General features: G+C 43.6%; 1 protein-coding gene across 1 annotated transcript; it reads right to left on the reverse strand.

Annotated features, from left to right (window-relative positions):
• Positions 1-31,422: 31,422 nt before the first annotated feature.
• On the reverse strand, positions 31,423-83,311 carry LOC112221380 (chemokine-like protein TAFA-5). The gene is made up of 5 exons (XM_024383532.2): positions 82,692-83,311; positions 69,210-69,359; positions 62,376-62,503; positions 35,702-35,748; positions 31,423-32,767 (listed from the first exon to the last, which is right to left on the reverse strand). The coding sequence occupies exons 1-4, from the start codon at positions 82,774-82,776 to the stop codon at positions 35,725-35,727; spliced, it is 387 nt and encodes a 128-aa protein (XP_024239300.1). The 5' UTR covers positions 82,777-83,311; the 3' UTR covers positions 31,423-32,767; positions 35,702-35,724.
• Positions 83,312-138,741: the final 55,430 nt, after the last annotated feature.

Genomic DNA, 138,741 nt, shown 5'->3' on the forward strand with positions numbered 1-138,741 from the left:
TCCGTCTCTCTCTCTCTGTCTTTCTCTCCACCGCTCTCTTTCACTCTCACTCTGTCTGTCTCCGTCTCTCTCTCTCTGTCTTTCTCTCCACCGCTCTCTTTCACTCTCACTCTGTCTGTCTCCGTCTCTATGTCTTTCTCTCCACCGCTCTCTTTCACTCTCACTCTGTCTGTCTCCGTCTCTCTCTCTCTCTGTCTTTCTCTCTACCGCTCTCTTTCACTCTCACTCTGTCTGTCTCCGTCTCTCTCTCTCTCTCTGTCTTTCTCTCCACCGCTCTCTTTCACTCTCACTCTGTCTGTCTCCGTCTCTCTCTCTCTCTGTCTTTCTCTCCACCGCTCTCTTTCACTCTCACTCTGTCTGTCTCCGTCTCTCTCTCTCTGTCTTTCTCTCTACCGCTCTCTTTCACTCTCACTCTGTCTGTCTCCCTCTCTCTCTCTCTCTCTGTCTTTCTCTCCACCGCTCTCTTTCACTCTCACTCTGTCTGTCTCCGTCTCTCTCTCTGTCTGTCTTTCTCTCCACCGCTCTCTTTCACTCTCACTGTGTCTGTCTCCGTCTCTCTCTCTCTCTGTCTTTCTCTCCACCGCTCTCTTTCACTCTCACTCTCTCTCTCTGTCTCTCTCTCTCTCTTTGTCTTTCTTCCACCGCTCTCTTTCACTCTCACTCTGTCTGTCTGTCTCTCTCTCTCTGTCTTTCTCTCCACCGCTCTCTTTCACTCTCACTCTGTCTGTCTCTCGTCTCTCTCTCTCTCTCTGTCTTTCTCTCCACCGCTCTCTTTCACTCTCACTCTGTCTGTCTCCGTCTCTCTGTCTGTCTTTCTCTCCACCGCTCTCTTTCACTCTCACTCTGTCTGTCTCCGTCTCTCTCTCTCTCTGTCTTTCTCTCCACCGCTCTCTTTCACTCTCACTCTGTCTGTCTCCGTCTCTCTCTCTCTCTCTTTTTCTCTCTACCGCTCTCTTTCACTCTCACTCTGTCTGTCTCCGTCTCTCTCTCTCTCTCTGTCTTTCTCTCCACCGCTCTCTTTCGCTCTCACTCTGTCTGTCTCCGTCTCTCTCTGTCAATCTCTCCACCGCTCTCTTTTGCTCTCACTCTGTCTGTCTCTGTCTCTCTCTGTCTTTCTCTCCACCGCTCTCTTTCACTCTCACTCTGTCTGTCTCCGTCTCTCTCTCTCTCTGTCTTTCTCTCCACCGCTCTCTTTCACTCTCACTCTGTCTGTCTCCGTCTCTCTCTCTGTCTGTCTTTCTCTCCACCGCTCTCTTTCACTCTCACTCTGTCTGTCTCCGTCTCTCTCTCTCTCTGTCTTTCTCTCCACCGCTCTCTTTCACTCTCACTCTCTCTGTCTCTGTCTCTCTCTCTCTCTTTGTCTTTCTCTCCACCGCTCTCTTTCACTCTCACTCTGTCTGTCTGTCTCCGTCTCTCTGTCTTTCTCTCCACCGCTCTCTTTCACTCTCACTCTGTCTGTCTCCGTCTCTCTCTCTCTCTGTCTTTCTCTCCACCGCTCTCTTTCACTCTCACTCTGTCTGTCTCCGTCTCTCTGTCTCTCTGTCTTTCTCTCCACCGCTCTCTTTCACTCTCACTCTGTCTGTCTCCGTCTCTCTCTCTGTCTTTCTCTCCACCGCTCTCTTTCACTCTCACCCTGTCTGTCTCCGTCTCTCTCTCGCTCTGTCTTTCTGTCCACTGCTCTCTTTCACTCTCACTCTGTCTCTCTCCGTCTCTCTCTCTCTGTCTTTCTCTCCACCGCTCTCTTTCACTCTCACTCTGTCTGTCTCCGTCTCTCTGTCTCTCTGTCTTTCTCTCCACCGCTCTCTTTCACTCTCACTCTGTCTGTCTCCGTCTTCTGTCTCTCTGTCTTTCTCTCCACCGCTCTCTTTCACTCTCACTCTGTCTGTCTCCGTCTCTCTGTCTTTCTCTCCACCGCTCTCTTTCACTCTCACTCTGTCTGTCTCCGTCTCTCTCTCTCTCTGTCTTTCTCTCTACCGCTCTCTTTCACTCTCACTCTGTCTGTCTCCGTCTCTCTCTCTCTGTCTTTCTCTCCACCGCTCTCTTTCACTCTCACTCGTCTGTCTACGTCTCTCTCTCTCTGACTTTCTCTCCACCGCTCTCTTTCAATCTCACTCTGTCTGTCTCCGTCTCTCTCTCTCTCTGTCTTTCTCTCCACCGCTCTCTTTCGCTCTCAATCTGTCTGTCTCCGTCTCTCTCTCTCTCTGTCTTTCTCTCCACCGCTCTCTTTCGCTCTCACTCTGTCTGTCTCCGTCTCTCTCTCTCTCTGTCTTTCTCTCCACCGCTCTCTTTCGCTCTCACTCTGTCTGTCTCCGTCTCTCTCTCTCTCTGTCTTTCTCTCCACCGCTCTCTTTCGCTCTCACTCTGTCTGTCTCCGTCTCTCTCTCTCTCTGTCTTTCTCTCCACCGCTCTCTTTCACTCTCACTCTGTCTGTCTCCGTCTCTCTCTCTGTCTTTCTTTCTCACCGCTCTCTTTCGCTCTCACTCTGTCTGTCTCTCTCTCTCTCTCTCTGTCTTTCTCTCCACCGCTCTCTTTCACTCTCACTCTGTCTGTCTCCGTCTCTCTCTCTGTCTTTCTCTCCACCGCTCTCTTTCACTCTCACTCTGTCTGTCTCCGTCTCTCTCTCTCTCTGTCTTTCTCTCCACCGCTCTCTTTCGCTCTCACTCTGTCTGTCTCCGTCTCTCTCTCTCTCTGTCTTTCTCTCCACCGCTCTCTTTCGCTCTCACTCTGTCTGTCTCCGTCTCTCTCTCTCTCTCTCTTTCTCTCCACCGCTCTCTTTCACTCTCACTCTGTCTGTCTCCGTCTCTCTCTCTCTCTGTCTTTCTCTCCACCGCTCTCTTTCACTCTCACTCTGTCTGTCTCCGTCTCTCTCTCTCTCTGTCTTTCTCTCCACCGCTCTCTTTCACTCTCACTCTGTCTGTCTCCGTCTCTCTCTCTCTGTCTTTCTCTCCACCGCTCTCTTTCACTCTCACTCTGTCTGTCTCCGTCTCTCTCTCTCTGTCTTTCTCTCCACCGCTCTCTTTCACTCTCACTCTGTCTGTCTCCGTCTCTCTCTCTCTGTCTTTCTCTCCACCGCTCTCTTTCGCTCTCAATCTGTCTGTCTCCGTCTCTATCTCTCTCTGTCTTTCTCTCCACCGCTCTCTTTCGCTCTCACTCTGTCTGTCTCCTTCTCTCTCTCTCTCTGTCTTTCTCTCCACCGCTCTCTTTCCTCTCACTGTCTCTGTCTCCGTCTCTCTCTCTCTTTGTCTTTCTCTCCACCGCTCTCTTTCACTCTCACTCTGTCTGTCTCTCTCTCTGTCTTTCTCTCCACCGCTCTCTTTCACTCTCACTCTGTCTGTCTCCGTCTCTCTCTGTCTTTCTCTCCACCGCTCTCTTTCACTCTCACTCTGTCTGTCTCCGTCTCTCTCTCTCTGTCTTTCTCTCCACCGCTCTCTTTCACTCTCACTCTGTCTGTCTCCGTCTCTCTGTCTTTCTCTCCACCGCTCTCTTTCACTCTCACTCTGTCTGTCTCCGTCTCTCTCTCTCTCTGTCTTTCTCTCCACCGCTCTCTTTCACTCTCACTCTGTCTGTCTCCGTCTCTCTCTGTCTCTCTCCACCGCTCTCTTTCTCTCCACTCTGTCTGTCTCCGTCTTCTCTCTCTCTGTCTTTCTCCACCGCTCTCTTTCACTCTCACTCTGTCTGTCTCTCTCTCTCTCTCTGTCTTTCTCTCCACCGCTCTCTTTCACTCTCACTCTGTCTGTCTCCGTCTCTCTCTCTCTCTGTCTTTCTCTCCACCGCTCTCTTTCACTCTCACTCTGTCTGTCTGTCTCTCTCTCTCTTTCTCTATCTTTCTTTCCACTCTGTCTCTCTTTCTGGCTCTCCACTCTGTCTGTCTCTGTCTCTCTCTCTCTCTGTCTTTCTCTCCACCGCTCTCTTTCACTCTCACTCTGTCTGTCTCCGTCTCTCTCTCTCTCTGTCTTTCTCTCCACCGCTCTCTTTCACTCTCACTCTGTCTGTCTCTGTCTCTCTCTCTCTGTCTTTCTCTCCACCGCTCTCTTTCACTCTCACTCTGTCTGTCTCCGTCTCTCTCTCTCTGTCTTTCTCTCTACCGCTCTCTTTCACTCTCACTCTGTCTGTCTCCGTCTCTCTCTCTCTCTGTCTTTCTCTCCACCGCTCTCTTTCACTCTCACTCTGTCTGTCTCCGTCTCTCTCTCTCTGTCTTTCTCTCCACCGCTCTCTTTCACTCTCACTCTGTCTGTCTCCGTCTCTCTCTCTCTCTGTCTTTCTCTCCACCGCTCTCTTTCACTCTCACTCTGTCTGTCTCCGTCTCTCTCTCTCTCTGTCTTTCTCTCCACCGCTCTCTTTCACTCTCACTCTGTCTGTCTCCGTCTCTCTGTCTTTCTCTCCACCGCTCTCTTTCACTCTCACTCTGTCTGTCTCCGTCTCTCTCTCTCTGTCTTTCTCTCCACCGCTCTCTTTCACTCTCACTCTGTCTGTCTCCGTCTCTCTCTCTGTCTGTCTTTCTCTCCACCGCTCTCTTTCACTCTCACTCTGTCTGTCTCCGTCTCTCTCTCTCTCTGTCTTTCTCTCCACCGCCCTCTTTCACTCTCACTCTCTCTGTCTCCGTCTCTTTCTCTCTCTTTGTCTTTCTCTCCACCGCTCTCTTTCACTCTCACTCTGTCTGTCTGTCTCCGTCTCTCTCTGTCTTTCTCTCCACCGCTCTCTTTCACTCTCACTCTGTCTGTCTCCGTCTCTCTCTCTGTCTTTCTCTCTATTGCTCTCTTTCGCTCTCACTCTGTCTGTCTCCGTCTCTCTGTCTTTCTCTCCACCGCTCTCTTTCACTCTCACTCTGTCTGTCTCCGTCTCTCTCTCTCTCTGTCTTTCTCTCCACCGCTCTCTTTCACTCTCACTCTCTCTGTCTCTGTCTCTCTCTCTCTCTTTGTCTTTCTCTCCACCGCTCTCTTTCACTCTCACTCTGTCTGTCTGTCTCCGTCTCTCTCTGTCTTTCTCTCTATCGCTCTCTTTCGCTCTCACTCTGTCTGTCTCCGTCTCTCTGTCTTTCTCTCCACTGCTCTCTTTCACTCTCACTCTGTCTCTCCGTCTCTCTCTCTCTCTCTCTTCTTTCTCTCCACCGCTCTCTTTCACTCTCACTCTGTCTGTCTCCGTCTCTCTCTCTCTCTGTCTTTCTCTCCACCGCTCTCTTTCACTCTCACTCTGTATGTCTCCGTCTCTCTCTCTCTCTGTCTTTCTCTCCACCGCTCTCTTTCACTCTCACTCTGTCTGTCTCCGTCTCTCTCTCTCTTTCTCCCCACCGCTCTCTTTCGCTCTCAGTCTGTCTGTCTCCATCTCTCTGTCTTTCTCTCCACCGCTCTCTTTCACTCTCACTCTGTCTGTCTCCGTCTCTCTCTCTCTCTGTCTTTCTCTCCACCGCTCTCTTTCACTCTCACTCTGTCTGTCTCCCTCTCTCTCTCTCTCTGTCTTTCTCTCCACCGCTCTCTTTCACTCTCACTCTGTCTGTCTCCGTCTCTCTCTCTGTCTGTCTTTCTCTCCACCGCTCTCTTTCACTCTCACTCTGTCTGTCTCCGTCTCTCTCTCTCTCTGTCTTTCTCTCCACCGCTCTCTTTCACTCTCACTCTGTCTGTCTCCGTCTCTCTCTCTCTGTCTTTCTCTCCACCGCTCTCTTTCACTCTCACTCTGTCTGTCTCCGTCTCTCTCTCTCTCTCTGTCTTTCTCTCCACCGCTCTCTTTCACTCTCACTCTGTCTGTCTCCGTCTCTCTCTGTCAATCTCTCCACCGCTCTCTTTTGCTCTCACTCTGTCTGTCTCTGTCTCTCTCTGTCTTTCTCTCCACCGCTCTCTTTCACTCTCACTCTGTCTGTCTCCGTCTCTCTCTCTCTCTGTCTTTCTCTCCACCGCTCTCTTTCGCTCTAACTCTGTCTGTCTCTGTCTCTCTGTCTTTCTCTCCACCGCTCTCTTTCACTCTCACTCTGTCTCTCCGTCTCTCTCTCTCTCTGTCTTTCTCTCCACCGCTCTCTTTCACTCTCACTCTGTCTGTCTCCGTCTCTCTCTCTCTCTGTTTATCTATCCACCGCTCTCTTTCACTCTCACTCTGTCTGTCTCCGTCTCTCTCTCTCTCTCTGTCTTTCTCTCCACCGCTCTCTTTCACTCTCACTCTGTCTGTCTCCGTCTCTCTGTCTTTCTCTCCACCGCACTCTTTCACTCTCACTCTGTCTGTCTCTGTCTCTCTGTCTTTCTGTCCACCGCTCTCTTTCACTCTCACTCTGTCTGTCTCCGTCTCTCTCTCTCTCTCTGTCTTTCTCTCCACCGCTCTCTTTCACTCTCACTCTGTCTGTCTCCGTCTCTCTCTCTCTGTCTGGCTTTCTCTCCACCGCTCTCTTTCGCACTCATTCTGTCTGTCTCCGTCTCTCTGTCTTTCTCTCCACCGCTCTCTTTCACTCTCACTCTGTCTGTCTCCGTCTCTCTCTCTGTCTTTCTCTCCACCGCTCTCTTTCCACTCTCACTCTGTCTGTCTCCGTCTCTCTCTCTGTCTTTCTCTCCACTCCACCGCTCTCTTTCACTCTCACTCTGTCTGTCTCCGTCTTCATCTCTCTCTGTCTATCTCTCCACCACTCTCTTTCACTCTCACTCTGTCTGTCTCCGTCTCTCTCTTTCTCTGTCTTTCTCTCTACCGCTCTCTTTCACTCTCACTCTGTCTGTCTCCGTCTCTCTCTCTCTCTGTCTTTCTCTCCACCGCTCTCTTTCACTCTCACTCTGTCTGTCTCCGTCTCTCTCTCTCTCTGTCTTTCTCTCCACCGCTCTCTTTCACTCTCACTCTGTCTGTCTCGTCTCCATCTCTGTCTGTCTTCCTCTCCACCGCTCTCTTTCACTCTCACTCTGTCTGTGTCCCTCTCTCTCTCTCTCTCTCTGTCTTTCTCTCCACCGCTCTCTTTTACTCTCACTCTCTCTGTCTCTGTCTCTCTCTCTCTCTTTGTCTATCTCTCCACCGCTCTCTTTCACTCTCACTCTGTCTGTCTCCGTCTCTCTGTCTCTCTGTCTTTCTCTCCACCGCTCTCTTTCACTCTCACTCTGTCTGTCTCCGTCTCTCTCTCTTTGTCTATCTCTCCACCGCTCTCTTTCACTCTCACTCTGTCTGTCTCCGTCTCTCTCTCTCTCTGTCTTTCTCTCTACCGCTCTCTTTCGCTCTCACTCTGTCTGTCTCCGTCTCTCTCTCTCTCTGTCTTTCTCTCCACCGCTCTCTTTCACTCTCACTCTGTCTGTCTCCGTCTCTCTCTCTCTCTCTGTCTTTCTCTCCACCGCTCTCTTTCACTCTCACTCTGTCTGTCTCCGTCTCTCTGTCTTTCTCTCCACCGCTCTCTTTCACTCTCACTCTGTCTGTCTCCGTCTCTCTCTCTCTCTGTCTTTCTCTCCACCGCTCTCTTTCACTCTCACTCTGTCTGTCTCCGTCTCTCTCTCTCTCTGTCTTTCTCTCCACCGCTCTCTTTCGCACTCATTCTGTCTGTCTCCGTCTCTCTGTCTTTCTCTCCACCGCTCTCTTTCACTCTCACTCTGTCTGTCTCCATCTCTCTCTCTCTCTCTGTCTTTCTCTCCACCGCTCTCTTTCACTCTCACTCTGTCTGTCTCCGTCTCTCTGTCTTTCTCTCCACCGCTCTCTTCCACTCTCACTCCGTCTCTCTCTCTGTCTTTCTCTCCACCGCTCTCTTTCACTCTCACTCTGTCTGTCTCCGTCTCCATCTCTCTCTGTCTATCTCTCCACTGCTCTCTTTCACTCTCACTCTGTCTGTCTCCGTCTCTCTCTTTCTCTGTCTTTCTCTCTACCGCTCTCTTTCGCTCTCACTCTGTCTGTCTCCGTCTCTCTCTCTCTCTCTCTGTCTTTCTCTCCACCGCTCTCTTTCACTCTCACTCTGTCTGTCTCCGTCTCTCTCTCTCTCTCTGTCTTTCTCTCCACCGCTCTCTTTCACTCTCACTCTGTCTCCGTCTCCATCTCTCTCTGTCTATCTCTCCACCGCTCTCTTTCACTCTCACTCTGTCTGTCTGTCTCCGTCTCCATCTCTCTCTGTCTTTCTCTCTACCGCTCTCTTTCGCTCTCACTCTGTCTGTCTCCGTCTCTCTCTTTCTCTGTCTTTCTCTCTACCGCTCTCTTTCGCTCTCACTCTGTCTGTCTCCGTCTCTCTCTCTCTCTCTCTCTCTGTCTTTCTCTCTACCGCTCTCTTTCACTCTCACTCTGTCTGTCTCCGTCTCTCTGTCTTTCTCTCCACTGTCTTTCTCTCCTGTCTCTCCGTCTCTCTTTCTTTCTTTCTCTCCACTCTCTCTTGTCTCACTCTGTCTGTCTCTCTCTCTGTCTTTCTCTCCACCGCTCTCTTTCACTCTCACTCTGTCTGTCTCCGTCTCTCTCTCTCTGTCTTTCTCTCCACCGCTCTCTTTCACTCTCACTCTGTCTGTCTCCGTCTCTCTCTCTCTCTGTCTTTCTCTCCACCACTCTCTTTCACTCTCACTCTGTCTGTCTCCGTCTCTCTCTCTCTGTCTTTCTCTCCACCGCTCTCTTTCACTCTCACTCTGTCTGTCTGTCTCTCTCTCTCTCTCTGTCTTTCTCTCCACCGCTCTCTTTCACTCTCACTCTGTCTGTCTCCGTCTCTCTCTCTCTGTCTTTCTCTCCACCGCTCTCTTTCACTCTCACTCTGTCTGTCTCCGTCTCTCTCTCTCTGTCTTTCTCTCCACCGCTCTCTTTCACTCTCACTCTGTCTGTCTCCGTCTCTCTCTCTCTCTGTCTTTCTCTCCACCGCTCTCTTTCACTCTCACTCTGTCTGTCTCCGTCTCTCTCTCGCTCTTTCTTTCTGTCCACCGCTCTCTTTCACTCTCACTCTGTCTGTCTCCGTCTCTCTCTCTCTCTGACTTTCTCTCCACCGCTCTCTTTCACTCTCACTCTGTCTGTCTCCGTCTCTCTCTCTCTCTGTCTTTCTCTCCACCGCTCTCTTTCACTCTCACTCTGTCTGTCTCCGTCTCTCTCTCTCTCTGTCTTTCTCTCCACCGCTCTCTTTCACTCTCACTCTGTCTGTCTCCTCTCTCTGTCTTTTTCTCCACCGCTCTCTTTCACTCTCACTCTGTCTGTCTCCGTCTCTCTCTCTCTCTCTTGTCTTTCTCTCCACCGCTCTCTTTCACTCTCACTCTGTCTGTCTCCGTCTCTCTCTCTCTCTGTCTTTCTCTCCACCGCTCTCTTTCACTCTCACTCTGTCTGTCTCCGTCTCTCTCTCTCTCTGTCTGTCTCTCCACCGCTCTCTTTCACTCTCACTCTGTCTGTCTCCGTCTCTCTCTCTCTGTCTTTCTCTCCACCGCTCTCTTTCACTCTCACTCTGTCTGTCTCCGTCTCTCTCTCTCTGTCTGTTTTCTCTCCACCGCTCTCTTTCACTCTCACTCTGTCTGTCTCCGTCTCTCTCTCTTCTGTCTCCACTGCTCTCTTTCACTCTGTCTGTCTGTCTCCGTCTCTCTCTCTGTCTTTCTCTCCACCGCTCTCTTTCACTCTCACTCTGTCTGTCTATCTCTCTCTCTCTGTCTTTCTCTCACCGCTCTCTTTCACTCTCACTCTGTCTGTCTCCTTCTCTCTCTCTGTCTTTCTCTCCACCGCTCTCTTTCACTCTCACTCTGTCTGTCTCGTCTCTCTCTCTCTCTGTCTTTCTCTCCACCGCTCTCTTTCACTCTCACTCTGTCTGTCTGTCTCCGTCTCTCTGTCTTTCTCTCCACCGCTCTCTTTCACTCTCACTCTGTCTCTCCGTCTCTCTCTCTCTCTGTCTTTCTCTCCACCGCTCTCTTTCGCTCTCACTCTGTCTGTCTCTGTCTCTCTGTCTGTCTTTCTCTCCACCGCTCTCTTTCACTCTCACTCTGTCTGTCTCCGTCTCTATGTCTGTCTTTCTCTCCACCGCTCTCTTTCACTCTCACTCTGTCTGTCTCCGTCTCTATGTCTTTCTCTCCACCGCTCTCTTTCACTCTCACTCTGTCTGTCTCTCTCTGTCTGTCTCTCCACCGCTCTCTTTCACTCTCACTCTGTCTGTCTCCGTCTCTCTCTCTCTGTCTTTCTCTCCACCGCTCTCTTTCACTCTCACTCTGTCTGTCTCCGTCTCTCTCTCTCTGTTTTCTCTCCACCGCTCTCTTTCACTCTCACTCTGTCTGTCTCTCTCTCTCTCTCTCTCTGTCTTTCTCTCCACCGCTCTCTTTCACTCTCACTCTGTCTGTCTCCGTCTCTCTCTCTCTCTGTCTTTCTCTCCACCGCTCTCTTTCACTCTCACTCTGTCTGTCTCTGTCTCTCTCTCTCTGTCTTTCTCTCCACCGCTCTCTTTCACTCTCACTCTGTCTGTCTCCGTCTCTCTCTGTCTTTCTCTCCACCGCTCTCTTTCACTCTCACTCTGTCTGTCTCCGTCTCTCTCTCTCTCTGTCTTTCTCTCCACCGCTCTCTTTCACTCTCACTCTGTCTGTCTCCGTCTCTCTCTCTGTCTTTCTCTCCACCACTCTCTTTCACTCTCACTCTGTCTGTCTCCGTCTCTCTCTCTCTGTCTTTCTCTCCACCGCTCTCTTTCACTCTCACTCTGTCTGTCTCTGTCTCTCTCTCTCTGTCTTTCTCTCCACCGCTCTCTTTCACTCTCACTCTGTCTGTCTCCGTCTCTCTGTCTCTCTGTCTTTCTCTCCACCGCTCTCTTTCACTCTCACTCTGTCTGTCTCCGTCTCTCTGTCTTTCTCTCCACCGCTCTCTTTCCACTCTCACTCTGTCTGTCTCCGTCTCTCTCTCTCTCTTTTCTCCCACCGCTCTCTTTCACTCTCACTCTGTCTGTCTCCGTCTCTCTCTCTCTCTGTCTTTCTCTCCACCGCTCTCTTTCACTCTCACTCTGTCTGTCTCCGTCTCTCTCTCTCTCTGTCTTTCTCTCCACCGCTCTCTTTCAATCTCACTCTGTCTGTCTCCGTCTCTCTCTCTCTCTGTCTTTCTCTCCACCGCTCTCTTTCACTCTCAACTCTGTCTGTCTCCGTCTCTCTCTCTCTGTCTGTCTTTCTCTCCACCGCTCTCTTTCACTCTCACTCTGTCTGTCTCCGTCTCTCTCTCTCTCTGTCTTTCTCTCCACCGCTCTCTTTCACTCTCACTCTGTCTGTCTCCGTCTCTCTCTGTCTTTCTCTCCACCGCTCTCTTTCACTCTCACTCTGTCTGTCTCTGTCTCTCTGTCTTTCTTTCTCCACCGCTCTCTTTCACTCTCACTCTGTCTGTCTCCGTCTCTCTCTCTCTCTGTCTTTCTCTCCACCGCTCTCTTTCACTCTCACTCTGTCTGTCTCCGTCTCTCTCTCTCTGTCTGTCTTTCTCTCCACCGCTCTCTTTCACTCTCATTCTGTCTGTCTCCGTCTCTCTCTCTCTCTGTCTTTCTCTCCACCGCTCTCTTTCACTCTCACTCTGTCTGTCTCCATCTCTCTCTCTCTCTCTGTCTTTCTCTCCACCGCTCTCTTTCACTCTCACTCTGTCTGTCTCCGTCTCTCTGTCTTTCTCTCCACCGCTCTCTTCCACTCTCACTCTGTCTGTCTCCGTCTCTCTCTCTGCCTTTCTCTCCACCGCTCTCTTTCACTCTCACTCTGTCTGTCTCCGTCTTCATCTCTCTCTGTCTATCTCTCCACTGCTCTCTTTCACTCTCACTCTGTCTGTCTCCGTCTCTCTCTTTCTCTGTCTTTCTCTCTACCGCTCTCTTTCGCTCTCACTCTGTCTGTCTCCGTCTCTCTCTCTCTCTCTCTGTCTTTCTCTCCACCGCTCTCTTTCACTCTCACTCTGTCTGTCTCCGTCTCTCTCTCTCTCTGTCTTTCTCTCCACCGCTCTCTTTCACTCTCACTCTGTCTGTCTCCGTCTCTCTCTCTCTGTCTTTCTCTCCACCGCTCTCTTTCACTCTCACTCTGTCTGTCTCCGTCTCTCTCTCTGTCTTTCTCTCCACCGCTCTCTTTCACTCTCACTCTGTCTGTCTCCGTCTCTCTCTCGCTCTGTCTTTCTCTCCACTGCTCTCTTTCATTCTCACTCTGTCTGTCTCCGTCTCTCTCTCTCTGTCTTTCTCTCCACCGCTCTCTTTCACTCTCACTCTGTCTGTATCCGTCTCTCTGTCTTTCTCTCCACCGCTCTCTTTCACTCTCACTCTGTCTGTCTCCGTCTCTCTCTCTCTCTGTCTTTCTCTCCACCACTCTCTTTCACTCTCACTCTGTCTGTCTCCGTCTCTCTGTCTTTCTCTCCCACCGCTCTCTTTCACTCTCACTCTGTCTGTCTCCGTCTCTCTGTCTTTCTTTCTCTCCACCGCTCTCTTTCACTCTCACTGTCTGTCTCCGTCTCTCTCTCTCTCTGTTTTCTCTCCACCACTCTCTTTCACTCTCACTCTGTCTGTCTCCGTCTCTCTCTCTCTCTGTCTTTCTCTCCACCGCTCTCTTTCACTCTCACTCTGTCTGTCTCCGTCTCTCTCTGTCTTTTTCTCTCCACCGCTCTCTTTCACTCTCACTCTGTCTGTCTCCGTCTCTCTCTCTCTCTGTCTTTCTCTCCACCGCTCTCTTTCACTCTCACTCTGTCTGTCTCCGTCTCCATCTCTCTCTGTCTATCTCTCCACCGCTCTCTTTCACTCTCACTCTGTCTGTCTCCGTCTCTCTCTTTCTCTGTCTTTCTCTCTACCGCTCTCTTTCACTCTCACTCTGTCTGTCTCCGTCTCTCTCTCTCTGTCTTTCTCTCCACCGCTCTCTTTCGCTCTCACTCTGTCTGTATCTGTCTCACTCTCTCTGTCTGTCTTCCTCTCCACCGCTCTCTTTCACTTTCACTCTGTCTGTCTCCGTCTTTCCCTCTCTCTGTCTTTCTCTCTACCGCTCTCTTTCACTCTCACTCTGTCTGTGTCCCTCTCTCTCTCTCTCACTCTGTCTTTCTCTCCACCGCTCTCTTTTACTCTCACTCTGTCTGTCTCCGTCTCTCTCTCTGTCTGTCTTTCTCTCCACCGCTCTCTTTCACTCTCACTCTGTCTGTCTCCGTCTCTCTCTCTCTCTCTGTCTTTCTCTCCACCGCTCTCTTTCACACTCACTCTGTCTGTCTCCGTCTCTCTCTCTCTCGAGGTCTTTCTCTCCACCACTCTCTTTCACTCTCACTCTGTCTGTCTCCGTCTCTCTCTCTCTCTGTCTATATCTCCACCGCTCTCTTTCACTCTCACTCTGTCTGTCTCCGTCTCTCTGTCTCTCTGTCTTTCTCTCCACCGCTCTCTTTCTCTCTCTCTCACTCTGTCTGTCTCCGTCTCTCTCTCTCTGTCTGTCTTTCTCTCCACCGCTCTCTTTCACTCTCACTCTGTCTGTCTCCGTCTCTCTGTCTTCCTCTCCACTGCTCTCTTTCACTCTCACTCTGTCTGTCTCCGTCTCTCTCTCTCTGTCTGTCTTTCTCTCCACCGCTCTCTTTCACTCTCACTCTGTCTGTCTCTCTCTCTCTCTCTGTCTTTCTCTCCACCGCTCTCTTTCGCTCTCACTCTGTCTGTCTCCTTCTCTCTCTCTGTCTTTCTCTCCACCGCTCTCTTTCGCTCTCACTCTGTCTGTCTCCATCTCTCTCTGTCTTTCTCTCCACCGCTCTCTTTCACTCTCACTCTGTCTGTCTGTCTCTCTCTCTCTCTCTCTGTCTTTCTCTCCACCGCTCTCTTTCGCTCTCACTCTGTCTGTCTCCGTCTCTCTCTCTCTCTGTCTTTCTCTCTACCGCTCTCTTTCGCTCTCACTCTGTCTGTCTCCGTCTCTCTCTCTCTCTGTCTTTCTCTCCACCGCTCTCTTTCGCTCTCACTCTGTCTGTCTCCGTCTCTCTGTCTTTCTCTCCACCGCTCTCTTTCACTCTCACTCTGTCTCTCCGTCTCCCTCTCTCTCTTTCTTTCTCTCTCTCTGTCTTTCTCTCCACCGCTCTCTTTCACTCTCACTCTGTCTGTCTCCGTCTCTCTGTCTTTCTCTCCACCGCTCTCTTTCACTCTCACTCTGTCTGTCTCCGTCTCTCTCTCTCTCTGTTTTTCTCTCCACCACTCTCTTTCACTCTCACTCTGTCTGTCTCCGTCTCTCTGTCTCTGTCTTTCTCTCCACCGCTCTCTTCACTCTCACTCTGTCTGTCTCCGTCTCTCTGTCTTTCTCTCCACCGCTCTCTTCCACTCTCACTCTGTCTGTCTCCGTCTCTCTCTCTCTCTGTCTTTCTCTCCACCGCTCTCTTTCACTCTCACTCTGTCTGTCTCCGTCTCCATCTCTCTCTGTCTTTCTCTCCACCGCTCTCTTTCACTCTCACTCTGTCTGTCTCCGTCTCTCTCTCTCTCTGTCTTTCTCTCCACCGCTCTCTTTCACTCTCACTCTGTCTGTCTCCGTCTCTCTCTCTCTGTCTGTCTTTCTCTCCACCGCTCTCTTTCACTCTCACTCTGTCTGTCTCCGTCTCTCTCTCTCTGTCTGTCTTTCTCTCCACTGCTCTCTTTCACTCTCACTCTGTCTGTCTCCGTCTCGCTCTCTCTCTCTCTCTCTGTCTTTCTCTCCACCGCTCTCTTTCACTCTCACTCTGTCTGTCTCCGTCTCTCTCTCTCTCTGTCTTTTCTCCACCGCTCTCTTTCACTCTCACTCTGTCTGTCTCTGTCTCTCTCTCTCTCTGTCTTTCTCTCCACCGCTCTCTTTCACTCTCAACTGTCTGTCTCCGTCTCTCTCTCTCTGTCTTTCTCTCCACCGCTCTCTTTCACACTCACTCTGTCTGTCTCCGTCTCTCTCTCTCTCTCTGTCTTTCTCTCCACCACTCTCTTTCACTCTCACTCTGTCTGTCTCCGTCTCTCTCTCTCTCGTCTTTCTCTCCACCGCTCTCTTTCACTCTCACTCTGTCTGTCTCCGTCTCTCTCTCTCTCTGTCTTTCTCTCCACCGCTCTCTTTCACTCTAACTCTGTCTGTCTCCGTCTCTCTGTCTCTCTGTCTTTCTCTCCACCGCTCTCTTTCACTCTCACTCTGTCTGTCTCCGTCTCTCTCTGTCTTTCTCTCCACTGCTCTCTTTCACTCTCACTCTGTCTGTCTCCGTCTCTCTCTCTGTCTATCTCTCCACCGCTCTCTTTCACTCTCACTCTGTCTGTCTCCGTCTCTCTCTCTCTGTCTGTCTTTCTCTCCACCGCTCTCTTTCGCTCTCACTCTGTCTGTCTCCTTCTCTCTCTCTGTCTTTCTCTCCACCGCTCTCTTTCGCTCTCACTCTGTCTGTCTCCGTCTCTCTCTCTTTCTCTCCACCACTCTATTTCACTCTCACTCTGTCTGTCTCCCTCTTTCTTTCTCTGTCCCTTTCTCAGCATCTGTCCGTCACTCTCTCCCCCCCTCTTGGTCAATTGTGTTGCTGTTGAGGCCCTTTATGGTGTTGATAGGAGAAGGTGGGAGACTTGAGATTCGCAGACGGGCTCCCGCCTCAGTAGTCAGTGAGTGCCCCCATCCACACTCTTGACACCCTCAATCTGTCACAGTCGAAACACAAGGGACCAGCACCTCAGACTGCTGGGACAACATGGAACTGAGAGTTGAGCTAATCGAGATAGGCTATGACAAATCGCCTGGAATAGTAACTTTGTTTACTTTTCAGACATTTTAAAGTGGAGGATATCTATTTGATTTGGGTTTAAGGCACGGGAAAAAACAATGTCCTAGAGGGCAGGGGCGTCATGCAACGCAAAATCTGAGGGGGCACAAAATAGTGAGGATAGCAGGGGGCGGTCCCCAGGGGGACTAGGCTCCCCCATCTGGAAGTTGGAGACAGCATTTTTCAAACCGCTTAAACAGCTTTTTCCTGCAATCTACAGACATAATCATTATGCTTAACTCTATGTAAAACATATTTTTCTGCATATCTAAGCATACCTTTTGACCTGTCTGTATCCTCCTGATCTGTGTTTTTTTTTAAGAAACAAGATTATCTTTTCTGCATATCCGCTAAAATCTGGGTCAAAGATTGAAAGGAATTCAGTACATTTAGTAATTGCTTGCTTTTCTAAAGTCTACCAACCTTGAAAAAAATCTATGCAACATGCAGCAATTTCAAATATTAGGCTATCAGTCCATTTAAATACATTCATTAGGGTCTAAACCTTTGGTTTCGCATGACTGGGAATACAGATATGCATTTGTTGGTGATAGATACCTTAAAAAAGGGTAAGGATCAGAAAACCAGTCAGTATCTGGTGTGACCATTTGCCTAATGCAGCGTGACACATCTCCTTTGCATAGAGTTGATTAGGCGGTTGATTGTGGCCTGTGGAATGTTTTCCCACTCTTCTTCAATGGCTCTGCAAAGTTGCTGGATATTGGCGGGAACTGAAATACGCTGTTGTACACATCAATCCAAAGCATCCAAGTATGCTCAATGGGTGACATGTCTGGTGAGTGTGCAGGCCATGGAAGAACTGCGACAGTTTAAGCTGAGTTTCAGATCCTTGCGGAATGAGGGCAGGCCGTGCACTATCATGCTGAAACATGAGGTGATGGCGGTGGATGAATGGCACGACAATCAGGTTCAGGATCAGGATCTCATCACTGTATCTCTGTGCATTCAAATTGCCATCGATAAAATGCAATTTTGTTAATTGTCCGATGCTTATGCCTGCCTATACCATAACCCCACCGCCACCATGGGGCACTCTGTTCACAACGTTGACATCAGCAAACTGCTTACCCACACGATGCCATACACGCTGTCTACCATCTGACCGGCTACAGTTGAAACTGTGAAGAACACACTTCTCCAGCGTGCCAGTGGCCATTGAAGGTGAGCATTTGCCCACTGAAGATGGTTACGATGTCTAACTGCAGTCAGGTCAAGACCTTGGTGAGGACGACGAGCAATCAGATGAGCTTCCCTGAGACGGTTTCTGACAGTTTGTGCAGAAATTATTCAGTTGTGCTAATCCACAATTTCATCAGCTGTCCAGGTGGCTGGTCTCAGATGATCCCGCAGGTGAAGAAGCCGGATGTGGAGGTCCTGGGCATGTGATGTGTGATCGTGAGGCCCGGTTGGACATACTATCAAATACTCTAAAATGACATTGGAGGTGGCTTATGGTAGAGAAATGAACATTGCATTCTCTGGCAACTGCTCTGGTGGACATTCCTGCAGTCAGCATGCCAATTGCAAGCTCCCTCAAAACTTGAGAATTCTGTGGCATTGTGTTGTGTGACAAAACTGCACATTTTGTAATGATCATGCTGTTTAATCAGCTTATTGATATGCTGCACCTGTCAGGTGGATGGACTATATTGGTGAAAAGATAAGAAGAAGTGCTCATTTAGTTCTGTTACTTTTGCTTTTTTTGGGTACAGGAACAATGGTGTTCATCTTGAAGGAAGCGGGAACAGCAGACTGGAATAGGGAGAGATTGAATATGTCAGTAAAAACTCAAGCCAGCTGGTCTGCGCATACTCTGAGGACGCAGGTAGGGATTCCGTCTGGGCCTGCAACCTTGCGAGGGTTAACACACTTAAATGACTTACTCACGTCAACCAACGTCGGTGGCACTGTGTTGTACTCAAAGCGGGCGAAGAAGGTGTTTAGCTTGTCCGGGAGCAAGACGTCACTGTCGACGTGTCTGGTTTTCCCTTTATAATCTGTGATTGTCTGTAAACCCTGCCACATACGTATCGTGTCTGAGCCATTGAATTGCGACTCCACTTTGTCTCGGTATTGAGGTTTTGCCTGTTTTATTGCCTTACGAAGGGAATAATTACACTGTTTGTATTCAACCATATTCCCAGTCACCTTTCCATGGTTAAATGCTGGTGTTCGCGCTTTCAGTTTTCCACGAATGCTGCCATCTATCCACCTTTTTAGTTTGGGTGGGTTTTAATAGTCACAGTGGGAACAACATCCTCTATACATTTTCTGATGAACTCAGTCACCATGTCCGTTCAATGTTCAATGTTATTCTCAGAGGCTACCCGGAACATATCCCAGTCAGTGTGATCAAAACAATCTTGAAGCATGGATTCCGATTGTTCAGACCAGCTTTTTATAGACCTTGGCACGGATACTTCCTGTGGGGGGGGGGGGTTGGGCTTGTAGCCATCCCGGAAGGGAGAAAGGTTTTGAAGCTGAATTCTACAGGCAAATGTGTTGATAGAACTTCTTTTGTGTTTTTCTCAAATTTTCTTTGTTAAAATACCCAGCTACAATAAATGTGGCCTCAGGATATGTGGTTTTCCAGTTTGCACAAAGTGTAGTTCGTTGAGGGCCATCATGGCTTGAGGGAGAATATACACAGCTGTGGCTATAACCAAAGAGAATGCTCTTGGAAAGTAATACGGTAGGCATTTCATTTTTAGGTATTCTAAGTCGGGTGAACAAAAGTTCTTGATTTCCTGTACTTTATCACAATCACATCATGAGTAGTTAATCAGCCTTTCTTCTTCCTGTAGAGTTCTTTATTCCTGTCTGCACAATGTACTGAGAACCCTGCTGGCTGTATGTACGAGGATAGTAAATCCAGAGAGAGCCATGATTCTGTGAAACAGAGTTACAGTCCCTGGGGTCTTTCTGGAAGGAGAGCCTCAATCTGAGCTCATCTACTTTTTTGTCCAGGGACTGAAAATTAGCATGTAATATACTCGGGAACAGTGGATGGTGTGCACCCCTCCTGAGTCCACTCCGAATACCTTTTCTCCGCAGGCGACATCTTGGAGCATCTTTTGGTATAAGTTAAATTGTCCTGGGGGGTACGAACAAAGGATCCAATTCGGGAACGTACCGGCGCTCTGATATCCAAGCGTTATTTCCGGCTGTATGTAAAAACACAAACGTTCTGGGCTATTCATGTAAGAAATAACACACACACAAAAAATAATACTGCAAAGTTTCTTCGGAGCTAGAAGGAGATCTGCCATGTCTGTCGGTGCCCTCTTTCCATCTCTTTCCAAGTATGTGTCCAAAAAGCAAAAATATTTCCTGAGCTTCATTATATCTCCTATATGTGAATACTGAATATCTCCTATATATGACAGACACTTCAAAACCTTATTCCTTATGGTATTTTTTTCCATCAATTTATTCAATGTGTTTCTATGGGCAATAGTATCCATTTTTATACCTAAAGGGGTCCTACAATTATAAATAAAATAGCCAAATAATCCATGGTATGACCATCGTAAAACAAATACATATGTTGGCTTAGCCTTTTACTACCCTGCACCTTTGAGACTTCTGCCCTGTAAATAATTCCATAATTGTTTACTTTCAGTTTTCCTGTCAGTGGATGAAATGGTGGAGTTCATGACACTAATCCCTGAGCAGTGTGCTTGACCTCCATGCCCCCATAAGAACATTGGACGTTGTATTCGCTCCCTCAGCTACCTGATTTACTCCAAAATGGAGGAACATGAAATCCACTAGACGCATCCTGGAGTGGCATCTCAGAAACTCAGGCAACACCATGCACAAACTAGCCCTCAAGAGCACCAAGGGCCCTATTCCAAGGCCCTGAGAAAGGCACAGTCGATGTTCTGCTCCAACCTCATCAATAGAAATCCTGGAAACTCAAAGCACCTGTTTTACACCAAAACTATCTTTTGAAACTCCAGTCCCAGTCCCCAATTAAGACAACGGAAGAGGAGTGCAACAGCTTCATTGACTTCTTAAAAACAAAGGTCAGCAACATCAGATCTCTCATGTCCAGCTCTACGACTCTGTCTCCTCCCACCCTCACCCATCCACCAACGGCCTCTCTCCTACTCCCTTGAAGTCACCCAGGGAGGCATTGAGAAAACTATGTCCATAATTAAAACCACCTCCTGTACCTTGGATCATATTCCAACAGCCCTGCTCAAATCATGCACCCCTCCACTCTGATAACCCAGATTTTGAACCACCCCCTCCAATCTGGCAGTGTCCCACCTGCATTTAAGACTGCTGTCATCAGACCCTTCTGCTGTCATTCCCTTTGTCCACCAAGCCGTCAAATCAGTTTAGCCCACTAGGGAATCTTCCCTATCATCGTCAGTAACCAATATCTACTGTTTGTTAATGCATTTCTGTGATTATTTAGTTAGTTAGTAAATCAATGATTGGTGTGTGGATGATTCATAGTTTAGGCTGGGTTCGTGCAGATAACCAACGATTTACGATGTTTGGAATGAGACTGACGTGAGGTAAAGAATAATTAATTAATAGAACACTAATTAATCAGATATTCAAATATCTGAAGAGTTGTATTAGCAAAATTATAACTTTGTAATCTGAAGATTTTCCGTGGTGCTCAACTTCCTAGTTAATTAAATGTACATGATTAGTTTAATCATGTAATAATTAAAGATAATTGATTTGATAAAATAAGTCTTCTCATTTAACGATAAGCTAAAGACACGACACTGTTTAACCCACTTTATATGTATATACTGTATTCTAGTCATGGCTCATCCTATATAACTACTGCTGTACAGATCTTTTCTATTCATATACTGTCCCGCACACACGCACGCACACACACACTCTCTCTCACTTCCGGACTTTTCTGATATTTCTTTCTTTTTACTTTTTGAATTATGTGAGTATTGTTTTGAATTGCTAGGCATTACTAGTGCACTGTTGGGGCTAGAAACACAAGCATTTTGCTGCACCTGTGGCAGGTAGCATAGCGGTTAAGTGTGTTGGGACAGTAACTGAAAGGTAGCTGGTTCAAATCCCCGAGCCAACTAGGTGATAAATCTGTCAATTTGCCCTTGAGCAAGTCAAATAACCCCAATTGCTCTGGATAAGAGTGTCTGCTAAATGTAAAAATAAAATCAGTGTAATAAACTTTTATTTGATTTCTGTACACCCATCCTCTGCTATGCAATTGGCTTTTCTTTGCTGCTTATTATTGCGGCTGCTGTAACATTGCTGCTGCGTTCGTTTTCTAGTAGCCCACCATCACCGCAGCCCTCCACTTATTTGGTTCTGCTTTTTGTTACTGTCTGGGGGTTATAGCTCGCTCAATGCCTGTAGTTTATTAATAATGGTAATAATTGACACATTGCTCTGGCAGTGAGCTACCCTGAACGAGCAGAGACAACCAAGGCCTTATGAATTGTCTGCATTGCCACCTATTTTTCTAGTCATCTAATAAATGCATAAACAAATGTGCATGCATTTCCAGTCTGAACTCTGGCCCTAGTGTTAAAAGTCCCAAACAGTGAAAATGTTTATCAAATTTGATTATATATGGTGAAAACCAGTTCAAAGTAGGGTGACCCAAGTACGAACAATGACTGTAGTTGGTACATTGGTCAAGTTTGATCATGAAGTTGCTGGTCCCCTCCGCCCATTGTCAAACACCTGGATTCAGGAGGTAGGCATTGCCAAGGATTTACATCCAGCTTTACACATCTAATTGAAAATATGTACCGCCATAAAAATGTGCACCTACACCTTGCTTTGGCTTTGTTTACAAACCGTAAGCTAGGTACTATTAGCTAGCGGAAGCAGAACGTACGACCAAAGATACTGGTAACCTTTCATCTGTGGTGTGACTGTTAGCAAGCTACTTACCAGCAAAAGCACTCTGTGTTGTGACTGGATGTGTAGTGTAAAATGAACCGTCCACTATCTTGGAAGGGTGACATCCGACAGCAGTGGCAGTGCTTTTCATTTTGGGTGGACAGGCTGCGCCGGACATTACGACCATGTCACGTGTGTGCAGTGCACATTGAGTTAAGATGCTTAATCAATTGGGGAGAACATTAGATGGGTCTTGCCAGGAAGCGAATCCTGAAGACAGATGCTGTACCATCACTGACAGCGGCTCCTGCAAGTGCTGCCCAAAAAGTATCAGAGTTTGACACGGAAGCCAACATTAGATAATGCAACTGTGGCTGCTTTGACTTGGGAACAGTATTTTTATGTAACACCCGAACCATATAGTGACTGTTCTTCCATCCCTAAGCACCCTTAAATTGAGTCTTAGAAATGCCAGCACGGCGGAATGTTGTCCACAAAAGGAATTATGGTGTGTATAGTATTGAAATTTAACTCTGAAAATCATATTTAGCCATTCCATTGTGCACAATGATGGGGCAGTGAGTCGAAAGCAAGTGAAATGTTTTAATAAAACCAAGAACACGACACTAATATAAGGCAGAACGCCGATACACAAGAACAATACCAACAAATGAGTGAACATGGGAGAGTGAAAAAGGGGAGGAGATGAAGGTAATGGAGTCCAGATGTGAATCATAATGATTAACAGGTGCGTGTAATGACAAATCCCAAGACCAGTGGTTGGTACTCTGACGAGGGGAGGAGCAGAAGGGAGACATGAAGAGGGTGAGATATGGTAGTGACGGGTAATTGTATCCTATATGTGTAACGGGATTCTTCTGTTGAAGGAGAGGCGGACCAAAATGCAGCGCGGTAGTTGTCCATGGTTTTTTAATTAGAAAACTGAACATGAACACATAACCAAAACAACAAAGTGAAAACCCGAAAACAGTCCCGTGTGGCACAAACACTAACACAGGAACAATCACCCACAAACCCCAACACCAAACAGGCTACCTAAATATGGTTCCCAATCAGAGACAATGACTAACACCTGCCTCTGATTGAGAACCATATCAGGCCAAACACAGAAACAGACAAACTAGACACACAACATAGAATGCCCACTCAGATTACACCCTAACCAAACAAAACATAGAAACATACAAAGCAAACTATGGTCAGGGTGTGACAGTATGTCACCTCATTGACCCTCCGTAGAACCTTGAATGGCCCCACAAACCGGGGGCTCAGTTTCTTGCAAGGCAGGTGGTGTGGGAGGTTCCTGGTAGAGAGCCAGATGCCATATGCGATCCCCAGGATGGAACACAGGGGTCTCACTGCGGTGATGGTCTGCCTGTTCCTTCTGATGAAACACTCACCTATCGCAGGAGCCATGGTCTGGCCCTGGGTCCACGGGCCATGGCCGGCTGGAAACCAAAAACACACTCATCCCAATGAGTACTTCCAGGGTGAGGCTGTCATCCCAATGAGTGCTTCCAGGGTGAGGCTGTCATCCCAATGATTGCTTCCAGGGTGAGGCTGTCATCCCAATGATTGCTTCCAGGGTGAGGCTGTCATCCCAATGATTGCTTCCAGGGTGAGGCTGTCATCCCAATGAGTGCTTCCAGGGTGAGGCAGTCATCTCAATGAGTACTTCCAGAGTGAGGCTGTCATCCCAATGAGTGCTTCCAGGGTGAGGCTGTCATCCCAATGAGTGCTTCCAGGGTGAGGCTGTCATCCCAATGAGTGCTTCCAGGGTGAGGCTGTCATCCCAATGAGTGCTTCCAGGGTGAGGCTGCCATCTCGGCAGGCCAGTCCCATCTGGACCGCCTCGCTCAGACCTCTTCGGAAAAACGTGATGAACCCCGGCTCATTTCATCCACTGGAAGCTGCTACTCAGCAGCTGTCTAATTCTCCTGCTGGAGCTGACCTCAACTCCCTCTCTGCCCTCTGCAGGATGATGGAAAATACATTTTAACAGAGCCATGAACCCCTCATAAGTCTCGCGCTCCTCTCTCCCAGACGGCCGTAGCCCATTCCATTGCACGCCCAGTCTGCAGAGAAATAACCATGGCAACCTTAGACCTCTTGGTGTTGGGGGCTCCCAGCTGATGTGCGAAATAGAGGGAGCACTGAAGGAGAAAACCACGGCATTTGGATGGTGTCCCATCATATTTCTCCGGGAGGGATAGATGGGTATCGCTGACCTGAGTGGGTTGCTGGATGGGCTGGTGTGCTGACTCGTTGGGTAGGCTGGCTCTAGAATATCCTCCGCTGTTGAGACGTTGTAGACTGCGGAGAACCTCTTCTATGGCCGTCCCCAGTTGAGCCAGCTGATCATGGTGTTGATGAAGAAGGTCACCTAGTTCATTGATTGTCTGGGAGATGTCCGGTTGTCCTGCTGCTTCCATATTTTGGGTTGGTATTTGTTTTAATAAAACAAAGCCAAGAGCACAACACTAACATAAGGCTGATACCGATACTCAAGAACAATACCAACTGGTGAGTGAACATGGGAGAGTGACATATAAAGGGGAGGAAATGATGAAGGTAATGGAGTCCAGGTGGTGAGCGTAATGATGAGTGCCAGGTGTGTTTAATGATGAATCCCAGGACCGGTGGTGATTACTCCGGCGAAGTCGGAGGGGAGGAGCAGGAGCAGACGTGACATTGTGTGGGTTGTTGGTGTGAGGGCTTCCAAGGCAACCACCGCAGTAGAAATGCTGTGATTCAAAAATCACCTTTCCCCAGGCAAAGAAGGGGGATATACTGTAAGTAAGGGGTGCAAATTTCACTGGGGACGGGAGGGTTCATGCATTATCATTGGAATATGATACAAAACGAGGCAACGGTGTGCTTTAGCCACCGAGCGTCAAGTAGGCTGTTTGGAGTGTTTATCCTACTGGATTAAAATAAAATAAAAATATGCCCCCCCCCACTTCTAAAACAAAAGTTGTGCCCCTACTGTCAATAGTTTTTCATTTCAAATCTGCATCAGTTGAGCATTTCAAGCACACACAAATTCCAAATAGAAACATTGAAAAGTTTCACCGATGTGCACAATCAAATATTGCATATTTTAAAATGGAATTCTTCAAAAACACCAGAAAACACATTGTAGAATGAGTAGAGCACATCATCAACAAATTGATAGCATCATAACAGTAAATACAATTGAATTAAATTCACTTCCCATTTAAAAAACATTTCCCTTTTCAAAGACATTACAGGCTGCTGGATCTCTTCTTCAATGAGATCACCCTTGATCCAGCGCTGTATGTGGGGAAGCTGTGCGAGCTGTCCATTCCAGGACCCCTGTCTGCCCAGTGTGAGAGTCCTGATAAGGAGGAGGCTATAGATGGATATGTTTCCTGCTTCAATTTTGTGGCTGACTGAAGCCAAGTGGGTGACTGGCCTGCTTGATTGAAGCGGGGTACATGGGTGCCCCTCCTCTCCCTCTCGTCTCGGTTTCCTAAAGCCTAAATAATGAATTATGTCACATTTTGTTATTTATTTTGAATTGTTTTTTTCAAGCATTCGGACGGGAGATGAGTGTTATAAATTGCACAATGTCACGTGTGCTCCCTCTCCGGCCTCTAGGTCACCAGGGTGCTCGTTATGGCGTACACCTGTCACCATCATTACGTGCACCTGTGCATCGTCAGACTCGCCTGGACTCCCTCACTTCCTTGATTACCTGCCCTATATATATATATATGTCTCTCCCTTTGGTTCCTTCGCCAGGCGTCAATGTTTCTGTTTCATGTCTGTGCGTTGTTCGAGGTTCGTATTATGTCACGTTTACTTTATTAAAACACTCACTCCCTGAACTTGCTTCCTGACTCTCAGCACACATCATTACACACAAATCAATTCAATGGGTCCTGCACACTGTAGGGCGGCTATATGTAGGGCTGTAGGGAGGTGTCTATATTAGGTTTATCTGTCTCACCATTATTTCTCATGAGTTTTAATGTTGAACAAATATTTTGGCTATGCTGGCATGTTGTAAATGATAAAATAAATGTCATACAATTCTGAAGATATTGTCATGTATAATGCTAATGCAGACGCACCAATAAATTGTCCTGTACACTTATTGCATGACGTTGTCATGTACTTTCCCTTATGTCTAAGCTTCTAATGTGACTCAGGTATAAGTAATTATTGTGAAGAAGTGTCTCTGTGAACTGTATTCTGTATCTAGTTACGAAACAAGAGAAATGCAATTGTATATTGCTGCTGTTCGTCTGATATCTAACTGTTCTGATATCAGATATGTTGACCATGAGAGCATTTTACAAAGAAAATGGGTTGAGGAGTACTATTTTGGCTCGGCAAGACATGTCGCACATTGTTTACTTTGTCATCAATGACATGTGGCCCATTGTTTATCTTGTTACCTGGCAACAACCACACTGGTGTTTCAAAGAGCTGTCAGTCAAGGTGAAATCATGAATATTAGCTCCCTGCCCAATCAGCCACTCTTTCAGTCTTCCTGATATTTAAAGTTGAGAGAAAGGGTACCAATTCTTCAATTCACAGCAGTTTAACAGGGTAAAAATATTATAGGTGATGTTTTGGTCATTCAAAGTTTTTATTTGGGAAATAGGAGGACTGTACAGGACCTTTAAGAACCTTGAGGGAATAAAATGTCTATTAATAATGAAAAAACACATCTCATGTCAGATGGATAGACACACGAAGAAACAACCATGTCATGTATTGACATGCGTTTTAAATGGTGCCACGTGACCTTTAAAAATACAGTGAATAGTCCGACACAGATATTCAGACATCATCAGAGTCACTTCCATAAACCAATGTCACAGAGTTCCCATACAGTATGGGCCACAGGGACAGGAATGCCTAGCCCCTGGACTTAAAAAGCACTTTCATTGGAGATTTTCAATTGAGGTTGTTTTTTTTGAAGACCTATGAGGGATATTAGAGGTGGCATTGGAGAGTACCACAGTACTAACATGAGAGTACTAACACATGTTGTTTAGCTACCGGCCGGGTCTCTGAAAATCCCACCACTTTTAGATTGGAACTTTGTTGCATTATGCGGCAGACTCTTACGGTATGTACCTCATACCGATGGAGCTTCTCCCATTACAGAGACAACCCGGGATTCAAACAAATAGCAAAGCAGTCATCCTGCAACTGATTTGGTTCCCAAACTGGACCCACCCATCTTGGATTGCCCCTTTAAGGCCCCCGACACAACCAAGGAATGAGAATGGGTGCACGTCTGCCAATATGTTGTGAGCACATCACATTGTCGACCTCCAAGGATTACAGCTTGAAACTGCTTCTGCGGGCATGAGACACTTACCACGATGAGGAGCAGGGATGGCAGAGGTACGTATACCAAGAGAATGGACTAACATGGTGAGCAACCTACAAACAGAAACATTTTCATTTCTGAAAGGACTGGTGTGGGATTTTAGACTAGCGCTTCTGTTTTTGTGTATGTAATGCTCAGAAGAACAGCGATGCTGCAGTACAATGGCTAAATTCATCCCCTCCTTGCCTCCCTAAGTGAAGGGAATGAAGGATGTTGTGCTGTGCATAAACGCTCGCAGCACTTCATTAAGACCTATAAAATTCACAAGTCAAGGAGCGTCGCCTGACCCCTGGAGAATGATAAATTAGCCACGTTGCTCAAGCAAAACGACAATTTCACACCGCTATCTTCTCTCTATTCCCCCTGTCTCACTGCACATTGAAAAGGCCCTTATATAGCTATAATGGGTCTGGTTGTATGTTTTGAAGCGACAAAACGCTGATGTTGCTTCAATCAAATGGCTATACTTTCTTTCCCATTAGAACAGGCTGGTGGTGGACCTTAGGCGTGACTGATGCCCAGTTGGCTAAATTGCCTTTCTTTACCAGTTCATTGTATCTTACACATTAATGAGACTGGGAGAGCGAGTGTGCGATATGTGGCCCGTCATGCAGAAAACAATTTGGCCTGGGAGCAGAGGATCTAAATGACCCGTCTCTGTGACTGCACAGTGCCACATCAGAGCGAACAAAGCACAACTTGACTGTGGGGTCACATGGGATCAGATGAGACCAAGACCGCTTCTCATTAGCACAATGGTAAGATAAATGCCTAAGTAAATGGTATTTTATGCAGGTATAAAGTTAATTTGCTATGCCACAGCACTCTTTAACGATGCTGTGTTTAGAGAGTCCAAGGCCTCTGAAGTGTGTTTCTCGTATTAGGTGTGTTGTGGCAGGATTCAACCATTAAAGATAACGGGGCCAATGTGACCTAAAGTTGACCTCACACTGATTGTAGACATTAATCTCTTCAAAAATCTGTTTTGCTATTTGAAGAGTCATAGGAAAAATATGCATTTGAGTCAACAGGTCAAGGTTTGACCACATACATTCTTTAAAAGTTTTCCCAATGGCGAAAGTGCATAAAGATGGAGGAATTCAGATATTAAGTCATTGTGTTTTAACACTACCCACACAGTTCTTAAACTATGGTGTGCAATATGGTTCAATGCACAAGTAATTCAGCACAATCTACTTTTTAAAACTTTTTTTTTAAATTCTTGAAGCTAGAATTGGGATCATGTATACTGCGCTAATGCTGATACAAAAAAGGAATAACGGAGAGTAATGTGCAATGCGACAAACTTAGCAAATGAGGCATTAGCGGTCAGTATATGGGGAATACCATCCTTATGCACCTTTGCCATTGTATTGTTCAAAGTGCAGTCCTTTAAAATGATTGTAACTGAGAAGACCACATATAAAGAGGAACTGAAGACTTCCTTACACTTCCTTGTTCTCTAACTTTGACTGATACCCTTCATATCTGCTCTTCAAGACATCAGAGAACTTACATTTTATCATATGTCTGATGTGGATTCATAGCTTCATCCATGGAATTAGATTCAATCAAGAGCATTTGATTTGTGTTGGGTAAAACAAACAAGACAAAGGAGAGATAGAAAAGGACATGGGTACAGCTGGGAGGAATCAAAGGTAAGTGTGAACAGGGTGAGAATTGTGGTGTTCTTTTCACACGTACCACTGACGACATTGACATGCCAAACAATATATCACTATTACTCGGGATACTCAAGTACTCTGTTTTTAAGTTGACCCATAGAAACATTATATGCCATTTACAATAACATGAATAAGCTTGTATCCTGGTATTGAAAAACCTGAATATGATGCCTGGGATATGCTGATCTTAGACTGTGTAACCATCTTATCCCGTTTATTGTTTTTCGGGGTATGCATAAGTTTTTTTGCATAGTATCACCTTTGATGTTCAGATGGGAACAGTAATAGTTGGAATAGTAACTGAAGTCTGGACACTGACTGTAGACCTCACATGTACCCTATTATAATAGTAACTGAAGTCTGGACACTGACTGTAGACCTCACATGTACCCTATTATAATAGTAACTGAAGTCTGGACACTGACTGTAGGCCTCACATGTACCCTATTATAATAGTAACTGAAGTCTGGACACTGACTGTAGGCCTCACATGTACCCTATTATAATAGTAACTGAAGTCTGGACACTGACTGTAGACCTCACATGTACCCTATTATAATAGTAACTGAAGTCTGGACACTGACTGTAGGCCTCACATGTACCCTATTATCATAGTAACTGAAGTCTGGACACTGACTGTAGGCCTCACATGTACCCTATTATCATAGTAACTGAAGTCTGGACACTGACTGTAGGCCTCACATGTACCCTATTATCATAGTAACTGATGTCTGGACACTGACTATAGGCCTCACATGTACCTTATTATAATAGTAACTGATGTCTGGACACTGAGTGTAGAACCTCACATGTACCCTATTATAATATTCACTCCTGTAGAATGAAGTGTGTCTTGATAGGCCAAATGTTAATTTTGTGTGGTGAAATTGAATTAATTTATATCACCTTAAAAAAAATGGAATATACCGTAGCCTAAATGTGAAAAATTTTCGCACCATAAAAGCTGATTGTACTTCACTGTCTCAACATGCATCCAAGACTGAGTATCCAAGACTGAATACTGTATCCAAGGCTGAGTATGCAAGACTGAATACTGTATCCAAGACTGAATACTGTATCGACGACTTAGAATCCAAGACTGAATACTGTATCCAAGGCTGAGTATGCAAGACTGAATACTGTATCCAAGACTGAATACTGTATCCACGACTTAGAATCCAAGACTGAAATACTGTATCCAAGACTGAGTATCCAAGACTGAATACCTTATTCAAGGCTGAGTTTCCAAGACTGAATACTGTATCCAAGACTGAGTATCCAAGACTGAATACAGTATCCAAGACTGAATACTGTATCCAAGACTGAATACTGTATCCAAGACTGAATACTGTATCCAAGACTGAATACTGTATCCAAGACTGAGTATCCAAGGCTGAATACTGTATCCAAGACTGAGTATCCAAGACTGAATACTGTATCCAAGACTGAGTATCCAAGGCTGAGTATCCAAGGCTGAGTATCCAAGGCTGAGTATCCAAGACTGAATACTGTATCCAAGACTGAATACTTCTGAAACATACTAGATCGTTTTTATAGCTTTTCCCATCAGTAGAAATCCACTTTTTCAACCTGTAAGATGATGGCTAGAGCTAACCCATGATTTTGCACAATCATTTGTTTTAGACAAAGAATTATATATTTGTGCTTGAAGTGACAAATCCGAACTGCCCACTTTGTGCAAATCTGTGTGAATGCGGTGTCTTGTCCTTGGATACTGTTGATATGATATGACATACCAATTATTTTCAGCCCACGTTTCTTTTCAGGGCTGGGTATTATTTGAATGTTACCACCCACCAGCATGGAATTGTTTATGAATCAGAAACAGCTGCGAAGTTATTCTTCTTCACTACTAAAATGAGCCCAACCGCCTTGTGTCCACTTGGCCGCCTGAGCCATGGAGAAAATGAGAATAGGAGGTGCAAACTTCTTCTTCTTCAATGCTTTGATTGGTGTAACGTTAGCTAGAAACCACAAGTGCCTATCCAGATAATTAAAAGAATATGCATTTTATAGTTACATGTTATTTGCGGCGTGCATGATTAAGACTAAAGTCAATGTAGCCTATAATTTCACTTCCCCTGTGAGAACCATGAGCAAGGGCTGACCTGGCTTGGCTCTACCGCAGCCGAGGCCTACCAGTTAACGTTACCTACCAAAGGTTCCCCCGTGTCCATTACAATGTAGAAAAACGCATATCAGCTATCTTTCAATAGTTACCCATATTACTGGAGCTTCATCTTATTCTTTCTAACTATGTATATATGTCGGACTCGCCTCCACAAGTTTTGTAAGATGACAAAACGTTGGCGATAACAATAGATAACAAATAGATGGCAAAGCCAAAGTGGTTTCCATCTGTGGGGATGTTTTCCTTAAATCAATGCTTATGACAAATCCATAACCAGCCACAGAGCCAGCTGGCTAATCTTTTGAATATGTTGTAGTTAAAAACAGAATCAACAGCAACAACATATAACATTTGCTAGCTAGTTAGATAGATAAGGTTAGCAGGTTCGCATGCTAGCTATATGTTGATGTTTATCAACTCCACATGGAAATTCCCACACCCAATTTGTGAATATGTACAAGTAGCCTTCGTCATTCTTCGGAGGTGTGGGGGGTCCTTTAAAACCGGCCAACAACTGATGTAATTTGGAAATTTTGCAAAATCTCCCCGGGCCCCAAACGTCTTCGCTCCGTGTGAGAAGCAGAAATGAAAGATAATACTTTACAGATGTCAACTAGATTGTTGATGATCATTCTATGGATTTATGACATTATTATTGAGTATCAAGTAATGACAAAAGAGAAGCATGCATCACATTTTGGAGAAACAAACAAATAGCCTACTTAATGTCAGATTATTATTTATTTTTATCTGAGTGAGGCAACAACAAAAAATCCCGCAGCCCGTGTCAAAAAAATCATTCCGCTGTCCACGGGCAAATTCTGAATATTTAGTTTATTCATGGATAAAGGGATACTCGTGAGCGGGATATCAAAGGTGCATGTAAACATCTTATCCTGAATAAGACCTAAACTGGGATATGAGCTACTATCTGGAATACTGTGCACATGTACACGTTGTCACTGTGAATCAAGCATCAAGCACACATGACTACATTCACAAATACACACACACACACACACACACACACACACACACACACACACACACACACACACACACACACACACACACACACACACACACACACACACACACACACACACACACACACACACACACACACACACACACACACACACACACACACACACACACTAGCCCCAGGGATGAGAGGCTGTCTTTTTATCCTCATGTGTTTCGAAGGAAAATAACTACATTTCGGTGATATGTTTACAATATCCTTATGATCTCACTCTTTCTGTGATGCTCTCTTATATTCTTGTAACATATATTCAAGTTGATAATGTTCACGGAACAGGATACACAGTGAATGTACACATTATATCCAATATAAACAACAGCACTTTGATGTCGTATGGAGGTATGCCACTTGCAATGTGCTTCATATTAAAACATAGGCAATTCAAACCATAACTTTGAAATAATTAATTGATACTACACATTAACGGACATACTTACTGTTTTTAACTTATGTGACATAGATCTTTCTATTTCTATTTATGTATTGAAAAGATATGATTCTGTTATAATGATGCTTTAAATCCATGATCATCCCCTAAAACATGAATATACAAGTTTGCAAGAAAGTGAGCTTCAGTACAATACTGGATGTGTCACACTTAAGAACAAGATTATGTCAACTTGATCCCATTGTATATCACGAGACGCACACACGCACACACACACACACACACACACACACACGCACGCACGCACACACACACATACACAACTTCAGATTTTTTTCCATAGGGATAGGTAGAAAAATGATTGGTTCCTCAGACATGCATAGACTCCCAATGATATCCTGCTTGCCGTGCTGAAACAACCCAGGCTATATACAGTAGGTTTTGTATTTCAGTCTGTGACGTGGCATGTGGGTCCCGGTGATGATGCTGTGGTGTGTTGCTTTCATTGACTAGTACGGACATCTGTGCACTGTCACATAATAGGGCTCCTCTGATTTTTGGAGTGGGGCTGTGTAGTGGTTTGAGAAAAAAAATTGTGTTTGCCTGGTGATTGCCCTCTGTTCCCCTTCTGCCATGATTGGCACAAAAAAACCTGGGATGGGGGTAGGGGGTTAGAGAGAGGGAGAAAGGGGGATAAACAGTAGAATCGAGAAAACAATGTATTTCATCACTCGTGGTTGTTCATTGTCATTTATACAGGATGACTTCATCTTGAGCGAACTATGAACTTTATAATAGGGAAAAATGAAATCAACTTCCCAGGTCAGCTGACTTGTTACTTTAACCTCTTATTCTTGTCTGTATTTTTTAAAACTGCATTGTTGGTTAGGGGCTCGTAAGTAAGCATTTCACTGCATTCGGCGCATGTGACTAATGCATGTTGATTTGACTATACAAACACTCCTAATATTCCAACAAGTGGTGTATAATGACAGTTTAAGGACTATGTAGGCTTTTAAGAGATTTGATCAGTTTAAGGACTATGTAAGAGATTTTATCTCAATGAGAATAACCTGTATAAATAAAGGTTAAATAAAACATACTATTTTAATAGTATACTTCATGTACTATTCTATGTACTATTCTAAATCTACTTTTTATTAACATTTCATTGAGTTCAATAATAATAAAACCATATCAAAAATTGCCATACATTACAATGGATAATTTCCACATATATAAACGATTCACCACGAGCAATCGTCAAATTAGAGACCCTAGACCGCTCATATGAAGCTTTCATACATTTAAATATGAGTCTGGAAATCTGCAAAGAAATTCATGAATTTGAGGCTACCCGGAAAACACACCCAATTTCCCCCCCCCCCATCTCTGGTAATTTGTGTATGTATGCAATACATTTTGTTATCTCTGTGGAAGAAGGAAAATCAATCTTACAACATTGGCTGTGAGACTTGGAGGCATTGAGATTCTGCAATATCACCCAATTTTACAGTCATAGTTTTTCTAGGCTGGGATTCACACAGCCCTGCACTATGGATAAATAATATTCCTATTGCTTCAGAAATTCACTAAATAAGCAATTGGATAAACTGCAGTAGCCAATGTTTACCGGGTGAAACCTAAAAAGGAGTTTACGGTTTTCTGCAGTGCGGGTTTGACTTAATTTGGTTATTCATACATAGCGCACTCTCTCAACACAACAGTATATTTCCTTAGTCTTCTTAAACAACACAGCCATTTGAAGTAGCCTGGTCCTTTGAAGCAGCCTCTCTGTACCCCTCTGCATTAAGACATTTTCTAGCAGTATAGCGCCTTTAGATTGTTCCTATGCACTTTTTTCATCAAAGCCGTTTTCGCAGAGGAAAATGCAACCACCAATTATGTATTTTCGGTGAAAAAGAGAACGTTTTTGCGTTGAAAAGGTATAAGCGCAGAGGCCAGTTTAACCTTTAAACTCCAACGATTAATGTAAGAATTGGTAGATGGTAAGATGGTCTCAGATCTGCACTTCTGCTCATCTCAAATCAAACCAAATGTTATTGGTCACATACGTACACATATTTCACAGATGTTATTGAGGCTAAAAAGGTGTGTTCCGAGCTCCAAGAGTGCAGTTGTATCTAACAGTTCACATTACACACTAATCTAAAAGTCAAAGAATGGAATTAAGAAATACAGTGGCAAGTAAAAGTATGTGAACACTTTGGAATTACTTGGATTTCTACATAAATTGGTCATAAAATTAGATCTGATCTTCATCACAAGTCACAACAGACAAACACAGTCAGGAGTCAGCAAACCTGGAGTACAAACATTGAGACGAGATTGGAAAAGTTGGTTAGAGGTGCCCCGCCCTTTAAAAAACACTCACAAGAAGCATTGCCTAACATGAACCACGCCTTGAACAAAAGAGATCTCAGAAGACATAAGATTAAGAATTGTTGACTTGCATACAGCTGAAAAGGGTTACAAAAGTATCTCTAAAAGCCTTGATGTTCATCAGTCCATGGAAAGACAAATGGTCTATAAATGGAGAAAGTTCAGCACTGTTGCTACTCTCCCTAGGAGTGGCCGTCCTGCAAAGATGACTGCAAGAGCACATTGCAGCATGCTCAATGAGGTTAAGAAGAATGCTAGAGTGTCAGCTAAAGACTTACAGAAATCTATTGGAACATGGAAACATCTCTGTTGATGGGTCTATGATATGTTAAACACTAAACAAGAATGGTGTTCATGGGAGGACACCACGGAAGAAGCCACTGCTGTCCAAAAAAAACATTGCTGCACATCTGAAGTTTGCAAAAGAGCATCTGGATGTTCCACAGCGCTTCTGGCAAAATATTCTGAGGACAGATGAAACTACAGTTGAGTTGATTAATAGGAACACACAACACTATGTGTGGAGAAAAACAGGCACAGCACACCACCATAAAAACCTCATCCCAACTGTAAAGTATGGTGGTATGGTGGTTTGAAGCTGCTTTGCTGCCTCAGGGCCTGGACAGCTTGCTATCATCGACGGAAAAATGAATTCCCAAGTTTATCAAGACATTTTGCAGGAGAATGTAAGGCTATCTTAATTAATGTAAGGCTAACTCGAGAGCAGTTCACACCAGACATCCTAAGAATATTGTTGAACTGAAACAGTTTTGTAAAGAGGAATGGTCCAAAATTCCTCCTAACCGTTGTACAGGTCTGATCTGCAACTACAGAACATGTTTGGTTGAGGTTATTCCTGCCAAAGGAGGGTCAACCAGTTAGTAAATCCAAGTGTTCACATACTTTTCCCACCCTGCACTGTGAATGTTTACACGGTGTGCTCAATGAAGACATGAAGACATATTTCTGTTTGTGTGCTATTCCTTCAAGCAGACTGTGTTTGTCTATTGTTGTGACTTAGATGAAGAACAGATCAAATTCTATGACCAATTTATGTAGAAGTACAGGTAATTCCAAAGGGTTCACATACTTTTTTTTGCCACTGTATATAAACATGTGATTGACAGCTGTCAGTGCAAAAAAGAAACATACACTTTGAGAGAATGGATTGAGCCACACTCACCTACCCACTGTGTTCTAAACTCCTTACGATGGTTCCTTAGGCAAAGGCTAGAAAGAAGATAAAAGACAAGATTGAAAGGCAGAAACTTCAGGACAGCTCTCTTCTATCAAAGTATACGATCACGCTTTAGTCCAGCAAAATATCAAAGAGCATATAACAGATGTCCCTTTTGAAGCACAGAAAGACATTCAATTATATTTATTAAGGCTAGATGATGGAAACGTATTATTATATTTAACCAGGCAAGTCAGTTAAGAACAAATTCTGATGTTATAATGACGTCTACCCTGGCCAAACCCTCCCCTAACCAGGACGATGCTGGGCCAATTGTGATGCTGGGCCAAAACGTAAAGTTAGGCTTACTTGTCAAATGTTGCATTTTTTCTGTCCTTTGAGCTATACAATACCAGGAAATAATAGCAGGTAAGGTGGGTCCATATGGGCGACTCAGCCATGGTTCCTGAGGCATTACCTTCCAGGGTCACAATAGAACAATTACAATATACTGTGTGTCCAGTGAAAATTGAACTATATGCTCGCTGCATGTTGTAGCAAAGGAATACTTTATTTCCACTTCATTATCTATTCTCTGTGAATAATCACTAATATTTTGTGTTTCTCATTCATTTCCCAGAACGCTTTCTGTTGTTTCCCTCACATTTTCAAAGAAACTCGTCAGGGCATTTAAACTGGTAAGGCATCAAAAACAACTGTTTGCCTTTTGCCCAGAGGGACGGAAACAACTGCCAGTGCTTTCTAGCTGTGGAGAATGAATAACTTACTTCCAAGAAGCTAATGTCTAAGCTGTTCATAATCAGGAAGCTCATGGTCTGCGCAGCCAATCAAGGCCATGGCACAGTGGGGAGTGGTAAACACATTGGCATTCCCAGGAGCCTCTTCACTGCTGTACGGGGGGCTCCTGCAGCAACAACGGGCACAGTTTGGTATTCCACTTCCCACCCATCTGTTGGTCAGTCGGTAGTTCAGTCGTGTCTCTGTATGTTGGGTCTCCCCGCCCGCCTGTCTTTCTGTGTCTGGTCCTTTCGTTTGTCTGTTGTGTCTGTCTGTCTGTCCTGTCGGTGCCTGGTCTGTCTGTTTGTCTGTCTGCCTGCTGTGTCTGTTCTGTCTGTCCGAGTGCAATACCAAGCGCTATCAGAGAAACACTCCTCGTAGCGGTGCTGTTACACCACACCCATCTAAATGCTAAGTATTTCTGCTGCATCTTTATATCAAAATAAGAAAAGAGTGAGGGGGGAAAAATCTTAAATGACCACAATAGAATCTTCCGAGCACGCCCAAGGTTTCTTGATTTCATTTTTTTTCTTCAGTTGAAGGCTGAATGCCTAGAACATTCTCTACTGGTGGTGTGTGAGAAGAGTTTCAAGACCTTGCTATCTATTATAAACTCCAAGAACCGAGTAGAAGGCGAGGTATTGATATTTTAATTATTTTTTTTATTTCACCTTTATTAAACCAGGTAGGCCAGTTGAGAACAAGTTCTCATTTACAACTGCGACCTGGCCAAGATAAAGCAAAGCAGTGTGACAAAAACAACAACACAGAGTTACACATAAACAAACGTACAGTCAAAAAACACAATAGAAAAATCTATGTTCAGTGTGTGCAAATGTAGAAGAGTAGGGAGGTAAGGCAATAAATAGGCCATAGAGGGGTGAAATAATTACAATTTAGCATTAACACTGGAGTGATAAGATGTACAGATGATGATATGCAAGTAGAAATACTGGGGTGCAAAAGAGCAAGAGGATAAATAAAAATATGGGGGTGAGGTAGTTGGGTGTGCTATTTACAGATTGGCTGTGTACAGGTACAGTGATAGGTAAACTGCTCTGAAAGCTGACACAAAGTTAGAGATGGAGATATAAGACTCCAGCTTAAGTTATTCTTGCAATTCATTCCAGTCATTGGCAGCAGAGAACTGGAAGGAAAGGCGGACAAAGGAAGTGTTGGCTTTGGGGATATACCCAACTTTGGCACTTTTCCTACGTTCGCTCTCAAAGAAAAAGGGATTTCTCCCCCCAAAGGCGAGTCCCGACTGAGCTAGTACTTCTCCAACATTTAAGTACCCTTCTTTCGCTACTTCTCTTTGATATCGATTGTGGGGATACTAACTCAGGCCAATGTGCTGAGGAGGCAGTGGCACTGTTAAATGCTGACACTAACAAGGTGAGATGGGTCCAGGAGAGGAGGAGGGAGAGACATAGTGGCCTGTACCACTGCCAGTCAAACAAACAGCTGAGCAATGCCTAGTGTTCACAGGACAAGAAACCTAAGGACATCGCAGACTATGTCCTCTCCTTAGGCTACAAAGAGAAAGATAGAAAAAAAGAATGGGAGAGGGATGGAGAAAGAGGGATACAACAAAGGAATCGAGAGTTTCACTAACTAGCTATTCTTTGTTTAACTGAAAGGCATAAACCCTGACCCCGAGCTCCAGGGACTGTATGTGTCAAGCTTCTTAAAGTAGGAGTGCTGATCGAACCCTAAAAAAGAATGTGTCTCTATGTAACTGGCTTCACTGTGCTGCTAACAGCCTCGCTTCCTCCACTGTCCCGGCCCCTTTACTGGGCTTGAACAAGTGGTCCTCTGACCACTAAAACACATCATGACCACCCACTTGATAATGTACAATGAAAAGTCCCCAGTTGTGCCACTAAAACAAGAGCTCTACAAACATTGCTACATATATAAAATCCACTGTTACAAACTATTTACTCAAGTAACCCCAGCAGCTTGGTTGCATACTGTACACTGAACCAGAGTTGATGCAACACTATATTAACACTTGCGGTAGTTCAGACAAAGACACCAATTCTCACCGTCAGAGTTCCCAGGAATTGTAGACACTGCGAGCACAATGACAAAAAAATACAAATTGTATCACAAGAGGACTTCACAGTAATGTGCTAGCATCCTGGGGTGGCCTGTGCTGGGTGGGGTTAACCATCTAAAGACTCATCAAGCTCAGAACCACTAACAACACCTAGAATTGCTACTATTCAGCCTCGGCAGAGCCCCAAATACACAACATGCCAGAGTGCATGCAATCAGACCAGGGCGGGATTTTGTGTACTTATCCAGGCAACACACATTGTCATTCAATCTAATGGCTAAGGAAGATGAACAACAGTCGCTATCTAACAGCCTGGCTGGTCCCATTTCTCTGTACATTATTTGTTGGATGAGATCAGCCGTGAAACATACTATAGCACCTTCTAGGCCTATTGCTAGAATTGCTATTGTTGTGTATTGGGGTTGTGCCGCAGCGCATCATGAGGGTCATCATTATTGAATTGTTGTAAAGATTTGATTATGAAACCCACGAGACGTAACAAAAGAGAGATGCACCATCGAGAGCATTCCGACGGGTTACATCCGTCAATTTTAAATGGCAAGTTATTGTAAAGGGGAATTTTTTGCTGCCATATTAAGCTGCATCAATTCGCTTTTACTGAGATTCAGTTTATACCCTGATAAGTGACCGAAGGATGTGAAAGTGGCAAGGGCAGCAGGAACAGAAATAGAAAGGTTGGATGTATATAATAATAAATAATCTGCATGTAAAGACAGTTTGCGTTCGTGTCCGTATCTGACTATACCTTTGATGAGGGGGTTGGAGCGAAGTCCTATTGCAAGAGTTTCTATGGTGAGGGTAAACAGTAAGGGACTTAAAGGCCAACCCTGGCGTGTCGATCGTTGCAAAGGAAGCAATCTGATTGAGTGATATTAGTCCTGACAGAGGCTTGAGGGGATGAGTACAGAAGTCTTAGCCAAGTCATGAATTTGGAGCCAAAGCCAAATTTTTTTGGAGTGTATAAAATGTCCATTCCACCCGATCAAACGCTTTCTCCGCATCCAGGGATATAATGGCTTCAGATGTATTGGCGACAGAAGGATGATATATATTATTAAATAATGAGTGTCTATTTTTAATAAATCCTGTTTGATTCAGAGAGATGATTGTTGTTTTTTTTAAGAATAAGACAAATGGTTGCCTGACTGAGAGTCTGTGGGAAAGCACCATTTACAAATGCTTCATTGTACATTTCAATTAGAATAGGGGCTATTTTGGAGAGAAACGTCTTAGAAAACTCTGACGAGTAGCCGTCAGGCTCTGAGCTTCTCCCGGATTGATGGGATTTGACAGCATTAGACAATTCTTCAACAGTGATCGGCTGCTCTAATTTTCTTTCCCAAATCCTGGCTGACAGAAGGCACAGAAAGTGAGTGGAAGAAATTGGAATGTAACTGCTTTACTTCCAGAAGTATATAAAGACTGGTAAAATCTCTTGAACTCATCATTGATCACCCTAGGGTCTAATGATATTCCAGACGATGTACGGATTTTAGGAATCTGAAATGATGATGATAGTTGACGTAACATGTGAGCTAATAATTTACTGGCTTTATCTCCTTGTTCCTAGACTTGACAAGCAGTTCAGTAACCTGGTCTGTTAATAATGTGTCAAATTCTGCTTGCCAAGTTAAATGCTCCTTATAAATATCCGGAGATGGTGAAATGGAATAAATGGAATCTAATTGAGCAATGCAGTGTGTTAACATAGATAGCCTAAACCTTTTCAGTTTGTTTGAATGTGGGGCGTAGGAAATAATTTCACCTCTGATATAAGCTTTCAAAGTTTCCCAGAGAGTAGACACAGAGATGTTTGGGGTTTGTACTCATGAAAAAGTCAACTTGATGCAAAACAAAATTGATGAAGTGTTCATTACGGAGCAGTTGAGTATTTATCCACCAAGGCGGTCACAGATTGTCAACAGTTTGAAAGACTACTTCCATAGTAACAGGGGCGTGGTCAGATACAACACTTGGATTATATGAACATGAAGATATGGAATGGAGGAGCCTGTCATCAACAAGGAAGGAGTCTATGAACCAATGACAAAAAAGAGTATGCTTTTCCAGATGGATTAAATCTCCAAGGGTCTGAAACTTCAAATTCAGACAAAGGTTTGGACAATTCTAACTGGTGTCAACTTTATCATAAAGGCCTGATTGGTGGAGTGCTGCAGAGATGGTTGTTCTTCTGGAAGTTTCTTCCATCTCTCGGGAGGAACTGTGTCAGAGTGACCATCGGGTTCTTGGTCACCTCCTGACCTCCCCGATTGTTCAGGTTGACCGGGCGGCCAGCTCTCGGAAGAGTCTTGGTGTTTCCAAACTTTGTCCATTTAAGAATGTCGGAGGCCACTGTTCTTCTGGACCTTCCCCAGATCTGTGCATCAACAATCCTGTCTCGGAGCTCTACGGACAATTCCTTCAACCTCGTGGCTTGGTTTTTACTCTAACATGCACTGTCAACTGTGGGACCTTATATACACAGGTGTGTGCCTTTCCAAATCATGTCCAATCAATTTAATTTATTACAGGTGGACTCCAATCAAGTTGTAGAAACATCTCAAGGATGATCAATGGAAACAGGATGCACCTGAGCTCAATTACAAGTCTCATAGCAAAGGGTCTGAATACTTATGTAAATAAAGGTATGTTTTTTTATACATTTAAAAAAAAATACAAAAACCTGTTTTTGCATTGTCATTATGATGTATTGCGTGTAGATTAATCAGGATTTTTAAAAAAATGTTTAGAATAAGGCTGTAACATAGCAACATTTTGAAAAAGTGAAGGGGTCTTGAACACTTTCCGAATGCACTGTATGTGTAGACCGAGCCCGTCCTAGATAAATCGTTGAACTGAATCCTGTCTCATCATTATTGAATTGTTACAAAGACTTGATTATGAAACCCACAAGACATAACACAAGGACATATTAATAAATTATTATAATAATCATGACACACTCCACCAGGACAGCATGGTTAGATGTAGCCCAATAATGAACTAAAGGAGCCTACCATTACTCCTTATAGTCCAAGGACCTCACATGTTCTGTTTAGAAACGAATTGGCTCTGGCAGCCAAAACAGCCAAATTCTCCATCTTAACATGAATCAATTCTCAATTGCTGTATGATTCACGTAAAAAAAAATCACAAGCGTGTAGTCGAAAAAAAAGAGCAAGTAAACAAAGCTGTATTGTACTGTAAATTCTGTGGATTTATTGTTGCATGGACACTGTTATTACGTCCGACGGACGGCGGATAGTTTAAAGAAGGAGCGACACAGATGTGATTTCCTATCATTTAGATACGAATTGTGATGTTTAGATACGAGAATGTTGTTCTTGCCTTTTGTTTTCACTAGCAAAGTGCAAATAAATGTTGATTCAGGTTGGGGTGATGTTGGGGGTAAGTTCCCACATTAATTTGGTTAAAAGGGCAGTAAATTAAATCATACTTTGAGGACTTGTGTCACGCCCTGACCTTAGTATTCTTTGTTTTCTTTATTATTTTGGTTAGGTCAAGATGTGACAAGGGTGATATATGTGTTTTTGTCTTGTCTAGGGGTTTTGTATGTTTATTGGGGTGTTTACTAGTCTATGTGTTATGTATGTCTGTGATATATGTGTTTTTGTCTTGTCTAGGGGATTTGTATGTTTATGGGGTTGTTTACTATCTAGGTGTTTTTTATGACTATGGTTGCCTAGATTGGTTCTCAATCGGAGGCAGCTGTTTATCGTTGTATCTGATTGAGAACCATATTTAGGCAGCCATATTTTTTGGGTAATTCGTGGGTTATTGTCTATGGTTAGTTGCCTGTGTCTGCACTTGTTTATATATAGCGTCACGGTCGTTTTGTTGTTTTGTAAAGTTTGTTTAAGTGTTCTTCGTTTCATTAAAAAAGAAGAATGTATTCACATCACGCTGCGCCTTGGTCTCATCCATTCAACTAACGTGACAACGTGTTAGAAAGCTCTCTGTGTGTGTGCACACATTAGACTTTTTATCTTAGAGATTATTCTGAACTGAAGACACATGTAACTATGTAAATCTTAGCCAATCGGTGATAGTAATTTGCTCTGTTGTATTTTATCATGTATTTCATATACACTTGGTCTTGACGTGACTACCATTAATGCAATGACGATTATTTTATCAAATCAATTAACTGTTTAAATCTTACGATTAAATTAATCATGTAAACAATTAATTTATTAGCAATATTGGGGCAACACGGAAAAAAGTTTGTTTAATGAGTTACCGTTTCCCGAATTAACTCAAGAATATTAGAATATATCGTTATTATATTAGTCATTCATTAATTATCTCATATCAGTCTCATTCTGAACATCGCATAATCCGTCTGCACAAACCCTAGTCTACATAATGACTCAGCGATACACAAACGGCTTTATTTACTAACTAACTAAATAATCACAGAATTACATAAACACTCACACAGGATAGATTATACATTGACTATTAACATAATGCAATGAAAAGTCCCTAGCAGACTAACCCGATATGACGGCTTGTTACACAATGAAAGGGGTGGGGAAAGAAAGAGCGGGAGAGGAGAGAGACAAAGGAATGAAACTATCGTAAATATGGATATTTAGCACCCTAACAACCACTCATTCAGATATGCAACATTTTTTTTATTTTACCTTTATTGAACTAGGCAAGTCAGTTAAGAAAAAATTCTTATTTTCAATGACTGCCAAGGAACAGTCGGTTGACTGCCTGTTTAGGGGCAGAACGACAGATACCTTATCAGCTTGGGGGTTTGAACTTGCAACCTTCCGGTTACTAGTGCAACGCTCTAACCACTAGGATACCCTGCTGCCCCAACATATTTACGCTTGTACAGTGGTTCCTCCATTAAAAGTTGCGTCATACTGCAGCACACCTGGTACTGTAGCCGGACGCTCTGGGCTGGGTACTGTAGCCGGACGCTCCGGACTGGGTACTGTTGCCGGACGCTATGGACTGGCGAGGCGCACTGTAGGCCTGGTGCGTGATGCCGGTACTGGTGCATTCTATGGCACGTTATTTAATTGTCAGCAAATTTTTTACATTAATGCAAGTTAGTGCTAGTTTGACCACCAGAGGGCATCTTTGAGGAGCATTTGATAGTCCTCCATATTGACATTACTAGAGAATTTAAAACCTTTTTGTAAGAACATAAGCTCAGCAAAAAAAGAAAAGTCCTCTCACTGTCAACTGTGTTTATTTTCAGCAAACTTAACATGTGTAAATATTCAACAACTGAGACATAAACTGAACAAGTTCCACAGACATGTGACGAAGAGAAATGGAATAATGTGTCCCTGAACAAAGGGGGAAGGTCAAAAGTAACAGTCAGTATCTGGTGTGGCCACCAGCTGCATTAAGCACTGCAGTGCATCTCCTCCTCATGGACTGCACCAGTTTGCCAGTTCTTGCTGTGAGATGTTACCCCACTCTTCCCCCAAGGCACCTGCAAGTTCACGGACAATTATGGGGGGGAATGGCCTTAGCCCTCACTCTCCGATCCAACAGTTCCCAGATGTGCTCAATGGGATTGAGATACGGGCTCTTCGCTGGCCATGACAGAGCACTGAAATTCCTGTAGTTTAATTAATTTGATTAATATTGGTGTTTATATTCCAAGTGTCACGTTCGTCGTAGTGAGAAGACCAAGGCGCAGCGTGAATTGAATACATGTTATATTTTAATGAAGACAGACACTAAACAAACTACAAAAACAACAAAACGAACGTGAAGCTATACTACAAACGTACAGACACAGGCAACTAGACATAGACAATAACCCACGAAATACCCAAAGAGGATCGCTGCCTAAATATGGTTCCCAATCAGAGACAACGATAAACACCTGCCTCTAATTGAGAACCAATCTAGGAGACCATAGACATATATAAACACCTAGATGGTAAACAACCCCATAAACAGGAGGGAGATTCCAGCATCGCCGGCGTGACAGGCGGCATCGGCAACTCCTGGTTGGCTGACGGCTCTGGCAGCTCCTGGCTGGCTGACGGCTCTGGCGGCTCCTGGCTGGCTGACGGCTCTGGCGGCTCCTGGCTGGCTGACAGCTCTGGCGGCTCCTGGCTGGCTAACGGCTCTGGCGGCTCCTGGCTGGCTGACGGCTCTGGCGGCTCCTGGCTTGCTGATGGCTCTGGCAGCTCCTGGCTGGCTGACGGCTCTGGCGGCTCCTGGCTGGCTGACAGCTCTGGCGGCTCCGGACAGGAGGGAGACTCTGGAAGATCTGGACTGGAGGGAGACTCTGGCGGATCCGGACCGTGACCCGTCGTGGTAGGTTCCGGACTGCGACCCGTCGTAGGTGGTTCTGGTCTGCGACCCATCATAGTAGGTTCCGGTCTGCGGCCCGTCATAGGAGGTTCCGGTCTGCGGCTCGTCGTAGGAGGATCCGGTCTGTAGACTGTTGCCGGACGCTCTGGACTGGGTACTGTAGCCGGACGCTCTGGACTGGGTACTGTTGCCGGACGCTATGGACTGGCGAGGCGCACTGTAGGCCTGGTGCGTGATGCCAGTACCGGTGGTACTGGGCAGAGGACACGCACCTCAGGGCGAGTGCGGGGAGGAGGAACAGGGTGTATTGGAATTCCGAGGCGCACTGGTGGCCTGGTGCCGGCACAGGACGTACTGGGATGTGGAGGCGTACTGGAGGTCTGGAGTGTAAAGCTGACACAACCCGTCCTGGCTGGATGATAGTGCACCGGGCTAGAAATGCGCACTGGAGACACCGTGCGCATCTCTGCATAACACGGTGCCTGACCAGTTACACGCTTCCCAAGGTAAGCACGAGGAGTTGGCTCAGGTCTCCTACCTGACTTAGCCAATCTCCTCGTGTGCCCCTCCCAAAAAATGTTTGGGGCTGCCTCTCGGGCTTCCGTGCTAGCCCTGTACCCTTATATCTTCGCCGTTCCTCCATTCTCCTGTATCCCTCCTCGCACTGTTCCAAAGAATCCCATGCAGGCTCTGGCACTCTCCCTGGATCGATCGACCAACTCTCAATCTCCTCCCAGGTTGTTACCCATTCGTCCTTCTCCCGGGTCCATCTCTCCATTAAGCGCTGTTCCTCCCAATCACGCTGCTTGGTCCTTTTAACCTCTTGGTGTTAGGGGGCAGTATTTTCATTTTTGGAAAAAAAACGTTCCCGTTTTCAACAGGATATTTTGTCAGAAAAAGATGCTAGAATATACATACAATTGACTTTGCTTTGGATAGAAAACACTCTAACGTTTCCAAAACTGTAAAGATATTGTCTGTGAGTATAACATAACTGATGTTGCAGGCGAATGCCTGAGAAAAATCCAATCCGGAAGTGCCCCAGGTTTTGAAAGCACTGCGTTCCAATGACTCCCTATTCAGCTGTGAATGTATCATCAACGAGCTTACGCTTTCTACGTATTCCCCAAGGTGTCTACAGCATTGTGACATAGTTTTACGCATTTCTGTTGAAGAATAGCCATAGGTGGCCACATTGCGTAAGTGGTCACATGGCGGCTCCGAGAGAGATTCTCGCGTAAAATACAGAGGTAGCCATTATTCCAATCGATCCTAGTGAAAAACGAATTGTCCCAACGGATATATTATCGAATAGATATTAGACAAACACCTTGAGGATGGATTCTAAACAACGTTTGCCATGTTTGTCGATATTATGGAGCTAATTTGGAATATTTTTCGGTGTTGTGGTGACCGCAATTTCGGGCGATTTCTCAGCCAAACGTGAAGAACAAACGGAGCTATTTCGCCTACAAAAATTATCTTTTGGGAAAAAATGACCTTTGGCTGTCTACCTGGGAGTCTCGTGAGTGAAAACATCCGAAGTTCATCAAAGGTAAACGATTTAATTTGATTGCTTTTCTGATTTCCGTTACAAGGTTGCCTGCTGCTAGCAAGGCATAATGCTATGCTAGGCTATGATAAACTTGCACAAATGCTTGTCTAGCGTTGGCTGTAAAGCATATTTTGAAAATCTGAGATGACATTGTGATTAACAAAAGGCTAAGCTGTGTTCCAATATATTTCACTTGTGATTTTCATGGATAGGAATATTTTCTAGGAAGATTTATGTCCGTTGCGTTATGCTAATTAGTGTCAGATGATGACAACGGTCCCGTTCACGGGATGGGGTGTCACTACAGGTTAAGGTGGGTTATTCTGTCACGTTCGTCGTAGTGAGAAGATCAAGGTGCAGCGTGAATTGAATACTTGTTATTTTTTAATGAAGACGGACACTAAACAAACTACAAAACCAACAAAACGAACGTGAAGCTATACTACAAGCGTGTAGACACAGTTAACTAGACATAGACAATAACCCACGAAATACCCAAAGAAGATGGCTGCCTAAATATGGTTCCCAATCAGAGACAACGATAAACACCTGCCTCTAATTGAGAACCAATCTAGGCAACCATAAACACCTAGATGGTAAACAACCCCATAAACCTACAAAACCCCTAGACAGTCAAAAAACACATACAGTACATCACCCATGTCACACCCTGACCTAACCAAAACAATAAAGAAAACAAAGAATACTCAGGTCAGGGCGTGACACCAAGAAAGTTTTCCGTAACGATGGAACGGAAAATATTGCGCTGTACAACGTGACGGTCGGGAGTAGGCTACAGCATAAGAGGATTGGAAGATTCTAAATTAATATCTAATAATATCTACATTTTCCACACTCTAATTGTAGTGTAACCAATACCAAAACAGAGATTCAGTGAAAATAAAAATCTCATTGATTTATCAAGACCAGTCTTGAGTTTGTCTCGGAGCAGAGATTGTCTCAGAGCAGCGCGAAACGGTGCTAAAATAGTTGTAGGATATTGCTTCTGACTTCGATGTGCTTATGCTTTAGCTAAAGATATTTTTTTCAATGACGGGACTCTCCGCCCCATCCACAATGTTTTTAATGCTGATCAATGACGGGGCTCTCCGCCCCATCCACAATGTTTTTAATGCTGATCAATGATGGGACTCTCCACCAATAATTACATTTAGAGGATTGGAGGTTTCTAAATTAATATCTAAGGGAAATTTTTCGTTAGGATCTGTGAGAATATCTGTGAGAATATCTGAAAATGTTGAAGGGGCTTTTATATAATTAGAAATTAATTAATAATAATAATGAATGCTTTGTTTTAAAAGTAACAATATTTTGGAGATGATTTCGTTTTCATTTAACCTAGAGTGAGCAAGAAAAAGGCCAATCTTGAACATGACATTCTCACTAATTTGTAAATAAAACCAGTTTGTTATTTAGAATTATTTATTTCTGGAGAAACCAAAAGCCACCTCATGGGTCTCCTGGTGGCGGCCAGCACAGGTATCGAACCAGCATCTGTAGTAATGCAGCTTGCGTTGCGATGCAGTGTCTTAGACCACTGCGTCACTCGGGAGGCCCAATCCACAATGTTTTTTATGCTGTTCAATTGCAATGCACTAAGTATTAAAATACAGAGAGTCGTTGGTAAGAGAGTCGTCCTGCTAATAGTCATAATGGGTTTAATAATACTGTACATGGTGTCCAGGTCAGGATAACCAAAACATTTCTTTATTAAAGACTATCAGAAAGAATGTTGGTTCTAATTTATTTTGATCCAAAGCGATGAATGAGTCATTCAACTTTATGTAGGTGCGGGGCTATATGACAGTGCCATGAACTTGATTTTATATATATATATATATATATATATATATATATATATATATATATATATATATATACAGAGGGCAAAAAAGTATTTAGTCAGCCACCAATTGTGCAAGTTCTCCCACTTAAAAAGATGATAGAGGCCTGTAATTTTCATCATAGGTACACTTCAACTATGACAGACAAAATGAGAAAAAAAATCACATTGTAGGATTTTTAATGATTTTATTTGCAAATTATGGTGGAAAATAAGTATTTGGTCAATAACAAAAGTTTACCTCAATACTTTGTTATATATCCCTTTGTTGGCAATGACAGAGGTCACGTTTTCTGTAAGTCTTCACAAGTTTTTCACACACTGTTGCTGGTATTTTGGCCCAGTCCTCCATGCAGATCTTCTCTAGAGCAGTGATGTTTTGGGGCTGTTGCTGGGCAACACGGACTTTCAACTCCCTCCAAAGATGTTCTATGGGGTTGAGATCTGGAGACTGGCTAGGCCACTCCAGGACCTTGAAATGCTTCTTACGAAGTCACTCCTTCGTTGCCCGGGCGGTGTGTTTGGGATCATTGTCATGCTGAAAGTACCCAGCCACGTTTCATCTTCAATGCCTTTGATGATGGAAGGAGGTTTTCACTCAAAATCTCACGATACATGGCCCCATTCATTCTTTCCTTTACACGGATCAGTCGTCCTGGTCCCTTTGCAGAAAAACAGCACCAAAGCATGATGTTTCCACCCCCATGCTTCACAGTAGGTATGGTGTTCTTTGGATGCAACTCAGCATTCTTTGTCCTCCAAGCACGACGAGTTGAGTTTTTACCAAAAAGTTATATTTTGGTTTCATCTGACCATATGACATTCTCCCAATCTTCTTCTGGATCATCCAAATGCTCTCTAGCAAACTTCAGGCGGGCCTGGACATGTACTGGCTTAAGCAGGGGGACACGTCTGGCACTGCAGGATTTGAGTCCCTGGCGGCGTAGTGTGTTACTGATGGTAGGCTTTGTTACTTTGGTCCCAGCTCTCTGCCGGTCATTCACTAGGTCCCCCCGTGTGGTTCTGGGATTTTTGCTCACCGTTCTTGTGATCATTTTGACCCCACGGAGTGAGATCTTGCGTGGAGCCCCAGATCGAGGGAGATTATCAGTGGTCTTGTATGTCTTCCATTTCCTAATAATTGCTCCCACAGTTGATTTCTGATTGATTTCAAACCAAGCTGCTTACCTATTGCAGATTCAGTCTTCCCAGCCTGGTGCAGGTCTACAATTTTGTTTCTGGTGTCCTTTGACAGCTTTTTGGTCTTGGCCATAGTGGAGTTTGGAGTGTGACTGTTTGAGGTTGTGGACAGGTGTCTTTTATACTGATAAAAAGTTCAAACAGGTGCCATTAATACAGGTAACGAGTGGAGGACAGAGGAGCCTCAAAAAGAAGAACAATATTTCTAAAGACCAAAACATATATTTGGCTAAATGTCTTTTTTTCTTCTCCAAATGCAGACAACGACACAAAACATGCTGCCGCCCGGGTTTGCATTGCAAAAGAGGGAATGAACTGGGTCAAGACGCCAGCAGAGGAAGTGGAACTTTATGTGGTATAATAAAGGTAAAATAAAAATAAATAAGAGATCTCCAACACCTACGGTAGGCCTACAGTGTATTAAAAAAAATGTTTTCAATTCTCTACATGTAGGTCTCCTGATTTAAACCCAATCAAACTTTTTTGGCATCAACTGAAAACATGAATCTGTAACTATGCCAAGCCTACAAGCAAAGATGAACTGGTCAAGGCCATCAAGACATTTTGGCTAGATAAATTGACGATACAACAATGCAACAAATACAGTGGCTTGCGAGAGTATTCACCCACCTTTGTCATTTTTCCTATTTTGTTGCCTTACAACCTGGAATTAAAATAGATTTTTGTGGTGTTTGTATCATTTGATTTACACAACATGCCTACCACAAACAAACAAGAAATATGACAATAAATAAATAAAACTTGAGCGTGCATATCTATTTACCTCTCCACAAAGTCAATACTTTGTAGAGCCACCTTTTGCGCTTTGAGTTTGGCAAATCTAGCCACTGTGAATTTGGCCCATTCTTCAAGGTAAACCTGCTCCAACTCCTTCAGGAAATCTTTAAGTCATACCACAGATTCTCAATTGGACTGAGGTCTGGGCTTTGACTAGGCCATTCCAAGACAATTAAATGTTTCCCCTTAAACCACTCAAGTGATGCTTTAGCAGTATGCCTAGGGTCATTGTCCTGATGGAAGGTGAACCTTCGTCCAAGTCTCAAATCTCTGGAAGACTGAAAAACAGGTTTCCCCTCAAGAATTTCCCTGTATTTAGCGCCATCCATCATTTCTTCAATTCTGACCACTTTCCCAGTCCCTTGCGATGAAAAACATCCCCACATCATGATGCTGCCAACACCATGCTTCACTGTGGGGATGATATTCTAGGGGTGATGTGAGGTGTTGGGTTTGCGCCAGACATAGCATTTTCCTTGATGGCCAAACGGCTCGAATTTAGTCTCATCTGACCAGAGTACCTTCTTCCATATGTTTGGGGAGTCTACCACATGCCTTTTGCCAAACACCAAACGTTCAGCTCTGTGGAGTGTACAGCTTAAAGTTGTCCTATGGACAGATACTCCGATCACTGCTGTAGGGCTTTGCAGCTCCTTCAGTGTTATCTTTGGTCTCTCTGTTGCCTCTCTGATTAATGCCCTCCTTTCCTGGTCTGTGAGATTTGGTGGGAGGCCCTCTCTTGGCAGATTTGTTGTGGTGCCATATTCTTTCAATTTTTTAATAATGGATTTAATGGTGCTCCGTGGATGTTCAAAGTTTTGGATATTTTTTTATAACCCAACCCTGATCTGTACTTCTCCACAACTTTGTCCTTGTCCTGTTTGGCGAGCTCCTTGGTCTTCATGGTGCCGCTTGCTTGGTGTTGCAGGTGTATATATACACTGAGATCATGAGACACTTAAATAAAGTCCACCTGTGTGCAATATAACTAATTATGTGACTTCTGAAGGTACTAGAACGTATTTAGGGGCTTCATAGCAAAGGGGGTGAATACATACGCAAGCACCACTTTTCCGTTTTAGAATTTTTTTTTAATAAGTAATTTTTAAAATTTCACTTCACCAATTTGGAGTATGTTGTGTATGTCTATCACATCAAATCCAAATAAAAATCCATTTCAATGACAGGTTGTAATACAACAAAATACTTTTGCAAGGCACTGTACGAGCCATGACCAATATGTTCAATATATATTGTCCTGCTAGAAACGTTGTTTGCAGAATTCACAGCCAGCTACGCCTAGGAAAACATGGTTAATATTATATCTGTGACAATATCTAAGGGGCTTTTATATCATTCTAAATTAATAATAATAATAATAATAGCTTTTTTTTTAACAACGATATTTTGGATATGATTTTGTTTTCAAATAATGGGAAGTGAGCAAGAAAAATACCCTTCTTGAACATGGGGTGAGACATTGTTACTAATTTGTAAATAAAGCAAGTTTGTTATTTGGAAATATTTATTTATGTTTTTAGATGGAGAGAAATCAAAAGCCTACCATCACCTCATGGGTCTCCCAGTCACAGGTATTGAACCACCATCTGTAGCAACACAGTTTGCACTGCGATGCAGTGTCTTAGACCAGCGCCTTGGGACCCAAAAGCATAATCAGTGCTCTAACTCCCCCTTGCGATGGTCTGGAGCAATGAAGTGGTGATGCAGGGTACCTTACTAAACCACAAATTACCTCTAAGTCCCGCAGCTTTATCGTAAAACTTTTAGTTGAGCAACCACTGTATATCTTTTTCATCTCTCTGTTGAAATCGCCCGGTCCGTCTACATGGGGAGTAATTCGACACAAAGTCTCTGTTTGTTTAAGTCTATGGTTGTCCATTAGACTGGATCCTTCAGATGTTCCAATGGTCATTTTATGGGATCTCCCTGGTGTCTTTGGTCAAGGTTGTAGACTGTGAATGTCTAGTCTTCACCTTCACACTGTTGGTCAAGCTGGTCTTCACATTCTCTGGTCTGGTGGAGTCTAACCATTTCCACATGTAGCCACCACTCCACGCTTTCTGGTCTAGTGGTTCAAGGTACAGCTAAGACCACTTTCCACACCGGCAGCAAGCCGGCATGTTTTGGTCAGTATTTAAATCGCAACCATTTGAACGTGTAGCCACCATTCCACATTGTCTGGTCTTATAGTTTGAAACCATTTGTCACATCCGGCTTACCGTCCGTATACTGGTCTGATGTAAATTGAGTTAGGAGTCCTTATTAAGCACTCTGGTCAAAGGGGGTGTTCCATCCTTTTGGCATAATGTCACATAATGTCTGTGCTCACGTGGGTGTGGTTACTGACTGGGTAAAACTTTACATGAAAAACAATTATCATTTCAAAGACTAAAATCACATTTCATCTTCTCACAAATAGTTTTATATTTACTCCTATATGTTTTACAACATGTAGATGTAACTCTGACATATACATTGTGAAAGCTCTTAAAGTTACATTGTTTCCGTTTTAAAGCCTTTAATGATATCACCAAACAATACATTATCTGACATGATTGCTCTTTAAGTCCCCCCGACCATTTCCCTCAGACATTCCATACTGCGAAGGGCCAGAGAGAGACTTTTTACGACCGGTCGTTAAAGTCATCAACTCGCCCAATTTTTCCCCCCTTCCTCTCTGGTGGGAGGGAGAGGGAGAGAAAGAGAAAGAGAGGGGGGGGGGCTCTCTTTGATCCTCACCCAGGAGGGAAAGACAAGACAACTGTAATTGTCAATTCTTTCATGACTAATAAATCGTACTGGTTGAATTGAGTAAATGCACTTCTAATTATTTGATTGACTTTACGTTCATAATTTAGTAGGTCTATTGGTAAATGTTATTCACACTACACAAAGCATTTATGCTTGGACTCTAACTCTGCAGCTCAGAGCTAAGGTTAACTCAATAATTTTATGCTAGGACATTGATCGCAAGATATTAGCTCTTTGTCTCTCAGCCTCTTAATAATTGCATAACATTTATCTTGGACACATATTAATCTGAGTGGTGAAAAAAGGCTCGCTACCTTGACTATACCCATCGAATACGCTTATGGGCCTATAGTATTTATTCACATAATAATGGAGTCAGATTGAGGAATGTAGTAGTTATTATTAAACATCATTTAACAAAAATCCCCCAGCCAGAAGATACTCCCATTAATAAAGGTAGCATCCATGAATGAGTTTATTAGGGATATTTGCACACATGGGAAAGGGGGAATCCAGCAACCAGTTCACAATGGGTAAGGGTACAGATATTTCTCACGCTTCTCACACTCTCCACAATACACGTTTCCCTCTCGGTCCTCTCCCTCTTTGTGCAGCCCGCTTCCTCTTTTATCCTCAAGCACGCAATGGCTTAACGATCCATCGGCAGGAAATCCATATAAGGCTTGGGGGTGGAGCCAGCGGGCTGCACGATATCTTCTTTCAATCACCCCTCATCTCTCCCTGCCGTCTGCCACAATACGTACCTACTAATTTTAACTAATTGATGTGCATCATTCCATACTTAGTAGGGAGCACAATCCAGACCATTGCCGAGAGAAATGAGGTGTATAGAAGATACCCTACACATGGAATCGAGAGCAATGTAACATTCTGAACGTTACACCCCAACAGAACACAGGTCTTTTTTTTTTTACACCAGACAACGGTTTGTGGAAAAGAAAACAGAGCTGTGTAAAACAAAAATGTCAGTTGAAAAAGTAGTCAATGACAGAAGTTGAAATGCGAAGCGGGCTAAAAGTGCGCTAAGTGACAGGGGAAAGGACTGTGTTCAGACAGGGGCTCTGACAAGAACAAGAGAGGGGTAACATACACCGAGGAGAAAATAAAAGGAAAACATAGATGAATTAATAGAGTGGGGCAGCACCAGAGGAGTAGTTATACCTACAAGGGGCTGTGCCCAGGGACATAAAGTCATGAAATTCACTAGCTCTTAATATGGAGCTAAAAACATAAAGGCCATTGGAATGTCAAAGAGAAGAGGGAACAAATAGGGGAATCATATTGAAATTATTTCAGCAGTCAGCTTTCATTCTTTCGTTTTAAGTCATCTTTCTTTCTACATCTATTTCCATCTATAGCATACTGTTTCATACTTTCCATCTATCCATACTGTTTCATACCTACCAAACCTATCCTTCTTTCCTTGTTAACACACAGTATTCCTCTGCTCTCTGTGTGCTCATTTAAGCATACTTTTTATATATATATATATATATAATGAAATAGTTTGTTACTCCTTATACAACTGGGGGGGGGGGTCAATACATTACAATCAATTACATCCTGCATGAAAACCAAAGGGAAATCCAGGGTCTTTTTCCTTCCTTTGAGCACTGGGCTCAAAGTCTGTCTCCTCCAACATTGAGCAGGGGATATCAAAATAACTTTGGGCATTAAGAACTTAGGCATGCTGGTTTGCATAGTCAGTGACAGTAAAACATATTTTACAAGATGCCGTTATCAATACTTCAGTATTTTAGTTGGTCAGATTAACTGATCGAAGGCTGAAATTCAAACGCAATGCTTGTCAATGCATAGGCTTGTAAAAATAGGGCTGGTTTTGCGGACCAAGATGAAGTCAACTGCTGGACAAAAAAAACATACTCAATGGAGATTCTTCATTGAAAGTGCTTTTTAGTCCAGGGTCCAGAAAATGGGTCCTACAATCATTTTATGTTGGCTAACAACTTGGAGGGAGAGGGAACAGTTGGCAGAAAGCCATCAGGGCAGCAGGGGAAACATTTTTGAATTGTAATACAATTATTTATGACCCATTGAGTCGTCCTGTGTGTCCTGTTCTGTTTATAGAGCGCTAAGGATTTCAGCCAAAATGCATGATTCAGATTCAGAATGTCCTCAAAGAGGCAATTCATCTTGCAGCAGTCATACAACATATAACATCTAAAACTGTACAATGAATAGCAGAGGATATTTACAAACAAATCAGCAGGGTAAAGTGCAATTTCAGAGTGCAAGTGCTAAGCGCAATTAGTCCAACATTTGTTAAGTTGCAGAATTGAATTCGGAATAAAATAGAACTTGGTCCTATTATTTTTAACCTCAGGTAGTCTGTACCTGTGTCCAGGGGGAAGGAGCTGGAATTTAGGGTGGAGTGGACGGGAAGAGTTAACCGCTACTTTATTTGCCTCATGTAGGGCTCTGCCCAGGTAGAGAGGTGACCGTTCTTGCTGTTGCTGCCAGATGATTTTTCCGCAAGACTTGACTATCTTGCCCAACCTATTTTTCTGTGCAACGTTGATGTTCCCAAACCAGCAGGTCAAGCAGTAGGACAGAATGATCTCAATGAAGGATTTATAAAAGACAACCATTAGATCAACATTAAAAAGTGTCGTTTCCGTAGGAAATACAGTCTCTGTTGGCCTTTCTTAAAAATAGCGTCAGAACACTGATCCCAGGATAGGTTGTTGTCGATGACTAGTCCAAGGAATTTGTACTCCTCCACTATTTCAAGGCGCTCACCTTTTACGGGCTCACCTTTTATGACTGCAGCTTCCACTAGCCCTTGCAACATCATGAAACACATTTCAAATCAAATCAAATTTGATTTATCACGTGCATCAAAATAAACAAGAGTAGACCTTAGTGAAATGCTACCTCACAAGCCCTTAACCAACAATGCAGTTTTAAGAAAAAAAGTATATATTCAATAATTAAGGAGCAACGATAAAATAACAGTCGATTAGCTTTATACAGGGAGTTCCAGTACAGAGTCAATGTGTGGGGGCACCGGTACGTTGTGGTAATATATACAGTAACAGTCAAAAGTTTGGGAACAGTTACTCATTACTCAACTCAACGAAAAAAGACATCCCTTTTTCAGGACCCTGTCTTTCAAAGATAATTAGTAAAAATCCAAATAACTTCACGGTTCTTCATTGTAAAGTGTTGAAACACTGTTTCCCATGCTTGTTCAATGAACCATAAACAATTAATGAACATGCACCTGTGGAACGGTCGTTAAGACACTAACAGCTTACAGACGGTAGGCAATTAAGGTCACAGTTATGAAAACTTAGGACACTAAAGAGGCCTTTCTACTGACTCTGAAAACACCAAAAGAAAGATGTCCAGGGTCCCTGCTCATCTGCATGAACATGCCTTAGGCATGCTGCATGGGGCATGAGGACTGCAGATGTGGCCAGGGAAATAAAATGCAATGTCCGTACTGTGACACTTCTGATCATCCTCGCAGTGGCAGACCACGTGTAACAACACTTGCAGAGGATTGGTACATCTGAACACCTGTGGGACAGGTACAGCATGGCAACAACTGCCCGAGTTACACCAGGAACGCACAATCCCACCATCAGTGCTCAGACTGTCCGCAATAGGCTGAGAAAGGATAGACTGAGGGCTTGTAGGCCTGTTGTAAGGCAGGTCCTCACCAGGCATCACCGGCAACAACATCGCCAATGGGCACAAACCCACTGTTGCTGGACCAGACAGGACTGGAAAAAAGTGCTATTCACTAATGAGTCGCGGTTTTGTCTCACCAGGGGTGATGGTCAGATTCGCGTTTATCGTCAAAGGAATGAATGTTAAGCCGAGGCCTGTACTCTGGAGCGGGATTGATTTGGAGGTGGAGGGTCCGTCATGGTTTGCAGGCAATCTCAACGCTGTGCGTTACAGGGAAGACATCCTCCTCCCTCATGTGGTACCCTTCCTGCAGGTTCATCCTGACATGACCCTCCAGCATGACAATGCCACCAGCCATACTGCTCATTCTGTGTGTGATTTTCTGCAAGACAGGAATGTCAGTGTTCTGCCATGGCCAGCGAAGAGCCCGGATCTCAATCCCATTGAGCACGTCTGGGACCTGTTGGATCTGAGGGTGAGTGCTAGGGCCATTCCACACAGAAATGTTCGGGAACTTGCAGGTGCCTTGGTGGAAGAGTGGGGTAACATCTCACAGCAAGAACTGGCAAACCTGGTGAAGCCCATGAGGAGGAGATACACTGCAGTACTTAATGCAACTGGTGGTCACACCAGATACTGACTGTTACGTTTACTTTTGACCCACCCTTTGTTAAGGGACACATTATTCAATTTATGTTAGTCACATGTCTGTGGAACTTGTTCAGTTTATGTCTCAGTTGTTGTATCTTATGTTCACACAAATATTTACACGTTACGTTTTCTGAAAATAAACGCAGTTGACAGTGAGAGGACGTTTCTTTTTTTGCCGAGTTTACATGATTCCATATGTATTATTTAATAGTTTAGATAGTTTATTATTCTATGTAGAAAATAGTCAAAAATAAAGAAAAACCCTTGAATGAGTAGGTGTGTCTGTAGCTGTAGAACATTTTGAGGATCTGAGGATCCATGCCAAACCTTTTCAGTCTCCTGAGGGGCAAAAGGCATTGTCGTGCCCTCTTCACGACTCTTGGTGTGTTTGGACCATGATAGTTTGTTGGTGATGTGGACACCAAGGAACTTGACGTTCCCAACCTGCTTCTCTACAGCCTCGATGAGAATGGGGGCGTGCTCGGTCCTCCTTTTTCCTTTGTCTTGATCACGTTGAGGGAGAGGTTGTTAGCCTGGCACCACACTGCCAGGTCTCTGACCTCTCTATAGGCTGTCTCGTTGTTGTTGGAGATCAGGCCTACCACAGTTGTGTCGTCGGCAAACTTAATGATGGTGTTGGAGTCGTGCCTGGCCATGCAGTCATGGGTGAACAGGGAGTACAGGAGTTGTATGAGCACACACCGCTGAGGGGCCCCTGTGTTGAGGATCTGCATGACAGATGTGTTGTTACCTACTCTTACCACCTGGGGCCACCCATCAGGAAGTCCAGGATTCAGTTGCAGAGGGAGGTGTTTAGTCCCAGGGTCCTTAGCTTAGTAACGAGCTTCATGGGCACTATGGTGTTAAATGCTGAGCTGTCATCAATGAATAGTATTCTCACGTAGGTGTTCCTTTTGTCCAGGTGGGAAAGGGCAGTGTGGAGTGCAATAGAGACTGTATCATCTGTGGATCTGTTGAGGCGGTACACAAATTGGAGTGGGACTAGGGTTTCTGAGATAATGGTGAGCCTTGACCAATCTTTCAAAGCACTTCATGGCTATAGACGTGAGTGCTACGGGTCGGTAGTCATTTCGGCAGGTTACCTTGTGGAATAAAGGTGGAATAGTTGAAGTAATTGGTGAACCAGGCGTGGCAATCATTTGAGAAACCAAGGCTGTTGAGTCTGCAGATAAGAATGTGGTGATTGACAGAGTCGAAAGCATTGGCCAGGTCGATGAATACGGCTGCATAGTAATGTCTCTTATCGATGGCGGATATGATATCGTTTAGGACCTTGAGAGTGGCCGAGGTGCACCCATGACCAGCTCTGAAACCAGATTGCATAGCAGAGAAGGTACGGTGGGATTCGAAATGGTCGGTAATCTGTTTGTTAACTTGGCTTTCGAAGACCTTAGAAAGGAAGGGTAGGATAGATATAGGTCTATAACAGTTTGGGTCTAGAGTGTCTCCCCTTTGAAGAGGGGGATGACCGCGGCAGCTTTCCAATCTTTGGGAATCTCAGACGATACGAAAGAGAAGTTGAACAGGCTAGTAATAGGAGTTGCAACAATTTCGGAAGATCATTTTAGAAAGAGAGGGTCCAGATTGTCTAGCCCGGCAGATTTGTAGGGGTCCTTATTTCGCACTTCTTTAAGAACATCAGCTATCTGGATTTGGGTGAAGGAGAAATGGGGAGGCTTGGGCGAGTTGCTTTGGGGGGGTGCAGGGTTGTTGTTTGGGGTAGGGATAGCCAGGTGGAAAGCATGGCCAGCCGTAGAAAAATGTTTCTTGAAATTCTCAATTATATTGGATTTATCGGTGGTGACAGTGTTTCCTAGCCTCAGTGCAGCTGGGAGCAGGTGCTCTTATTCTCCATGGACTTTACGGAGTTCCAGGACAATTTTGAGTTTGTGCTACAGGATGAACATTTCTGCTTGAAAAAGCTAGTCTTAGCTTTCCCAACTGCCTGTGTAAATTGGTTCCTAACTTCCCTGAAAAGTTGCATATCACGGGGGCTATTCGATGCTAGTGCAGCACGCCACAGCGGGTTTTTGTGATGGTCGAGGGCAGTCAAGTCTGTAGACAACCAAGTGCTATATCTGTTCCTGGTTCTACATTTTTGGAATGGGGCATGCTTATTTAATATGGTGATGAAGAAAGACATTTCTAAAGAATAACCAGGCATCCTCTAATGACGGGATGAGGTCAATATCCTTCCAGGAAACCCGGGCCAGGTCGGTTAGAAAGGCCTGCTCGCTGAAGTGTTTCAGGGAGCGTTTGATAGTGATGAGGGTCCGCAGACCCACCGCAGACCCATTACGGATGCAGGCAATGAGGCAGTGATCGCTGAGATCTTGATTGACAACAACAGAGGTGTATTTGGAGGGCAAGTTGGTTAGAATGATATCTATGAGGGTGCCCGTGTTTATGGATTTGGGGTTGTACCTGATGGGTTCATTGATCATTTGTTTGAGATTGAGCTAAGATTGTAGGATGGCCGGGGTGTTAAGCATGTCCCAGTTTAGGTCACCTAGCAGCACGAGCTCTGAAGATAGATGGGGGGCAATCAAATCACATATGGTGTCTAGGGCACAGCTGGGGGCAGAGGGTGGTCTATAGCAAGCGGCAATGGTGAGAGACTTGTTTCTGGAAAGGTGGATTTTTAAAAGTAGAAGCTCGAATTGTTTGGGTACAGACTTGGATAGTATGACAGAACTCTGCAGGCTATCTCTGCAGTAGATTACAACACCACCCGCTTTTGTCGGAAGATGTTGTAGTTAGGGATGGAAACTTCAGGGTTTTTGGTGGTCTTCCTAAGCCAGGATTTAGACATGACTAGGACATCCGGGTTGGCAGAGTGTGCTAAAGCAGTGAATAAATTAAACGTAGGGTTGAGGCTTCTAATGTTAACATGCATGAAACCAAGGCTTTTACGGTTACAGAAGTCAAGAAATGAGAGCACCTGGGGAGTAGGGGTGGAGCTAGTCACTGCAGGGCCTGGATTAACCTCTACATCACCAGAGAAACATAGGAGGAGTAGGATAAGTGTACGGCTAAAGGCTAACAGAACTGGTCGTCTAGTATGTTCGGAACAGAGAGTAAAAGGAGCAGGTTTCTGGGCACGATAGAATAAGTTCAAGGCATAATGTACAGACAAAGGTATGGTAGGATGTGAGTACATTAGAGGTAAACCTAGGCATTGAGTAATGATGAGAGAGATATTGTCTCTAGAGACATTTAAACCAGGTGATGTCACCATATATGTGGAAGGTGGAACTAAATGGTTGGTTAAGGCAAATTGAGCAGGGCTAGAGGCTCTACAGTGAAATAAGACCATAATCACTAACCAGGACCGTAATGGACAAGGCATATTAATATTAGGGAGAGGCATGCATAGCCAAGTGATCATAGGGGTCCAGTGAGTGGTTGGGCTGGCTGAAGACATGGCGATTCAGACAGCTAGCAGACCGGGGCTAGCAAGCTAGCAGAAGGGCCTTAGAAGGACGTCGAGAAGGATGAAAGTCTGTTTTAGCCTCCGCGTGTGGTGACATCGATAGACCAGTTGTGATGGATTAGTAGAGTTCCGAGTAGCAGAGGGGTCCAGGTCCAATTGGCAAAATAGGTATAGTGGCCCAAGAAATTGGCTGATGGATCTATTCAGCTAACAGTCCAATATGCTCTCGACAGCTAGCGGGCCTCGGCGAGCAGCTAGCGGGCCGTGGATAGCAGATGGGCATTCAGGGGACGTCGCTGCATAGGGGCCAGTTCAGTACCCCCTCGAGCAGGTTACGTCGTTAATCCAGTCATGAAGGATCGGCGGTGTTCCGTGCCTCATACCGGCAGTATAAGGGGTCCGGGTATTGTAGCCCAGGAGTGGCTGTTGGGCCTCTTCAGCTAGCCGGGAGAATGGGCCTAGCATGGGTTAGCTCCAGGCTAATTGGTGCTTGCTTCGAGACAGTCACTCAGATTGCAGCTAGCTAGCTGTAATGATCCGGTGAAAAGGTTCAGAGCTTGCGGTGGGAATCTGGGGATATGGAGAGAAAATAGGTCTGGTACGCTCTGGTTTGAGTCGCGTTGTACAAACTGGTGAGAGCTTTCTGAGCTAAAGGTTAGCTGATGACCGCTAGCAGTGGTTAGCTGACTACTAGCTAGTAGCTAGTTAGCTGGCTAGCTTCTGTTGGGGGATTCCAGTTCCGAGGTAAATAAAAATACTTTAGAAAAAACAGGTCCACACCACATTAGGTGAGGTGGGTTGCAGGAGAGTATTTTGAAGTTGAGGTTTAGAAAAATATAAAAAAGATATGCGAAGAAAAACATAAAAAGATATATACATGGGACACGACAAGACGAAGGACAAAGACGTCTGACTGCTATGCCATCTTGGATGTTTTTGGGACGTCTTCTACGGTGGATCGCTAAAATATCCAAATGATTATGATTATGGCCACATTATACCAAAGACTACGGTTTATACATTTGGGAAACAAGCTCATGTTATCAGTATAGCCTGTTATCGTCTGGACTAGTTGAAATATCTTCACACAGAAAACGTCTTTTTTTATTACAGGGGGCAGAAAAAATGTGTCCCATCCAAATCGTCCTCTGGAATAACAGACATTCTGGGGCAATAAATAGGCTACATAACCAACTAGTCCCGTGCGAATAGGGAATAGGCAGTAAAATGATACACCAAATGTAGGCAAAATTTGGACTTGGGAACAGGAGAAATATGATTTATTTATTTATTTATGCATGCACATTCACACACTCCCTTTCTCTGTCTCTCACTTATTGTATCATAATTGTGTATCAAAGTTATTTACAACCAATGATAACAGAACAGTTACAGATCCACATTATTCAAAATCCATGTAAATTCCCCTATCTCCATTCCTGTTACAACGCTAATGGCAGTTGCATGTTTCAATGTGTACTCCATACATGACTCTGTAAGGCTACGTCTTACCGTGACTGTCTTGATGTGGCCACTACCTTTGGTACAGGTCCAACCAGAGCGGTTGAAGAGGAGGCCACACATCTCTCCCTCCAAGCAGGGTGCCATCTCACACCACTGTCTACTCCTTACGATACGCACTAAGGAGACAGAGAGAAGGGAGAGAGAGAGAGAGAGAGAGACAGCGAGACAGGGAGAGAGAGGGTGGGACCAAGAGTTAGAACCAAGCTCAATTGACCTACTGTATATCAACGTTTAAATTCACACTTTAGTGCATTTTAACAGTAATAAAAACCAGAGAGCAAGGAGAGTATGAGAGAGTGAAGAGAGAGAGAGATGATAGACATCTAGATAGAGAAATATGTAGAGAGAGGAGAGAGTGAAGGAAGTATTTCACAATCAGGGGTTCTTGATTAGATCCTTTGAATGTCATCAGTCTAGATGTAATGTAATGATGGCCACTCTTGTGCTCGCCGTATAATCTGTCCGGAAAACAATGAATTAGCATTAGTCTTTGTTGACGCTAATTAACACTGATTGTTCCTCACACTGGGTGTGTGTGTCTGTGTGTGTGTATGTTTGTGTGTGTTCAAGTCTGTTCAAAGATAAATCGGTCCTCTCAGGACCTGGCATGAACTATTGTTCCTTTCGGTTTACCAAAAGGTCCTTCTGACTTTATGATGGTGGGCAAATTCAAAGAGAGGGACTACAGTGGCAAATGTCCCCCATGAGAGTGAATGAGTTTGTGTCCCTAGTGATTGTGACATGATGTCAGTAAAGTAAACCCATTGTCCATGTTTTCAATAATTGGGTGTGTCAGGTTGGCCCTTTGAGCTGGATACTGCTGTCCTGTATAGATCTGTTATTCCATGGGACTTAGCATGGTCGTGCACACACGTCAGTATGCACACCAGCACACACACAGAACAACGGCTGACTGAACACCAACTGTTTTCCAATATCATATTAGAAATGGAAAAGGGTAAAAAAAGGGATTGAAAGACCACATAGACCTAGCTTTAATGACAAAAGCATTCGAAATTCCCTTTCGCTTACTGCTCAATTCCTTCATCTGCTGAAAAAGTCCAGCTATCCAGCCTGACAATTCAATTTCCCTCTGCGAATTGGATTGTCAGCACGACCCATCAGACATTACAAAGCATAGATTGATCAGTCATTCATAAACGTAGATGTGATTATATTATGTGACAGCCAAATCCAACTGCTGAAGGGCTAAAAAAGTGTGCATCAGAGGGACCAACAGAGCGCTATAGCAAAGCCTGGCTGGAAGATGGACTGAATCAGCTGGGTCGTGTCCAATAGGAAAAAAACGTTATTAAACAGAGTGAAACGGGGTGGTGCTACGGTCATTTTATTTTTCCATTTAAAACGTTTTCGAACTTTGTGTCCTTTTGAATATCACCCGGGGTAAAGTAGTCACATAGGGAGAGCTGTGACACCTGTCATCATGGCCCCCCACCCAGACTGCATTTAACTGTCATAAATGCCATTATAGAGGCCATTTCTTTAGTAGGTGACATCAGAGGTCACCATGTGGGAGAAGTCAAGATGAAATTTCAAGTTTTAATGTCACAGGCACAAGTACAGTGAGGTGGGGGGGAGCAGGAGAAAATGATAGAAAGAGAATCTGAATAACCATCAAACCATGAAGTCCTCTACATTTCCATTTACCTCCACAATTATATTTACAGGCAAAGTTCCCAAACCCACTACGGTAACACAAGTAATGATCAGTTCCATTTGCGCTGTGGTAGGTATTTCCTTTAGACAGCACCACCCTTCACTACAACTCTATGCTGTAATTCCATTAAGCGATGTAACTACAAAGTTAACTTCCCACAAAACAGGTGGGGGAAAAGGGTACCTAAGTATGGTTCTCAATCAGAGACAACGATAGACAGCTGTCCCTAATTGAGAACCATACCAGGCCAAGACATAGAAATACAAAACATAGAAAAAAGGACATAGAATGTATTTGTACCGAACTGTCCGGTACAGGGACTTTGGTTCTGTCACGACTCCGACCGAAGGTGGCTCCTCTTCCCGTTCGGGTGGCGCCCGGCGTTCGTCGTCGCCGGCCTACTAGCTGCCACTGATTCTTTTCTCCCCCTCCTTATGTGTTTATTGATAACACATGTTTTGAGTTGGTTGTAATTAGTTGGGCTTTATTAGTCAGCCGGCCCGCCCGTTTCTTTGTGCAGAATTGATTATTGTAACCCTGGTGTTTGCTACAGACGTTCGTGTATCTAGTGCTAGACTGTTTTCGTTCCCTGTGTCTGGGGCATTTTGTTTGAGTACCCAAAAGTGGGGTGGCCGTGGTTCACCGTGTGTGCATTAAAGGAGCACTTTATTGAACTCTCTGCTTTCCTGCGCCTGATTTCACCCTCACGACACCCAGGACCTTACAGGTTCAGTCTGCACTGTCAACCTGAAGGAATAAATTAAACAAATATTTAGATAAACACTGCGTTGCAGGCCTATGCCTTTTGAGTCAAACAGCTGAATTTATAGCCTGATTTTTCAGGCTATTCTTGTAAAACAACTAGATCTTATGTGCACATTCAAATCTTGATTACTGCGAATCAACCTCTTGGCTTCTTGAATGGAGACCAAGTTCTTATGGTCCATCCAGATCACGAAAGGATGAGGTGCCACCTCCAACAAGTGTCTAGACCCCTCAAGGACCCACTTAACTGCCAAGAGCTTCCAGTTGCCTACATCGTAGTTGCGTTCCGCTGGAGAGAACCACTTGGAGAGAAAGGCCTCCTCATTCCGCTGTGAAAGGACCGCCCGTGTTCCGGTATCCGAGGTGTCCACCTCTACCACGAAGGGACGGGTAGGATCAGGATGGACGAGGATGGGTCCAGAGGTGAAATGTCCCTTGGGCTCCCCAAACGCCCTGTCAGCCTCGGGGGTTCAGCAAAAACAGGTCTGGGACTGGCGGGTTGGGACTGTGAGAGGTGCTGCCACCGCACCAAAGTTGCGTATAAAACACCTGTAAAAATCGCCATACCCGAGGAATCGCTGAACTTGTTTGAGTGAGGCTGGACGGGGCCAGTCTGTGACCGCCTCACCTTTACAGGGTCCATTTGGATGCCTGAGGAAGACATAATGTGGCCCAGGAAAAAACTTTGGATACATGGAACTCACACTTCTCTATCTTGATGTATAGTTGATTCTGCAGGAGGACTTGGTGGACGTGCAGGATGTGTTCCGAAAGGATCTTGGAGAAGATCAGGATGTCGCCGAGGTAAACAAAGACGAACCGATTCAACATATCCATAAGCGTGTCATTGACCAATGCTTGGAAGACTGCCTGTGAGTTCGATAATCCAAATGGCATGACTAAATACTCATAGTGGCTACTAGGAGTGCTAAAGGCAGTCTTCCATTCATCCATCTCCCTCCCTGATTCTCACCAGATTGTAAGCGTTGCAGAGGTCCAGTTTGGTGAAGAATTGGGCCCCATAGGCCAACTCCAAGGTGGTGGACATCAGGGGAAGGGGGTAACGATTCTTAATCATAATCCTGTTCAGCCCTCTGTAATCGATGCAGGAATGCAGAACTCCATTCTCCTTTCCCACGAAGAAGAAGCCTGCAGCACCTGGGGATGTAGACGATCAAATGAAACCTGCCTCTAGCGACTCCCGGATGTAATTGTCCATGACGGTTGCTTCAGGGGTCGAGAGGGAGTACAGACGGCCCCGGGGAGGGGTAGAGCCGGGTAGGAGTATTATAGCCCAGTCATATGGATGAGGAGGGATGGTGGTGGATTGCCTCTTACTGAAGGCCACGCAGAGGTCGAAGTCCTCGGGAGGGAGAGGGGAAAAGTCTTGGTCTTCAATGGATGCCAGGGAACACAGCGAGGCTCTTGGTGGGGGTCTTAGGCATCTAATAGGTGTCCCATTGACCAGGAGAATAGTGGGTTATGTAGCACTAGCCAGGGGTACCCTAGGATAAGGGGGTTCTCGGGAGCAGTAATCAACAGAAAACTAAAAGTCTTAGAGTGGTTCACCCTAAACTGCGGTGGAATGGGCTTGGTCTGATATTCCACCTGGCCAGAGCCGATGGGGCATCCATCGAGGTCTTGAATCTACAGAGGGATGGGTGATTTCACGCAGGGGATTTGTAATTATCTGGAGAAGTCTTGGTCATTGAAATTATCCACGTCCCCGGAGTCCACGAAGGTTCGAATGTGGTGCTGACGGTTGTTCCAATGGAGGGTTGTGGGTAGTATTGGACGGTGAACGGGTAGCTGGGGTCTAACTGCACAGCTTGTCCTGGTGAGCCCCGGCATTTCCCGTCAACTCTGGGCATGTAGAACGGAGATGGCCAAGACCTTCGCATTAGAGGCAGCAGCCGCCGCGCATGCACCTGTCATGTTCCTGTGGGCTCAGACTTGTGCGTCCCAGCTGCCTGGGCTCCTAATTGCTAGGCTGGGGTGCTCCGGAAACCAGAGTTTTTGGTGTCAAAAAGGCGCTGTCTCACACGTTCTCGGATCCAGTTGTCAATCCTGATGTTCAGCATTAACAGGGAGTCGAGGTCCTCTCCCACGTCCCGAGCGGTCAGTTCTTCCTTGATGGAGTTAGACAGACCCTGGTGCCTCAGTATTCCACCCACTCTCTGCGGCGAGGGTGAAGAACTCAATGGCGAAGTGGGCGACTTGTCTGGACCCTTGGCGGAGGTTGAACTGTCTGCTTGCCGCTTCTCTTCCGCCGACTGAGTGGTTGAAGACTCGTCGCAGCTCAGCAGTGAAGGCTAATATGGAACTGTAGGATGGTGGCTGCTATTCCCACATCGCTGTTGCCCACGCAAGGGCCTGGCCTGAGAGTAGAGTGATGATGTAGGAGATCATGACTCGATCGGTATGGAACGAGGAGACGGTAGCTCGAACACCAGAGAACGCTGAGTGAGGAACCCCCTTGCATCCTCCCGGCTGGCCGCCATAGCACTCGGGGGCTGGGATCTTGGGTTCCCGGTGCAGGTTCTCTGGAGGAACTACGGCGACGCTTTTAGCACTGGGCGATGAGACTTGGGCATTGGCTCCTCCTGGGTTGGGCCAGGTAATCTGTAAGAGGGAATCTGTAAGTGCCCGAAGGGAGTTGTTCTTGCTGCCGCCCCAGCGGTGTTCCTTGGTGGGTTTTAGCATTCTGGATGTGGGTGATCTCTGCTGGGACCATGTTGAGGCAGAAGCTTACTGTGATGTGGTGAGGTTGGACCCAGGAGTAGAGGAGGGACCAGATGAGGAATCAGTGGTTAAGGATGAACATAATACTTTACTGAGAAACGGTAGTTGCAGGATCACAGTACACATGAAAAACAACAAACACTAAGTCTCAAAAACTCACTCAGGAAAAAACCACACACGATAAACAAGTCAAGCTTCTGCAAAGTAGAACAGAAAACGCACCTCTTTTAACAGGGAAATCATAAAGAGTAAATGGGACACACCCGAGTGTCATTCATTTCTCTAGGATGGTCTCTGGTTATGTTTAAGGATAGGGGTTAGGGTAAGGGGTAGGGGGTGAGCTTCCACATTTTTCTAGTATTCCATTCTTATTTGATTATTGAATTGTTTGGTTTTGAGTTTGCAAGAAAGGCATTTCACTGTATTTGTCCATCTGACATTAAAACATGAAACGATCATCCTGAGCACCCACTTCTCCCACAGTGATCTCTGACATCACCTGCTAAGGAAATGGACACGATATCGGCATTTTCAACAGTTAAATGCAACAAAACATTATTTATAAAAAGCAATCTATTAATGTGGTTTTTGAACTCTATAATTTGTTTTCAAGGATGATAGCTGTACTTTTAGTTTATGGTTGACACAGCTTGTTGGCAATTAGCCAATCAGCATTTCCCAAAGAGTTCAAATCACATGAATGCATCCGACTGGTATTTAAGACTTCACAACTGGTAAATTCCCCACCTCCCACATGGTTACAAATGCAGCATCAGAGTGGAAACTTGTGAGGCCCAACATAACAATCTGGTCACAACAGACTATGCAAGGAACATTGTGAATGCTGAACATTGGCATTTCATTTTTCATCTGTACTGAAACCGAACCGTGACTCCAAAACCGCAATACGTACCTAACCATGGGTTTGGTGAATCAAATCCAATCAAATGTATTTATATAGCCCTCCGTACATCAGCTGATATCTCAAAGTGCTGTACAGAAACCCAGCCTAAAACCCCAAACAGCAAGTAATGCAGGTGTAGAAGCACGGTGGCTAGGAAAAACTCCCTAGAAAGGCCAAAACCTAGGAAGAAACCTAGAGAGGAACCAGGCTATGTGGGGTGGGCAGTCCTCTTCTGGCTGTGCCGGGTGGAGATTATAACAGAACATGGCCAAGATGTTCAAGTGTTCATAAATGACCAGCATGGTCAAATAATAATAATCACAGGCAGAACAGTTGAAACTGGAGCAGCAGCACGGCCAGCACAGTGAACCATTACAACTCTAGCAGCCAATAATAATCAATTTCCTTATTCTATAATCATAGTTCTCTCTTGGTTAATTAGCATCGCAGGAGCCAGAGACAGTATTACAAAGACTGTGTGGTACCAGATACGCCAGAAATGTCCTGTTGTTTATGTACTGCAGAGCAGTGCGGACTGGGGCAGGGGGGTGGTCAAGTGTGGGTATCTCCATGTAAGATGAAGATGACCATGGAGAGATACAGCTAGGGTTGCAAAATTACCTAGTTTTCCAGAAATCCCAGTTGGTAGATTCCTAGAACCAGGGAATAAGCATGAAATCCAAAATCCTCCAATGAGGATTTCTGAAAACTAACCCCAATTGTTGACACTTACTGTCGACGCAGGCTGGCCTGGCCTTCGTGGTGCCAGCGATCTGGCCTCTCCTGCAGGCACAGCGGGCAGTCTGACGGGCGATGGTGCATCTGGGCACGCTGCTGTCTCTGTTGAGCATCACAATCTCACAGGTGCCCACAGCCAACTGGCCTGCAGAGACAACAAAGGAAGAGTCCATTACATTGTCTGTCTTCAATGGCATCCTACACTCCTTATGCAGTGCACTACTTTAGACCGTTGAATTGAATAAGATGCCATTTCAGACACCGTCTATGTTACGTTACAGTCATTCAGCAGAAGCTCTCATCCAGACCTGCATTCAAATAGCATTTGTTTTATTTCAAAATACTTCAGCTGCGCATGATTGAGCTGCCATGCACAGTGGAATCAATGGAATATTCCCTTGCTCAAATTTTAGGTCATGGGGTGCTTCTTTATGTCTTTGCCAGAAATTAAATATTAAGATGAACAAGGTTGCTCCATGAAGGTTAACTTCCAGCTCTACTTCCTGGCTTGAGGCATTATTTCAGCTCATCCCACAATGCAGTTCAAACAGGGGTAGTGGGGGTATGCGGTACCGGTAAAACGTTAATATTATTACTATACCAAAGATGCTTAATTTCGTTCATAAGAGAACAAAGAGCAGAAAGCTCTGATGAAGGCCAAGAGGCCGAAACGTAAGCTTGAATAAAAAAGTGATACTAGCAAGAGCAGGTAAAAAAAACAAATCTACGTATATAAAGTGTTACCATGCACCTGCAACAAGATAGCTCAGATGTGCGAGTGTCATTGTTTGTTGTTGAAATGTTGAACGTAAAACACACACCAACATAACATGTACAAATATCATGTAAACAAAAAACACTTTTCAATTAGAAAATAAATCCACTTTGGTTTTAAAAAAGGACAAATAAAAACGACTTACACCACCACAGAAGCTTCGCTATTCGCCATCTTCCAAGTTGTTTTGTTGTTTACTTGGAGATATAGCTTTCAAAACTCGCAGCCCCTCTTCCAATGCATTGGAATGCAGTGTGCTGCATCCCCATATCTAATTGATCAGCTGTTGTCAAAGCCGAAATGATTATGACATCTGGGCATTTAAAGTGTTGCATCCCCGGGTAATGGAAGCGGGTTATTTGTAGTTGTTGTAAAGAGGAACTCGACAGTAAAAAGCATTAACATCACCAAGAGGTTTATTTCCAAGATGACAGTAGATACTACATAGCAGGTTCCAGGCCGAGTCCATCTGCACCCGCTCAAAGGAAACACAATTGAATACCTTGGCCAACAACCAATGAGGCCTGCCAATAAAACTATGCGCATCCAATCAGATACATATTTCCAATATAACGTACTGAACACGTGCATACCATTTTAACCAGGAATAACTTGCTGCTTATCTCTCAAACACTACATAAAGTAGACTTCATTTTCTAAATGTCACATACTATTAAACTTCATTTTTTGCATTCTAAAATGGCTTACTATTTAGGATGCAAGTATGAGTATTCGGACACATAATAGTCTCACACCCCCCCTCCACACACAAACATCCAGCAAGTCCCCCACTCCTGGAGGTTACGGCTGTGCCATTTGATATCAATGTTCTCCCCATGATTCAACAGCAACCAGATGAATGGGACCACATGTGATAAGCTTAGAGGAGAGAGGGAGGAGGGAGAGAGATGGAGGGAGAGATGGAGGGAGACAGTGCGGAGGATTACAGGCTTCTTAATGTGCCCTAAGCCACTGCAGCCCATTCCATCACGAGGAGCAGGAGTTAATTCATACGACAGGGGGTTTTCGTCACTCGGTGGCACGGAGAAGCTTGGTCTCGCCTCTATTTCAGATTATGAAATGCACTTACGGCGGGCCACAGAGTGAGGGATGGCAGGGGGCCCACGCTCTGGTTTCCATCACAGATGACATCTACAGGCGCTGGCACCCGCTACCGAGGAGAGTGACTAGCTCTTCCTGGGAAAATGACCTTATCACTGAGTCACATACAAACAAACGTACCCACTTACAGAGATGCATGGATACATATACACACACACACACACACACACACACACACACATGCACACACACACAAACCTCATAGCAAATTCACAGCGCAGTGTGATTTCAAATGTGCAATATTTTTGTGTAAACTTATTGTATGACTTTTAAGTTTCAATAATTCAATATTCTGTAAATACTGTATACTCCAAAACTGTATACTGCAAAAGGTATGGGATCAAAAACATGTTTTACCTATGGCTTAAAATCAGATATTTTTTATTAATGCACAAATTTTTGTTTTGACCTGGCTGGCTGCAGCTCAAACTAGCACGATGTAACTTAATCTGCATGTGTGACAATGTCTTAGTCTCATTCCTATGTTGAAATCATGGGACTCAGCAATGTAGTTGCAGTGATGTTATTTGAGTGAGGCAATTGAAACCACACACCCACAACCAGAAGCATTTTCAGAGTTGATGAATATGTGATGTTATGTAAAAGTAAGACAATCAAAACCACACACCCACAACCAGAAGCATTTTTCTGAGCTGATGAATGCAGTAACTTGGACAATATACAGTGCCTTTCAGAAGTATTTAGATCCTTCTATTTTGTCTTGTTAATAAATACAAAATTCATAACTAAAGTATAGTGATTCAGTAATTATTCAGCACCTTTTTTAGGCAAGCCTAAATTAGTTAATGAGTAATATGTGACTTAACAAATCACATAATAAATTACATGGACTCACTCTGTGAGAAAATATGATTTTTGAATGACTAAGCCTTCCTCTGTCCCCCATACATACATCATCTGTAAGATACCTCAGTTAAGTATTGAATTTCAAGCACAGATTCAACTACAAACCTTTCCGAAAGCCTGATAAAGAAGATGAAGAAAATAACCTATATAATACTATAGAAGTATTACTATATTTAGATACTCTATTATTCACTGCAGTGGTTGTGCAGAACAAATATATACACTACCGGTCAAAAGATGTAAGGGTTTTTCTTTATTTTTAAAGTTATTATAAAGTGTTGCATCCCCGGGTAATGGAAGCGGGTTATACCACAATAAAAGGTAATACATTTTAAAAGTAAAATGGCAAATCTTCACAACTATGCCCAAAGAGATCCTATTGAACTAATAGGGATTCTACATGAAATTCTAGGATTAGGCCAATAAAATGTTATGGTGCACAATACATTACATTTACTTCCACCTTTGGTATTTAGTAATAGTCTTTTTGTTTTAGAAACTTAAAAATATATATATTATAATTTTCTACTGAATTAAATTTTATGAATGAATGGCATTTTGTTTTCGTGTCAAATCGCCATTTGGCAACCCATCCCTTATGGGATTAATTGACACAAACAAACATTCCTGATGATGGGTTAGGGTTCCCATTTGGGAACGATCCCTTCCGACGTTAAATGATCATTCTTCTTCCGGCTTTCTCTGCATTGCACATCACATAGAGTGAAAAAAAAAACTAAATAATGTTATCCAAACGATAATTACATCCCTAGAGCAGTAAAATAATATACATACATACACACTGTATACATACACACTGTATACATACACATACACTATGGTTCAAAAGTTTGGATTACATCCCTAGAGCAGTAAAATAATGTACCTACATATATACATACACACTGCATATATACACACTGTATACATACACACTGCATACTGTATATACACATACACTAACTTTCAAAAGTTTGGGGTCACTTAGAAATGTCCTTGTTTTTGAAAGAAAAACACTTTTTTGTCAATTAAAATAACATCAAATTGATCCGAATTACAGTGTTAATGTTTTAAATGACTATTGTAGCTGGAAACAGCTGATTTTTTATGGAATATCTGCATATAGAGGCATACAGAGGCCCATTATCAGCAACCATCACTCCTGTGTTCCATTGGCACCTCGTGTTAGCTAATCCAAGTTTATCATTTAAAAAGGCTAATTGATCGTTAGAAAACCCTTTTGGAATTATGTTAGCACAGCTGAAAACTGTTGAGCTGATTAAAGAAGCTATAAAACTGGCCTTCAGACTAGTTAAGTATCTAGAGCATCAGCATTTGTGGGTTTGATTACAGGCTCAAAATGGCCAGAAACAAAGGACTTTCTTCTGAAACTCATCAGTCTATTCTTCTATTCAGTCTATACTTGTTCTGAGAAATGAAGGCTATTCCATGGGAGAAATTCCATGGGAGAAATTGCCAAGAAACTGATCTGGTACAACGCTGTGTACTACTCCCTTCACAGAACAGCGCAAATTGGCTCTAACCAGAATAGAAAGAGGAGTGGGAGGCCCCGGTGCACAACTGAGCAATAGGACAAGTACATTTGCTGCCTAGAAGGCCAGCATCCTGGAGTGGCCTCTTCACTGTTGCCGTTGAGACTGGTGTTTTGCTGGTACTATTTAATGAAGCTGCCAGTTGAGGACTGGTGAGTCATCTGTTTCTCAAACTAGACACTCAAATGTACTTGTCCTCTTGCTCAATTGTGCACCGGGGCCTCCCACTCTTTCTATTCTGGTTAGAGACAGTTTGCGCTGAGCAAGAGCCACATAATGCTAGGGCATATCTGGTGTGCTTTCTGGAATAAGAGCAAGCGTATATCATGGTAGAAAGGTCAATAGAGGATAAAATGTGTTTCATTCTCTATTTCTTTGAAAAACTTTACTAGCTATTCTGGCAGTTGGCATATCCAACAGTCTATACCAAAGTCTGCCATACATGCGTTCCACCTCACCTCACAGGGTTCCCAGCCCGTGTCCCCAGTTATTGCAAGAATAGGTGCAAACTTGTGGACACCTAAAGAGTAACGTAGTTCTCTGTTATGAACTTGTTTGTTTTTAAAATACAGTACCTCTTAGCACCCCACACTCCTGCTGAATAATCCAGAACAGGACACACGCATGACTGATACAGTTTGGAGTACGTAGCATAACCTATATCTTTGAGTGTTTTAGTTTGTCCTAAGACCTCTACTTGCTGAGTTGGGAATTGTTTGGGCTTTCTCATCGAGGAAACCTACTGGACAAATACCAAAAGCACAAATTGTCCTGTAAGTAGTTGGGACTGGGATCTGAACAGCTATGTTCCACACTATTGCTATTTTCTTCAAAATGAACACAAATATATGGCCTATACTTGGTATGTAGGTTTCTCACTCATGGGTGGCAAAAATTTGGATATTGGGGAGTCACTGGATTTATGCTGGGTCACTGGATTTATTTTGGGGTGATTTGTGAATGAAAATAAGAGTATGTTCTCATAGCCTACAGGTAAATCCATTTGAAGTCAATCACTTTTTGACAGCATCCCTTTTGTTTTAAACAAAACTTCCCATATGTATTTGCCCATAGAAGAAGTGGTCAGCAAGTTACTTTCTGGACCTGAATGCCAGAATATTAAGGAGATAAAGGTGATCAAAGTTGACCATTTGCATACCCCACACTACCATGAGACATCCATGTCTTCATCACTGGAAGGTAAAACGGTTGAAATAAATTATCCCAGAAATGTTCCATTTGCACAAAAGGTTATTTCTCTCAAATGTTATGAATACATTTGTTTACATCCCAGTTAGTGAGCCTTTCTCCTTTGCCAAGATAATCCATCCACCTGACAGGCATATCAAGAAGCTGATTAAACAGCATGATCATTACACAGATGCACCTTGTGCTGGGGACAATAAAATGTGACGCTTAAATGTGCCGTTTTATCACACAACACAATGCCACAGAAATCTCAAGTGTTGAGGGAGCGTGCAATTGGCATGCTGACAGCAGGAATGTCCACCAGAGCAGTTGCCAAATAATTAAATGTTCATTTCTCTACCTTAAGCCGCCTCCAACGTAATTTAGAGAATTTAGCAGTAGGTCTAACCAGCCTCACAACCGTAGACCATGTGTATGGCGTTGTGTGGTCGAGCGGTTTGCTGATGTAAACATTGTGAACAGAATGCCCCATGGTGGCGGTGGGGTTATGGTATGGGCAGTTATAAAAAGAAATGCGTAGGCTTCGATTTTTTCATATTCTCATGTGTTGTAGCATGTACATCATCTGAGGTTTTTGTGTTTTGCCACCATCGGTTGAGACACAACATGTTGTTCAATGCAGTGTGTGTCATTTCAATCATAGAAATATAATTAATAGAATGGACCTATCCCTGCAATTTAGCTGGTACACCATTGAAATTGTAACTTCTAATTACTGCCACAAAGATGGCCATCAGTCCATCCATTGATCAATGTCAACTTAAATGTTAATGTCTATCTATTATCTATATTTCTGGGATTTCAACAGGTTTCCTATAGAGGATTGACAGTTTATTTTAAAACAACAGATATTCCCATTTAAGTCAACATTCTCTGATGTCTAGACCTCCAACCATCTTAGTCAAAAACATCAGATGAAATAGGATCAAGCTACAACATATGCAAATATGAAAAACATCAGTTTATTTCAAGAAATTATAGGATAGTTTGACAACCCTGTTTGTAAGCTTTAAATAACATAAATCTCAACATTTATATTTTCCAGTGATGAAGACATGAATATCTCATGGTATTGAAGGGTATACAAAAGGGATCAACTTGGAGTACTTTTATCTCTTGAATGTTTTGGCATTCAGATCCAATAAGTAACTTTAAGTGCACTTGGGCAAATATGTACGGAAGGTTTTGTTCAAATCAAAAGGAGTGTTGTCAAAACGTGATTAAATTCAAAGGGATTTACCCCTACTCATAACGCCCAAGAGCATGCTGGGGCCATTCATTCTCTTTGGTTTTTGGTCATCAATGCTTGTTTCTGAAAGGTAGTCTAAGCCCAGATTGTGGATTGCAATACACTTATTTTCTTAGGTAAGGAGGCATTTTTGTTATTAAGTAATTTGGGTAACCTAACCCTTTAAAATGCAGGAAGGAGCGCCTTTCGTGGAATAAAATTACTTAAAAAATACTATGGAAGGAAAAGACAAGGACAATTACTGATAATATTTACACTTTCCACCCACACTCTCCATAACATCAAGAATTTTAAACTCCAATGCACTCCACGTAGAAAATAACTACAAACTCAACCGCAAGGGAGGCAAACAGTTGCTGCAAAATAGAATTCCTATTCAGGGAGCTGTAAAATATGGGCCTTGATTGATTTTGCTGTAAAAACATTTTCATTTTTCCATAAACATCCCCGTAGGTATACGACTTCAAAACAGGAGAAGTGGTTTACTTACATCAAAATCATCCTCACTGTGACTTGTCACCACTGAACTGAGCTGCCGGAGAAGACTGAAATCTCTCTATAAACTTTACAAAGCATTTTACATTGAGCTGATAGCTTGAAATTGACTTAGTAGGCTGGACATAGTAGGCTACAGCACACAGCTAAAGTGACAAACTTACCATTCCATCATCACCACCTTACGATGCCGATATAGTCAGAACAACAACTACCTCCACCTCATTAATCAGAGAACATCTCTCTATCTCCACCCTGTCCTCGAACACACGTCCAAAACAAAGGTGCTGAGGTTAACAAAATGAAGAGAGGGGAGCTGCTGGTCCACTGAACAACTGGAGGAATTGGCTCCGGTGAGGGAAATACAGAAATCTCCGAATGTATCGTTGAATAACCTGGCGAGGGTAGAGAGAGGCTTGACAGGCAATCCATTAGTGTGGGGCTGGGGCCCAATCGTGTGAGCCGGACAGGCTACTGCACTTTGATTTCCTGTCCCTGCCACTGTGACGGATGGCGCCGTTATAGAGGGGATGCGATGCAGCCAGTCGTGGCAGGATTCATGACCGGCCCGGCACCCAAGACCAAATACCTCTTGTCGTGGAAATTCAGTACTGAGAGAGACTCGGTCTTGGTCATTTCTTCAAACAATCATCTTTATTTAATATTGATTGATTATTGCCATAATGAAACCGTCAGCCCACCAGTCTTGACTGACTGTTAGGCTGAGAGTCTAGCCTTTACAGACGATGCACAGATTTTATATAGCTGATACCAAGATTGTTTCGTCAGTGACTTCTAACCTTCCCATAAGCCACCTTGGTTATCTACACAGGATGGTATTTTACTTAGTGTCCCAGATGCCAGGAAGATGAGACAATGAGGCATTGTTCTTAACTCTTCCAGGCTCTCTCTATCTTGTGTCACACACACCACATCTTGTCTTATAGAATGCTAGCCTTTAGGTTTTATCACCAACACAAGTAAATTGTCAGCTTCAAGCTCTCTCTAGTAGAACCCATGTCCTCAACACACAGACTAGCTGCAGGGTGCTAGAGACCATAAAACACAGCATTAGCAGGACAGAAATATCTTACTGTACTTTAAGTAAATAATTGTTACATATCCAACAAATAAGATGAATAAATAATTTTTCCCTCACATTCTCTTTGTTAGGCATCTAGGGGCTTCCAGGGGCCTCCGGGGGAGTTGGAGATGGGCCCTAGGAGCACTGAGTAGCTGTGTTATTTCTGCCCTGCTAGAGCTGCCCGGTCTACCTTAAGTGTTGTTATTGTGAAGTTGTCTAGGAGCAACAACGGCTCAACTGCGAAGTGGTAGACCACACAAGCTCACAGAATGGGACTGCCACGTGCTAAGGTGGGAGGCGAGTAATAATTTTCTGTCCTCGGTTGCAACACTAACTACCGGGTTCCAAACTGCCTTTGGAAGCAACGTCAGCACAAGAAATGTTTGTCGGGAGCTTCAAGAAATAGGTTTCGATGGCCGAGCAGCTGCACACAAGCCTAAGATAACCATGCGCAATGCCAAGCTTTAGCTTGAGTGGTGGAAAGCTTGACGCCATTGGACTCTGGAGCAGTGGAAATATGGTCAGGGATGAATCACGCTTCACAATCTGGCAGTCCGACGGACTAATCTGGGTTTGGTGGATGCCAGGAAAACGCTACCTGCCCGAATGCATAGTGCCAACTGTAAAGTTTGGTGGATGAGGAATAATGATTTTTTATTTCATGGTTCGTGCTAGGCCCCTTAGTTCCAGCGAAGGGAATTCTTAACGCTACAGCATGACATTCTAGGCGATTCTGTGCTTCCAACTTTGTGGCAACAGTTTAGGGAAGGCTCTTTCCTGTTTCAGCATGACAATGCACAAAGGGAGGTCCATACAGAAATGGCTTGTCGAGATTGGTGTGGAAGAACTTGGCCTGCACAGAGCCCTGACCTCAACCCCATCAAACACCTTTGGGATGAATTGTAACACAGCTGCAGGCCAGACCTAATTTCCCAACATCAGCTCTTGTGGCTGAATGGAAGCATGTCCCAGCAGCAATGTTTCAACATGTGGTGGAAAGTCTTCCCAAAAGGGTGGAGGCTGTTATAGCAGCAAAGGGGGGACCAACTCCATATTAATCCATATTAATGCTCATGATTTTGGAATGAGATGTTAACGAGCAGGTGTCCACATACTTTTGGTTATGTAGTGTTTGTGCACATTCTAACAATAGTGAAGTGGAGGTGAATTTATGTCCACACTATCTAAGAGGTATCTGACTTGAGTGATGGGAAAGTTCAGAAGACTTCAAATGCTGGAGGAGCGCCCTAATCCCAAATCAAATCAACCTCTATACTAGCCTCTATGGACGTGTGATGTTCTGAGAGGATTGGACATGGATAGAGTTCTAGTCAATCAGAGGGCAAGTTGGAGCTACTTAGACTGGCTGACTTCAAACTCTAAGTCTTCCTGACTTCGGAGTCCAGAAAGGCTCCTTGGTGTTGTTGGCATAATGCATCGATAATGAAGGGGGCTGGGCTTTTTTACTGATTGATTCTCCTCTATGTCTCTCTCATTCAAACAACCACATGGACAACCACACACAGCCCCCAAGCGCCTCCCACTTCCAATACAACTGTTGGATGTTCTAACAACGAGAGGTCTCAACTAGAGGTGGACCGATTATGAATTTTCAACGCCGATACCGGTACCGATTATTGGAGGGCCAAAAAAAGCCGATACGATATTAATCGGACAATTTTTATATATATATTTGTAATAATGACAATTACAACAATACTGAATGAACAATGAACACTTATTTTAACTTAATATAATACATCAATAAAATCTATTTAGTCTCAAATAAATAATGAAACATGTTCAATTTGGTTTAAATAATGCAAAAACAAAGTGTTGGAGAAGAAATTAAAAGTGCAATATGTGCCATGTAAGAAAGCTAATGTTTAAATTCCTTGCTCTGAACATGAGAACATACGAAAGCTGGTGGTTCCTTTTAACATGAGTCTTCAATATTCCCAGGTAAGAAGTTTTAGGTTGTAGTTATTCTAGGAATATTTCTCTCTATACCATTTGTATTTCATGTACCTTTGAATATTGGATGTTCTAATAGGTACTTCAGTATTGCCAGCCTAATCTCGGAAGTTGATAGGCTTGAAGTCATAAACAGCGCAATGCTTGAAGCACAGCGAAGAGCTGCTGGCAAATGCACGAAAGTGCTATTTGAATGAATGCTTACGAGCCTGCTGCTGCCTACCATCGCTCAGTCAGACTGCTCTATCAAATCATAGACTTAATTATAATAACGCACAGAAATACGAGCCTTAGGTCATCAATATGGTCAAATCCTGAAACTATCATCTTGAAAACAAGACGGTTATTCTTTCAGTGAAATACGGAACCGTATTTTATCTAACGGGTGGCATCCATAAGTCTAAATATTGCTGTTACATTGCACAACCTTCAACGTTATGTCATAATTATGGCAAATTCTGGCAAATTAATAACGGTCTTTGTTAGAAAGAAATGGTCTTAACACAGTTCGCAACGAGCCAGGCGGCCCAAACTGCTGCATATACCCTGACTCTGTTGCACGGAACGCAAGAGAAGTGACACAATTTTCCTAGTTAAAAGAAATTCATGTTAGCAGACAATATTAACTAAATATGCAGATTTAAAAATATATACTTGTGTATTGATTTTAAGAAAGGCATTGATGGTTATGGTTAGGTACACATTGGTGCAACGAAAGTGCTTTTTTCACGAATGCGCTTGTTAAATAACCCTGTTATTAGGCTGTGATTCAATGACAAATTAACAGGCACCGCATCGATTATATGCAACGCAGGACAAGCTAGATAAACTAGTAATATCATCAACCATGTGTAGTTAACTAGTGATTATGTTAAGATTGATATAAGATACGTTTAATGCTAGCTTGCTGCACTCGCATAACAGGTAGTCAGCCTGCCACGCAGTCTCCTCGTGGAGTGCAATGTAATCGGCCATAATCGGTGTCCAAAAATGCTGATTATCGATTGTTATGAAAACTTGAAATCGGCCCTAATTAATCGGCCATTCGGATTAATCGGTCAACCTCTAGTCTCAACCCTCCAGGATTTTTTTTGTTGAGAACCAATCAAAGTTCAAGCCAGTTTTTTGTGGGAATATTGCACCAACAAACGGACTCCTGTCCAGTGTGTCACGGCCCTCCCTCGCTGTGTACCACGTGAGTCAGGCTAGGAGCTACTACCATATCATATCTAATCCTTTCAGATCTCCACAAGTGCATAGGAGGTAGAGGCAAGTGGTCGACTTGGGATCAAAGGAAAGAGAAGTCAGTGGGCATAAAATGTTTGTCTACCTTTATTCTAAACAATGTTTCCAAAAGATCAACATGGCTGCCCCAAGGATGTCCTCATCTTTGTGACGATGGATCCTTCTTGTTTGGTTGAGAATATAATTCTAGTAATTTATCCCAAAACTGAACTACTGTGGGCTACATAGAGAAAAGGTCAAATTGCAGGTTTGATCAGCATCGTAGGGCATAGTATTCCATAGTTCAGGGCTTTATAGAGTCTGAATAAAGTATATAGATTATTTGTGAAGGATCTATGTAGTGGTCTTGTGTGGTTTAGTTGGTAGAGCACGCTTGCAATGGCAAATGTTGTGTGTTCGACCACTGCTGGGGCCACCCATACGTAAAATGTATGCACGCATGACTGTAAGTTGCTTTGGATAAAAGCATCTGCTAAATGGCATATAGTATTATAATAGTTTATATGCAGACTTTATGTAGGCCTATACTCTATAAAGTCTTTAGAGTGGGTTGACAAAGAATAAACTCAATTGATAGGTTCGTTTCTACAGCCTGTAACAAGGAAATTAATGAACAATAGGATTGTAACAGACTCATACACAGCATCCTTTCGTCAAGTGTTTCGGGTCAAAGAAATGAATGTAAGGATAAAATATTGTTGGTTTGAGAGATGAGGAGCTGAGGAGGACATAGTATGCATTTGCCTTGAGAGAAGAGAGAAGAAAATGAACACAGTAGTAATAAGTGAATAACCAAGTTCCTAAGCGTTGGTGTCCTTCTCCGTTTAGACATGACTATGGAGTTCCAAATCGTTGCCGAGGTAACGGAGAGAAACATGGTTTTGCTTTCCATTCTGTGGACGAGTGAAGGTGTAATTGCACTAGCGCATACATAATTCAACACGGAAGGCTACTACTGTCATAGAATGGCAAGGAATGAGTACAAACCAGTATGAAATCACAAGGCACATGATGAAGAATAATAGTGTAGGCCTAATAGCAAAATGAAAAGGCTACATCATAGCCAGGGATAGTCTAAAGCATACATGACAGTAGTAGTGCTTCCCATATTCATCTTTTGAGTAGCCTAACAACAATTATAAACTGGGTAGTTTGGGTCCTGGATGCTGATTTCGCTAAAAGCCATGGTATATCAGACAATATACCACAGGTATGATGCAAAATGACTTATTTACTGTTGTAATTGTGGTGGTAACCTGTTTAAAATAGCAATACGGTACCTCTAGGTTTGTGATACACTCTTAGAAAAAAAGGGTTCCAAAAGGGTTCTTCGGCTGTCCCCATAGGAGAACCCTTTTTGGTTCAAGGGAAATCCCTTTTTGGTTCCACGTAGAAACCTTTTGTGTTCCATGCAGAACCCTCTGTGGAAAGGGTCCTAGATGGAACCCAAAAAGATTCTACCTGGAACCAAAAAGGGTTCTTCAAAGGGTTCTACCTATGGGGACAGCCGAAGAACCCTTTTAGGTTCTAAATAGCACCTTTTTGTCAAAGAGTGTAGATGGCCAATATACCACGGCTAAGGGCTGATTCCAGACACTAGCGTTGGGTCTTGTGAAAGAACAGCCCTTAGCTGTGGTATATTGGCCATATACCACCTTCTCGGGTATTACTACTTAAATAATCCCTAACAAACCCATACAAAAGGTCTACAATACCAACCCTAAGAGAGGGTAATTTTATGTAAAAGCAATAAAACATAGCAAAACAACATTATTCTGTAATTATAATTATACACTGAGATATCAGTATAGCAGTATCAAGACAATGATCCATCTCCTTGCATGAATAAACGCGTACAGTAAGTAGAGTAACCGTGGCATGCATCATGTAGGCTATGCACTTACCCTCTCTCAGGCGATGGGAGTGGATGACCCACAGGAGCAGTAGACAGCAGAGTGACGCTCCTCCACCTGCCGAGAGCTTCTTCATTCCCTTTTCCGACCGCAGCCCCGTCTCGACGTGTCCCGCTCTTTAGTCCCACTTTTAAGGTGGCGTTCAAATGGGTGAATACTTATTCATGTGGTGTTCTGATAGCCCGTCGCTGGCATCCATCTTGCGCGGTAAATTAGTGGAGGAAAATCCAAAATATTATGATTGACAGGATCCCTTATTACAAAATGCCCCTTTTATCTTGTCCTGTGACTGTCTGTCGATGAGTTGTCGGGAGTGGAACACCGATAGAAGCGTCATAGCCCAAAATTGAATCAAAATTAGATGTCAATTTGGCAAGTTTCTAAACACATTCAAATTCAGGAGAATATTGTAATGAAACATCAGCGATATGAAATAGCCTACCATTCATCCCGGTGGAGGTTACAGGTTTATCCCATGTAGACCGTAAAGTTTATCCATCCACTGACTGCCGATTGAAAGATCTGCCTTCTGCATGACGCGGAGGCGAACACCAAGATCCCCGCAAGAATCGTATGCAACTTTGCGCTTGAACGTGAATAGCCGAAGACGACGGAACCTGTACCGACTGACTGTTCCTTCAGCCCAATAACAATAAAAATAAAAGTTAGGCTCGTGAAAATCAAAACAGGATATACATTTCTGCAAGGTAACTTGTGGTGTGCAAGTGACTGCAATTACAAGTCAACATATTAAGGCCGCTTATAAAATTGCTCTTTTGTTGGATTCGTTTTGTATTGTACACTTACAAAACGTATTGCATTGGTCAGTTATTGGAATTATTTGGACAAGATTGATCATTAAAATTAGGCTATCGGTGTCTCCATCTCTATCAACTGGGCACAGACATCAGTTCAACTTCTAGTTTTTATTTACATTTGGTTGAGTTGTCAACTAACATGAATTCAACGTGAAATCAACAAAAAAAATCAAGTTGATTACTTTTTGCAAATCCAATACATTTTCCAGGTTGATTCAACATCATCACATTTCAGTAGAGTCAGAGGAGGAAGGGGGGGACCATCCTCCTCAGGGAATACAAATGCAACATTTAAAAAGTAAACCTTTTTAGATAAAACATTACTAAATATAATCACATCACCGAATAATTTATTAAAACACACTATTTTGCAAAGAAGGTTTACAGTAGCCTCAACAGCACTCTGTAGGGTAGCAGAGCCGGAGGACAGCTAGCTTCTGTCCTCTGAGTACATTGACTTCAATACAAAATCTAGGAGGCTCATGGTTCTGACCCCCTTCCATAGACTTACACAGTCATTTTGACAACTTCAGGAGGATGTCCTCTGACCTATCAGAGCTCTTGCAGCATGAACTGTCCACCCAATCAAAGGATCAGAGAATGAATGAATGAATCTAGTTCTGAAATCATAATGTACAGCTAGCTAGCACTGCAGTGCATAAAGTGTGGTGAGTAGTTGACTCAAAGAGAGAGAAAGAAAATAGTTGAACAGTTTTGAACAAATTAATTTCTTCCTAAATGAAGGAGAAGAAAGAGAGAAATAGAGAGAGACAGATTCCGTCATTGTATTTTCACTTTCAGTTTAATTTAGCTAGCAAATGCAGCTAGCTAGTTTAGCCTACTGAAACACCCTGCTCAAACATAGGGATGCTATTTTAGCTAGCTGACTATGACTATCCAACACTCACTTTTGTACATCACCTTGGTCCTTACAATTGACCTTATTTTTGCGCCCAAAAAACGTAATACTTCCAGATCAACTGTAATATCAATACCAATGTAAAGCACAATTTCTCCCCTTTCCAACAAGATTAATGACGAGACCTTCATGATGCACATCTCTGCATAATTCAAGAAGGCAATGTAAATGTAAATGATAGTTAGCTATCTAGCTACATTTATTAGCAAAGGACTTTCATCTTAGTGTGCCAGAGCGCATAATAACTGATGAATTTTTGAAAGCTCAACACCCGTTGAATATGTTCTGTGTCAGTAAACGTTTGCAACAAAGCGTCATTCAGTTGTTGCCAGCAGCACAGTTACAGTCAACGCTCTGGATAACATGAAAAAAGCCTAACCAGCTCTGCTAGGGTGAGTAAAATGGTCAGAGTGGGGTGTTCTCTCATTATGTGTCTGGAAGTAGCTAGCCAATGTTAGCCAGTTAGCTTGGGTGCTTGACTGTAGCTGTGAGGTCAGAGGTTTCGGAACAATCCTACTTTTTGGCCAGAGCCTCCAGTGTGCGCTCTGAACAAGAAACCACAGATAGAGCATTAGGGAGAGTAATGTTCAGTGAGCTGTTCTCTCTCTTAGATATCTGGAAGTAGCTGGCAAGTTAGTACAGAACGGTTGGACCAACCCTTAAAGAGATGGGTGGGGCTAAGGCTTAAGATGCTAGCAAGAGTGTGCAAGGCGGTATTGAATGTCAATGTCTGTCCATGTGTCACTGTTTATCACATCAAATGTGTCTCTCGACCTGTGTGCACCTACTTTGTAAACTTTCATTCATAGGCTAGGTTCTGGCAACCTCATGATAGGTATAGGGAAAGTTTGAGTGTGTAGTAGCCTAAACCTATCGCTGTTACATTTAGCTGGGTGAATGGAATACGAATGACAGTCATCCAATATGCTGTTAAAATAAGGCAAAGTTCATGAAAAAATCATCCTCCCTCATCTTAAACAACACTGACTGTCACTGTCACATTTACATTTTTGTTTAAATAACGTGGAAACAACATTGATTCAACCAGTTTTTGCCCAATGGCTTGTCAGCTCTAGGTCTAGCCTATGAGTCGCTGTAACCTGGTCTCAGAGCATTTCGTATTATTCTGTACATAAAACCAAATCTCCATTGTTTATGATATGTTACTCTTTGTATGGTATGTATTAATTTGTGGATGTCCATCAATTTTGTATGATATGTTCCGAATTACAATTCATATGATACGATAGGCTAATGTTAGGTAGGCTATGGGTTAGGATTTAGGGTTAAAGGGTTAAGGAACAGGTGACAACTTTGAATTTTACTCCACTCGAAAGACAATAATGTACTATTTACTTCATACATTTTCCCTGAGACCCAAAAGTACTCATTTTGAGTACTTAGCAGGACAGGGAAATCTTATCAAGATAACATCCCTGGTCATCACTACTGCCTGTCACGGCATTCAAGAGAAGAAGGTGAGGACCAAGGTGCAGCGTGGTACATGTTCATAATTAATTTATTAGCAACTGAACACTAAATACGAAAATGACAAAAAGAATAACCGAAACAGTTCTGTCTGGTACAGATACAAAACAGAAAACAACTACCCACAAAACCCATGTGGGCAAGAGCTACCTAAGTATGGTTCTCAATCAGAGACAACGACAGACAGCTGTCCCTGATTGAGAACCATACCCGGCCACAAACAAAGAAATACAAAAACATAGAGAAAATAATATAGAATGCCCACCCTAGTCACACCCTGGCCTAACCAAAATAGAGAATAAAAAGCCTCTCTGTGGCCAGGGCGTGACACTGCCTCTAATCTGGAGGACTCACTAAACACAAATGTTTTGTTTGTAAATGATGTCTCAGTGTTGTCTGCCCCTGGCTATCCATAAAAAATATATAAGAATTGTGCCGTCTGGTTTGCTTAATTTAAGGAATTTTAAATGATTTTTAAACATTTTAATTTTAGCAATTACATTTACTTTTGACTCTTAAGTATATTTAAAAACAATTAATATTTTACATTTAATCAAGTAGTATTTTACTTGAGTCATTTTCTTTTAAGGTATTTTAAGCTAATTTCCTGCAACACATTTCTTTCTCTGACTTATTGTAACGATGTGCGCTGAGTCGGGAAACAAGTTCAGGGAGTGAGTGTGTTAATAAATAAACACAACTTTATGCAAAAATAAGAAACACGAACACCACACAGAACTGACACAGGAACATAAACAATTACGCCTGGGGAAGGAACCAAAGGGAGTGAAATATATAGGGAAAGTGATCAGGGAAGTGATGGAGTCCAGGTGAGTCTGATGAGCGCAAGTGCGTGTATCGATGGTGACAGGGGTTCGCCATAACGAGCTGCCTGGTGACCTAGAGGTCGGAGAGGGAGTACACGTGACAGTACCCCCTATCCAACACGATGCTACAGCCGCAGGATGCCGAACAAAAAGACGATCCCGGGAATCAGTATCAGACCGGTCACCTTTGCTGAGGCGCGGGAAACCTGTCAGTCCGACTGAGACGCGGGAGCATGGCGACCTAGAGCGCCGGAGAGGGAGCACACGCGACGGTACCCCTTAATGTTAAATTCGATTATTGGGTCCGCAACGCAGAGTCTGTGCTTTCAACATCAGCCCACTAGCTAATGTTGGACACGAGCAACTAACTGGCAATCGTGTCAGTTGTTTAGACAATCAACCAAATGTAAACTAACAAGTTAATTGTTAATTAAGGAATGTGTCAATTATAAAGAACAGCTCAGTTAAAAATCCTGAATTGGGGTTCTCGCTAGCTAGCTCATGTGGTTTTAACAAAACACTGTCTTTGCTTTCATAATCTGTATGTGTTATTGCCAAATTCAGAGTGTAAATGTAGTTTTTAATATTATAAACGTAGGATGAAACATAGCAATGGATCATTTTCACATCGGTTCGTTGGAGGCTAGCTTGTAACACATCACATCAGGCTTTCGGGGCAATATATTATCTGCACTATTAAAACCTTCCCATATTCAGAAATTATAGAATAATTACAAGCTACCTAGCTAGCTATATATTTTGAATCATGCTACAATAGGCTATTCAATTTAATGATTTTCCTGTTTTCCCAAACAAAGCTACTGTCGTGTATCACCTGCGGGGGGGAGTATACCTCAGGCTACTGTCATATATATATATATATATATGTATTCATACACATAGCTCATATATTATACAGCGCCAAACTAAACCGCCTGACTCAAGTCATTTTACGTACCCCTGCTAAAACAGGAACCAGCTCACACACCCAGCCCCCCTCAGCTCTTTTGTCTCACGACCCCAGGAAACACAGACATTCCATCGCACGAACACATACACCCAGCCATAAAACTGCCCCCTCCGTGTTGTCCTGCCTCACGATCCCCTGACACACAAATACCTTCTTGCATAAACACACACACCTCACCCCCCCTCTACTTGTCGGGTGCTCAGAGCAGAAGACTCTGCTGTGCACCAATGGGGCTCCTGCTCTGGCTAGAGCAGGTCCGCCTCCAACCCTTCGGGACCATTCAGAAGACCAACACGACAAGACTCCACCTACATATTCCATGTATAAAATCTGCTGTAACCAATGTCTAGGTCCCTTTTTCACCTGACTCCATACTGAGTTATATGAACTAGGTCCGTGCACGTTAAACTGCAGGACAAGATATCTTTGACCTTAATAAACTGCCTTTTGTTACAACTGAAATCCACTCTGTCCAGCGTCCGTGATTTGGTCTCGACTCTCCAGTATTTGGACACTAACACTACACTCTTTCGCACTTCAAAACGCATCATATATAGTCACACTGTCACTACTGCTACACCATAGGTAGCTAGCTAGCTTAGCTTTCTACTGCATCGATGGATAGCTTTCTATCTCAACAACTATACCGATGTCCACGCGATGCCACTCCCAGGACAGGTCCCTGGATATAGTGCCCCGTGTACACCAACATGCTGTGCCGCGAGGTGAAATACCGCTTCCCATTAATTTTCAATGGAAAGAAAGCGGTGAGAAGGGAGAGGGCGGGGGACCATTGGGCTGAGCAAATGTAGCGTGGGAGGCTGTGAAAAAGTTCAACATTACCCAACTTGTGGTTTCCATGATGAATTTGACGCAATGCGACCCAAGGCTGGAGATTTTCTTCAGCAAAGATACAGTAGCTGACAAGAATACTAAGATGGATGCAAATGTAAGTAATTATAACGTCATAACAATTTTTGCAAAAAATGTACAGTTGAGAGAAATAGTTAGTGTAGAGACAAACGATTATGCATATTGTTCTTGTTATGAAGTTAATACATTTAGCCACCTAGCTGGCTAGCTTAATGGGTGTTGTGACATGCTTATGAAATTGTAATTCTGGTTGTTTAATGTTTTAGGGACTCTTGAAACAACCAGCAAACCAGGCTTTCAACAGTGGATGTAAAGAATCTAGCTAGCTAAAGCACTTACTGCAAATTGAATCTACCATTTTGTAAGCTTGCCTTGCTGATATTTGCTATGCAAGGCAGCTGAAGTAACGTAGCTAACTAACTATTTTCTTGCTTATAGTGCAGTGTAGTATAAAAATACCTTTATGCCAATGGATGTGTCGCTAACTATGTAGCCAATCTGTGTATGAACCCTAAAACGATTTGGTATACAGTTGAAGTCATTAGTTTACATACACTTACATTGGAGTCATTAAAACTTGTTTTTCAACCACTCCAACAAATTTCTTGTTAACAAACTATAGTTTTGGCAAGTCGGTTAGGACACCTACTTTGTGCATGACACAAGTCATTTTTCCAACAATTGTTTACAGATATAATTCACTGTAACACAATTCCAGTGGGTCAGAAGTTTATATACATGAAGTTGACTGTGCCTTAAAACAGCTTTGAAAATTCCAGAAAATGATGTCATGGCTTTAGAAGCTTCTGATAGGCTAATTTACATAATTTGAGTCAATTGGAGCTGTACCTGTGGATGCATTTTAAGGCTTACGTTCAAACGCAGTGCCTCTATGCTTGACATCATGGGAAAATCAAAGGAAATCTGCCAAATGGACAATGACCCCAAGCATACTTCCAAAGTTGTGTCAAAACGGCTTAAAGACAACAAAGTCAAGGTATTGGAGTGGTCATCACAAAGCCCTGACCTCAATCCTATAGAAAATTTGTGGACAGAACTGAAAAAATGTGTGCGTGCAAGGAGGCCTACAAACCTAACTCAGTTACACCAGCTCTGTCAGGAGGAATAGGCCAAAATTCACCCAACTTATTGTGGGAAGCTTGTGGAAGGCTACCCGAAACGTTTGACCCAAGTTAAACAATTTAAAGGCAATGATACCAAATACTAACTGAGTGTATGTAAACTTCTTACCCACTGGGAATGTGATGAAAGAAATAAAAGCTGAAATAAATCATTCTCTCTACTATTATTCTGACATTTCACATTCTTAGTATAAAGTGGTGATCCTAACTGACCTAAAACAGGGAATGTTTACTAGGATTAAGAACAATCTCTTATTTTCAATGACGGCCTAGGAACAGTGGGTTAACTGCCTGTTCAGGGGTAGAACGACAGATTTGTACTTTGTCAGCTCGGGGATTTGCACTTGCAACCTTTCGGTTATTAGTCCAACACTCTAAACTTGGCTACCCTGCCACCCCAGTATTGAGTAGCTTGGATGAAAAGGTGCCCATTGTAAACGGCCAGCTCCTCAGTCAGTAATATATGCATATTATTATTAGTATTGGATGGAAAACACTCTGAAGTTTCTAAAACTGTTTGAATTATGTCTGTGAGTATAACAGAACTCATATAGCAGGCAAAAACCTGAGAAATGCCACTTCCTGTTTTTTTTCTGGAGGTGGCAGATTTTCAACCAAGCTCTCATTGAAATTACAGCGAGATATGGATGAGTTTTCACTTCTCACGCCTTCCACTAGATGTCAATAGAACTTTATCTGATGACTCTAATGTGAAGGGGGGTCGAATGAGACAGGAAATAGTCGCCACTGCCATGAGTTGACCATGCTTTCACCATGCACGTTCACAGGAGAAGGACCTGAGTTCCACCGGTCATCTGAAGTCATTCTAATTCTCCGGTTGGAATGTTATTCAAGATGTTATTCAAGATATATGTAAACAACATTCTAAAGATTGATTCAGTACATCGTTTGACATGTTTCTACTGACTGTTATGGAACTTTTGGACATTTCGTCACGTTATAGTGGACGCGCTTTGTGACTTTGGAATTGTTTACCAAACGTGCTAACCAAAGTAGCTAATTGGACATAAATAATGGACATTTTCGAACAAATCAAGCATTTATTGTGGGCCTGGGATTTCTAGGACTGCATTCTGATGAAGTTCATCAAAGGTAAGGAAACATTTATCATGTATTTTCTGGTTTCTGTTGACTCTAACATAGAGGCTAATGTGGCTACTGTTCTGAGTGCCGTCTCAGATTATTGCATGTGTGTCACGTTCTGACCTTTATTTCCTTTGTGTTGTCTTTATTTAGTATGGTCTGGGCGTGAGTTGGGGTGGGCAGTCTATGTGTGTTTTTCTATGTTGGGGTTTTGAGTTCAGCCTAGTATGCTTCTCAATCAGAGGCAGGTGTCGTTAGTTGTTTCTGATTGAGAATCATACTTAGGTAGCCTGGGTTTCACTTTTGAGTCGTGGGTGTTTGTTTCCGTGTCCTTGTTGCCACACGGTACTGTTTCGGTTTCGTTCGTTTCACGTTTATTGTTTTGTAGTGTTCAGTTTATGTCTTTAAATAAACGTTATGGAGACTTACCACGCTGCGCATTGGTCCTCCCATTCTTCTCGCTTCTCCTCTTCAGAAGAGGAGGAGGAATGCTGTTACAATGTGTTGCTTTTCCGTAAACTTTTTTTGAAATCTGACACAGCGGTTGCATTAAGGAGAGGTATATCTATAATTCCATGTGTATAACTTGTATTATCATCTACATTTATGATGAGTATTTCTGTTGAAACGATGTGGCTATGCAAAATCACTTGAAGTTTTTGCAACTAAGTGAATCTAATAAGCCAATGTAAACTCAGATTGTTTGATATAAATATGAACTTTATCAAACAAAACATGTATTGTGTAACATGAAGTCCCATGAATGTCATCTGATGAAGATAATTCAAGGTTAGTGATTAATTTTAGCTTTATTTCTGGTTTTTGTGAATGCTATATTTCGCTGGAAAATGGCTGTGCTTATTGTGGTTTGGTGGAGACCTAATGTAACATTTGGTGGGATTAACAACAAGATTACCTTTAAAATGATATAAGACACATGTATGTTTTAGGAATTGTAATTATGAGATTTCTGTGGTTTGAATTTGGCGCCCTCTATTTTCACTGATAGTTGTCATATCGATTGGGATGGCAGCCATAACAAGTTAAGTATATTTGGCTAAGGTGTATGTAACCTTCCGACTTCAACTGTATTAGTTCAGCACCTAGCTATGAACCTCAGCTATCATAGCCAGTTGTATCAACTTCAAAAGAGTCTGAATGACATTAATGAAACCTATGGATTGAGTAGAATATAATGTAACTTTGTGCCAAGGATGCAAGTCGTGTAGTTATTACCATGCACGAGAACCCCACATTGTAGCCTGTACATTTAATATATTCACTGCTCATGTACTCTACCTTGATAAATAAAGGTGCAGTTCAGGTATGAATTAGATTATTTTTCAGTTATATCCAATACCAGGAGAATCAAATTCCAGTCTGAATGATGCTGTGTCTGCATGCATGTATTACAATTATACACTTCAACAGTGTTTACCACTCCTGCTCCTGAGACATCAATGATTACACGTTGTAACTATGCAATAGACTAGAAACATGATTTAACTAGTTAAAGGCAGATCTGTAATTCATATATACAGAAATATAATTTTAAAAAACAGTACACTACACTTCCTATGCATCATGTAAATACTCTAAACCCGGTTCATCCCAATATCCTTCATCTGCATTGATTTGATAAACACAGGATAGGTGTAGTATTTCATCAAACGAGAGACTTAATTTCAACCAGTAGAGAATGTGAAATGCTTTATTGAAAGAAGTTCATTATCCAAGTGTTATCAATACATAATACATGAATTATAAATATTATAATTGAAATATTATGTTACAAATACGAGTTCAATCTGTACTTCAATGCACATCTGGTGTGCATTATACAAATAGAGGAACAAGAGGTGGCAAACCATCTGCCTCCCGTGTCTGCATCTGGTTCTGGCCTCGTGCCCTTATAGTACGAATTGGCCATGACAGACCCAGTAGACCTGGACCAGCTCTGCCACGCTGTCTCCCTGCAGGGAGTCTCCATTGGGAGGCATGAGGAGCTACTGCTGGACCTTTTGGATGGGCTTCGTTCTCTGACAGAACGCCACGACCAAGGGTTCAAGGCGATTATGGAGCAAATCAGTGAGTTAGCTCATAGGCAGCCTGCCACCTCTGAGACCTCCCAACCACCCAGTAACCTGTCTACTATCAGTGGTGAGTTTGTACAGCCTACCCCGGCTGCCAGAGAACCCTGCTTACCTCCTTCGGAGTGATACTCTGGGGATCCTGGTACCTGCCGGGGTTTTCATTCTCAATGCTCCCTTGTTTTTGAGCTACAGCCATCTTCGTTTCCTTCAGACTAATTAAAGATACCATATATTATTACGCTATTGTCGGGAAGGGCGCTCTCCTGGGCCACGGCAGTTTGGGAGCAACAATCCGCCATTTGTCACGATCTGGAGTATTTCATGGCAGAGGTGAGGAAGGTGTTCGATTCTCTGGTATCCAGGAGAGAGGCAGTACAAAAACGTATTGATTTACGTCAAGACTCCCATAGTGTGGCAGACTATGCTGTTGACTTTCGCATGTTGGCCGCAGAGAGTGCCTGGAAACTGGAGTTCCTTTTCGATACCTTCCTGAGGTGATAAATGATGAGCTAGCTGCTCGGGAGTTACCGGTGGACCTCAATTCCCTCATCGCCCTCACCATTAGAATTGATGGATGTCTAAGGGAATGCAGGAGTGAGAGGAGGTCTGGCCTAGGTCACACTCGTTCAACCGCAGTGGCTCGCTCATCTTCGAAGGAATCCGGAATCCGGAAGGCTATTTTTCAGAGAGGATCCGAAGCCACCCGAGCTTCCTTGAGAATCATCGATGACGGGTGAGCCAGAACCTATGCACCTGAGAAGGGCTAGGTTATCACCTAGGGAACGTTCCTGCAGGCTAAGCTCCAATTGTTGTCTGTAATGTGGAGATGTAGGGCATTACATAGCCACCTGCCCAGTTAAGAGACCTGAAGCCTTAGTAGGTCAAGCACTCTGGTGAGTCTGACTGGGAACCCTCTAAGTCCCATTACCCAAACTCCTTTTTATGTGAGCTTGCTGTGGGGAGACCAGTCTAAGTCTCTCCGGGTGCTTATTGACTCTAGGGCAGATGAGAGTTTCATGGATGCTACCCTGGTATCAGAACTAAGTACCCCTACTCAACTCCTCTCTGTTCTCATGGATGCCAGGGCCCTGGACGGCCCCTCCATTGGTAGAGTCACACACAGCACAGTTCCCATTGATATGCAGGTATCTGGAAACCACAGTGAGTTAATTCAGCTTCTCCTCATTGAGTCCCCTCACATACCTGTGGATTTGGAGTTTTCTTGGCTCCAAAAACACAACCCAGATATTGACAGGATTCCGGTTTCCATTCTGGGTTGGAGCTCATTTTGCCATTCACACTGCCTAAAGGCGGCACAGCCATCTCCGAAACATCTGTCTCAAGGATTAAGTACGGCCTTGGATCTCTCTGCCGTGCCCGCAGAGTATCAGGACCTCCTGGAGCATTTCAGCAAGGCTCGTGCTACCTCCCTTCCTCCACATTGTCCTTACGATTGTGCAATTTTCCTCTTTCGGGCACCACACTGCCTTGAGGCCGGCTATATTCCCTGTCCGTTCCTGAGACCAAGGCCATGGAGGAGTACATAGAGGACTCACTGGCTATTGGGAGCATTCGCCCTTCTGCCTCTCCTGCCGGCGCAGGATTCTTCTTTGTCGGGAAGAAGCACAAGAACCTGAGTCCATGTATTGATTACCGGGGCCTCAATGATATTATGACTAAAAATCGGTACACTCTACCACTTCCCTCGTCAGCTTTCGAACCTCTCCAGGGGGCTACTATCTTTTCTAAACTGGACCTTCGGAATGCCTACCACCTTGTGCAGATACGCAAAGGAGATGAGTGGATGACAGCTTTCAACACTGCCAGTGGACACTATGAGTACCTGGTTATGCCGGACTCACCAACGCGCCTGCTGTCTTCCAGGCTCTGGTCAACAATGTGCCCCCGGGACATGTTAAATCGCTTTGTGTTTGTCTACCTCGTCGACATCCTGGTTTTCTCTCATTCTGCCCAGGAACACATTCTCCATGTTCGACAGGTCCTTCAGCACCTCCTGGAGAATCAGTAGCGATTTTCTACTGCTCCCATCCTCATCCTTCCGGACCCAACTCGTCAGTTTGTGGTGGAGGTTGATGCTTCTGATGTGGGAGTAGGGGCCGTTCTTTCCCAGCGATCCATCCAGGACCAAAAGCTTCATCCCTGTGCCTTCATGTCCCATCGTCTCAACTCTGCGGAGAGGAATTATGATGTTGGGAACCGGGAACTCCTAGCAGTTAAGATGGCCCTGGAGGAGTGGAGACATTGGCTGGAAGGGGCAGAACGTCCATTTCTGGTATGGACAGATCATAAGAATGTAGAATACTTCCACACTGCCAAGCGCCTCAACCCAAGGCAAGCTCGTTGGGCTCTGTTATTTACTAGGTTCAATTTCACCATCTCCTACCAGCCAGGGTCCAAAAATGTGAAGCTGGACGCTCTATCCCATCTGTACAGTTCCACTGCCACTGCCACTCCCTCTGAATCTGAGACCACCCTCCCTGCTTCCTGTTTAGCAGATTCATTTGGGTTTCATCATTCATTGATTTTTAAGTAATTAATTTGCATTTTATTGCATGGCATAAGTATTTGATACATCAGAAAAGCAGAACTTAATATTTGGTACTGAGATCATACGTTTCAATTACAGAGATCATATGTTTCCTGTAGTTCTTGACCAGGTTTGCACACACTGCAGCAGGAATTTTGGCCCAATCCTCTACACAGATCTTCTCCAGATCCTTCAGGTTTCGGGGCTGTCGCTGGGCAATACGGACTTTCAGCTCCCTCCAAAGATGTTCTATTGGGTTCAGGTCTGGAGACTGGCTAGGCCACACCAGGACCTTGAGATGCTTCTTACGGAGCCACTCCTTAGTTGCCCTGGCTGTGTGTTTCGGGTTGTTGTCATGCTGGAAGACCCAGCCACGACCCATCTTCAATGCTCTTACTGAGGGAAGGAGGTTGTTGGCCAAGATCTCGCGATACATGGCCCCATCCATCCTCCCCTCAATACGGTGTTCCCTTTGCAGAAAAGCATCCCCAAAGAATGATGTTTCCACCTCCATGCTTCACGGTTGGGATGGTGTTCTTGGGGCTGTACTCATCCTTCTTCTTCCTCCAAACACGGCGAGTGGATTTTAGACCAAAAAGCTCTATTTTTGTCTCATCAGACCACATGACCTTCTCCCATTCCTCCTCTGGATCATCCAGATGGTCATTGGCAAACTTCAGATGGGCCTGGACATGCGCTGGATGGAGCATGGGGACCTTGCGTGAGCTGCAGGATTTTAATCCATGACGGCGTAATGTGTTACTAATGGTTTTCTTTGAGACTGTGGTCCCAGCTCTCTTCAGGTCATTGACCAGGTCCTGCCGTGTACTTCTGGGCTGATCCCTCACCTTCCTCATGATCATGGATGCCCCACAAGGTGAGATCTTGCAAGGAGCCCCAGACCGAGGTTGATTGACCCGGCATCTTGAACTTCTTCCATTTTCTAATAATTGCGCCGCAACAGTTGTTGCCTTCTCACCAAGCTGCTTGCCTATTGTCCTGTAGTCCATCCCAGCCTTGTGCAGGTCTACAATTGTATCCCTGATGTCCTTACAAAGCTCTCTGGTCTTGGCCATTGTGGAGAGGTTGGAATATGTTTGAGTGCGTGGACAGGTGTCTTTTATACAGGTAACAAGTTCAAACAGGTGCAGTTAATACAGGTAATGAGTGGAGAACAGGGGGGCTTCTTAAAGAAAAAGGTTTGTGAGAGCCGGAATTCTTACTGGTTGGTAGGTGATCAAATACTTATGTCATGCAATAAAATGCAAATGAATTACTTAAAAATCATACAATGTGATTTTCTGGATTTCTGTTTTAGATTCCGTCTCTCACAGTTGAACTATACCTATGATAAAAATTACAGACCTCTACATGCTTTGGAAGTAGGAAACCTGCAAAATCGGCAGTGTATCAAATGCTTGTTCTCCCCACTGTATATACCTGAGCCTGCATACTGCACAACACAATCCATCAATCAGTTTGATACATGAGTGTGTAGGTCTGGGTTATAGGGTGTATAATTGTTCAAAATGTATTCAATATGGGTGACTTAAAATATCCTGTTTTTTTTTAACAGACATCACACCCTTACCTAAACAGCACCCTCACCTGAGAAGTAGAAATCAAAGGGAGAGAAACTAGGAATTGAATAACTCTAATTGACATAGCTAAGTAAATGGAAGAATACTCTTATTGCAATGTGGATGGCTCTCAAAAGAGCTGTTGGTTGTGTATAGTGTAGTCTATGGTGTTGCCAGGGAACAGCACCCTCCAAAGCAGTAGGAGGTGAATATCTCCTGCACAAGGATTGCATCTCTTGCTGTGTTGGACCCCATCCTTGAAACATCCTGCAGAGCAGCATACTTCTCCTCTGGCGCACAGCGGCGAGCTGCAGATCCTCTCCTGGTCCTCGTGTCCATCCTCATGAAGTTCTGCAGGACACAGGTAGGTGTTCTAAGCGTCAACAAAACTCTATTCTCTATCTTGTTTGGTGTATTCAGGAGTTGGTGGTGACCACTAAATGGCCACACCTGATCTTCATGAGTGCTTGTTTCCTTTGAAATGTGGTCTGTTTGACTAGACTAAAATGAACAGCTTTGTATGAGTTAAAAACACATGACATGCTAGCTCTACCCTGGTGACGCTGTGGACTAATTCTATGCTAGAGAACAGAAGATCATAGTTTTCAATCTCACTGACGCTGTGCCACAAAAAAAAGAAATGTGTTTGCATGGTTAATGCCTAAGGAAATATATATATTTTACCTTTATTTAACCAGGGGGGCTAGTTGAGAACACGTTTTCATTTACAATTGTGACCTGGCCAAGATAAAGCAAAGCAGTGTGACACAAACAACAACACAGATTTACACATGGAATAAACAAACATACAGTCAATAACACAATAGAGAGAAGTCAAAATACAGTGTGTGCAAATGAGGTAAGATTAGGGAGGTAAGGCAATAAATAGGCCGTAGTGGCGAAATAATTACAATTTAGCTGTGCTTGGAGTTCAAAACAGTTAACCCAAACTAAGCTAGCAGTGTTATTAAAACTATTCTCAGAAAGTGAATTAAACCTCCCAGGAAAACTTTCAGGGAACCATAGTAAAACGTTCTCAATCCCTGCAACCTAAAAATGTACGCTCCCAGAACAGGTAGGATTTTCACTTCTGTTCTTAGAACATTTTCAAAAACGGTCAGGAAACTTATGGCTTCTTTCCTAGAACCAATGGAAAACCCAAAATGTTATTTCCAACAACTTCCAAGGAACCAAATGTGCTAGCTGGGAATAGACCACCAAGTTTCCCCTTGATTTTGCCAATACCGAACATGAATTCACTGTTGTTGCGTAGCCTCGAAGTGTTTGTTTAATGGTCTCAATGATCAGCTTCTTTGGCAGTCGATAGTCCTCCGCTTATTAATGGCCCAGAACTGATTACCAAGGAGAGGAGTGACTTGATTTATTTAAAACCACAAATTAATTAAATCCACTTATAAAGGAAGGTGAGCATTTCAATTCTGAGCAAGTTTTTGTAATCAAAAATGGGTATGTGTAAGCATGGCTGCCTTCTTGGGACAGGTCTCTGTTGTTAAAGGGATATTTACTTCAATGTGATTACCTGTATTTAATATAGTTTAGATAAGAGTACCACTGAATGTTTGGTTCGTAGTACAGAAATACTAACTTGCATGCCAGCCTGATTAATTAGCTTAAAACTCTCAGGCTGGTTACAAGGCTAAATTAAGGGTTCAACCCTCAACTGTTAATTTGCTAATATTCTCCTATAATGTGTAATTGGTCTTTGTTTATGGTATCTAATCTATATATTGTATACTTTATGTAGACTATGTGAAATTCCTCTGTCTATATTCTGTCTGTATATTTAATCTATTCCTAGCTGCACCATTTCACCAAGTCAGATTGTATATAAATGAACTTGGCGAATAAAGGGGATTCTGGTTCTGACTCAATTCAAGATGATCTGTACTTTACAAGTGGCTGTGGTTAAAAAGTATATAGGCATAGATCTGCAGAAGTAGCGGAAACTGTTATTTGTTTATTTTACATTTAGTCAGATATACACGGACTATACCAAATATCAGCAACAACTTCCCAATATTGAGTTGCACCCCCACCCCCCATTTTACCCTCAGAACAGCCTCAATTTGTCTGGGCATGCTGGCTCATGTTAACTCCAATGCTTTGGGTGGTAGACCATTCTTGATACTCACGGAAAACTGTTGACCGTGAAAAACCCAGCAGCGTTGCAGTTATTGACAGAAACCGGTGCAACAGGCAATTACTACCATATCCCGTTCAAAGGCACTTCAATCTTTTCTCTTGCCCATTGACCCTCTGAAAGGCACACATACACAATCCATGTCTCAATTGTCTCATTGCTTAAAAATCCTTCTTTAACCTGTCTCCTTCCCTTCATTCCCACTGATGGAAGTGGATTTAACAAGTGACATCAATAAAGGATCATAACTTTCACCTGGATTGTCAGAGGAAGGCCATAAGAATTGTCAAAGGCTCCAGCCATCCTAGTCATAGACTGTTCTCTTTGCTACCGCACTGCAAGCGGTACCTGAGCGCCAAGTCTAGGTCCAAGAGGCTTCTAAACAGCTTCTACCCCCAAGCCATAAGACTCCTGAACAGCTAATCAATTGGCTACCCAAACTATTTGCTGCTACTCTCTGTTATTATCTATGCATAGCCACTTTAATAACCCTACCTGCATGTACAAAATTACCTCAATTACCTCCACACCGGTGCCCCCGCACATTGACACATTGCACATTGCCGTACGCACTAACCTCTGTAGTGCCCTCTGAACCGGTATCCCCTGTATATAGCCCTGCTATTGTTATTTACTGCTGCTCTTAATTATCTGTTATTATTATCTCTTACTTTTTTGGGGGGTATTTTCTTAAAACTGCATTGTTGGTTAAGGGCTTGTAAGTAAGTATTTCACGCTAAGGTCTACACCTGTTGTATTCGGCACATGTGACAAATACAATTGGATTTGATTTGATTCACCTGCTCAGTCTGTCATGGAAATATCAAATAAAATCAAAGTTTTGTCAAGAGCGCCAAATACAACAGGTGTAGACCCTACAGTAAAATGCTTACTTACAGGCTCTAACCAATAGTGCAAAAAAGGTATTAGGTGAACAATAGCTAAGTAAAGAAATAAAACAACAGTTAAAAGACAGGCTATATACAGTAGCGAGGCTATAAAAGTAGCGAGACTACATACAGACACCGGTTAGTAAGAATGATTGAGGTAGTATGTACATGTAGATATGGTTAAAGTGACTATGCATATATGATAAACAGAGAGTAGCAGTAGTGTAAAAAGAGGGGTTGGCGGGTGGTGGGACACAGTGCAGATAGCCCAGTTAGCCAATGTGCGGGAGCACTGGTTGGTCTGGCCAATTGAGGTAGTATGTACATGAATGTATAGTTATAGTGATTATGCATATATGATAAACAGAGAGTAGCAGCAGCGTAAAAGAGGGGTTGGGGGGAGGCACAACAATGCAAGTAGATATTTGATTACCTGTTCAGGAGTCTTATGGCTTGGGGGTAAAAACTGTTGAGAAGCCTTTTTGTCCTAGACTTGGCACTCCGGTAACACTTGCAATGCGGTAGTAGAGAGAACAGTCTATGACTGGAGTGGCTGGGTTCTTTTACAATTTTTAGGGCTTTCCTCTGACACCGCCTGGTGTAGAGGTCCTGGATGGCAGGCAGCTCAGCCCCAGTGATTTACTGGGCCGTACGCACTAACCTCTGTAGTGCCTTGCGGTCATTGATACGTCTGCTATGATGCTGGTAAAGTTGTCTCGCACACCTAAAGTGCTGGTCATAAAAAAAGCTCGCTAGCTCAAGGATGCAAATGATGTTCTTCCCCAAAAACATAGCAAAATTACATAATCTGTTTCAGTAGCTAACTATATAGCTAGGTGTCATCTAAACCATAAATCATAACCCTGGTTTATAAGACAGTTCTTAGTTGATTAATGGTGGTCGGACCCATCTATGGGAAGCTAGCCATAATAAGGATTATCCACAGGAGTGGACTTTGCGTTTAGCCTTCAAAATAAAAGTATATAATCGACAATGATGCAAATGAATACAAATAGTATAATTATGCCATAATTGAATAGATCATGCTAAATGAGGTTGGAATGTTGTTATATAAAATCAACAAAAGACATTCATTTGTTAATTTGACAAAGGTCTGTTGAAATCACACTTGATACATTATACTTTAGAATTGCATTGGAATGTGTATCAGTCTACTCAGTGACACCCAGAGAACATTACCGTAGTAGCTCTTATTGTGGGACTCTGAAACAACTGTGAATTGAGACACATTTATTGTCAACCTATGTGCATTGAACACTATTCCAGAGGAAAAACAATACTGCGTGGATGTTTTGGAGTCTGATAACTCTGAGGACGATGAGAAAAAATATATTGGGTATTGAGTAGTCTGATACACCATTTCATTGATCCCCAATCCTTAGGTAAAGCTGTACAGTGCAATATGAATGTCAATACACACAATAGGCTGACTGGGGAGGTGAATTCACATAGTCACAGTCCCACAATAAGAGCTACAATGCTAATATTTGTGTAAACTCTTCTGATACCCCATTTCATTGCTTCACATTCCAACCTTGTTTAACATTATCTAGTCTAAATATGGCATGTTTCCACCAATTGTAACCTTCTGCATCACTTTCAAATTAGTACTTTTATTTTGAAGGCAAACCCACTAGTGTGCCTAATCCTTATTGTGGCTAGCTTCACAACACATACCCCGGTCCAGACTGGCTGCTTATAACATTAGCTTTGGGCAACAGGGTTAAGTAGCTGGCTAACTATCTATTTTCATGAACTGAAGTTCAATTTCAATAGGCGAACAACAAGTGGCTACCTAGCAAATACTTACTCACAACGATTCCTAAATCATTGCTAAGAATAATGAAAATGACTGCAGTTTCTACTGGTCATTGTTTAGAGGCTGGTTGTATTGGTGCTAGCTAGGTGCCAAGCTAAAGCTAGCTAGAAGTGGTCAAACAATGAATGCTGTATTGTAAACACATCGTTCGTGGCCGGTGTTTGCTTTGTGCTACTGATAGTAGTGGTGGCGCTTGGCTAGCACATGCATATTCAGAACACACAACATTCTATAATAGAACTGTGTTATTTGGCGTGTATCGTTTTTGACATGCAGACCCAAACAGTGTTCCTTATGGAAAGAGCAGGTGTTCGTAATGTTTTGCTCAGTGTATGCTGAAATACTGCTTCACTAGAGCACAGCTTGCTGTCACCCCACATCAGCAACATCAACTAAGAAAAGCAATACAATGATCCTGGGGAAAATTCTTCCCTGTACCACCCACACTTTTGAGAAGCGTGTTTGTTTAATTTCACTCAATGTAGGCTAATATAACAGTGCTCCTCTTGCGTTGTGTACAATCAATCATCGACACGATCTCCAGCTTGTAGCACCAGTCATGGAGATTTCTCTGATGGAAATAGCACAAAATTGCACGTCGTGCAATGCACGGCGCACCATCCAACTCTGCACTCACTCATGCTGGTTTGGTGCTTGTTCACTGGGCAACGTATTTACCAAAATAATACAGCAATTACAATATAAAATATAATATTTTTAACCATCCAACTCTGCACTCACGCACTGTACAAAATATATGAACCCCCACACCAGACACAGTAAGTTGCTAGCTAGAATTAGCTGGAATTCTCTGCAACAAATATAAACAAAAAGTGCTGCATCTTATGTGTGATGTTCTCATAACATTTACAAACAAATTGATATAAATTGTATATTCAAATCATCACTTGGGAGTATAAAAATCACTTTTGATGTACAGTGCTTTACAACCAACAACTTACCGCTGGTTTGGTGCTTGTTCACTGGGACGATTCTAACTGAAACATCCTCCCTTGTAAGCAAGCCACGCAAACCAGCCAATAAGATGCCATGTTGAGTAAGTAGTTGAAGGCAAGACAAAACTAAAAACCAAAAATCCATTGGCTTTAACAAATTAGGTGGCAAGGGCAATAACCAATATAACCCTGTTACACTAACATGCTGAACAGACCGCACGTGCACCATCGCACGCATGTTGATTTTGTCTCCCCACACCAGATGCTATCAGGGCACGCAGGTTGAAATATCAAAACCAACTCTGAACCAACTATATTCATTTGGGGACAGGTCGAAACGCATGAAACATTTATGCAATTTAGCTAGCTAGCTACTACGACAATTAATCCACAGATTAAAGGGTAAAAGTTTGTTTCTAGTAATCTCTCTTCATTCAGGCTTCTTCTTGTTTGGACTTTATATGGCGGTTGGCAACCAAATTTAAGGTGCATTACCACTACCGTGTGGACCTCAGTTCATCTTTCAATCACCCGTGGGTATAACTGTGGGTGTATGCTCCTAACAACCAATGAGGAGATGGCACGTGGGTATATGCTCCTAAAATCCAATGAGTAGATGGGAGAGTCAGGACTTGCAGCGAGTTAAGTGTCACAAATAGAACCAAGTTCTATTTTAGCTCCTGGCTACGCAGACACTCGCGAGCAGTGCGGATGCAATGATTAAATAACATGTATGTATACATTTATATTGCATCCTGTCAGGACTTCCGCCGAAGTTGGTCCCCCTCCTTGTTCGGACGGCGTTCGGCGGTCGACGTCACCGGCCTTCTAGCCACCGCCGATCCACTTTTCGTTTTCCATTAGTTTTGTCTTAGTCTTACACACCTGGTTTCACTCACCCAATTACCTGTTTATTATTTAACCCTCTGTTCCCCATGTTTGTTTGTTATTTTTTGGGGCTCATTATTTTGTGGGCTCGTATATTTGCCTTGTATTTTGAGTAAATTACGGTGATTACTCATTTCTGCTGTCCTGCGCCTGACTCTCTACACCAGCTACACATAGGACCACATTACAGAATCACTCATCCGAAGAATGGAGTCAGCAGAAGCAGACGCCCTCCCAGTTGCAGTGGAGGAGCGCGTTCAGCAACACGCGACCATGGCGGTAAGGTTCCCTACTTTTTGGCAATGAAAACAATTTTGTGACAAAATTAGAAATGTATAATATCTGAAACTGGAGCTAGATTCTTACCCGTATACATGGATGAAAGCTTCACGGCAGGTGGCAACCCCTTTTATTAAATAAGACGTCCTGTGTCATTTCCGTTTAGTTTGCACAACTTGTTTGGCCCGTTGTGGTTCACTGATTTCAAAACTCGGGCAACTTCTTTCGTGACAACAACACTGTTGATCACCAAGTCAGAGAGAGTCAACATGGCACGATCGTCCTCCAGAAAGTAGTCCATCAGAACTTTTCCCCACAGACCTTTGTCGATTGTGCCTGATAAATTCAGGGCAGCAATGTTATTTAGAGCAATAGCAACATATTTGCAGTTATCCATGGCTAACATTATATCTTTATAAAAAACTGCACTAGAAAGGATTATCTACACATCGCGAGCAGCTCATTTTATCAACATAAGATGCTACACCACAGACCAATCTGAAACTCATCTCTCGGAATGTCCAGCCCACTCATTAGTTTTGTCTTAGTCTTACACACAAGTTAAAGCTTGCTGTTAGCTAGCCAGCTGGAGTTCGATGGCTGGCTTGCTAGCTAGCTAACATTGAAACTATTTGGTTAACTTTAGTTGACTTTATGTCATAACTTTATGTCACACCCTGACCATAGTTTGCTTTGTATGTTTCTATGTTCTTCCTCCTCTCCAGCGCTGCCGGAGTCTCCCGCCTGTTCGGCGCTGCCAGAGCTCCCGCCCCTCAGTCCAGAGGCGCTAGAGCCCCTCATTCCAGAGGCGCCAGAGCTACTCAGTCCAGCGCCGCCTGAGCCACCCGTCTGCCCAGCGCCGCCAGTGCCGCCAGTCTGCCCAGCGCCGCCAGTGCCGCCAGTCTGCCCGGAGCCGCCAGTGCTGCCAGTCTGCAAGGAGCCGCCAGTGCCGCCAGTCTGCAAGGAGCCGCCAGTGCCGCCAGTCTGCAAGGGGCCGCCAGTGCCGCCAGTCTGCCAGGGGCCGCCTGTGCCGCCAGCCTGCCAGGGGCCGCCAGTGCCGCCAGTCAGCCCAGGGGCCGCCAGTGCCGCCAGTAAGCCCAGAGGCGCCAGGACCCCTCAGCCCAGAGGCGCCAGAGCTTCCGCCCCTCTGTCCCGAGCTGCCCCTCTGTCCCGAGCTGCCGCCCCTCTGTCCCGAGCTGCCGCCCCACTGTCCCGAGCTGCCGCCCCTCTGTCCCGAGCTGCCCCTCTGTCTAGTGGGGTCATTTAGTAGGGGGGGGGGATACTGTCACACCCTGACCATAGTTTGCTTTGTATGTTTCTATGTTTTGTTTGGTCAGGGTGTGATCTGAGTGGGCATTCTATGTTACATGTCTAGTTTGTCTATTTCTATGTTTGGCCTGATATGGTTCTCAATCAGAGGCAGGTGTTAGTCATTGTCTCTGATTGGGAGCCGTATTTAGGTAGCCTGTTTGGTGTTGGGTTTTGTGGGTGATTGTTCCTGTCTCTGTGTTTGCACCAGATAGGGCTGTTTCGGTTTTTCACATTTCTTGTTTTGTTAGTCTATTCATGTATAGTTTCTTTATTAAAGAACCATGAATAATAACCACGCTGCGTTTTGGTCCGCCTCTCCTTCGACTCAAGAAAACCATTACAAATTAGCTATGACAATCGGTTTGTATTGCTAGTAACGTTACTTTATGGATTAGGATTATAGTTAATTTTTTAGCTAGCTAACATTAAATGTCTAAACAAAAGACCACAAGTTCAAGCTTGCTGTTAGCTAGCTAACGTCAGCTGAGGTTAGATGGCTTGCTAACATTAACTTATGTGTATGAAGTGTGTTTGTATTGTTAGTGATGTTTTCTCAAATTTAGCTAGCTATGACAATCGGTTTGTATTGCTAGCTAACATTGTGTATGAACTGTGTCTAGTGATCTTATCTCAGAATGCCATTTGGCATCTATTGTATAATAATGCTAAAATATTTGTACCTGGAATTTCTCTTTCAGCATCAGTAGAACACGCCTGACTCTCCTCCACCAGTCATATAAGGAGAATGGTCTAATGCCTCCCATCAAAAAGAGAGCTGGCCCAAGCAAGCAAAGGCAGCACTATTTCTTCACCAACTACGGAGTTTGTGAAACACGCGTGGACCTGAATTGTGATAACTTCAGTGGCCTAAACAAGAACAAGTTTATGCTCTGGTATTGTGCCTGGCGGACCATGCACAAGCTCCACCACAGTCTGGACCTTCACTTCCTGATCACAGGCCATACCAAGTTTGCCTCTGAACGGGGGCAAGACCGGTCTGATCCAGAAAAATGCCCCTTTACAAGACGCAACGTCACTTTTTAAAATTACAAAAGTTGCCTATATACTTTTACAAATCACTTCAAATTACTTTTCTAAACCAACTTTAGGTATTAATAAACGTTAATAATCTATTAAATTGATCACGGGGCGATCTGTATTCGATAGCAGCAAGTCTTGAAATCATCGTCCATGTTTCACATTCATAACATCCTGTGGTGAGTCCAAAGAAAGGAAGTGCTTATACGTCACCAAACCAAGGATAAAGCCGCCCCTAAATGACAGCACTGGCGACATTGTGTGGAAGCTGTAGGCGTTTACAGGGGATTGCCATGTATTTTCTTCAGCCTTAGACAATACATTGACTGGCGGATGGATATTATTTTTGTGTTTTTGGTGACCAGTTTTTCGAAGGATTTTGACTCCTAAACACGTTCTGTTATAGCCACAGACACGATTTAACTAGTTTTAGAGACTTCAGAGTGTTTTCTATACACACACACTTATCATATGCATATACTATATTCCTGGCATGAGTAGCAGGACGCTGAAATGTTGCGCGATTTTTAACAAAAAGCTGCGAAAATTCGCAGCCTCCTTAAGAGGATTTATATAACACAACAATATAATTTGACCGTATCAAGTGTCCACCACATAAATATATGGCACATGCATCTGTTTATGTACCGTACATGTGCACCTCACTCAAGGTCATGCAATCTGACTTGAAACCTAACTTATGTATGGTATACTATGTGATAAGTTTGTGTGTAACAGTATATAAAGTATGGTCATGTACTGGTGTGAAGGCATTTGGGCAGTGGTACTTGGGGGTATCTGTACATTACTTTAGGATTTATATTTTTGGCAACTTTTACTTCACTACATTCCGAAATGAAATAATTTTTTACTCCATACATTTTCCCCGACCCCAAAAGTACTCGTTACATTTTGACAGGAAAATTGTCCAATTCACACTTATCAAGAGAACATCCCTGGTCATCCCTACTGCATCTGATCTGGCAGACTCACTAAACTCAAATGCTTTGTTTATAAATTATGTCTGAGTGTTCAAATCAAATCAAATCAAATCAAATTTATTTATATAGCCCTTCGTACATCAGCTGATATCTCAAAGTGCTGTACAGAAACCCAGCCTAAAACCCCAAACAGCAAGCAATGCAGGTGTAGAAGCACGGTGGCTAGGAAAAACTCCCTAGAAAGGCCAAAACCTAGGAAGAAACCTAGAGAGGAACCAGGCTATGTGGGGTGGCCAGTCCTCTTCTGGCTGTGCCGGGTGGAGATTATAACAGAACATGGCCAAGATGTTCAAATGTTCATAAATGACCAGCATGGTCGAATAATAATAAGGCAGAACAGTGAGTGTTGTCACATGGAATGACGCTGTAGAGAGGAAGCAGGTATGGGGAGTCAAACATTTATGGAATGAGACAAGAATTGCGTCAGCAAACTAGTAATACAAACACAAACGATGAATACAGAAGCAGGGAACAGAGCTGAGGAACTGACAAATATAGGGGAGGTAATAACAGGTGATGAGTGAGTCCAATATCAACGAGGGAAGGCAGGTGTGCGTAATGGATGATAGGAGTGCGTGTTGCAGGGCAGCCTAGTGCCCTCAAGCGTCGGGGGGGAGGGGTGCGGGAGCAGACGTGACATGTTGGAGTGTGCCCCTTGCTATCCGTCAATAAAAATGTAAAATAACAAATTGTGCCGTCTGGTTTCATATAAGGCATTTGAAATGATTTATACTTTAACTCAAGTATGACAATTGTGTACTTTTCCTCCACTGGATGTGGCTGGGCGTTATTTCTTTCACATGACCCATCAATTTAATTTACACAAGTGTGTCTGGGTAAGGGTCATCTAATATGTGACCCAATTCAGGAAACTAGGGGTATGTCGCAAGACACGACTTCACAGGAAATCCGTTTGAACGTAAACAAAATGTTTGTTTTTTTGCAGAAATGGCTTCTTGAACATGTGAACTTTTATGTGTCTTAATAACAAACTTGTATGCCATCTGTAAATAGAATTGTTAACTTACGGGCCTTGTTGGTTAAGCCACAGAAAAAGGTGGCAACCTTCCCACTATCCACGATTGGCTGAGATAATGAGTGGGCTAGACATGTCGAGAGAGGAGTTCAGATGGGTCTGCCATATTGAAGGCTTCTGTCTATTTGAGCTCATCAGTCTGTGTTGGTAGTGGAGCTGCTTAAGTGTTGCTCTCCACTTTTTTGAGGATCAAGTTTTGAAATCAGTGGAATTGAGTATGAAAGCTAAAGAGATGGAGAAAACACCTGTTTCCGGATTACATCGTCAAACTAAGGGCAACCGTGGTATGGCATTCCTGAAAGGGAGACGCGTCCATCATGCATGATGATGTGTACAGGTAAGATAGCTAGCTACATTATCAGATACACGCTTCTAATTTTGACAGAAAGTGGTTTCATTTCAAGCTAAAGTGTAGCTAGCTAACATTAGTTGGCTGGCTCCCTAGCTGACATTATTATTTGTTTCCCAGAGCTGTTTGCTTTTCTAGTTAGAGTCTAATGTTAGGGAGTGTAGGCACTTTGTTCATTGTTGTTTAGCTAGCTAACAGTTGGCTGGCTCCCTAGCTGACGTTATTATTTGTTTCCCAGAGCTGTTTGCTTTTCTAGTTAGAGCCTAATGTTAGCTAGCAAACATTGAACCTGGTTAGTTAGCTCCCAGTACTGTGGCATTGTTGACACTTGGTTCATTGTTGTTAAACTAGTTAACGTTACCTGGCTGGCTCGTTAGCTAACGTTACGTGTACAACACCCGTTAAATATGGCCAGTGTCAGTAAACATCTGCAAAAAAGCATAATGAAATTGTTGCCAGCAGAGCTGGTTAGGCTGTTTTCATGTTATCCAGAGGTAAATAATTCAGCCAGAGCATCAAGTGTGCGCTCTGAACGCTCTGAGAGCGAAACGAGATGGGTGGGGCTAAAGCTTAAGAGGGTGTGAACAATGCTGAATGGGTGTAGACAAAGAGGAGCTCTTCACTACATATCAAAACATTCAAAGGGGATTTTCTCTAAAGTGAGTTTACAAGGTGATCAACTTTCAAAGCAGAATTACTTTCCCATTGTTCCTCAAATGCAGTGTATGATATACCATGTTGTAGCTCTGTGTCTGCTTTTTCGTAAAAAACACAATTTCAAATTTTACAACGTAAGACCGAATCAAGGTGGTCGGTCACATTTCTGTATGGGTTTAGTTTTGTGCACAGGGGCATTGTCATGCTGAAACAGGAAAGGGCCTTGCCTAAACTGTTGGCACAAAATTGGAAGCACAGAATCATCTAGAATGTCATTGTATGCTATAGCGTTCAGATTTCCCTTCCAGAAACATGAAAAACAGCCACAGACCGTTATTACTTCTCCACCAAACTTTACAGTTGGCACTATGCATTGGGGCAGGTAGCGTTCTCTTGGCATCTGCCAAAGCCAAATTAGTCCGTCGGACTGCAGATGGTAAAGCGTGATTCATCACTCCAGAGAACGTGTTTCCACTACTCCAGAGTCCAATGGCGGCGAGCTTTACACCACTCCAGCCGAAGCGTGACATTGTGCATGGTGATCTTAGGTTTGTGTGTGGCTGCTTGGCCATGGAAATCCATTTCTTGAAGCTCCCGATGAACAGTTATTATGCTGACATTGCTTCCAAAGGCAGTTTGGAACTCGGTAGTGAGTGTTGCAAACAAGGACAGACAATTTTTACTTGATACGCTCTTCAGCACTCGGAGGTCCCATTCTGTGAGCTTGTTTGACCTACCACGTTGCTGCTGAGCCGATGTTGCTCCTGAATGTTTCCACTTCACAATAACAGCACTTACAGTTGACCGTGGTATCTCTAGCAGGGCAGACATTTGACAAACTGACTGTCATCCTATGACAGTGCCATGTTGAAAGTGACTTAGTAAGGCCATTCTACTGCCAATGTTTGTCTATGGAGATTGCATGGCTGTGTGCCATCGATTTTATACACCTGTCAGCAACAGGTGTGGCTGAAATAGCCGAATCCACTCATGTGGGTGTCCACATACTTTTGTATATTAAGTTTATCTACATCAACTGTCTTTGAGACCAAACACATCTCTTCATGTACTGTATCTATAGTAACAAATCACACTGAATCTCTAGATTGTAGGTTTCCATCCGTACGCATATGGTATACTCTATGGTATACAAAGTTATGACTTGATAGATTGAAACTGCTGACAGATTTTACACACACAGGTGCTCACATGCACTCACACAAAAGCACTTGCGCACGCACGCACGCACACACATTCGCACGCACACACATACGCACTCACACACAGATAAAAAAGGAGCAAACCGCATAGGGGCTAAGGTCCGACTATATTGGAATGCAGGCTGAGATCCGTTTGAAAGAACTAGGGAGTCTCTCAATGCTATTAGCGCTTTCTATGTCTCCATTACAAAGTGGTGCCATGCAATCCAATTCATCTTGCAGCTCTGGCCAGGAACCAGTGATGCCAATTTAGCAATTTTGTTGCTAGATTTATAAACTTTTCAGACTACCCTGGCAACTTTCTTTTCAGACAACACCTAGCAACAAATGTAGCTACTTTTAAAAATGTATTTGGAACTTTTAGCAACTTTTGAAAGGTGACTAAAACACTAAAATACATGCATTTTCCCTCTAAATGACACAAAAACTATTTTTTTCTGTCACACACTCAGTCACAACACAATATAAAATGTGTTGTTTATATTACTTTTACAAATAAAAATGTGATAAACAAACAAATCTAAACTAACAAATGTCAAATCATATTTTTTGCCGAGATGGCCAGTCAATTTGAGTAATGTTATTGTGTATTCTACGTAATGGCGCAGTTTTACATTATTACGCAATGATATCACAACGTCATTTAGCAACTTTTAGCAACAAATCGACCTGTCTCTAGCAACTTCCCCTGAAAATGTGTTTGCAACACTGCCAGGAACCTCTGTCAGTACCCTACAGACAGAGGTTGTGACCCAAATGGTACCCCAATGGGCCTTGGTCAAAAGTAGAGCACTGTGTAGGGAATATGGTCACATTTAGGACACAACCAGAGGGAAATGAGAATAAGGCAGCTAAAGTACTGTATCAGTGGAGGGATGGAACTTATCCTTGGGGCGTTTGGTCACCCTTGTCAACGCCAAAGTGTAATGTTACTGTAAACATTTTGAAAGCATATTGTGACTCAAACAGAATACTCTGAGTTGAGTGTCCAGTCAAAGGAAGATGTATATCCTCTGCTGTTTCCTTCCTTGTGTGAACGGTACCAATCTATTGCCATCTCATTTCAGAGAAGGGAACCAAAGTACTATTTGTCAAAGCTGCAGGAAGAAGATGGTGCTCAGTTGTCAAACTATCAGCAGGTAAAGTGACTGTGAAGCCAGGTAGCAGCTTGCTTGTCTCTGCAACTTCAACCACTGCTGCCTCCCTGTCAGATAACAACTCATCCGTATCCTTCCCAAACCACAGGTAGCAAACAACACAACATTAACATTTCATGGGGAGATATTTAGAGACCCTATTTTCCATGCCACTCCAAAAACATCTTTGATGTCGCCTGTTGATGTAAAACTGTAACCTGTCTTTAGGCTATGATATCGCCTGTTGATATGAAACTGTAACCTCTCTTTAGGCTATGATATCGCCTGTTGATATGAACCTGTAATCTCTCTTTAGGCTATGATATCGCCTGTTGATATAAAACTGTAATCTCTCTTTAGGCTATGATATCGCCTGTTGATATAAAACTGTAACCTCTCTTTAGGCTATGATATCACCTGTTGATATGAAACTGTAACCTCTCTTTAGGCTATGATATCGCCTGTTGATATGAACCTGTAATCTCTCTTTAGGCTATGATATCACCTGTTGATATGAACCTGTAACCTCTCTTTAGGCTATGATATCGCCTGTTGATATGAAACTGTAACCTCTCTTTAGGCTATGATATCGCCTGTTGATATGAACCTGTAATCTCTCTTTAGGCTATGATATCACCTGTTGATATGAACCTGTAACCTCTCTTTAGGCTATGATATCGCCTGTTGATATGAAACTGTAACCTCTCTTTAGGCTATGATATCGCCTGTTGATATGAACCTGTAATCTCTCTTTAGGCTATGATATCGCCTGTTGATATGAACCTGTAATCTCTCTTTAGGCTATGATATCGCCTGTTGATATAAAACTGTAACCTCTCTTTAGGCTATGATATCGCCTGTTGATATGAAACTGTAACCTGTCTTTAGGCTATGATATCGCCTGTTGATATGAAACTGTAACCTCTCTTTAGGCTATGATATCGCCTGTTGATATGAAACTGTAACCTCTCTTTAGGCTATGATATCGCCTGTTGATATGAAACTGTAACCTCTCTTTAGGCTATGATATCGCCTGTTGATATGAAACTGTAACCTCTCTTTAGGCTATGATATCGCCTGTTGATATGAAACTGTAACCTCTCTTTAGGCTATGATATCGCCTGTTGATATGAACCTGTAATCTCTCTTTAGGCTATGATATCGCCTGTTGATATAAAACTGTAACCTCTCTTTAGGCTTTGAGTGTAGGTAAATGGATAGTGATGTTTTTTATTATCTCAAAACAGAACATTTTCAGGAAATTGAAAACATGACATGTTTTACCATTACACAAACACACAATTTCTAAACTTTAAAAGTTATTTAGAATACAATTGATTGGTTATAGAGCGTAGAGGGTGAAACAATTATGTTTCTGGATTTTGTCTGGATTCAAGACTAACAAAGCATACCTTTTACCCAAAAATCTAATCAAATGTATTTATATAGCCCTTCTTACATCAGCTGATATCTCAAAGTGCTGTACAGAAACCCAGCCAAAAACCCCAAACAGCAAGCAATGCAGGTGTAGAAGCACGGTGGCTAGTAAAAACTCCCTAGAAATGCCAAAACCTAGGAAGAAACCTAGAGAGGAACCAGGCTATGAGAGGTGGCCAGTCCTCACTGTTGCCGCTTGTTATAGACCCCCCCCCAGCACCCAGCTGTGCCCTGGACACCTTATGTGAATTGATTGCCCCCCATCTATCGTCAGGGTTCGTACTGTTAGGTGACCTAAACTGGGATATGCTTAACACCCCGGCCGTCCTACAATCTAAGCTAGATGCCCTCAATCTCACACAAATTATCAAGAAACCTACCAGGTACAACCCCAAATCCATAAACATGGGCACCCTCATAGATATCATCCTGACCGGCGCCGACAGAGATGGCCGCCTCGCTTCGCGTTCCTAGGAAACTATGCAGTTTTTTGTTTTTTTACGTGTTATTTCTTACACTAGTACCCCAGGTCATCTTAGGTTTCATTACATACAGCCGAGAAGAACTACTGAATATAAGATCAGCGTCAACTCACCATCAGTACGACCAAGAATATGTTTTTCGCAATGCGGATCCTGTGTTCTGCATTACAACCAGTGCAACGGAGTGGATTACATGCAGCGACCCAAAAAAACGACTCAGAAAAAGAGGGAAACGAAGCGGTCTTCTGGTCAGACTCCGGAGACGGGCACACCGTGCACCACTCCCTAGCATTCTTCTTGCCAATGTCCAGTCTCTTGACAACAAGGTTGATGAAATCCGAGCAAGGGTAGCATTCCAGAGGGACATCAGAGACTGTAACGTTCTCTGCTTCACGGAAACATGGCTAACTGGAGAGACGCTATCCGAAGCGGTGCAGCCAGCGGGTTTCTCCACGCATCGCGCCGACAGAAACAAACATCTTTCTGGTAAGAAGAGGGGCGGGGGCGTATGCCTTATGACTAACGTGACATGGTGTGATGAAAGAAACATACAGGAACTCAAATCCTTCTGTTCACCTGATTTAGAATTCCTCACAATCAAATGTAGACCGCATTATCTACCAAGAGAATTCTCTTCGATTATAATCACAGCCGTATATATCCCCCCCAAGCAGACACATCGATGGCTCTGAACGAACTTTATTTAACTCTCTGCAAACTGGAAACGATTTATCCGGAGGCTGCATTCATTGTAGCTGGGGATTTTAACAAGGCTAATCTGAAAACAAGACTCCCTAAATTTTATCAGCATATCGATTGCGCAACCAGGGGTGGAAAGACCCTGGATCATTGTTACTCTAACTTCCGCGATGCATATAAGGCCCTGCCCCGCCCCCCTTTCGGAAAAGCTGACCACGACTCCATTTTGTTGATCCCTGCCTACAGACAGAAACTAAAACAAGAAGCTCCCACGCTGAGGTCTGTCCAACGCTGGTCTGACCAAGCTGACTCCACACTCCAAGACTGCTTCCATCACGTGGACTGGGAGATGTTTCGTATTGCGTCAGACAACAACATTGACGAATACGCTGATTCGGTGTGCGAGTTCATTAGAACGTGCGTTGAAGATGTCATTCCCATAGCAACGATTAAAACATTCCCTAACCAGAAACCGTGGATTGATGGCAGCATTCGTGTGAAACTGAAGGCGCGAACCACTGCTTTTAATCAGGGGAAGGTGTCTGGTAACATGACTGAATACAAACAGTGCAGCTATTCCCTCCGCAAGGCTATCAAACAAGCTAAGCGCCAGTACAGAGACAAAGTAGAATCTTAATTCAACGGCTCAGACACAAGAGGCATGTGGCAGGGTCTACAGTCAATCACGGACTACAGGAAGAAACCCAGCCCAGTCACGGACCAGGATGTCTTGCTCCCAGGCAGACTAAATAACTTTTTTGCCCGCTTTGAGGACAATACAGTGCCACTGACACGGCCTGCAACGAAAACATGCGGTCTCTCCTTCACTGCAGCCGAAGTGAGTAAGACATTTAAACGTGTTAACCCTCGCAAGGCTGCAGGCCCAGACGGCATCCCCAGCCGCGCCCTCAGAGCATGCGCAGACCAGCTGGCCGGTGTGTTTACGGACATATTCAATCAATCCCTATACCAGTCTGCTGTTCCCACATGCTTCAAGAGGGCCACCATTGTTCCTGTTCCCAAGAAAGCTAAGGTAACTGAGCTAAACGACTACCGCCCCGTAGCACTCACATCCGTCATCATGAAGTGCTTTGAGAGACTAGTCAAGGACCATATCACCTCCACCCTACCTGACACCCTAGACCCACTCCAATTTGCTTACCGCCCAAATAGGTAAACAGACGATGCAATCTCAACCACACTGCACACTGCCCTAACCCATCTGGACAAGAGGAATACCTATTTGAGAATGCTGTTCATCGACTACAGCTCGGCATTCAACACCATAGTACCCTCCAAGCTCGTCATCAAGCTCGAGACCCTGGGTCTCGACCCCGCCCTGTGCAACTGGGTACTGGACTTCCTGACGGGCCGCCCCCAGGTGGTGAGGGTAGGCAACAACATCTCCTCCCCGCTGATCCTCAACACTGGGGCCCCACAAGGGTGCGTTCTGAGCCCTCTCCTGTACTCCCTGTTCACCCACGACTGCGTGGCCACGCACGCCTCCAACTCAATCATCAAGTTTGCGGACGACACAACAGTGGTAGGCTTGATTACCAACAACGACGAGACGGCCTACAGGGAGGAGGTGAGGTCCCTCGGAGTGTGGTGTCAGGAAAATAACCTCACACTCAACGTCAACAAAACTAAGGAGATGATTGTGGACTTCAGGAAACAGCAGAGGGAACACCCCCCCATCCACATCGATGGAACAGTAGTGGAGAGGGTAGCAAGTTTTAAGTTCCTCGGCATACACTTCACAGACAAACTGAATTGGTCCACTCACACAGTCAGCATCGTGAGGAAGGCGCAGCAGCGCCTCTTCAACCTCAGGAGGCTGAAGAAATTCGGCTTGTCACCAAAAGCACTCACAAACTTCTACAGATGCACAATCGAGAGCATCCTGGCGGGCTGTATCACCGCCTGGTATGGCAACTGCACCGCCCTCAACCGTAAGGCTCTCCAGAGGGTAGTGAGGTCTGCACAACGCATCACCGGGGGCAAACCAGCTGCCCTCCAGGACACCTACACCACCCGATGCTACAGGAAGGCCATAAAGTTCATCAAGGACATCAACCACCCGAGCCACTGCCTGTTCACCCCGCTGTCATCCAGAAGGCGAGGTCAGTACAGGTGCATCAAAGCTGGGACCGAGAGACTGAAAAACAGCTTCTATCTCAAGGCCATCAGACTGTTAAACAGCCACCACTAACATTGAGTGGCTACTGCCAACACACTGTCAATGACACTGACTCTACTCCAGCCACTTTAATAATGGGAATTGATGGGAAATGATGTAAATATATCACTAGCCACTTTAAACAATGCTACCTTATATAATGTTACTTACCCTACATTATTCATCTCATATGCATACGTAGATACTGTACTCTATATCATCGACTGCATCCTTATGTAATACATGTATCACTAGCCACTTTAACTATGCCACTTGGTTTACATACTCATCTCATATGTATATACTGTACTCGATATCATCTACTGTATCTTGCCTATGCTGCTCTGTACCATCACTCAATCATATATCCTTATGTACATATTCTTTATCCCCTTACACTGTGTATAAGACAGTAGTTTTTTGGAATTGTTAGTTAGATTACTTGTTCGTTATTACTGCATTGTCGGAACTAGAAGCACAAGCATTTCGCTACACTCGCATTAACATCTGCTAACCATGTGTATGTGACAAATAAAATTTGATTTGATTTGATTTGATTTGACCAACTTGCTCTCTAAATACACTGTTTTCAACCAGGATCTCAGTGATCACTGCCTCATTGCCTGCATCCGTGGTCGAACGACCACCCCTCATCACTGTCAAACGCTCCCTAAAACACTTCTGCAAGCAGGCCTTTCTAATCGACCTGGCCCTGGTATCCTGGAAGGATATTGACCTCACCCCGTCAGTAGAGGATGCTTGGTTGTTCTTTAAATGTGCTTTCCTCACCATCTTAAATAAGTATGTACCTTTCAAAATATGTTGATCTAAGAACAGATATAGCCCTTGGTTCCCTCCAGACTTGACTGCCCTTGACCAGCACAAAAGCATCCTGTGGCGTGCTGCACTAGCTTCGAATAGTTCCCGCGATATGCAACTTTTCAGGCAAGTCAGGGACCAATATACACAGTCAGTTAGGAAAGCAAAGGCTAGCTTTTTCAAACAGAAATTTGCATCCAGCACTAATTACAAAAAGTTTTGGGACACTGTAAAGTCCATGGAGAATAAGAGCACCTCCTCCCAGCTGCCCACTGCACTGAGGCAAGGAACTAGAATTTCAATAAGCATTTCTCTACGGCTGGCCATGCTTTCCACCTGGCTACCCCAGCCCGACCAACAGATCTGTACCCCCCGCAGCAACTGGCCCAAGCCCTGCTTCTCCTTCACCCAAATCCAGACAGCTGATTTTCTGATAGAGCTGCAAAATCTGGATCCCTACAAATCAGCTGGGCTAGACAATCTGGACCCTCTCGTTCACAAAATTATCCGCCGCCATTGTTGCAACCCCTATTACAAGTCTGTTCAACCTCTCTTTCGTATCGTCTGAGATTCCCAAAGATTGAAAAGCGGTCGTGGTCATCCCCCTCTTCAAAGGGGAGACACTCTAGACCCAAACTGCTACAGACCTATATCTATCCTACCCTGCATCTCTAAAGTCTTCAAAAAAACAAGTGAACAAACAGATTACAGACCATTTCGAATCCCACCGTACCTTCTCCGCTATGCAATCCGGTTTCCCGGCTGGTTACGTGTGCACCTCAGCCACGCTCAAGGTCCTAAACAATATCATAACCACCATCGATAAGAGACAGTACTGTGCAGCCGTCTTCATCGTCCTGGCCAAGGCTTTCGACTCTGTCAATCACCGTATTCTTATCGGCAGACTCAACACCCTTGGTTTCTCTAATGACTGCCTCGCCTGGTTCACTAACTACTTCTCAGATAGAGTTCAGTGTCAATCGGAGGGCCTGTTGTCCGGACCTCTGGCAGTCTTTATGGGGGTGCCACCGGGTTAAATTCTTGGGCTGCCTCTTTTCTCTGTGTATATATCAATGATCTCGCTCTTGCTGTTGGTGATTCTTTGATCCACCTCTACGCAGATGACACCATTCTGTATACATCTGGCCCTTCTTTGGACACTGTGATAACAAACCTCCAAACGAGCTTCAATGCCATACAACACTCCTTCCGTAGCCTCCAACTGCTCTTAAATGCTAGTAAAACCAAATGCATGCTCTTCAACCGATCGCTGCCCGCACCCGCCCGCCCGACTAGCATCATTGCTCTGGACGGTTCTAACATGTGGACAACTATACATACCTAGGTATCTGACTAGACTGTAAACTCTCCTTCCATACTCATATTAAGCATCTCCAATCCAAAATTAAATTTAGAAATGGCTTTCTATTTCGCAGCAAAGCCTCTTACACTCAAAACATACCCTTGTAAAACTGACTTTCCTACCTATCCTTGACTTCGGCGTCATTTACAAAATAGCCTCCAACACTCTACTCAGCAAATTGGATGTAGTCTTTCACAGTGCCATCCGTTTTGTCACCGAAGCCCCATATACTACCCAGCACTGCAATCTGTATGCTCTTGTTGGCTGGTCCTCGCTACGTATTCGTCGCCAAACCCACTGGCTCCAGGTCATTGCTAGATAAAGCTCTGCCTTATCTCAGCTCACTGGTCACCTTAGCAACACTCACCCGTAGCACGCGCTCCAGCAGGTATATTTCACTGGTCATCCCCAAAGCCAACACCTCATTTGGCCGTCTTTCCTTACAGTTCTCTGCTGCCAGTGACTGGAACAATCTGCAAAAATCACTGAAGTTGGAGACCTATGTCTCCCTCACTAACTTTAAGCATCAGCTGTCAGAGCAGCCTACCGATCACTGCAGCTGTACACAGCCCATCTGTAAATAGCCCATCCAACCAACTACCTACCTCATCCCCATATTTGTTTTTGTTTTTCTGCTCTTTTGCACACCAGTATCTCTACTTGCACATCCTCATATGCACATCTATCACTCCAGTGTAAATTGCTAAATTGTAATCACTTCGCCACTATGACCTATTTACTTCATTTGCACACACCGTATACAGATTTTTCCATTGTGTTATTGACTGTACGTTTGTTTATTCCATGTGTAACTCTGTGTTGTTGTTTCTGTCACACTGCTTTGCTCTATCTTGGCCAGGTCACAGTTGTAAATGAGAACGTGTTCTCCCTGGTTAAATAAAGGTGAAATATATATATATTTTTAAAGTTCAGTACAGTACTGAGCTATACTATACTAAACTACTCTACATTCCTGTATGTACTATACTCAAGTTTACTGTACTCTGGTTTCTTACAATTCACCGGGTCTTGTCTCTTACAATAAATATTTGTTGAGAATTAACAGCCTTGCTATTTTCAATGTTCCTGATAGGTCGATATTTCAGTGGGGCCGGGAGTATTTCTAATCAGACTATTTATAGTGTATTTTTTTGTGTGTTTAAATGCTTTGAGAGGATTTAACCGGCACAGATAATTGTGTCTAGTTCACACCATGTAACCTCACTCTGCAAGCAGGTGGTGAGCTCTCAAACTAGTCAGGGCCTGTATTAATAGTGTCTCCGATTAGGAATGCTGATCTAGGATCAGTTATGACTAGTTCACCTCACTGCTGCAAACTAGTCAGGGCCTGTATTAATAGTGAGCTGATCTCAAACTAGTCAGGACCTCACTCTGCCCTGTATTAATAGTGTCTCCGATTAGGAATGCTGATCTAGGATCAGTTATGACTAGTTCATACCCTGTAACCTCACTCTGCAAGCAGGTGGTGAGCTCTCAAACTAGTCAGGGCCTGTATTAGTAAAGTGTCTCAGATTAGGAATGCTGATCTAGGATCAGTTATGCTTTAGATTATCATGAATGGACAGGGGACACCTGGTCCTAACTCAGCACATTTATTCTGAGACGCATTGTGTCAATTGTAAACTTGGTGACAACCAAATACCCACAAGGATGAACCAGCAGATCAGTTGACCTCCCATTGTTACTGTGTCAAAGGATTTAGATACCAGACAACTGTGTCTAGGTTCTCTACTCCAGAAAGCTTCTGGCTCTATTGTGGGGAGGGTTATGCTGAGGGGAATTCTGGGTGATTGAGCACTCAGTCTTTACCAGACAACAATCAAACATGGCTCCATGATGCTCTCTAACAGAGACAGACTGCCATTTGCTTTGAAATCTACAGAAATAAGTCATACGACAGGTAGTGTGTGTACAGTTTGGACTGAGATAGAATGGAATCAGCATGTTACGCTTGTATGTATGTATATGTGTTTGTATCTTAAAGCCGTAATATCTATTAATGTGAAAGAATGGAATGAGCTACCATTAAACATTATTTACATGTTCGTGTATTGGTGTATTGGTGTGTCTATGTGTGTATCTTACAGCCAGAATATCGGTGAGCCGACCAGGAGGCAGCAGTGTATCAGTGTTTCCTCTGTGGCTGTAAATAGCTGTGCAGGGGTGTGCTGTTGTGCTGTACAGTGATCACTGGGGCAAGCAGGTTATTGTGGGGCCAGCAGCAACAGCATTATTGAGTAATTCTCGTCATGCTCCCATGATGTCTTCCAATAGAGGGGTGTCACTGCTGGGTGCCTGTGGCTGTGTAGTGAAATATGTTGGCCGTGATGTATGGCTGTGAGAGAAGCCCAATTTGAACATTTTATCACCCTAACTTAATTTGTGGTCAGGGAAATCAAACCACTTGTCAGAATGGTGGGTGTAGCTGGTGTATGCAGTCAGGCGCAGGAGAGCAGAGAACTGGGAGCAACGTAACTTTACTCAGAATAATGAATTGTGCAAGGTAAAACACTACACTTGCCCAAACACAAACACTCAAAGAAAAAAAAATGGAAAATGAAAAGTGGATCGGCGATGGCTAGTAGACCGGCGACGCCGACCGAACATGGAGGAACCGACTTCAGACCGAAGTCGTGACATCACTTGTTTTGGCTGCAGTGCTGACAATGAATACATCAACCAAGCAGACTTTGGTTGTCAGTTGAGGTGTTTCCTCTGACACATTGGTGCGGCTGGCTTCCGGGTGACTCAACCTTCGCCTCTCCCGAGCCCGTTGGGGAGTTGCAGCGATGAGACAAGATCATAACTACCAATTGGATATCATGAAAGGGGGGTAAAATGACAAAAAAATGTAATAGAAAAGACACGTCTAGACGCACAAAGTTGCTTTGTGGTCTGATTGTGTTCAGATCTGGCTGACCAATTGAGGAGGTGGTCAGCGATGCATTGTGTGTGGATTTCCCCTCAGTTTGGCTACCAAAAGCGCATACAGTGGGCGACATCATCAGCACTCCTCCCACAAGTCTCCAGAAAACTTGTGTTTTGGGCCCGAGAGGCACCTTTTATTATAACGTTAGAGGAAATATGTTCCTAGTCTGTCAGGAATGTGTTTTCTGGACTCATAAATGCTAGTCAGCTAGATAATATTTAGGAAAATTATATTTAGTTTGGCTAGAGTTATGCTAACCCATTTGCAATCCCCTTAGCATTGCTTGCTAACTTACTGGTGAGCTACAGAGGTTAGCTGGCTAGTTAGCTACTGCTAGCCTGCTACTGCTGTTAGCTATCAGATGTTATCATATTTAGCCTATTCCACCGTTTGTAGAATGCATACTGGCATTTGAATATAGCGTGCAAAAGGGAATCCGGACACACGATGGACATTTAAACGCATGACTCGTTCGCAATTCCGTGATCAGAGCTCTATGATCAGAATACTCAAGCTGAATGAACTGTGAAGTCTACTGTATACACTACCATTGTGTAATGCCTTTCACAGAAACCACTTAATACGTTGTGTTTTGAAAGATAGTGTATTTCTTGGGGTGGTGAGTACAAAATGGTTGAGACAATTGTTGAGTTAAAACGTGGCTTTAGAGCATCTGTGACAATGATATCTAAAGGGCACGGTATCGTAAAGACAGAATTCTCATGTTTAATCACGGAGTTATACACAATCAGTCACACTGTGAAATCTAGTCAATGATCAACCAATTATTTCAATTGTGAAAGTGTCTGACATTCAAATGATGGCCATGCAAACACACGCTTCACACTCTCAAACACACATAGACACACACACTTCACACGTTTCACAAACACACACACACACACATGTGTAGTCTACACACAGACACACACACTTGCATATGCACAGCTTTGAAAGGCAGTACCTAAACAGCAAGAGAATCTCTTTGCTTTGGGGCAAGTGCAGTGCAGCCAAGCACAAAATGTAGATAGGAGCTGAGGCACACGACCAAGCTTAGGTAATGGAGAAACAAACACATTAACACCCATAACCACATTTCTTTGAACAGAAGTGCTGATTGTCACAAACACAACACGTACAGAAGAAAATGAATCGTGATCATCATTACTGAAGGACTGATGCAGATCACACAGGCACAGCTCCAGTATGTACGTGTAGTGGAGGTGATTTGGAATCATGCTGTTCTGATGAGGTAACCCTGCATGAAGTCCTCGACCAAAGAGGACATTAGGTGTAATGGTTAAGACATTGGATTTCCAAGAGGGAGACCAGAGTTCATATCCCACCAGAAGTACCGACCTAATGTGACAGCATTCTGCTACTTCATTCTGTATTAACAAACAATTAAGAGTCTTTGGTGTCACACTGTGAAAGCCACCTTACCAGACACACACCTCTGTCTCTTACTACTTGTACCACAACAGACAGCTACCATCATGCCACTTTTTTGCTGTCTCTTTCCCCCTCTATGCAGTGCAGTGTGTTTTCAGATCCTCACGGGAACACAAGCCTCTATAAATAACCTTGTTTACCCCTCTGTGCTGTTTTGTGTTTGTCTGTGTCCTGCTGTGACTTACTGTGCCAACCCACTGTTTTGCTTTGGTGGAGTGTCGCACTCTATAAGAGCACGCCAAGAAACGGAGGAAAGCAAGTTGAGAAAGAGAGACTACAGAAGACGAAGAGGAGAAGAAAGGCAAAAAGATGGAGAGGGTCGGAGAATGGAGGTGAGGTGAATCGAAGGGACTGCTGCTCGTGTGAGAGTGGCTGACCTGCATGGTAGTGTCATCCCACTCAGTGGCCTGTTAATGACACAGATGAAGTCACTGTATTACCATGAACTAACCTGGCCCGTGTCTTTGTCTGTCCTGCTCCTTCTCTCACCTCTCTACGGTTCGTAACTCACTGACCAATTGATCCTTTTGTGTCTCTGCCTGGATAGATGAACAATAAGGCAAAGGAACAGATAGAAAAAGACTAGAAATTAGAATGTCTGTGAGCCTGGATAATGTGGTAACTGTATGGCAGCAGGGCTATAATGGTTTCACAACCCTATTGTCCTGGACAAAAGTCCACTTTTAGAATTTAGTTTTGCTTGCGCGCCTGGCGTTATATCAAGGCCTAGACATACTCTTGTCCATATCCACTCGTACTAAACTGAGGGCATACAGCTGAGGTAGTAACCCATCAATGAACCTCAAACGTCACAGATAACATCTATACTCTAGTGACTGGCATCTCCTCTACAACAACATGAATTCATCTGGCTGCCTTTTTCCTGACCACATTCACAATTGACCCTGAGGACAAAAAGAGAGGAGAACGACAAGAGAATAAAGACTTCCGCACTGAAAAAGCTGAAAAATGGAGAGAAGCTTTGAATAAGAGAGAAGGATGAGAGCCTACAAATATACAGTTAATATACAGTACCAGTCAAAAGTTTGGACACACCTACTCATTCGAGGTTTTTTATTTAATTTTACTATTTTATAAAGTGTAGAATAATAGTGAAGACATCAAAACGATGAACTAACACATACAGAACAATGTAGTAACCAAAAAAAGTGTTAAACAAATCAAAATATATTTTATATTTGAGACTCTTCAAAGTAGCCACTCGTTGCCTTGACAGCTTTGCACACTCTTGGCATTATCTCAACCAGCTTCACCCGGAATGCTTTTCCAACAGTCTATGATTTCATGTGTTATTTCATAGTTATGATGTCTTCTCTATTATTCTACAATGTAGAAAATAGTAAAACATTTATAAAAACTGTTGAATGAGTAGATGTGTCCAAACTGTTGAATGAGTAGATGTGTCCAAACCGTTGAATGAGTAGATGTGTCCAAACCGTTGAATGAGTAGATGTGTCCAAACTGTTGAATGAGTAGATGTGTCCAAACTGTTGAATGAGTAGATGTGTCCAAACCGTTGAATGAGTAGATGTGTCCAAACTGTTGAATGAGTAGATGTGTCCAAACTGTTGAATGAGTAGATGTGTCCAAACTGTTGAATGAGTAGATGTGTCCAAACCGTTGAATGAGTAGATGTGTCCAAACTGTTGAATGAGTAGATGTGTCCAAACTGTTGAATGAGTAGATGTGTCCAAACTGTTGAATGAGTAGATGTGTCCAAACTGTTGAATGAGTAGATGTGTCCAAACTGTTGACCGGTACTGTATGTGGTGTAACCATGTAACAAAAAACAATGATAGCAGAGGATGGAGCGAGTGTCTTGTCTCCCAACACCTCTGTCATTGCAGAACACGGTTATGCTATGAGACGCAGGCAGGGGTCAGTGCACCAGCGTGGGTATTAGAATATATCACTACACCAGGGCTATGATAAGAATAGAGCTCTGGCTCAGATCTGACTGTACTGTACTGAGCTCTTCAACTCCAGTCCTAGGGGGCCGAAACACAGCTTTTTCTTTCTACCTGCTATCTGTCTCTAAAACCTGCTAGGTAACTGCACTCACCGGGTGTCCCAGGTCTGAATCTGTCTCTAATTAGAAGGAGATTATTAAAAAACTGAAATGTTCTAGCCCTCCAGGACTGGAGTTGAAAAGCTCTGCTTGTTGTTTGAATGGATAGGGCATCTCATAGATGAGTAACTAGAGCAACAGAAAACCATCAAAGCATGATTCAGACTCTTCACAGTTGAATTATTGAGCCATTGGAGGAGTCACACTAATTCAACATTGGCTTCCTTCCTTGTCTCCTTGTCTCCTGTCCTTAGTAGCCATGGAGCTATAGTAGCTAGGTGTTGCAGTTAGTTGGCAAACGGGAGAGAGAGGGAGTTAAAATGCCTAAACAAGTAGTCTTGTAGCTAACATAGTTATATCAAGCACTGTAAAGGCCTTCCAATCATTTGATCGCAGAGTGTTGCATTGCATGGCAATACCTATTTTGTTATACTGTAGTAACCACTTATTCTCAAAACAATACTTTGAGGAATACAAAGACACAAAATCACTATTGTAGCTGTAGTGCCACTCTCGAAAACTTTAAGGCTGAATTATTTCAACATCATTCTCTCACAATCTTTTTTCCCACCCTTCTCTCACAGCATCCACCATCAGACCACTCTCCTTCGCCCAATTCCCCCACTCCTTCCATCCTCTGCCTCACACAACCTCATTTTTGAGATGTAGACAAATATATTCCCAGTGGAGAAGCTGCTGTTTTCACCACTGTATCTGACTGATGACATGCAGACACCATCTCACACCCCCATGTCTTTTATAGGCCCCACGGTTAATCGCCGTTCAGCTGATTTGATGGCAAATAATAACAGGAGATGTAATGGCTGAGACAGCGGTGGTCTGGTCAATGGAGACAAATTGAGGACGGCTGAGAGTCAATGGGTTAGGTCCACCTAAGGTTCACAGCCATTTACTGGATGTAGAAATAAAACAAAACTGAAATCTGCCCTCATCTCACTCTAGATCACTTAGTACCAACTTATAACATACCAAAATATTCAAAGACCAAGGCAATGGCCAGAAATATAGAAGTAGCTAGGACAAAGGAAATGAGAACTCCCCTCACATCTACCTTCCCTCCAACTCCCATTAGCAACCAGGGTAAAGGGAGCAACACCAGACTAACCTCCTTAGGGAGCAGCTCTCCACATGGCAAAAACTACTGTCAAGTTAACCGATACAGGCTTCTACACCAGTGCACAAAGACAGGCTGCTACTGTCTGCTGGCCCTGCTTTAAACACTCCATTCCATGGCCAGATACTGAACTCTCCAATGTGCCAATACGAACACTCTGTCTTCACAGTTAACCACTTGAATGCGGCAAGTAGAAGGGATAGGAGCCCGAAAGACAGCAACTGTGAAGTGAGAGTTGTTAAGAGAACAGCAAGGAGGAGATCATTGGAATATGACCATATTAGCCAGCCCACTTTTGATTTAACCAGCATACAAGTGCAGGGATGAATCTAAATTTTATTTCCTTGATTACGCTTGTCCTCTGGCTTCCATGGTCAGGCACTTCACCTTCCATCGTTTAGGAGGCATTGTCTCCCGATGACTATCATTCATCATCATTGACTGACTAGATGCTTGGCCATCTCCACACACAGTAAACAGCCAAATCTCCCCGATCGATGGAGCACATTTAATTTCAGCTATTGACTCACGGCCGCTCAACAGATAGAGATGCTGAAAAAATACAAAACACTTAAATGGAGATGCGGCCTGAAAACTCTGCTTCTCACTAACAATCTTTGCAGAGAGAAAACCCACTGGGCACAAACTGGTTGAATCAACAGTGTTTCAACCTCATTTGTCAACAACATATTGTGGCATCAAAGTGGAAAACACGTTGAATTTTAAAAAAGTAATTTACTGTTGTTTTGAGGGTGGAATTTCAATAACATGAGTATGTCATCATTGTAACCAATTGTCAACATAGACAAACCTTTTATTAGACATGTTGATTTGTGCCTTTGACACAACGACATATCTTCAACATTATATCCACTGTCAGAAAAAACTATAGGCTGGGCAGCACCTCCTACTGGAGAGTTGCTCTTTCTACAGCTATTTCTTTGGTCTCAACTTCCAGGGTTTTAAACATGCCCCGCTCAGCTTTGGTATTCGTCACTGATTACTACCAATATGTTATCGGGATAATGATTATTGAGAGAGCTCTGAATTAAATAAATATTCCATAAAATTAGGAATTAGAATATTAGAATGGACATGAACCTGTTATGATGGGATAAAGGTCAGCCATTTTGGTCAAGGAGTTGGTCAACCATTATTGCCAGTGCTGTAATAAGATTTTGTGTAAAATAATTAATTTAAATAAATTATCTGCACTGTAGGTTTGTTAGCTAGCTAGCCAGACAGTTTTAGAGGAATGATTCCATAAATGATTCAAATTATCTGCCAATATGCCAACATTCCATTGAAACAATGCAGTCAATCCACAACCATACACTGGCTGAAATCAGTTGATGATAAGACTTAGACAAGTTGTAAATGCAACAAGTACTGATGTTGTATCTTATAATAGCACTCACACAGTTTTCCAAGAAAACTACAATTGAGACATGATTTTGTCTGTTTCCAGGCTATTATTACAGAAAATTGGTATACAACCCATATAAACCATATTTATAATTATATCATATTTTAGGATGACAATCTTAACATTTTGGATATAGAACATGCCTTACTTACTCATAAGTAAAATGAGGATTATGACTACTGCAATTAATTCCAATTAGACTGGTTTGGATTGGCTGCCATTTTCACCCCATTCCGTAACTTTTAGGGTTTATGACACTCTAAGTGACTTTAAAGCTTGATTTGAGTCCTATTGTGTTTGAGTCCTATTCTTTAACCTTGATTTTTGTTTGCAATGGAGATGTGACTCCAACATATCAATTATTAAGTTGTAGACAAACTGGATATTGAATTGTGTTTGGTTGTCAACGCAACCAAGAAAAGTTAAAGAATAGGATCAAATCAAACGAGGGTTTATGACATAGCTAAGTGAATTTAAAGTTAAATTTGATTTAGTCCTCAGCTTTAACTTTGATTATTGGTGGAGATGGAGACGTGAATCCAACATATCAATTATTAATTTGTAGTCAAACTGTGATTACCACCAGACTAAGTCAGTAGCACAAAAGTTACATCTCTTTCAAATGTTGATATTTGGTTGCGTTGACAACCAAACACAATTCAAAATCACTTTTCCCACACAGTAAACAGCTTATTAACAAGTTAACACATTATATGTTGGATCCACATCTCCAACTCAACCAAAAATACAACTTAAATAATAGGATTAAGCCAGTGGCTCAGAAGAAAATATCCAAGCATTAGATACACTTTAAATGTTGATATTTGGTTGCATTGTCAAGATCTTCACAATGTCTATAATAATCTGTTCAGAATATTGAAACGCATTGATCACTTGCACTAAGTACTTCTAATGTAACCTCAACTGCAATCCAGGTCATTTGGTTGTGCTATTAGATGAAGCACAGTGATAACACATTAAGTTGTTGTATAAATACAAAACACCTGACATTGTATTCCCATTTGAACTTTGTTTTTAAATGGTTGAAAGTGCAGTGATGACACATTTAGAGGACAAGTAAAGCAAACATCTGACATTGTTTTTCCATTGGAATTTGGTTGTGCTTTTAGATGGTTGAAAGCAGTGATAACACATTGGGAATTCAACAAACTTTTGGCTGTTTTTTTGAGTCGGTGAATAAGGGTTGACATCTCATATTTAACTAGGCATTGATCAACCTCTCAAACAAATTTTACCCAAATTTCCACGCTGAAATGACGTGGTGTGCCCAATGGGAAGGAGAGAGAGAACACAGAAGAGGAATCAAACAACGCAAGCAGATAATCTAGGGCTCTGCCCCAATGTGTAAATGGGTGACATTACAAGGGTGGGTACTTGTTCTGTAATGCATAACTATATATAAGTAGTCAACCTTCAGAGGAGAACCAGGGAATGAATGAATAAAACAGAAAGAGAGAAACGCCACACCTGATCTTCATGAGTGCTTGTTTCCTTTGAAATGTGGTCTGTTTGACTAGACTAAAATGAACAGCTTTGTATGAGTTAAAAACACATGACATGCTAGCTCTACCCTGGTGACGCAGTGGACTAATTCTATGCTGGAGAACAGAAGATCATAGTTTTCAATCTCACTGATGCTGTGCCACAAAAAAAAAGTGTTTGCATGGTTAATGCCTAAGGAAATTACATTTCCAAGTGTCCTATCTGTGCTTGGAGTTTAAAACAGTTAACCCAAACTAAGCTAGCAGTGTTATTAAAACTATTCTCAGAAAGTGAATTAAACCTCCCAGGAAAACTTTCAGGAAACCATAGTAAAACGTTCTCAATCCCTGCAACCTAAAAATGTACGTTCCCAGAACAGGTAGGATTTTCACTTCCGTTCCCAGAACAGGCAGGATTTTCACTTCCGTTCCCAGAACAGGCAGGATTTTCACTTCCGTTCCCAGAACAGGTAGGATTTTCACTTCCGTTCCCAGAACAGGCAGGATTTTCACTTCCGTTCCCAGAACAGGTAGGATTTTCACTTCCGTTCCCAGAACAGGTAGGATTTTCACTTCCGTTCCCAGAACAGGCAGGATTTTCACTTCCGTTCCCAGAACAGGTAGGATTTTCACTTCCGTTCCCAGAACAGGCAGGATTTTCACTTCCGTTCCCAGAACAGGTAGGATTTTCACTTCCGTTCCCAGAACAGGTAGGATTTTCACTTTCGTTCCCAGAACACTAAAATGTAACTTTTTTTAAAAGGTCAGGAAACGTATGACTTCGTTCCCAAAAAGGTACATTACCACAACTTCTAAGGAACCAAATGTGCTAGTTGGGATAAGCTAGTCTACATAGGGCAAACTGTTGTTGTGGGTTCCTAGATCTCTATCATCAGGAATGGAGTTGAAATGATCAATCAGCTATGGGCCAATACGTCTGTTTTCAGTGTAACTTGCATACCTATTCATTTTAGAATCCCTCCTCACGTCAGCTCTAATAATGCTATACTGTTAGAGCAGTTTCTGCAGAGGTGCTCCTCACATGGACAGAGCTGGAGGGCCCTCTGTAGGTAGGATTGCTTCACTGTTCTCCTGATAATTCTGCACATGCATAGTAGAACATAATTCAAAGGCAATGACCGTCTAAGTCTACAAACATGAATAGCAATATATATTCAGACAATGTTACAGAGCACAAGACACTTACCAATAGATCTTTTCACAATATATTGGCACAGAAAAATGCTTACATTATCATCACGATCTTAAATCAAATACCCCCATTCCTATTATATCACAGGACACCCGTCAATAATGTTTAAGTCAGTGAAAGGCATGGAGTATGTTATTCATATAATATTCATACAGTCACATTAACACACAATAATACAATGGACTAGTGAGCTCTAGTTCTCCAGTTTTAACTTAGAAAGCATTAGAATTGTGGCAAAGACATAACAAAATAATGGGCAACACTTCCTCTTACAGCCTTGAGCAAAAAGCTCCAGCAAATAACCAGGCTGTTACCTTAGCTGTTAAGTTTACATGATAATACGTTCTGGGGTTTAATGCTTAATGAGTCATTACTGAGAACTAAAGATTTGGCGCTAATTTCCTTATCGGAGGCTTCTTCTTTACCATTTTTGTTTTAAATCAACACTTCTGAGTTCAGTTGCTCAATCTTTGAATATACACATATCAGTGAACCAAATGAGAAGCACTTAGCTAAGTCAATGTAAAATGCTTGACATTAACGTCAGCATGGCATCATTTGATAAAGCGCTTTGGACATTAAACTCCTCCGCCACTTATCAGTCATGGACCATCTCTCATGACTTCACCATTTAAATACATGCAGGAGTTAAAAATCAAATCAAATTTTTTGTCACATACACATGGTTAGCAAATGTTAATGCGAGTGTAGCGAAATGCTTGTGCTTCTAGTTCCGACAATGCAGTAATAACCAACGAGTAATCTAACCTAACAATTCCAAAACTACTGTCTTATACACAGTGTAAGGGGATAAAGAATATGTACATAAAGATATATGAATGAGTGATGGTACAGAGCGGCATAGGCAAGATACAGTAGATGGTATTGAGTACAGTATATACATATGAGATGAGTATGTAAACAAAGTGGCATAGTTTAAAGTGGCTAGTGATACATGTATTACATAAAGATGCAGTAGATGATATAGAGTACAGTATATACGTATACATATGAGATGAATAATGTAGGGTATGTAAAAATTATATTAGGTAGCATTGTTTAAAGTGGCTAGTGATGTATTTTACATCAATTCCCATCAATTCCCATTATTAAAGTGGCTGGAGTTGAGTCGGTGTGTTGGCAGCAGCCACTCAATGTTAGTGGTGGCTGTTTAACAGTCTGATGGCCTTGAGATAGAAGCTGTTTTTCAGTCTCTCGGTCCCAGCTTTGATGCACCTGTACTGACTTCGCCTTCTGGATGATAGCGGGGTGAACAGGCAGTGGCTCGGGTGGTTGTTGTCCTTGATGATCTTTATGGCCTTTGTGTGACATCGGGTGGTGTAGGTGTCCTGGAGGGCAGGTAGTTTGCCCCCGGTGATGCGTTGTGCAGACCTCACTACCCTCTGGAGAGCCTTACGGTTGTGGGCGGAGCAGTTCCCGTACCAGGCGGTGATACAGCCCGACAGGATGCTCTCAATTGTGCATCTGTAGAAGTTTGTGAGTGCTTTTGGTGACAAGCCAAATTTCTTCAGCCTCCTGATGTTGAAGAGGCGCTGTTGCGCCTTCTTCACGATGCTGTCTGTGTGGGTGGACCAATTCAGTTTGTCTGTGATATGTACGCCGAGGAACTTAAAACGTACTACCCTCTCCACTACTGTCCCATCGATGTGGATAGGGGGATGTTCCCTCTGCTGGTTCCTGAAGTCCACAATCATCTCCTTAGTTTTGTTGACGTTGAGTGTGAGGTTATTTTCCTGACACCACACTCCGAGGGCCCTCACCTCCTCCCTGTAGGCCGTCTCGTCGTTGGTAATCCAGCCTACCACTGTTGTGTCGTCCGCAAACTTGATGATTGAGTTGGAGGCGTGCTTGGCCACGCAGTCGTGGGTGAACAGGGAGTACAGGAGAGGGCTCAGAACGCACCCTTGTGGGGCCCCAGTGTTGAGGATCAGCAGGGTGGAGATGTTGTTACCTACCCTCAGCACCTGGGGGCGGCCCGTCAGGAAGTCCAGTACCCAGTTGCACAGGGCGGGGTCGAGACCCAGGGTCTCGAGCTTGATGACGAGTTTGGAGGGTACTATGGTGTTAAATGCTGAGCTGTAGTCGATGAACAGCATTCTCACATAGGTATTCCTCTTGTCCAGATGGGTTAGGGCAGTGTGCAGTGTGGTTGAGATTGCATCGTCTGTGGACCTATTTGGGCAGTAAGCAAATTGGAGTGGGTCTAGGGTGTCAGGTAGGGTGGAAGGTAGGGTGGAGGTGATATGGTCCTTGACTAGTCTCTCAAAGCACTTCATGATGACGGAAGTGAGTGCTACGGGGCGGTAGTCATTTAGCTCAGTTACCTTTAGCTCAGTTACCTCAGTTACCCAGTTAGCTTTCTTGGGTACAGGAACAATGGTGGCCCTCTTGAAGCATGTGGGAACAGCAGACTGGGATAAGGATTCATTGAATATGTCCGTAAACACACCAGCCAGCTGGTCTGCGCATGCTCTGAGGGCGTGGCTGGGGATGCCGTCTGGGCCTGCGGCTTTGCGAGGGTTAATACATTTAAATGTTTTACTCACCTCGGCTGCAGTGAAGGAGAGTCCGCATGTTTTGGTTGCGGGCCGTGTCAGTGGCACTGTATTGTCCTCAAAGCGGGCAAAAAAGTTATTTAGTCTGCCTGGGAGCAAGACATCCTGGTCCGTGACTGGGCTGGTTTTCTTTTTGTAATCCGTGATTGACTGTAGACCCTGCCACATACCTCTTGTGTCTGAGCCGTTGAATTGCGATTCTACTTTGTCTCTATACTGATGCTTAGCTTGTTTGTTTGCCTTGCGGAGGGAATAGCTACACTGTTTGTATTCGGTCATGTTTCCGGTCACCTTGCCCTGATTTAAAGCAGTGGTTCGCGCTTTCAGTTTCACACGAATGCTGCCATCAATCCACGGTTTCTGGTTTGGGAATGTTTTAATCGTTGCTATGGGAACGACATCTTCAACGCACGTTCTAATGAACTCGCTCACCAAATCAGCATATTCGTTAATGTTGTTGTTTGACGCAATACGAAACATATCCCAATCCACGTGATGGAAGCAGTCTTGGAGCATGGATTCAGATTGGTCGGACCAGCATTGAACAGACCTCAGCGCGGGAGCTTCTTGTTTTAGTTTCTGTCTGTAGGCAGGGAGCAACAAAATGGAGTCGTTACTTAGTAAGTTCATGGTTACTCGATAAAAACAGGCTGTGTAAAAGGAAGTGTGGCCACAAGTTGGATCGCCATTGTAGCTCCTCCACCAAAATGGACACCTGGGGATAGAAAAACAATACAAGCTCAGTGGCCATTGTTTAAAACTTTCCCAACATAACCCCCTTAAAGTTTTCCCAACTAAAAGACTGGTTTGTAGCCTGGGTCCCCGTCTGATCCTGCTTTAGGCAACTTGTAGTTGTCTTTTTTGACAGCAAGGCAGTGCCTAAGCATTGTTGAATGCAGAATTAGCCAGGCTAATCGAATTGATGCTAACGGTAAATTATCATAATATAGGCTAGTGGCAAGGTCCCCAAAATGTTGAGATACCCCTATAACAAACACAACCATGTTTTTCCATATCTCTGTCTCCCATATATGAAATGCATGGTTGTGTAAAAATATATTACTGAAAAAGTGGTTAAATGTATAGATATTGTGACACACCCCCTTAACTCAAACAGTGCAGAAGAATGCCTGGCTTGAATGGGGGATGGGCAACATAAGCCTGTGTAACCCAATAATGAAAGCTCTGATATAGCAAAAATGTGAAATACAAGTAGTCAATTGTCTGCCCTACATAGAGAAACAAGCAACATTAGGATATCTTAAGCATAGTATAGACCTGTAAATAAACTGATACAATAGGCCGAAATGGAGCACTGCTCTCATGCAGTGGTGTATGATCCTGCCTGACAAAAATGCATGCATTTTTTGATTTTGTGGCTATTGTAATCGTTTCTAAGGAGTAGAAGTGGACTCAGACATCGAAATTAAAAATGTTGGGGGTCCTTAAAGGATTTTGTATCTTTAGCCCCGAGTCTTGCAATTAAGTAACGGGGCCTCAAATCCAATATGGCTGCCATTACAACATTCGATGTTATGAATGAAACACAACCAAACAATTAAGAGCACTGATGGTATAGGTGAGCTGAAGTGATATTCTAACATCAGGTGTGCTATTATTTTTTTTATGTAGTACTGTAGGTTCACCCGCTGACATCTATCAAGACACCCTTGTTGACTGGATTCCCACTGTGAAGATGAGCAATGCTTAAGCAGCATCAGTATCTACATCGTCTACTACTTTGTCCTTTTCCACAAAAGGATGCATCCCTCAATTACTGTGGCGATATTAGCATATCAATCTTGGTGGTGCAAACTCACCCAATCTTTTTTTTGTTTCGTGCCAGAAAAGCCATTACACAACACATTACTTTCACTGTAACGGTGAAAAACGGTGCCCACAAAATGTTAGAGCCTACATAAAACTGTCCCAACAACGGATGAGGAACAGCGTCTGGACATAAACATGACAAACAATGCTACTACAGGGAACAACACAGAGGAGGACACATACAGTTGAAGTGGGAAGTTTACATACACCTTAGCCAAATACATTTAAACACAGTTTTTCACAATTCCCGACATTTAATCCTAATAAAAAATTCCATGTTTTACGTCAGTTAGGATCACCACTTTATTTTAAGAATGTTGAATGTCAGAATAATAGTAGAGAGAATGTTAACTTTCATATTTTATTTCTTTCTTCACATTCCCAGTGGGTCAGAAGTTTACATACACTCAATTAGTATTTGGTAGCATTGTCTTTAAACTGTTTAACTTGGGTCAAACGTTTCGGGTAGCCTTCCACAAGCTTCCCACAATAAGTTGGGTGAATATTGGCCCATTCCTCCTGACATAGCTGGTGTAACTGAGTCAGGTTTGTAGGCCTCCTTGCTCGCATGCGCTTTTTCAGTTCTGCCCACAAATTTTCTATAGAATTGAGGTCAAGGCTTTGTGATGGCCACTCCAATACCTTGACTTTGTTGTTCTTAAGCCATTTTGCCACAATTTTGGAAGTATGCTTGGGGTCATTGTCCATTTGGAAGACCCATTTGCGACTAAGCTTTAACTGTTGTGCACTTGAGTAAGGACCCAAAAGCGGTTTAACAAAAACAGAGTCCTTTAATGTAAAAACACAGGGAAGACATAGATCCTCTTCAGATGTAGAAAATTGCAAAATAGACAACCCTCAGAGAGGGTGACAAATGAAACAGAAAGTCCTTCTGATATTTACAAAAGAGTCCCCTTCTTAGCAGCAGAGGAGAATAGCTGGGTTGCGGCGACAGACTGCTGGTCTCTCTGGGTAGGCTCGGGTCGTAGCGGACAGAGGTACCTGATCACACGTAGCATCAGAAGAACAGGCAGATTCCGACAGGATGGGACAAGGGTGAAGCAAACAAGACGATAGTTTGGTTCTGGCATGAGAAACTCAAACGAGAATCTGACAAAGAAAGAAGCAGGAACAGAGAGAGAAATAGAGACCTAATCAGAGGGAAAAAGGGAACAGGTGGGAAAAGAGTGAACGAGGTAGTTAGAGAAGATGAGGAACAGCTGGGGGAAGGAGAGGAAGAGAAGTTAAGGTAACCTAATACGACCAGCAGAGGGAAACGGAGTGAAGAGAAAGAACAGGAACAAGACATAATATGACAATACATGACAGTACCCCCCCACTCACCGAGCGCCTCCTGGCGCACTCGAGGAGGAAACCTGGCGGCAACGGAGGAAATCATCGATCAGCGAACGGTCCAGCACGTCCCGAGAGGGAACCCAACTCCTTTCCTCAGGACCGTACCCCTCCCAATCTACTAGGTACTGATGACCACGGCCCCGAGGACGCATGTCCAAAATCTTACGGACCCTGTAGATAGGTGCGCCCTCGACAAGGATGGGGGGGGAAGACGAGCGGGGCGCGAAGAACGGGCTTAACACAGGAGACATGGAAGACCGGGTGGACGCGACGAAGATATCGCGGGAGAAGAAGTCGCATTGCGACAGGATTAATGATCTGAGAAATACGGAACGGACCAATGAACCGCGGGGTCAACTTGCGAGAAGCTGTCTTAAGGGGAAGGTTTTGAGTGGAGAGCCATACTCTCTGACCGCGATAATATCTAGGACTCTTAGTTCTACGCTTATTAGCGGCTCTCACAGTCTGCGCCCTATAACGGCAAAGTGCAGACCTGACCCTCTTCCAGGTGCGCTCACAACGTTGGACAAAAGCCTGAGCGGAGGGGACGCAGGACTCGGCGAGCTGAGACGAGAACAGCGGAGGCTGGTACCCGAGGCTACTCTGAAAAGGAGATAGACCGGTCGCAGACGAAGGAAGCGAGTTGTGGGCGTATTCTGCCCAGGGGAGCTGTTCTGACCAAGACGCAGGGTTACGAAAAGAAAGACTGCGTAAGATGCGACCAATAGTCTGATTGGCCCGTTCTGCTTGACCGTTAGACTGAGGGTGAAAGCCGGAAGAGAGACTGACGGAAGCTCCAATCAAACGGCAAAACTCCCTCCAAAATTGAGACGTGAATTGCGGACCCCTGTCCGAAACAACGTCTGACGGAAGGCCATGAATTCTGAAAACATTCTCGATGATGATTTGTGCCGTTTCTTTAGCAGAAGGGAGCTTAGCAAGGGGAATAAAATGAGCCGCCTTAGAGAACCTATCGACAACCGTAAGAATAACAGTCTTCCCCGCTGACGAAGGCAGTCCGGTGATAAAATCTAAGGCGATGTGAGACCACGGTCGAGAGGGAATGGGAAGCGGTCTGAGACGGCCGGCAGGAGGGGAGTTACCAGACTTAGTCTGCGCGCAGACCGAACAAGCAGCCACGAAACGACGCGTGTCACGCTCCCGAGTGGGCCACCAAAAAACGCTGGCGAATGGAAGCAAGCGTACCCCGAACGCCGGGGTGGCCGGCTAACTTGGCAGAGTGAGCCCACTGAAGAACGGCCAGACGAGTAGGAACGGGAACGAAAAGAATGTTCCTAGGACAAGCACGCGGTGACGGAGTGTGAGTGAGTGCTTGCTTTACCTGCCTCTCAATTCCCCAGACAGTCAACCCGACAACACGCCCCTCAGGGAGAATCCCCTCGGGGTCGGTGGAGACTACTGAAGAACTGAAGAGACGAGATAAAGCATCAGGCTTGGTGTTCTTAGAGCCCGGACGATAAGAAATTACGAACTCGAAACGAGCGAAAAACAGCGCCCAACGAGCCTGACGCGCATTAAGTCGTTTGGCAGAACGGATGTACTCAAGGTTCCTATGGTCAGTCCAAACGACAAAAGGAACGGTCGCCCCCTCCAACCACTGTCGCCATTCGCCTAGGGCCAAGCGGATGGCGAGCAGTTCGCGGTTTCCCACATCATAGTTACGTTCCGACAGCGACAGGCGATGAGAAAAATACGCGCAAGGGTGGACCTTGTCGTCAGAGAGGGAGCGCTGAGAAAGAATGGCTCCCACGCCCACCTCTGACGCGTCAACCTCGACAACGAACTGTCTAGAGACGTCAGGTGTAACAAGGATAGGTGCGGATGTAAAACGATTCTTGAGAAGATCAAAAGCTCCCTGGGCGGAATCGGACCACTTAAAGCACGTCTTGACAGAAGTAAGGGCTGTGAGGGGAGCTGCCACCTGACCGAAATTACGGATGAAACGACGATAGAAATTTGCGAAGCCGAGAAAGCGCTGCAGCTCGACGCGTGACTTAGGAACGGGCCAATCAATGACAGCTTGGACCTTAGCGGGATCCATCTTAATGCCTTCAGCGGAAATAACAGAACCGAAAAATGTGACGGAGGAGGCATGAAAAGTGCACTTCTCAGCCTTCACATAAAGACAATTCTCTAAAAGGCGCTGGAGGACACGTCGAACGTGCTGAACATGAATCTGGAGTGACGGTGAAAAAATCAGGATATCGTCAAGGTAAACGAAAACAAAGATGTTCAGCATGTCTCTCAGGACGTCATTTACTAATGCCTGAAAGACAGCTGGAGCGTTTGCGAGGCCGAAAGGAAGAACCCGGTATTCAAAGTGCCCTAACGGAGTGTTAAACGCCGTTTTCCACTCGTCCCCCTCCCTGACGCGCACGAGATGGTAAG

Source organism: Oncorhynchus tshawytscha, linkage group LG22 (genome assembly GCF_018296145.1).
Source record: "Oncorhynchus tshawytscha isolate Ot180627B linkage group LG22, Otsh_v2.0, whole genome shotgun sequence".
NCBI lineage: Eukaryota > Metazoa > Chordata > Actinopteri > Salmoniformes > Salmonidae > Oncorhynchus > Oncorhynchus tshawytscha.

Bases quoted from the DNA above. Each gene is read 5' to 3' on its own strand.
- LOC112221380 (XM_024383532.2), bottom strand. From the start codon at position 82,776: ATGAAGAAGCTCTCGGCAGGTGGAGGAGCGTCACTCTGCTGTCTACTG. The intron at 69,360-82,691 runs GTAAGTGCATAG...TTGTCTCTGCAG, and splicing joins CTCCCATCGCCTGAGAGAGG to GCCAGTTGGCTGTGGGCACC. The intron at 35,749-62,375 runs GTAAGACGTAGC...TCTTCTTTCTAG, and splicing joins GCCACATCAAGACAGTCACG to CCTTTGCCTAAGGAACCATC.